This window comes from Oncorhynchus tshawytscha, linkage group LG12 (assembly GCF_018296145.1).
Source record: "Oncorhynchus tshawytscha isolate Ot180627B linkage group LG12, Otsh_v2.0, whole genome shotgun sequence".
NCBI lineage: Eukaryota > Metazoa > Chordata > Actinopteri > Salmoniformes > Salmonidae > Oncorhynchus > Oncorhynchus tshawytscha.
The window spans coordinates 18220178-18323279 of NC_056440.1; the positions used below are offsets into that span (position 1 = coordinate 18220178).

The following is a 103102-nucleotide window of genomic DNA, read 5'->3' on the forward strand; positions in this document are numbered from 1 at the left end:
CCGGGATCGAACCCAGATCTGTAGTGACTCTAGCACCAATCAGTGCTATAGAACGCTGCGCCACCTGGGACATTTTCTGACAAACAAGTACTTCGATATGGTCATTTTCATAAATGTATAGACTGTTTGGGAATGATGTTTTGTAAGGCTTTTGTGAAAATTCTATAGCAATACAGAGTGGGAAAGCAGCCATGTATATGGACAATTAATAGACTGCAGTAAATAAAACCGAATAAAAACATCTGTCTTGTCCAGGACCGGAGTCGACACAGACCGGTGTGCCATAGCCAATCAGAGCTACAGTAGGCCTAAATGCAAACAAGCCATTTGCCACATGGGCCTGCCATCATTCACTTTCAAATCCCAAATCAAATCAAATCAAATTTTATTTGTCACATACACATGGTTAGCAGATGTTAATGCGAGTGTAGCGAAATGCTTGTGCTTCTAGTTCCGACAATGCAGTAATAACGAACAAGTAATCTAACTAACAATTCCAAAAAAACTACTGTCTTATACACAGTGTAAGGGGATAAAGAATATGTACATAAGGATATATGAATGAGTGATGGTAGAGCAGCATAGGCAAGATACAGTAGATGATATCGAGTACAGTATATACATATGAGATGAGTATGTAAACCAAGTGGCATAGTTAAAGTGGCTAGTGATACATGTATTACATAAGGATGCAGTCGATGATATAGAGTACAGTATCAACGTATGCATATGAGATGAATAATGTAGGGTAAGTAACATTATATAAGGTAGCATTGTTTAAAGTGGCTAGTGATATATTTACATCATTTCCCATCAATTCCCATGATTAAAGTGGCTGGAGTAGAGTCAGTGTCATTGACAGTGTGTTGGCAGTAGCCACTCAATGTTAGTGGTGGCTGTTTAACAGTCTGATGGCCTTGAGATAGAAGCTGTTTTTCAGTCTCTCGGTCCCAGCTTTGATGCACCTGTACTGACCTCGCCTTCTGGATGACAGCGGGGTGAACAGGCAGTGGCTCGGGTGGTTGATGTCCTTGATGATCTTTATGGCCTTCCTGTAGCATCGGGTGGTGTAGGTGTCCTGGAGGGCAGGTAGTTTGCCCCCGGTGATGCGTTGTGCAGACCTCACTACCCTCTGGAGAGCCTTACGGTTGAGGGCGGTGCAGTTGCCATACCAGGCGGTGATACAGCCCGCCAGGATGCTCTCGATTGTGCATCTGTAGAAGTTTGTGAGTGCTTTTGGTGACAAGCCGAATTTCTTCAGCCTCCTGAGGTTGAAGAGGCGCTGCTGCGCCTTCCTCACAATGCTGTCTGTGTGAGTGGACCAATTCAGTTTGTCTGTGATGTGTATGCCGAGGAACTTAAAACTTGCTACCCTCTCCACTACTGTTCCATCGATGTGGATGGGGGGTGTTCCCTCTGCTGTTTCCTGAAGTCCACAATCATCTCCTTAGTTTTGTTGACGTTGAGTGTGAGGTTATTTTCCTGACACCACACTCCGAGGGCCCTCACCTCCTCCCTGTAGGCCGTCTCGTCGTTGTTGGTAATCAAGCCTACCACTGTTGTGTCGTCCGCAAACTTGATGATTGAGTTGGAGGCGTGCATGGCCACGCAGTCGTGGGTGAACAGGGAGTACAGGAGAGGGCTCAGAACGCACCCTTGTGGGGCCCCAGTGTTGAGGATCAGCGGGGAGGAGATGTTGTTGCCTACCCTCACCACCTGGGGGCGGCCCGTCAGGAAGTCCAGTACCCAGTTGCACAGGGCGGGGTCGAGACCCAGGGTCTCGAGCTTGATGACGAGCTTGGAGGGTACTATGGTGTTGAATGCCGAGCTGTAGTCGATGAACAGCATTCTCACATAGGTATTCCTCTTGTCCAGATGGGTTAGGGCAGTGTGCAGTGTGGTTGAGATTGCATCATCTGTGGACCTATTTGGGCGGTAAGCAAATTGGAGTGGGTCAAGGGTGTCAGGTAGGGTGGAGGTGATATGGTCCTTGACTAGTCTCTCAAAGCACTTCATGATGACGGATGTGAGTGCTACGGGGCGGTAGTCGTTTAGCTCAGTTACCTTAGCTTTCTTGGGAACAGGAACAATGGTGGCCCTCTTGAAGCATGTGGGAACAGCAGACTGGTATAGGGATTGATTGAATATGTCCGTAAAAACACCGGCCAGCTGGTCTGCGCATGCTCTGAGGGCGCGGCTGGGGATGCCGTCTGGGCCTGCAGCCTTGCGAGAGTTAACACGTTTAAATGTCTTACTCACTTCGGCTGCAGTGAAGGAGAGGCCGCATGTTTCCGTTGCAGGCCGTGTCAGTGGCACTGTATTGTCCTCAAAGCGGGCAAAAAAGTTATTTAGTCTGCCTGGGAGCAAGACATCCTGGTCCGTGACTGGGCTGGGTTTCTTCCTGTAGTCCGTGATTGACCTTTAAACTGGACTGTGTGTTTACAGGCAGTAGCAACAGTGTGACATTAGATTAGAACGCATTCGCCAAAAGCCACTAAATACACCTGAATGGATTTCTGCTAACATGTAAATACCACTGGAGTCCTCTTACATTTGGGAACATTACAGTCCTATTGATCAAACAACCATGAAATGGTAGGCTCTCTCTCCCTCCATATGCACATTAACAACAACAAGATCAACAACTAATGTTAGCCAGGACGAGATAAGCTAAAATCTAACGAGGGAACATTCAGTGAACCTTTCAATCTTTAACTAGTTGGCTGTAAAAATTGCACGAAACGATGGGGAATAGTAGCTTGCTCATCCTGCATGCTTGAGCTGCAAAATCTGGACCCCTACAAATCAGCCGGGCTAGACAATCTGGACCCTTTCTTTCTAAAATTATCTGCCGAAATTGTTGCCACCCCTATTACTAGCCTGTTCAACCTCTCTTTCGTGTCGTCTGAGATTCCCAAAGATTGGAAAGCAGCTGCGGTCATCCCCCTCTTCAAAGGGGGGGACACTCTTGACCCAAACTGCTACAGACCTATATCTATCCTACCATGCCTTTCTAAGGTCTTCGAAAGCCAAGTCAACAAACAGATTACCGACCATTTCGAATCTCACCATACCTTCTCTGCTATGCAATCTGGTTTCAGAGCTGGTCATGGGTGCACCTCAGCCACGCTCAAGGTCCTAAATGATATCTTAACCGCCATCGATAAGAAACATTACTGTGCAGCCGTATTCATTGATCTGGCCAAGGCTTTCGACTCTGTCAATCACCACATCCTCATCGGCAGACTCGACAGCCTTGGTTTCTCAAATGATTGCCTCGCCTGGTTCACCAACTACTTCTCTGATAGAGTTCAGTGTGTCAAATCGGAGGGTCTGCTGTCCGGACCTCTGGCAGTCTCTATGGGGGTGCCACAGGGTTCAATTCTTGGACCGACTCTCTTCTCTGTATACATCAATGAGGTCGCTCTTGCTGCTGGTGAGTCTCTGATCCACCTCTACGCAGACGACACCATTCTGTATACTTCCGGCCCTTCTTTGGACACTGTGTTAACAACCCTCCAGGCAAGCTTCAATGCCATACAACTCTCCTTCCGTGGCCTCCAATTGCTCTTAAATACAAGTAAAACTAAATGCATGCTCTTCAACCGATCGCTACCTGCACCTACCCGCCTGTCCAACATCACTACACTGGACGGCTCTGACTTAGAATACGTGGACAACTACAAATACTTAGGTGTCTGGTTAGACTCTAAACTCTCCTTCCAGACCCATATCAAACATCTCCAATCCAAAGTTAAATCTAGAATTGGCTTCCTATTTCACAACAAAGCATCCTTCACTCATGCTGCCAAACATACCCTTGTAAAACTGACCATCCTACCAATCCTCAACTTTGGCGATGTCATTTACAAAATAGCCTCCAATACCCTACTCAACAAATTGGATGCAGTCTATCACAGTGCAATCCGTTTTGTCACCAAAGCCCCATATACTACCCACCATTGTGACCTGTACGCTCTCGTTGGCTGGCCCTCGCTTCATACTCGCCGCCAAACCCACTGGCTCCATGTCATCTACAAGACCCTGCTAGGTAAAGTCCCCCCTTATCTCAGCTCGCTGGTCACCATAGCATCTCCCACCTGTAGCACACGCTCCAGCAGGTATATCTCTAGTCACCCCCAAAACCAATTCTTTCTTTGGCCGCCTCTCCTTCCAGTTCTCTGCTGCCAATGACTGGAACGAACTACAAAAATCTCTGAAACTGGAAACACTTATCTCCCTCACTAGCTTTAAGCACCAACTGTCAGAGCAGCTCACAGATTACTGCACCTGTACATAGCCCACCTATAATTTAGCCCAAACAACTACCTCTTTCCCTACTTTATTTTATTTATTTATTTATTTTTGCTCCTTTGCACCCCATTATTTTTATTTCTACTTTGCACATTCTTCCATTGCAAATCTACCATTCCAGTGTTTTACTTGCTATATTGTATTTACTTTGCCACCATGGCCTTTTTTTGCCTTTACCTCCCTTAACTCACCTCATTTGCTCACATCGTATATAGACTTGTTTATACAGTATTATTGACTGTATGTTTGTTTTACTCCATGTGTAACTCTGTGTCGTTGTATGTGTCGAACTGCTTTGCTTTATCTTGGCCAGGTCGCAATTGTAAATGAGAACTTGTTCTCAACTTGCCTACCTGGTTAAATAAAGGTGAAATAAAAATAAATAAATAAATGCTTGTCCCAACCCATGTTTTGACAACAGAATGGGAACATGCCTGCCCGCCCGCCCATTCGATCGATGTCAAACACATTTGATTGACAACTAAGAGATATGCTAATTGTGGATAACAGTCGTTCATGTTCAGCATAGCTAGCAAGCAAAGTGATTCACATTCCTTGCTATCTAAACAAACGATACCTTGTATCTCTATCTGTAGCCACCAAAACATGATTTGATTGGAGTCGGTCACTCACCCCCTCTTCTAATGACATGACATCCTCCCAGATGCTAGCTAGCTAGATAATATTAGGCTGTGTTTTTAGCTTGCTAAATAAATAGATAGCTACATAAATAGATAGCCCAGGGGTGTCAAACTTAATCACCGGACAGACAATATTGAAAAAACAACGGATTTGCGAGCCAGATATAGCCTATTTGTTTTTACAAAAAAACTCTGATGCAAACTGGCTTTTGTTTTATTAGAAGAAAATGTCCCTTTTATAATTTCCATTTATAGGATGATGGATATAGCATTTTAACATATTAAAACAAAAGAGAGAAATAGTATTTGTCCAGCCTTTGTTGCTATGCTTGCAGATGTTCACAATATTCTGTGACCCTAATCAAAATGTATTTAACAACTCAAAATAACAAAAATATGGCTATAGATTTGTTACATTTTAACTTGAAATATGTTTAAAAAAAATGTGCACAGCTTGGATCACCTGTGTGGGTGAATGCAACATTTCTGTATGGTGCACTCAAAATGTATGGTAGTTGAGTAGTCAGCCTAAGATACTACTCAAATGTTGCTGTAATAGCCCTTCATGTTTCTCCTTTGCATGGTGTTTTGTTGCAGGTTTAGTTTTTGGTTATTCATTGTCAAGCTTCAAAAACCTCTTAAGGATCGGACCCTTTTTTTCAATATTCACCTAAAATGACATTAACTGCCTGTAGCTCAGGACCTGAAACAAGGATATGCATATTCTTGATACCATTTGAAAGGAAACACTTTGAAGTTTGTTTAAATGTCAAATTAATATAGGAGAATATAACACATTAGATCTAGTAAAATATGATCCCCAACCCCCCAAAAAATCTGATTTTTTATTTTTTTGTGCCATCTTTGAAATGCAAGAGAAAGGCCATAATGTATTATAATGTACAAACCTGCCTCAGTTCCACCAGCTCTGTCAGGAGGAATGGGCCAAAATTCACCCAACTTATTGTGGGAAGCTTGTGGAAGGCTACCTGAAACATTTGACCCAAATTAAACAATTTATACGGCAATGCTACCAAACACTAATTGAGTGTATGTAAACTTCTGACCCATTGGGAATGTGATGAAAGAAATAAAAGCTGAAATAAATAATTCTCTCTACTATTATTCTGACATTTCACATTCTTAAAATAAAGTGGTGATCCCAACTGACCTAATACAGGGAATTTTTATGTCAGGAATTGTGAAATAATGAGTTTAAATGTATTTGGCTAAGGTGTATGTAAACTTCTGACTTCAACTGTACATGACAAATTACAGAACATTAATAGACAACAAAAAATAAAATAACAGTTATATGTAGGAAAGACGCCAAGAGACAAAACTAGTATTTACACACTTCATATACAGGACAATTTAATAAAATCTTTAGAAAGAGGAGAGGCACTGTGGTGTTGGTGTGTGAATGGCCTTGTGCAAGTTGACATTGAGTGACCATGACTTATGATACCCACGTGAATGATGTCTAGGATCCAAGCATTTACACTGCACAGTAATTGGTTTGATATGTTTTTTTATTGTTGACATTTCTGTCTTCCATGGCAGCGTGTGAGAGAGCTAGAGAACAGTCTAGAAAAGATGACCATCAAAATCACAGAGGCTGAGAGGATCCAAAAAACCTACCTGCGAGTCTGCGACCACCTACATCGGGTCTGTAACACTATTACATTCACAAACATCAGCCTTTCTTTGTGGACATTGAATTAAATTAAATTGTTAACATTGAATTCAAGACTCCTTTGGGAGATATACTCCAGTCAGTGTAATCCCCATCAACAGACCAGTATGACTAGGTAGGACTGGCAAAGTGGCTCAAATGGCATCCTATTCCCTATACAGTGCACTTCTCTTGACAAAAGCCTTATGGGCCATGGTCAAAAGTAGTGCACTACAGAGCCATCTATTTAGATAGTTGGGCCAATGCGGCTTTTGAATTATGACGCATTTACATGACACTTCAACGTTCTATGGCAGCCATGTTAGCGCCCCATTAACATTACATAGGGAATATTTATGGCAATATCACATTTATAACACTAATTGAGTGTATGTAAACTTCTGACCCACTGGGAATGTGATGAAAGAAATAAAAGCTGAAATAAATCATTATCTCTACTATTATTCTGACATTTCACATTCTTAAAATAAAAGTGGTGATCCTAACTGACCTAAGACAGGGAATTTTTAGGATTAAAGGTCGGGAATTATGAAAAACTAAGTTGAAATGTTTTTGGCTAAGGTGTATGTAAACTTCCGACTTCAACTGTATGTTTATGTCCTGGGATTTTTTTTTGTTACTTACAACCTCATGCTAATCACATTAGCCTACGTTAGCTCAACAGTCCCGCAGGGGGGACACCGAAGCCAGGCTGCAACATTTTAGTGGACTAGCATGGCCGCGGCTTGTGTCTGTACACTTTCCCCTCCGCTGCACGCTGTCAACGGGACACACAAAAGCAGCACAATTTAAGTTGTAATCAGGCTGTAATTTCGTAAAGAAAATGACTCAACTGTTGACTAATTTATACTCGCTTGTGTGTTCTATTCAGCCCTGTGGGCCTTGTGTTTGACACGTTTGACACTTGTGCGCTAGCCTATTAGCCACATTATGAATGACTTGTGATCATTGCCCTTGTTAGTTTCATTGTATTGACATTCCCAGACTTAGTAAGTTGTCGTTTTTTGTTCAAATGTCATTGAATCTAAAACAGTGCGTCCCGAATGGGTGGAGGCAGCAAATAACGTACTAGTTTAGAGAATGCCAAGAGTGTAAAAAGCTGTCATCAAGGAAAAGGGTGGCTACTTTGAAGAATCTAATATCTAAAATATATTTGGATTTGTTTTACACTTTTTTGGTTACTACATGATTCCATATGTGTTATTTTATAGTTTTGATGTCTTCACTATTATACTACAATGTAGGAAATAGTACAAAATAAATAAAAATCCTGGAATGAGTAGGTGTGTCCAAGCATTTGACTGGTACTGTATATTATGATTGTCTGTTTGTTTCATATCTGCAAAGTAGTTAAAATGCTGCAAGTTCCACTTTAATGATTTGGTAGGGTCAAAAGTCAGGGAGATTAGAGTAAAGTCTAACAAAATACTAATTTGTTTTTTTGCCATCCTCTGCATACCTTAACAATTAATAAAATGCATCATCTGGGACATAATGCTTGGATCCTAGACATCATTCACGTGGGTATCATAAGTCATGGTCACTCAATGTCAACTTGCACAAGGCCAAAATAATCAGTAAAAATTAGCTGGAGTGAGGTAGTGTGATACTGCACTTCTCTCATTAACCATTGGGTGGTGGCATTGTGCATAACATTCTGAAGTGTTGAGTGTGTATGACAGAGAGTGATATGGAAGGTGATTGAATATGAAAGGCAGAGGAAGTTATGGAAGAATCTAATTATGAGATGAACTAGCTGGGGAGGTGAAAGAGGAGAGGGAGCAAGAGGGATGGACCTGTGGGGAACAGAGAGAAAAAGAGGGAGGGGAGAGAGGTAGAGGGATGGGGGGGTCATCTTGCCTAATGGCTTGGTTTGACATTCAATTTGTTTTTAAGGCTACAAATGTACAGAATGAAGGATTTCCCCCTCAGGAATATACACACTGACCCTTGATTACAAAGCCAGATACTTAGGGGAAATTGGTTCTGAGACACATGAATTGTCATGTGGCTGAGGAAAGGGTATGAATATACAGTAATATAATATGGTTGTGTAACTGGTCATGCAAGGACCAGATCAATGTGCGACGTACAGGCTGAAACGGGCTGAGGCAGGTGACAGAGACTAGGGAGCTGCTGTGTCTAGAACTGGAACCATCAAACTAAGGTTGCGTCCTTAATGGCACCATATTCTCTATATAGTGCACTACTGTTGACCAGAGCCCTATGGACCATATTCAAAAGTAGTGCACTCTATAGTGAATAGAGTGCCAATTGGTATGTTTCTTAACGGATATACACAACATATACAAAAGTATGTGGACATCCCTTCGAATTGGTTTCGGCTATTTCAACCACACCCGTTGCTGACAGGTGTAGAAAATCAAGCACACAGCCATGCAATCTCTTTAGACAAACATTGGCAGTAGAATGGCCTTACTGAAGAGCTCATTGACTTTCAACGTGGCACCGTCATAGGATGCCACCTTTCCAACAAGTCAGTTTGTCAAATTACTGGGGCTGTTTTTCATGGTTCAGGATACACCCCTTAGTTCCAGTGAAAGGAAACCTTAATGCTACAGAATACAATGACATTCTATACAATTCTGTGCTTCCAACTTTGGCAACAGTTTGGGGAAGGCCCTTTCCTGTTTCAGCATGAGAATGATGAAACGAGGTCCATACAGAAATGATTTTTTTTGTTATCGGTGTGGAAGAACTTAACTGGGCTGCACAGAGCCCTCACCTCAACCCCATCGAATAACTTTGAGATGAATTGGAACTCGACTGTGAGCAAGGCCTAATAGCCCAACACCAGTTCCCGACCTCACTAATGCTCGTGGCTGAATTGAAGGAAGTCCCCGCAACAATGTTCCAACATCTAGTGGAAAGCCTTCCCAGAAGAGTGGAGGCTGTTATAGCAGCAAAGGGGGGACCAACTCCATATTAATGCCCATGATTTGGAATGAGGTGTTTGACGAGCAGGTGTCCACATACTTTTGGGCCTTTGGAATAAATAAACCACACTAGATCATAAAGAATATAAAGCCCATGCAGAGCCACCTGGTAGAGAAAGCTGAAAATAAAAATTGAGTGATAGCTAGCAATATGGCTAAAACCCTAAGGGCAGTATTGATTTAATCTGTTTTAGTGGCCCGTCTTGCTCCCATTTTCAATCCTCAGCACAGAACTCTCCTTCTCCCCCATCCTTTTCCGTTCCTCACCCCTCCATCTCACCCTCCTCCTCCAGATCCCAGCTTCCAAAATCATCAATTTTGAAGGGGGAAAAAAATCAGGTCCCTCAGGCAGCGAGGCAGGTAAGTGGGGCACCGCGCAGCGGCAGACAGCTCCAGTCCGAAAGCCCCTCCGGCTCACATGCGATACATGCAGCACACATGACCAATTAGCATGTGGTGACGATGGTGGCACGTTGCTCAGTCAGTCAGGCCACACAACCAAATCAATGAGCCAAGCGTGTGCCGTAAACATTCTATTTCATATATACTCTTAGATAAAAATGTTGTCAAAAAGGGTTATTTGCAGAGGGATAGGGTTCTACCAAGAACTGTTTTCATCTGACCCTTTTGGGGAGGTTCTTAGAAAGACTAAGGTTATTTGGAAGGCAAAGGGTTCTACGTAGAACCGTTTTCATCCTACAGATGTAGGATCTTAATTTGAGTCAGTTTGCTACAGCAGGAAAATAATCCTGCAGCAGCAGGAAATGTGAATGATTATGTGGATTATAATAAATGTACATTTTTGTAGGGGTTGATACATTTTTCGTAAGGGAAAATCAAGTCTGACATTTTAAAGTGGAGATTACATTCTTCAGAAGCCTTTTTAAACTTCAGAAACACTACAATTTTTAAAATTTCCTACATTGCAGGAATGTTTTCCTGCCACAGGGTGATCAAATTAAGATACTATCTGTAAGAGACATTTTTGGAAGAAAGAATTCTTGAAAGGCAAGAAGGGTACATAGAACCCCTCTGAATCTGAATAAGATTTTTGATTGTATTTTTTCCCTTTTTAAATAGTGCCTGGGCATTAGTGTTTACCTCCGTGTTTAAACTTTAATATCAGCAGTTTGAGGTAGGTGTGAGTGTTTTAAACTGTACCTACAGTATATGGGAATGTTTAATCCCCAAATATTCCTATATAGGTACAGGTTAAAACACTCACACCTACCATTTTACATACAGTACTGACATAATTGATATCTTTGCCATGATTTCTGTCTTTAAAAAAATAGTATTCTCTGTGACTTTATTGTATGATGCAGTGTATTGCATGGCTCACAGCAAATTGGCCAGTTATACCTACAGTAGTATCTTGACTTTGCAAGAAATGCCCCCGACTAAAGTAATCTTCTTGTTATCATCTCCTACATGATCAATTTATCAACATTCATGTAGCCTGCTGTATCGTCTTGCTCGCTTTCCCACTCTCTCCCTCCTAGTCATGTCAGGAGAAAGACCTTGACATGTTTCAAAGACAAGGCTCATTAATTCCCATATGTAATGAATGTTGATCTGTGCGTTTCTTCTTCAAAACGCTTGTCTGAAAGATGAGATGAACACTGGAGACCTGACTCAGTGTACAGCATTAGAGATTCACCACACCACGCATGGCCAGATTCTCTCACTTCTCTTAACTAATACCGTGGACATATCACACATAAAGTTGCCAAAACGTGTCAGATACTGTATGAATCACGCAGTGTGCGTCTCAAATTTGTTGTAGTGTACTTCTTTTGAGCAGAGCTCTTTGGGCCCTTATTTGCTGTAGTGTACTTCTTTTGAGCAGAGCTCTTTGGGCCCTTATTTGCTCTAGTGTACTTCTTTTGAGCAGAGCTCTTTGGGCCCTTATTTTCTGTAGTGTATTTCTTTTGAGCAGAGCTCTTTGGGCCCTTATTTGTTGTAGTGTACTTCTTTTGAGCAGAGCTCTTTGGGCCCTTATTTTCTGTAGTGTACTTCTTTTGAGCAGAGCTCTTTGGGCCCTTATTTGCTCTAGTGTACTTCTTTTGAGCAGAGCTCTTTGGGCCCTTATTTTCTGTAGTGCTCTTTGGGCCCTTATTTGTTGTTGTTTTCTTTTGAGCAGAGCTCTTTGGGCCCTTATTTGCTGTAGTGTTTCTTTTGAGCAGAGCTCTTTGGGCCCTTATTTTGTAGTGTACTTCTTTTGAGCAGAGCTCTTTGGGCCCTTATTTGTAGTGTACTTCTTTTGAGCAGAGCTCTTTGGGCCCTTATTTTCTGTAGTGTACTTCTTTTGAGCAGAGCCCTGTAGTGTACTTCTTTTGAGCAGAGCTCTTTGGGCCCTTATTTTCTGTAGTGTACTTCTTTTGAGCAGAGCTCTTTGGGCCCTTATTTTCTGTAGTGTACTTCTTTTGAGCAGAGCTCTTTGGGCATTTATTTGCTGTAGTGTATTTCTTTTGAGCAGAGCTCTTTGGGGCCTGGTCAAAAGTTGTGCACTACATAGAAAATAGGGTGCCATTTGGGACGCAGGCCGCAGTAAAACGTAAGTCCTCAGGGTCGTCTTTCTCAGCTATGTAACAGTCTTCTCCCTACTCAAGTTGGTAACCAGTGAGCAAAATTGTGTTCAAAAGACATATTTTAGACGTTGACATCAGGAGCATTTTAGGTGCTGAATGAGGTAAAAATACACTGCTCAAAAAAATAAAGGGAACACTAAAATAACACATCCTAGATCTGAATGAATGAAATATTCTTATTAAATACTTTTTTCTTTAAATAGTTGAATGTGCTGACAACAAAATCACACAAAAATTATCAATGGAAATCAAATTTATCAACCCATGGAGGTCTGGATTTGGAGTGACACTCAAAATTAAAGTGGAAAAGCACACTACAGGTTGATCTAACTTTGATGTAATGTCCTTAAAACAAATCCAAATGAGGCTCAGTAGTGTGTGTGGCCTCCACGTGCCTGTATGACCTCCCTACAACGCCTGGGCATGCTCCTGATGAGGTGGCGGATGGTCTCCTGAGGGATCTCCTCCCAGACCTGGACTAAAGCATCCGCCAACTCCTGGACAGTCTGTGGTGCAACGTGGCGTTGGTGGATGGAGCGAGACATGATGTCCCAGATGTGCTCAATTGGATTCAGGTCTGGGGAACGGGCGGACCAGTCCATAGCATCAATGCCTTCCTCTTGCAGGAACTGCTGACACACTCCAGCCACATGAGGTCTAGCATTGTCTTGCATTAGGAGGAACCCAGGGCCACACCATGACTGACCCACCGCCAAACCGGTCATGCTGGAGGATGTTGCAGGCAGCAGAACGTTCTCTACGGCGTCTCCAGACTCTGTCACGTCTGTCACATGTGCTCAGTGTGAACCTGCTTTCTTCTGTGAAGAGCACAGGGCGCCAGTGGCGAATTAGCCAATCTTGGTGTTCTCTGGCAAATGCCAAACGTCCTGCACGGTGTTGGGCTGTAAGCACAACCCCCACCTGTGGACGTCGGGCCCTCATACCACCCTCATGGAGTCTTTTTTCTGACCGTTTGAGCAGACACATGCACATTTGTGGCCTGCTGGAGGTCATTTTGCAGGGCTCTGGCAGTGCTCCTCCTGCTCCTCCTTGCACAAAGGCGGAGGTAGCGGTCCTGCTGCTGGGTTGTTGCCCTCCTACGGCCTCCTCCACGTCTCCTGATGTACTGGCCTGTCTCCTGGTAGTGCCTCCATGCTCTGGACACTACTCTGACAGACACAGCAAACCTTCTTGCCACAGCTCACATTGATGTCCCATCCTGGATGAGCTGCACTACCTGAGCCACTTGTGTGGGTTGTAGACTCCGTCTCATGCTACCACTAGAGTGAAAGAACCGCCAGCATTCAAAAGTGACCAAAACATCAGCCAGGAAAGTGTAGGAACTGAGAAGTGGTCTGTGGTCACCACCTGCAGAACCACTCCTTTATTGGGGGTGTCTTGCTAATTGCCTATAATTTCCACCTGTTGTCTATTCCATTTGCACAACAGCATGTGACATGTATTGTCAATCAGTGTTGCTTCCTAAGTGGACAGTTTGATTTCACAGAAGTGTGATTGACTTGGAGTTACATTGTGGTGTTCCCTTTATTTTTTTGAGCAGTGTACATATTTTCCAGATGTTTGGAAAATACATTTTCGACGTCTAAATAATGCATTTTCCGGGGATCGAAAATACGTATTTCCCGGACGTTGAATCAGGAGCATTTTAGTTGCTTGAATGAAAGGTGAAAATATGTATTTTCTGTATGTCAAAAACACATTTATTGTGAGCTTCAAGAGGTATATTATTCCATGAAAACCTATGCTATTTATCTTTAAAAAGAAGGCAGATGTTACAATGTTGTTGTAACCATGAGAAATGAAACACAATGGGAAGTATACCTTGTGACATTTTCTTTATTCCTGACAAAAAAACGTGCAATCGGGTAATAGAGTAGACTATTTAAATTTTTGTCTAATTTCAAAATTATTTATTTCACCTTTATTTAACCAGGTAGGCTAGTTGAGAACAAGTTCTCATTTACAATACAACAATTAATTCAAGAATGATTGACAATAAATAATTGTAATCAAATTAAAACGTTGATGTATAATAATGAGTTCATGACCTGAATGCATCTCTATAGGCGTTAACAAAATATCCATACAAATATGATTAGGTCTCTCATAGACTAGGCCTTGTAGAAAGAGGGTGAATCAAGTTAGGTCTGCCAAATGAATCGAGCATTGGACACAATCTAGCATACATAAATCCAGCCATAGAGTATAGCCTATCATCATCAAAATATTTTTTTGTTTGTTTATAACATGCACAATTAGAAGCATCAATCTACAGTTAAAGACAGAAGTTGACATACACCTTAGCCAAATACATTTAAACTCAGTTTCACAATTCCTGACATTTAATCAAAGTAAAAATTCCCTGTCTTAAATCAGTTAGGATCACCACTTTATTTTAAAAATGTGAAATGTCAGAATAATAGTAGAGTGATTTATTTAAGCTTTTATTTATTTCATCACATTCCCAATGAGTCAGAAGTTTACACTCAATTAGTATTTGGTAGCATTGCCTTTAAAACAAACGTTTCAGGTAGCCTTCCACAAGCTTCCCACAATAAGTTGGGTGAATTTTGGCCCATTTCTCCTGACAGAGCTGGTGGAACTGAGGCAGGTTTGTAGGCCTACTTGCTCACACACACTTTTTCAGTTCTGACCACAAAATGTTCTATAGGATTGAGGTCAGGGCTTTGTGATGGCCACTCCAATACCTTGACTTTGCTGTGCTTAAGCCATTTTGCCACAACTTTGGAAGTATGCTTGGGGTCATTGTCCATTTGGAAGACCCATTTGCAACCAAGCTTTAACTTCCTGACTGATGTCTTGAGATGTTGCTTCAATATATCCACATAATTTTCCTCCCTCATGATGCCATTTATTTTGTGAAGGGCACCAGTCCCTCCTGCAGCAAAGCACCCCCACAACATGATGCTCCCACCCCCATGCTTCACGGTTGGGATGGTGTTCTTCAGCTTGCAAGCCTCCCCCTTTTTCCTCAAAACATAACGATGGTCATTATGGCCAAACAGTTCTATTTTTGTTTCATCAGACCAGAGGACATTTCTCCAAAAAGTACGATCTTTGTCCCATGTGCAGTTGCAAACCGTAGTCTGGCGTTTTTAATGGCGTTTTTGGAGCAGTGGCTTCTACCTTGCTGAGCGGCCTTTCAGGTTATGTTGATATAGGACTTGTTTTACTGTGGATATAGATACTTTGTACCTGTTTCCTCCAGCATCTTCACAAGGTCCTTTGCTGTTGTTCTGGGATTGATTTGCAATTTTCGCACCAAAGAACGTTCATCTCTAGGAAACAGAAGGCGTCTCCTTTCTGAGCAGTAGGATGGCTGCATGGTCCCATTGTGTTTATACTTGCGTACTGTTGTTTGTACCGATGAACGTGGTACCTTCAGGTGTTTGGAAATTGCTACCATGGATGAACCAGATTTGTGGAGGTCTTGGCGGATATCTTATGATTTTCCCATTATGTCATGCAGAGACACTGTTTGAAGGTAGGCCTTGAAATATGTCCACAGGTACACTGCCAATTGACTCAAATGATGTCAGAAGCTTCTAAAGCCATGACATCATTTTCTGGAATTTTCCAAGCTGTTTAAAGGCACAGTCAACTTAGTGTATGTAAACGTCTGACCTACTGGAATTGTGATACAGTGAAATAATCTGTCTGTAAACAATTGTTGGAAAAATGACTTGTGTCATGCATAAAGTAGATGTCCTAACCGACTTTCCAAAACTATATTTTGTTAACAAGAAATTTGTGGAGTGGTTGAGAATTTTGTTCTAATGACTTCAATCTAAGTGTATGTAAACTTCCGACTTCATCTGCATAGCTTGACTAAATTCCAGCCCCGTAACTTTGCTCAGGACAAGACACTGTTTTGATTGTCTCGTCTGGCTGACAGAAAAAGCCCCCATCTTGGAGATAGTCGATCACATCATTGTGGAGCTGCTGATCTGCACGAAGTGTGTACGTTCCGCTGTCGATGTACTTTGCTGGACATGCTGGCTGTTCTCGGCGCTGCATCATCACTTCAAACGCATTCTGTCTTTGGTGTTATCGTTTGGCCTACTACTACTGGTAGTACCGCTAACATTGAAGTTATGTTAGCACACCTCGATTTCATCAATCATTTTGACTTCAATTTAGTTGTCCAAAATACTATCAGCTTGCACTGCATCTTTGCTAATGAATGCCCTGATATCTGGCTAGTCAATTGTTTCAATTACATTGTTGTTTTGTCTATTAATCACCTTCCAATTGATCTGTAAATTATGCATTAACCATGGATTTAACCAACTGTTTGTTTATAATGAGGTGCGTCCCACGTTGAACCTGGACACATAAATAGTATGAATTTGCGCTGGCTTCAGCCATGACTGCATGAGAGAGAAATGAAACATCTGCACGTCGCCTGTAGGTGCTAGCGTGTGTCTCACTGTCCAGTCCGAGGCTCAAACATGATCTGAGCTCGTGATCGGAGGCTGTTTGGTCTCTTGCGCATCAACTTGGGAAAGACGTCCAGAAGACATCGCCATCAGTAGATGCTTTGTGGGAAAGTCTTCGGTGCGATTTGGTAGCCTGACGACTCACACTAAATTCTTCCGCTGCTCTGTCATTCCCTACATACTTTAGTCTGAAACTACGATCATTGAAGTTGTTTGTGGTGACTAGGGGCAGTGTACAAACCAAAGTCATCAGTGATTGGATCGTCTAACTAATCAGAGTATCAAAGCCGATGACAAATGTTCAAGCCGCCTCTTAAACCATGTGTGTGCTGGCTCTGGCCAACCCATCGGTTTCTGGACCAATCAGGCGGCGCCGAATGCGGGTGAAGGGTCGAGGAGGTACTCCGATCCAGACTCATTGTGGCGTAGCATTTCGCCAAAGTTAGGAGTCTGGGTAGCCAGGCAAGCGATTTGGAGGAGTATACAGTAGGACTATGTGTGTGCATCTCTATCTATGGGTAATGATAATGACATCCACCTGGATCAGGGCCCAAGTCCCCAGACAGCTAGGGGACAGTACAGTAATTAAGCCTTATTGACGAGGAGAGGAACCCGCTGACAGCAGGTTAGAGTGAGTTGCAGCCGAGCATGACACCCTGACAGTGACACACACACACAAATCAAATTAAATCTAATTCTGCCGGAATAGAACAGGTGTAGACCTTTTGTGAAATGCTAACTTACAAGCCCTTAACCAACAAAGCAGTTCAAGAAATATATTTAAAAAAATATTTGCTAAATAAACTAAAGTAAAAAATTATCACAATAAGATTACATAACAATAACGAGGCTATATACAGGGGGTACCGGTACCGATTCAATGTGGGTGGGGTACAGGTTAGTCGTGGTCATTTTGTACATGTAGGTAGGGGTAAAGTAACTATGCATAGATAATAAACAGTAAGTAGCAGCAGTGTAGAAACAAAGTGGCGGGGAATCCATGTAAATTGTCCAGCATTCTCACATAGGTGTTCCTATTGATCAGGTGGGAAAGGGCAGTGTGGAGTGCGATTGAGATTGCGTCATCTGTGGATCTGTTGGGGCGGTATGCGAATTGGAGTGTGTCTAGGGTTTCCGGGATGATGGTGTTGATGTGAGCCATGACCAGCCTTTCAAAGCTCTTCATGGCTATTGATGTGAGTGCTACGGGGTGGTAATTATTTAGGCAGGTTACCTTTGCATTCTTGGGAACAGGGACTATGATAGTCTGCTTGAAACATGTAGGTATTACAGACTCGGTCAGGGAGAGATTGACAATGTTAGTGAAGACACTTGCCAGTTGGTCCGCGCATGCTCTGAGTACACATCCTGGTAATCCACCTGGCCCCACGGCCTTGTGAATGTTTACCTGTTTAAAGGTGTTGCTCACATCGGCTATGGATCCTATGACGGTGCCACATAGAAAGTCACTGAGCTCTTCGGTAAGGCCATTCTACTGCCAATGTTTGTCTGTGGAGATTTCATGGCGGTGTGCTTGATTTGATACACCTGCCAGCAACGGGTGTGGCTGAAATAGCTAAATCCACTAATTTGAAGGGGTTGTCCACATACACTATATATACACAAAAGTACTGTATTTGAAAACGAAAGTATTACAGTTTGTTATGGATATTGGATAGTGTAAAGACAGCCATGTAGGAAAAACTATTTTCACTCCACTTCGATACATAGTTAATTTCATTGCAGGTCAGGAGAGCATTTTCTCCAACCCTTTTCCTAACCTCAGTCTGCTAACCTGCTCCATTAATTATCCTAACCTGCTGTGTAAATTCTCCTAAACTGCTATGAAGTCACTTCGGTATCAAGGTGGCTTGAAAAGACTGTTTTCCAACAGCAATGTGGCGCTTCTCTTTTACAGTTGCTTTACATTTGAATATAGAGCCGTTGCAGAAAGTGTAGAAGTCTGTTGTTGTTTTGAGTCAGGAGACAGTGGGGAAGAGGGAATCTATGATAATGAAGAGGATTTACATAATAATGGGGACTAGGGACTGACAGTTCACCCGGGTGCACAGCTTGGTTGATTGACAGGTGGAATATTAGACATTTGGCAGAGAGGGTCCACTTCTGCTTAATCATTCTTTCACTCGTGTGGTTTTGAGTGAAGCTGTAGAGATCAAACAATCAAACTATGTTTTGATACCAAAACAACTGCTGCTTTGTTATTTTTTGAAATCCCAGATTGCCCAGATAATCTATATTGCATAATGGAAAAAAAATGTGGGCAAGGTTTATATATTATTTTATGAATTATGTCTGTTGTTAATTGAGTAATTCATGCGTTGGGTTAATTCTTATGTAAATTGGCAAAGTTTGAGTTTTGGTTGACCTATATTAGATTTTATTTTCGATCTTGTTGGTTATTCAAACATGAAAAACAATTACAAATTTAAGTTATGGAGTCCGCTTAAGTTTTTATTTTCTATGTAAGGGCAGTTTTATGTTTAGAAGCTACTCGTAATGATTCTTAGTGACATCCAGGGAGGAAATGACAAGGACACCTTTCAAGAAAGTTACTGTGCTTTAGAATTACTGAAAAATGTCAGGGACTTTAGGACAGCAACCTCTTTCAGCTGCCATTATGTTTTCATTTGACAGACAAAAAAAGGACACATTTTCATTTGATTTTTATTTTCAAAATCCACAAGTTAAACGTACACAGTTTCACATAAATGTTCACATTTTGGACAGACCATCTGACTTTGTAGCTGTGTTAATTAACTAGTGATGACCAAAAGGGTCGCTTATCCATTTTGAGACAGCGTTTTGCACACCATAGAAAGAAATACGTATATTCAGAGATTCATTCTGAAATTAAGTGTTCAAATTTAGAATTAATTCCCTCACACTTTTTTTGTATTTTTTTTAACCTTTATTTAACTAGACAATTCAGTTAAGAACAAATTCTTATTTTCAATGACGGCCTAGGAACAGTAGGTTAACTGCCTGTTCAGGGGCAAAACGACAGATTTGTACCTTGTCAGCTCGGGGATTTGAACTTTCAACCTTCCGGTTACTAGTCCAACGCTCTAACCACTGGGCTACCATGCTACCCCAATTACCTAAATTACCTAAATATGACTGCCAGATTTTATTTTATAAGTTATGGAGCTAAAGCTTTCCTGTGTTTACGCTGAGCTTGTACAGTACAATTGGAATTCTATGGCAGCTATGCTATTTTGTCAGGTGATGATGGGTCCAACTATAATTAGACCCAGTAATTAGACCCAGCCGGGCTGGATCTGAAATGGCAACCTATTCCCTAGTGCACCACGTACTAAGGTCCCTGGCCAACAGCAGTACACTAGGGAATAGGTTTCCATTTTGGACCCCAGACTTGGCAGAGGCCTCCTGATGTCAGTGGGGGAGCTGGTCTGATTGGTCCAGTAATAGGGAGTGATGATAGAGAGGACCTACAGGTAAGAATAGCACCTACTCAGGGTGCTCCCTGAATGGCACCCTAGTTGCTATATAGTACACTGCTTCTGGTCAAAACTAGTGAAAATATGATGGGAATAGGGTGCCAATTGGGAGGCAACCTGAGTCCTGTTGTGCAGCTATTCCTGCCTGCTGCTGTTAGCTCAGTGGGAGGGTAGGATGTTAGTGTGCCTGTGATGTGCGTCAGGCAACAGTGAAGCTTCTAAAAACAGCTCTTGCTCGATGCACGTGAAGACTCACAACCACACTACCAAGGTACCAAGCTTCACACCCCAACCCGCCCTGTACAAACTGTGAGCAATGTGCTTACTACAGCACAACAGACCAGCTAATTATGCTGGAACACCTAGGCTAGCACGTCTAATATGTGTGTTAAATTCAGAGAAAAAGGTCCACATGGAATTAGCATGTGATTAATCTCAGCAACCCAGTACCAAATCACACATATTTCATGAGAGACTAGTATGTAACAGAACAGGTTTTAAAATACACTATACAATGCATTCGGAAAGTATTCAGACCCCTTCCCTATATTTTTGTTACAGCCTTATTCTAAACTTGATAAAATATTTTATCAAGTTCATTATTAAGTCGACACACAATCGACACACAATTAATCATTAATCGACACACAATATCCCATGACAAAGCGAAAAGTTTTATTTTTGAAAATGTATTACACAAACAAAATACCTTATTTACACACAATACCCCATAATGACAAAGCGCAAACAGGCTTTTAGAAATGTACCTTATTTACATAAGTATTCAGACTCTTTGCTATGAGACTCGAAATTGGGCTCAGATGCATCATGTTTTCATTGGTCACCCTTGTGATGTTTACCACTTAATTGGAGTCCACCTGTGGTAAAATCAATTGATTGGACATGATTTTGAAAGGCACACACCTGTCTATATAAGGTCCCACAGCTGACAGTGTATGTCAGAGCAAAAACCAGGCCATCAGGTCGAAAGAATTGTACGTAGAGTGCCAAGACAGGATTGTGTTGATGCACAGATCTGGGGAAGGCTACCAAAAAATGTCTGGAGCATTGAAGGTCCCCAAGAACACAGCGGCCTCCATCATTCTTAAATGGAAGAAGTTTGGAACCACCAAGACTCTTCCTAGAGCTGGCCGCCCGGCCAAACTGAGCAATCGGGGAGAAGGGCATTGGTCAGGGAGGTGACCATGAAACCGATGGTCACTGACAGAGCTCCAGAGTTTCTCTGTGGAGATGGGAGAACCTTCCAGAAGAACAACTATCTCTGCAGCACTCCACTAATCATACCTTTATGGTGGAGTGACCAGATGAAGCCACTCCTCAGTAAAAGGCACATGACAGCCCGCTTGGAATTTGCCAAAAGGCACATAAAGGACTCTCAGACCATGAGAAACAAGATTGAACTCTTTGGCCTGAATGCCAAGTGTCACATCTGGAGGAAACCTGGCACCATCCCTACGATGTAGCATGGTGGAGCATGGTGGTGGCAGCATCATGCTGTGGAGATGTTTTTCAACGGCAGGGACTGGGAGACTACTCAGGATTGAGGGAAAGATGAACAGAGCAAAGTACAGAGAGATCCTTGATGAAAACCTGCTCCAGAGCGCTCAGGAATTCAGACCTGGGTGCGAAGGTTCACCTTCCAACAAGAAAATTACCCTTAGCACACAGCCAAGACAACGCAGAGGTGGCTTCGGGACAAGTCTCTGAATGTAGTGGCCCAGCCAGAGCCCGGACCCGATCGAACATCTCTGGAGAGACTTGAAAACAGCTGTGCAGCGACGCTCCCCATCCAACCTGACAGAGCTTGAGAGGATCTGCAGAGAAGAATGGGAAGAAACTCCCCAAATACAGGTATGCCAAGCTTGTAGCGTCATACACATGAAGATTTGAGTCGGTAATCTCTGCCAAAAGGTGCGTCAACAAAAGTACTGAGTAAAGGGTCTGAATACTTATGTAACTGTAATAATTCATTATTGTTTTTTTATATGAAATAAAAACTGTTTTTGCTTTCTCATTATGGGCTATTGTGTGGAAACTTTTATACATTTTAGAATAAAGCTGTAACGTTAAAGTCATGGGGTCTGAATACCTTTTGAATGCACTGTATATACACACCAAAGTATGTGGACAACCCTTTCAAATTAGTGGATTCGGCTATTTCAGCCACACCCGTTGCTGACAGGTGTATAAAACCGAGCACACCACCATGGAATCTCCGTAGACAAACATTGGCAGTAGAATGTCATTGAAGAGCTCAGTGACTTTCAACGTGTCACCTTCATAGGATGCCACATTTCCAACAAGTCAATTCAGCAAATTTCTGCCCTGCTGGAGCTTCCCCAGTCAACTATAAGTGCTGTTATTGTGAAGTGGAATCTTCTAGGAGCAATGTGTCAGCCGCGAAGTGGTAGGCCACACAAGGTCGCAGAACGGGACTGGCGAGTGCTGAAGTGCGTAATGAGTAAAAATCATCTTTCCTCGGTTGCAAACAGTCACTACAGAGTTCCAATCTGCCACTGGAAGCAACGTCAGCACAAGAACCGTTTGTCAGGAGCTTCATTAAATGGGTTTCCATGGCCAAGCAGTCACACACAAGCCTAAGAAACAAGCGTCGGCTGGAGAGGTGTAAAGCTAGCCACAATTGGACTTTGGAGCAGTGGAAACGTTTTCTCTAGTGATGAATCACGCTTCACCATCTGGCAGTCCAACGGATGAATCTGGATTTGGTGGATGTCAGGAGAATGCTATCTGCCACAATGCATAGCGCCAACTGTAAAGTTTGGTGGAGGAGGAATAATAGTCTGGTCCTCTTTTTCATGGTTAGGGCTTGTCGTGGAAATTTCCTGTATTTACCAAATCATGAGAGCAAACCACATACAAGTCAGAGTTATCATAAAGTCCATCTTTAATTATATGAGCTCCATCACAACCCTGTGACTCTCAGATCAATTCAGTGTCTATGAATGAATTCTCTGAGAGTCCCTTACACATTGCAACTGAGATCCTTTATAGCAAAGACACACATAGCCAGACAGCATTGGCCATAATTTATCGTTCAGCTTTGTCTCCTAAACTATGTTCTTTTCTCAAACTCAGAACCATAAAACAAATCCTCATATCAACAGGCATATCACACATCCACCCTATCTTGACAAGATCACAGAGACACATTGACTGGCACACAGACATTGTGGAGCCAAGAGATACACGCTTGACCTCTCCCCTCTCTCCGGCCCAAGTAACTTAGTCCTGACAGAGAACAGATAACTACAAACCCGGCCACAGTATTATACAAAAATAAACATTCTGATGAGAAGTAACTTACAAACATATGAATATAAAATATCTTACCTATGTTACCAACTAATTCTGATTATTCCCCAACAGGCTAAGCCCCTTAGTTCCAGTGAATGGAAATCTTAACGCTACAGCATACAATGACATACTAGACGATTCTGTGCTTTCAACTTTGTGGCAATCGTTTGGGGAAGGCCCTTTCCTGTTTCAGCATGACAATGCCCCTGTGCACAAAACGAGGTCCATACAGAGATGGTTTATCAAGATTGGTGTGGAAGAACTTGACTGGCCTTCCCAGAGCGCTTACTTCAACTCCATCGAACACCTTTAAGATGATTTGGAACTGACTGTGAGCCAGGCCTAATCGCTCAACATCAGTGCCAAACCGCACTAATGCTTGTGGCTAAATGGAAGCAAGTCCCAGCAGCAATGTTCCAACATCTAGTTGAAAGCCTTCCCAGAATAGTGGAGGCTGTTATAGCAGCAAAGGGGGTGACCAACTCCATACTAATGCCCATGATTTTGGAATGAGCCATTTGACCAGCAGGTGTCCACATACACTACATGACCAAAAGTATCTCCCAGCTTCAAATCAAATCAAATTTTATTTGTCACATACACATGGTTAGCAGATGTTAATGCGAGTGTAGTGAAATGCTTGTGCTTCTAGTTCCGACAATGCAGTAATAACGAACAAGTAATCTAACTAACAATTCCAAAAAAACTACTGTCTTATACACAGTGTAAGGGGATAAAGAATATGTACATAAGGATATATGAATGAGTGATGGTACAGAGCAGCATAGGCAAGATACAGTAGATGATATCGAGTACAGTATATACATATGAGATAAGTATGTAAACCAAGTGGCATAGTTAAAGTGGCTAGTGATACATGTATTACATAAGGATGCAGTCGATGATATAGAGTACAGTATCAACGTATGCATATGAGATGAATAATGTAGGGTAAGTAACATTATATAAGGTAGCATTGTTTAAAGTGGCTAGTGATATATTTACATCATTTCCCATCAATTCCCATGATTAAAGTGGCTGGAGTAGAGTCAGTGTCATTGACAGTGTGTTGGCAGTAGCCACTCAATGTTAGTGGTGGCTGTTTAACAGTCTGATGGCCTTGAGATAGAAGCTGTTTTTCAGTCTCTCGGTCCCAGCTTTGATGCACCTGTACTGACCTCGCCTTCTGGATGACAGCGGGGTGAACAGGCAGTGGCTCGGGTGGTTGATGTCCTTGATGATCTTTATGGCCTTCCTGTAGCATCGGGTGGTGTAGGTGTCCTGGAGGGCAGGTAGTTTGCCCCCGGTGATGCGTTGTGCAGACCTCACTACCCTCTGGAGAGCCTTACGGTTGAGGGCGGTGCAGTTGCCATACCAGGCGGTGATACAGCCCGCCAGGATGCTCTCGATTGTGCATCTGTAGAAGTTTGTGAGTGCTTTTGGTGACAAGCCGAATTTCTTCAGCCTCCTGAAGTTGAAGAGGCTCTGCTGCGCCTTCCTCACGATGCTGTCTGTGTGAGTGGACCAATTCAGTTTGTCTGTGATGTGTATGCCGAGGAACTTAAAACTTGCTACCCTCTCCACTACTGTTCCATCGATGTGGATGGGGGTGTTCCCTCTGCTGTTTCCTGAAGTCCACAATCATCTCCTTAGTTTTGTTGACGTTGAGTGTGAGGTTATTTTCCTGACACCACACTCCGAGGGCCCTCACCTCCTCCCTGTAGGCCGTCTCGTCGTTGTTGGTAATCAAGCCTACCACTGTTGTGTCGTCCGCAAACTTGATGATTGAGTTGGAGGCGTGCATGGCCACGCAGTCGTGGGTGAACAGGGAGTACAGGAGAGGGCTCAGAACGCACCCTTGTGGGGCCCCAGTGTTGAGGATCAGCGGGGAGGAGATGTTGTTGCCTACCCTCACCACCTGGGGGGCGGCCCGTCAGGAAGTCCAGTACCCAGTTGCACAGGGCGGGGTCGAGACCCAGGGTCTCAAGCTTGATGACGAGCTTGGAGGGTACTATGGTGTTGAATGCCGAGCTGTAGTCGATGAACAGCATTCTCACATAGGTATTCCTCTTGTCCAGATGGGTTAGGGCAGTGTGCAGTGTGGTTGAGATTGCATCATCTGTGGACCTATTTGGGCGGTAAGAAAATTGGAGTGGGTCAAGGGTGTCAGGTAGGGTGGAGGTGATATGGTCCTTGACTAGTCTCTCAAAGCACTTCATGATGACGGATGTGAGTGCTACGGGGCGGTAGTCGTTTAGCTCAGTTACCTTAGCTTTCTTGGGAACAGGAACAATGGTGGCCCTCTTGAAGCATGTGGGAACAGCAGACTGGTATAGGGATTGATTGAATATGTCCGTAAACACACCGGCCAGCTGGTCTGCGCATGCTCTGAGGGCGCGGCTGGGGATGCCGTCTGGGCCTGCAGCCTTGCGAGGGTTAACACGTTTAAATGTCTTACTCACTTCGGCTGCAGTGAAGGAGAGACCGCATGTTTCCGTTGCAGGCCGTGTCAGTGGCACTGTATTGTCCTCAAAGCGGGCAAAAAGTTATTTAGTCTGGCTGGGAGCAAGACATCCTGGTCCGTGACTGGGCTGGGTTTCTTCCTGTAGTCCGTGATTGACTGTCGACCCTGCCACATGCCTCTTGTGTCTGAGCCGTTGAATTGAGATTCTACTTTGTCTCTGTACTGGCGCTTAGCTTGTTTGATAGCCTTGCGGAGGGAATAGCTGCACTGTTTGTATTCAGTCATGTTACCAGACACCTTGCCCTGATTAAAAGCAGTGGTTCGTGCCTTCAGTTTCACACGAATGCTGCCATCAATCCACGGTTTCTGGTTAGGGAATGTTTTAATCGTTGCTATGGGAACGACATCTTCAACGCACGTTCTAATGAACTCGCACACCGAATCAGCGTATTCGTCAATGTTGTTGTCTGACGCAATACGAAACATCTCCCAGTCCACGTGATGGAAGCAGTCTTGGAGTGTGGAGTCAGCTTGGTCGGACCAGCGTTGGACAGACCTCAGCGTGGGAGCTTCTTGTTTTAGTTTCTGTCTGTAGGCAGGGATCAACAAAATGGAGTCGTGGTCAGCTTTTCAGAAAGGGGGGCGGGGCAGGGCCTTATATGCGTCGCGGAAGTTAGAGTAACAATGATCCAGGGTCTTTCCACCCCTGCTTGGGTGATTAATGGTTTAGGAAGATTGGTTTGACAAATATGTTTGTGTGTGACTCTGTTCTGGTTAGAGGGATGCTGCCCTGTGATGGCGCATGTCCCAGTGGTGCGCTCAAGGTGCTTAATAATGGGGAGAGGATATGATATACCCACTGGTCCATATAGTCAACACATGACTGAACACTCATGCTCATATCGATAAGTATGGTACATATTCTCGACCATCTGCGCTGTACACCAGGAGGGATGCTCTTCTGCCTCATTGTACCCTGCAGTCGTTCACAGGGGTAGCCTAGTGGTTGGACTAGTAACCGGAAGGTTGCAAGTTCAAACCCCCGAGCTGACAAATCTCGGGGGTACAAATCTGTCGTTCTGCCCCTGAACAGGCAGTTAACCCACTGTTCCTAGGCCGTCATTGAAAATAAGAATTTGTTCTTAACTGACTTGCCTGGTTAAATAAAGGTAAACATCTCTACATGGATGCGTCTGAAGTTGCACACTGTTCCTTACACAGTGCACTTCATGGGCTCTGGTCAAAAGTAGTGTTCTATATAAGGTACAGGGTGGCATTTGGGACGTAGTCCATGACATTTAGAAACCTCAACATAAGTGGCTAGTTGTTTCTACATTCATTGCCATGCGTTTTGATGGAGTTCAAAAAGTCGTACTGTGCTTCTCCTGTTCTTCTCCTCCTCCTTCCTTCTTTCTCACCTTCTCATACTGATTTGCAGTGTGTCCTTCCACACATCGCTGACAATCTCTTTTCCACCTCCTACATACTTTCCATGTCTCCACACTTCCCTGTCACTCAAGGTTTTTGTGTTGTGGAGAAAAATAAAATGGTAGCCTGTGTCATTCCTGCCTACTCATATGCTGTAATTGAAAAATTGAGAATGTGTAATAATCATCATGTAATCACAACTGCGTCTCAGTTATTCAACGTTGAACTTAATGTACGGAAAGAAATTGTCTGTTTTTTATTCTACAGTATATTGTTTTTGGACTCTGGTTCTTCTCCCATTCTTGTTTACAATTATAACAGAGTCACTTTCTCTCTCTCACTTCATGGCTCACCTGAATTTGAATTGAAAGGAGAGGTGATAATAATCATTTTGTGGATATTTTACATGGACCCGAATGACTTTTTTGCTTTTTGCCTCCATTGTTGCAGAAGACTGAGACTTTATGACTTTAAATATGTGCATTTTAACACGAGACAGACCTCTTCAATGTTTCATAGAAATGTATTATTATTATTCTGTTAGAATTCTAACCAAAGACTCCCAGCCACCCTAGTCAGACTGTTCTCTGCTACCGCATGGCAAGCGGTACCGGAGCGCCAAGTCTAGGTCCAAAAGGATTCTTAACAGCTTCTACCCCCAAGCCATGAGACTCCTGAACAGCTAATCAAAGGGCTACCCAGACTATTTGCATTGACCCCACCTACATATTTACACTGCTGCTACTCTGTGTTATTATCTATGCATAGTCACTTTACCTACATATTACCTCAATGTACATATTACCTCAACTAACCTGTGCCCCTGGACACTGACTCTACCAGTACGCCCTGTGTATAGCCCCGCTACTGTTATTTTATTGTTGCTCTTTAATTATATATTTTTACTTTAAGTTTATTTTAGTAAATACTTTAACTCCTATTCTTAACTGCATTGTTGGTTAAGGGCTTGTAAGGAAGCATTTCACGGTGAGGTCTACACCTATTTTGATTTGAATGGATTTGATTTATTTATTTCGTTTTTATTCAACCTTTATTTAACTAGGCAAGTCAGTTAAGAGCAAATTCTTATTTACAATGACAGCCTACCAAAAGGCCTCATACGGGGCCTGGGATTAAAATAAATAAATACAATATAAATATAGGACAAAGCTCACATCACAATGAGACAAAACGCTACATAAAGAGAGACCTAAGATAACAACATAGCAATACAGCAACACAACATGGTAGCAACACAACATGGTACAAACATTGGGCACAGACAACAGCACAAAGGGAAAGAAGGTAGAGACAACAATACATCACACAAAGTATCCACAACTGTCAGTAAGAGTGTCCATGATTGAGTCTTTGAATGATAGAGATAAAACTGTCCGGTTTGAGTGTTTGTTGAAGCTTGTTCCCGTCGCTAGCTTCAGTGAACTGAAAAGAGGAGCGACCCAGGGATGTGTGTGCTTTGGGGACCTTTAACAGAATGTGACTGGCAGAACAGATGTTGTATGTGGAGGTTGAGGCTGCAGTAGATATCTCAGATAGGGGGGAATGAAACCTAAGAGGGTTTTATAAATAAGCATCAACCAGTGGGTCTTGCGATGGGTATACAGAGATGACCAGTTTACAGAGGAGTATAGAGTGCAGTGATGTGTCCTATAAGGAGCATTGGTGGCAAATCTGATGGCAGAATGGTAAAAAACATCTGCATATAAAATGTATGAGAGAGTTTCCTACTGCCTGAGCTGTTGTTGATGATCCAAGTCTACAGATGCAGAGACCTGAATGACTTTTGCTTGCCTTTCCCCTCAGTTGTTGGCTTGTTGCAAAACACAGTGGAGTTCAAATGACTGTGAAACTTTTTATTTTCTGAAAAACTTGCCTTTTTAAGGAATACTGCTCCATTACAATGCCTTTTGGTAAGCTTTGGAATCCTCAACTTTCATGTCCTCTGGGGCATTGTCAAGGCAAGCAAGCTCCATCTTTCTCTCTTCAACAACATCATTTGAAGAGGCTTCAGCAACTCGATTTGAAGAGATTATAACACTCTTCAATGACTGATAAAATTAATTGTAATTCCGTTAGTATCATAGAATGAATTCTAAATTCTGTTAGAATCCAGTCTAATTCTACAGATGGATGTTCGCTAAAAGGAACCGAGACTAATGTGTTTGTGAAATATGGGCCAGAATGGGAACAAGATGGAGTCTTGACATTTACTGCAAGATCCTGTTTGTTCATGCATGGTTTTAGTTGAAATGGCCACGCAATTCGATTATGTTCTCTACAAACTATATCCTATTACTAAAATCAACCAGTGCTTCACATTCAGATATCTACAATATCTTGGCACGGTGGGAACCAACCAATCATTTAGAAGAAACTGGAAAATATATAGCCTAGGGATGATAAAGAGAGAATGGCTGCACCCCAAGTAGTGAGGCTGATTTGGGAGTAGTTGTCTGAGTGTTGACATTGATGGCTCAGTGACTCTTCAGCGTGACAGAAGGTTGATCCAATTAGCTATTCCAGCAATCCAATTAACTTCCTACACATGATTTGCAGCCTACTCACTGTCTGACCCTCCAACGCAACACAACCAATGCTGCCAAACTCCACCTAATGATACTGATGTGATTCCCTCCTATCTACCTCATTTCATCAGGTCCTCTCTACCTCTCATCCCTCTCTACCTCCTCGAACCCCTCCCTCTCTAGCTCCTCTCACCCCTCCATCTCTTCCCCTGCATCTGTCCATCTCTCCTCTCCATCTGTCTACTGACTCTCCTTCATTGCTCCAACACACATGTCTTTTTCCCCTACTTATCTCTCCTCCTTTGCTCTCTTCCATCCCTTCTCATCTTCCTCCATCCTCCATAACTCTCCTCCATTCCCCTTCCATCACTCTTCCTTTCCTCTTCCAATATCTCCCCATGATCATTAAAGAGCAACTAACTATCTCACCAGGACTGTCATCTCATTGGCGGCCAATCCATCAGCTGAATGTTTGTATTGTCAGTTGGCTCTCCAAGGTCATATTTAAATGAATTCTCATAACATCCCTGCTGGTGAATTAGAGGTATATTACTGTATCCTTGAGCAAGGTCGGAACAGTAATTAGCAATAATGCAACCCTGCTTCAATGTGTAGATCAAACGACAGCTATGCAATGTGAAAATATGTGTACAATATGGTAATTACCATAGTGGGCAGAGAATGGATTCAATGTCAGACATGATTTTGTGCAGCCGAGTAGTATGTTTAAGTGTATGTGGGTGCATACGTGTGTAGTTGTATGTGTGCATTTGTCAGTGTGTTCTGTGTGTGTGAGAGAGAGAGAGACATGCCACTTCAATAAGACCAAGAGTTGTTACAGCCTCAGGGACCTGGTGAGGTTATAACTGCAGTGTCCCCCTGCCTCACCTAGCCCTTTTAAACCGAACTAGTGTCCCTCTGCTTTACCTGGCCCTGTTAAACCTAACTGTAGAGTCCCTCTGCTTTACCTGGCCCTGTTAAAACTAACTGCAGCATCCTTCCGCCTCACTTAATTGGACAGCTAGTATGCTGCATTGACAACCAACCAGTAGGATCAACAAACAATTCTGCTCTTTTTTCTAGTTGTCCTCGGCAATGCAATCATGAGATATATGAAGCAAAGAGCATAGCATGAACCTGTTGTCCTCCACAATCATGATTGCGTGTAGTCAAAGATATATGAAGCAAAGTGCATAGCATGAAAGCGTTTCATGGACTTTGTCTGTGTAAAATATACAGCCTATACAGTATGTGGATTCAGCCCCGCTTTCCATCACTGTCCTCTCTCCAATACTGTTTTCATTTCATAGGCAAGTCTGTTTTGGGGTTTTTCATTACACAGTGTGCTATATGTCCTGCTGTGAAGCGGAGTAGGGTCTGATTCCTTGGATATCCAGCGTGCGTATGGCTGGCAGGGACAGGGAGTCACAGAGCAGAGGCATGTCTGTTCTCTGTTTATGTTGAACAGTAGTACAGTACTGTTGGAGAGTACTGCATGTCTGGGACTTCTGTATAACAGACCTGTGTTCAAACTATTGGGAATCATTTCAAATACTAGAGCTTGGCTTGATAGAGCTTGGCTTGATAGAGCTTGGCTTGATAGAGCTTGGCTGGCGCAATAAAGCCAGTAGAAGAGAAGCAAAACTGCAAACCCTGCCCATCTGTCACTCAAGGAAGTCTAAAGCAAATGCTACAAGTTTTTGTTAGATTTCAAATAGTATTTGAATCCAGGTCTGGCATGTAAAGTGGAAAGCATGGAGCAGAGTGCATGTTCCGACCACTATTCTCATTGGGTCAGTCTCCATCCTTCACCCCTGTTCATTACTGGTACCTACAACCTGGTGGATGCCCTCATCAGTAACAGCTTACCAGCAGTATGACAGTATCATTTATTGACTCGGTCCTCCAACAAAGTGCATTTCACAACTAAATGTGTGGGACACTCAGTGCTCTATCCTCAAGTTGTGATAGGCCTGTCAGTACAGTACAACACTCAACTGTACACTAGGTCCCCATCCATATTCATTCAAATAGACTGCTATTTTCTTGGGGAATCTAGTACAATAGTCATTATGTTTGAAATCATCTGTACTGTACAGTGCATTCGGTGAGAACAAACAAAACGTTGTTACATTACAGCCTCATTCTAAAATTGAATAAAGTGTTTTTTTTCTCTCATCAATCTACACACAATACCCCATAATGACAAAGCAAAAACAGGTTTTTAGAAATGTTTTCTAATTTATAAAAATATGGAAAAAGTCAAGGGGTTGTATTTATGTATACTTGATAGGATTTCAGTGTTAAGGTTTTCTTTCGTCGAAGGAGAGACGGACCAATACGCAGCGTGGTTGAAGTTCATGGTTTTTTAATAAGAAAAACTATACATGAACAAACTACAAAACAATAAATGTGAAAACCCGAAACCAGTCCCGTGTGGTACAAACACTGACACAGGAGACAATCACTCACAAAACCCACCACCAAACAGGCGACCTAAATATGGTTCACAATCAGAGACAATGACTAACACCTGCCTCTGATTGAGAACCATATCAGGCCAAACAAGACACAACATAGAATGCCCATTCAGATCACACCCTGACCAAACAAAATATAGAAACCTACAAAGCAAACTATGGTCAGGGTGTGACATTCAGTAGGGTGTATGATTTCAGTAGGGCTGTATTTATTCACATTGTGTGTGATTTCAGTAGCGCTGTATTTATTCACATTGTGTATGATTTCAGTAGGGCTGTATTTATTCACAGGGTGTATGATTTCAGTAGGGCTGTATTTATTCACAGGGTGTATGATTTCAGTAGGGCTGTATTTATTCACATTGTGTATGATTTCAGTAGGGCTGTATTTATTCACCGCGTGTATGATTTCAGTAGGGCTGTATTTATTCACATTGTGTATGATTTCAGTAGGGCTGTATTTATTCACATTGTGTATGATTTCAGTAGGGCTGTATTTATTCACAGGGTGTATGATTTCAGTAGCGCTGTATTTATTCACCGTGTGTATGATTTCAGTAGGGATGTATTTATTCACCGTGTGTATGATTTCAGTAGGGCTGTATTTATTCACAGGGTGTATGATTTCAGTAGGGCTGTATTTATTCACATTGTGTATGATTTCAGTAGGGCTGTATTTATTCACAGTGTGTATGATTTCAGTAGCGCTGTATTTATTCACATTGTGTATGATTTCAGTAGGGCTGTATTTATTCACATTGTGTATGATTTCAGTAGGGCTGTATTTATTCACCGGGTGTATGATTTCAGTAGGGCTGTATTTATTCACAGGGTGTATGATTTCAGTAGGGCTGTATTTATTCACAGGGTGTATGATTTCAGTAGCGCTGTATTTATTCACAGGGTGTATGATTTCAGTAGGGCTGTATTTATTCACAGTGTGTATGATTTCAGTAGGGCTGTATTTATTCACAGGGTGTATGATTTCAGTAGGGCTGTATTTATTCACAGGGTGTATGATTTCAGTAGCGCTGTATTTATTCACAGGGTGTATGATTTCAGTAGGGCTGTATTTATTCAGTGTGTATGATTTCAGTAGCGCTGTATTTATTCACAGGGTGTATGATTTCAGTAGGGCTGTATTTATTCAGTGTGTATGATTTCAGTAGGGCTGTATTTATTCACAGTGTGTATGATTTCAGTAGGGCTGTATTTATTCACATTGTGTATGATTTCAGTAGGGCTGTATTTATTCACATTGTGTATGATTTCAGTAGCGCTGTATTTATTCACAGTGTGTATGATTTCAGTAGGGCTGTATTTATTCACAGGGTGTATGATTTCAGTAGGGCTGTATTTATTCACAGGGTGTATGATTTCAGTAGGGCTGTATTTATTCAGTGTGTACGATTTCAGTAGCGCTGTATTTATTCACAGGGTGTATGATTTCAGTAGGGCTGTATTTATTCAGTGTGTATGATTTCAGTAGGGCTGTATTTATTCACAGTGTGTATGATTTCAGTAGGGCTGTATTTATTCACATTGTGTATGATTTCAGTAGGGCTGTATTTATTCAGTGTGTATGATTTCTGTAGGGCTGTATTTATTCACACTTTGAGAGCTGCTCCGTCCTTTCTTAAACATCGCTCTGTCTCCACTTCTCCTCTCAGCCTTCCTCTCTGTGTAGGGTTATAACATTCCAGTAACTCTCAAAATGCCCACATTTTCCAGAAATCCTGGTTGAAAGATTCTGGATTTCCTGCTTATTGCCGCCTGATTCCATGAATATTCCAACCTAGATTTTCTGCTGGAGCAGTGTTAGGGTTGTGTGTGTGAGTATGTAGTGTTAAACCTACTGTCACTTGGGCAGCGAGCAGAGTTAGACCACAGCAGGAGGAGAACACAGATGGCTTCTTAAATATTCATGGGAGTCTATTTGTCAGCTATGTGTGTTGGAGCTAGTGCTGCTTGAGAGAGAGAGAGAGACACTTTGACTTTTTGTCTTCCTTTAATGAAACACTTATTTAATTAACCATTAATGATGTGCCTTCACTCCTGTTAGGCTCCTAATGTTCCTTAACCTGTTGCGACGAGCAATCCCGTATCCGGGAGCGTAATTATAGCCTCAAGCTCATTACCATAACGCAATGTTAACTATTCATGAAAATCGCAAATGAAATGAAATAAATATATTGGCTCACAAGCTTAGCCTTTTGTTAGCAACACTGTCATCTCAGATTTTCAAAAAATGCTTTTCAACCATAGCTACACAAGCATTTGTGTAAGAGTATTGATAGCTAGCATAGCATTAAGCCTAGCATTCAGCAGGCAACATTTTCACAAAAACAAGAAAAGCATTCAAATAATCCTTTAACTTTGAAGAACTTCGGATGTTTTCAATGAGGAGACTCTCAGATAGCAAAATGTTCAGTTTTTCCAAAAATATTATTTGTGTAGGAGAAATCGCTCCGTTTTGTTCATCACGTTTGGCGAAACAAAAAACCCCCAGAAAATTCAGTCATTACAATGCAAACTTTTTTCCAAATTAACTCCATAATAGCGACAGAAACATGGCAAACGTTGTTTCGAATCAATCCTCAATGTGTTTTTCACATATCTATTCGATGATAAGTCACTCGTGGCAGTTTGGTTTCTCCTCTGTTCAAAATGGAAAAATGCACGCACCTGGAGATTACGCAATCATTTCGACGGAGGACACCGAGCGGACACCTGGTAAATGTAGTCCCTTATGGTCAATATTCCAATGATATGCCTACAAATACGTCACAATGCTGCAAACACCTTGGGGAAACGACAGAAAGTGTAGGCTCATTCCTTGCGCATTCACAGCCATATAAGGAGGCATTGGAACACAGCGCCTCAAATCTGGCACACTTCCTGTATGAAATGTCATCTTGGTTTCGCCTGTAGCATTAGTTCTGTGGCACTCACAGACAATATCTTTGCAGTTTTGGAAACATCAGGGTGTTTTCTTTACAAAGCTGTCAATTATATGCATAGTCGAGCATCTTTTCGTGACAAAATATCTTGTTTAAAACGGGAACATTTTTTTATCCATAAATTAAAAGAGCGCCCCCTATATCCAAGAAGTTAACTTACTGCAGAGGTTGTAGAGGGCTTTACATCCAACCCCCTCAAACTCCCCCAGGCTCAGTGTTAAAATCTAACAAGTCCTCCAGACCCCCTTGCCGGTCCCCAGTTTCTGCAGTGGCGGAAACGTTGGTGGACCCTCCCCCTTTGGCCACTCAAACATCCCCCTTAACGACTCACAGTGCCTCCTGGACACTCCTTCACGAATCTCTCCAGCAGTCTAAGATACGTTATTCCTGTTTGTTGTGCCAGGACTTCCAGGGTTTTCCACTCCTCCTCTCCCAGCAGTCGCAGGTCACCCAGCCGTTGTAAACCCGCTACCATCAGTTACCTCTGCAGGGTGGTCGACTGATCCGATCTCAAAGGGATGGCTGGATTGTGGAAGACAGGCTCCTCCCACACCCACAGCCCAGGCTCCACACCCCCTTCTCGTGTGGGCCTTAGCAGCTGCCAGGCCCTCAGCACTGCAGAGTAAAAATCAGAAACTTGCTGTACTCAGCTTCTCCAGCTTCATGAGGAACAGCTACCGGTCCAACCATAATCCGACAGCTATCCTCAGCAGCGCTCATGTTGGTTCCCTCCAGCCGACATCAGTATGGTACAGCAGGCTCTGCGCCGCCTTTAGTCGGAAAGCAGCCACCCTGCTCTCCAGTTCCACCAGGCCCTGTCCTCCTTCGTGGACGGTCATGTACAACGCTGCCGCCCTTAGCCAGTGATGGCCCGACCAGAAAATAAAAAAATCCACCCGCTTGTGTTGCAGGTCTGCGAGCAGGGGGGTGTTGAGGACAACCAGTGTATGCCACAGGGAAGATGCCACCAGGTGGTTGATTATCAGCACCCTACATGACACTTGGAACAGGAGCCACCTCCACCTGGCCAGTCTTAACATCACTGCCTGTGACAGCCCCTCCCAGTACTTCCTGACCCACCTCTCCAAGCCCAGGCATACACCCAACATTTTAAGCCATTCACAACCCCACTGCAAACCCCATGGAAGCAGAGGGGCTCTATCCCCCCATAAGAGCTTTGCTCTTGCCCCAGTTTACCTTAGCTGACGAAGCTCCCCCAAACGCCTTCAGACTAGCCTCTAGTGCCTGCATATCCTGACCATCCCTAACCATCACAGAAATGTCATCTGCATACGCTGACACTGCTATGCCTGCCAACACACCCCATGTCTGTCCAGCACACTCCTTGTAGTCTCCTGCATAGCAGGCCCCCCCAAAAAGTCTCCATGGCTAGTATATAACTGACCCGATAGAAGGCATCCTTGTCTAATGCCCCGTCTCACCCAGACTGGTCTACTGAGCCCCCTCCCACCTTGAGCATACATGACGCCCCAGCATACAACAGCTTCACACAGGTCAAAAACCTTTCCCCAAACCCAAAAACAGACATCACATTTAAAAAAAATACTCATAGTCCACTCTATCAAAAGCCTTCTCTTGATCTGAAGAGACCAGTCCAAAGTTCACACTAGAACCTCTCGACAAGTCCAACATGTCCCTGATTAAGAATATGTTGTCCGTGATTGAGCATCCCGGTACACAATAGGTTTGGTCATTGTGTATTATAGAGTCCAGATGGGACTTCAGTCTGTTAGAGAGGACCTTGGCAAATATATTGTGGTGTGCACAGAGGAATTCCACAGGCATCCAGTTCTTAAGTTCACACAAGTCTCCTTTTTTGGGCAGGAGAGTCAGAGCCATCCGACGACAGCTCATCGGCAACTCACCTACCCCGATGCATTCACACAACATGCAAAAAAAAAGTCCAGTTCAATTATTCCCCCAATATTTTTATACAACTCCACTGGGAGTCGGACCCCCGGTGCACAGCCATGGGACATCTGGGTTACAGCCACTGCCAGTTCATGGGACAACGGATGAATGTCCATTTCATCCCTCTGTGCCAGAGAGAGCTTAGGGAGTTCTGCAAACAAGACCTGAGCACACATAGGATCACACTGTTCTGCCCTATACAACTCAGTATAAAATTTAACAGTCCGCATCTCCCCTACCACAGAGGTCACCCGCCCATCAGACAGCCGTAGACAATGCATACCCTTGGCTTCACTGCTCTGTCTTTCCAAACTAAAGAAGAAGGAGCTGGGAGCATCCATCTCCTTGAGCATGGAGAACCTAGCTTTTACAAGTGCTCCCTTTGCTTTAACCTAGAAAAAAACTGCCCAGGTCCCTACATAATTCAGCTAAATTAGCCTGGAGGCCTACATTGCCTTGCCCCACCATCTCTACCTCCATCTCACTAATACTACGCTTGAGTACCTCCAATATTCTCCTAGCCTCTGAGGATGAGAGAGCTGTATACTGTTGACTGAAAAGACTAATTTTGACTTTCCCCACATCCCACCATTGACTCATACTCCTCTTTGCTGCACTCACCTTTCCCAAAACAATCTAGAAATCTGAGCAAAATGTAGCATACTGTAAGAGATTTACATTAAACCTCCAATTGGATGCATGCCGAGGCCCTGGTGAAATAGACAGCCGAGTCACGGTTGTGGTGATCCGAAAAACCCACAGGGAGAATGGTAGTGCCCAACAGCCTATTGCTCTGATTCCTGGACATGTAAAAATGATCAAGTCGGACTGCACTCACCCTAGCCCCAAAGACCTTCACCCATGTATACTGTCTTGTGTCAGGATGTTTAGTTCTTCAAACATCCACAAGGAGGCTCTTCCCCATTTCTGTCTTTCGTGAAATCCATTGTGCAGTTCCAGTCCCCACCGACGACCAGCGTCTCCTCAGGCGCCTCCTGTTAGAGTTCCTGTCTAAGACACCCAGAAGGACCCCCCCTCTCCCTGTGTTAGGCACATACACATTTATAAAGACAAAACCCCATGTTGTTAATTTCTGCTTTTAGGAGTGCATCTTTACAGATAGATCCATACAAAAGGACTGCCACCCCTGCACTAAAATTTGGCACAACACACTTGCCCCCTTCCACCAGAGCCCAACAGACTTCATTCACCACACCACTATGAGTCTCCTGCAGAAATAACACCTGTACTTTTTTTTGTTTTACGCACTCCTCTTTCCCGGATCTCTGGCACCATTTATATTAAGTGAGCTTACCTAAAGAGTCTCAATAAGAGAAAGAGACCAATAGCAACGCTCAAAAAGCCCCAGTGCCAGAAAGAAACTATTCATCTGAACAGCGTCTGAAGGTAGAACTTTACGCAATATTGTTACCCACTTCCTCAACCATGTCCTGGGTGAGAGGACACCATGCCCCTCATTTTTCATAGGATGTTGTGCTGATCTTACAAACTTTCTCAGACAAGAAAAAAAACACTTATCCACTTTTCAGGAACCTTGTCAGTTCCCTCACTGTGTACTTTGACCCCTCTGCTTGACTGGCTGTCAGCTCTGGACCCATTGAGGAGTCTGGAAAAAAAGCCCCCCTCATCATCCTCAGACTCACTTTCCACCTCATCTCTATCTCCCATCCTGACCACCTGCCCTTTCTCTAGTTGGGGCCTCCCCCCAGCACCAGGAAATGGTTCCTTGGTGCCTTTGTGTTAGAGGAATTCTAAATTCCTATATGTTTTGTAGCCAAAACCAAATTCACACTCTCTCTATTTCATAATAAGTTGTAAATTTATCATTTTGCATGAAATAGATCGAGACCAGTTTTAAGTCAGGTAACAGCGTTTAATTCAAGAGAGTACTGACCCAAAATACAAAGAACATTACATTTTAAAGAGAGAAGATAAGTGACGTCATCAGTTTCTCACACTCTCTCGGATCCACACAATAGCGCGGTGTCTTCAGGTCTGGAAATTGTCTTCTACTCCCCTCATAAAACAAACATTCTAATCTGTCTAAAAAGATATACTCTTCTCCACTAATGGATCATAAAACAAACATTTTTATCTGTCTAAAGAGATATGCCATCCCTCTCCCTTAAACCCGCAAGGTACAGACAATTAATTCGTTTTACTTACATGTTCAGTCCTAGTTTAACCAAGAACCCATACATTTCATACCATAACATAATAGTATTAAAATAAATGGTTCTAATTTAAATGTATACATAATTAATAATTTCAACTATAATTTCCTCCAACACTTTGACCACCCCAGCCTCTCCCTTCTAACCTCCTTTCTTCTCCCCCTTTTTCCCTTGACACCCCCCAGTCTCTTACAATTCCCCACTATACTCTCCTCATCCACTAGCATAACCTGACTAGACCCAGCCTCATCTACACCACCATCTGTAGCTTGACTAGATCCAGCCTCAGCTACCCCACCATCTCTATCCTGACTAGGCTCAGCCTCATCTGCACCACTGGTATGACTAGGCCCAGCCTCTGCTGCCTGCATCTCATTGCCCCCTGCACGTTGACCTCGATTTCCCCCACTGGCTCTTGTACCCTCATCTTGTCTACGGCCTGTGGGCACACAAAGCTCTTATGCCCCAAATCTCCACACTCAAACTGTAGACTATCTGTGCTGGCAAACCCTGCGTAGAGCCCCTCCCCATGCCTCACTTTAAAATGCACATTTAGCTGTTGCTCATTGTTATTCAGAAACATGAACACTTGCCATCGCAATGAAACAGCATCTGCCTGAAAGCCTGCTGACAGTACACAAAAACCGCTAGCAAACTTACCAAAACAACTCCGTTCTTTCCTGATTTGATCATCCATATTAAACAGAGGCAAATTTGCGAATACCACCCTGGTCAAACGGGTAGAAAGAGGTGAAATTGGCACCAACACACCCCTTATAAATATTCCATTAGCAATGAGCCTACCCACCAAATGAGCTCTTTTCATGAACACAGCCATCGCTTTGCTCATTCTGGAAGCGGAATGTTTAAAATTCAGTCTTAACTCCATTCTCAGGGACACAACTGAATCCATGCCGTAACAACGGCGTCTCCTCCACGCTAGGCTGAGAAGCCACACCTTCCAAACCCCAGGAAACTAAAACTCTGTCCTCTTCCACCATAACTTTGAAAAAAAACTGGATACCGCCAAAACAAAAATTTAAAAAAATACCAAGGACAGAATCAAGAAAAAAGTGAGGACAGAGCCCTCCACACCAAATACTCAAACTCCAAAAAACTCCCAGCATCTCACTGCGAGAGAGAGAGAGCACCTTTAAGTAGAGAAATAGGCAGGTACTCTGACTGTCTCGCAATCATTTTGATTATTTAACATGGCCCAAAAGCTAAAAAAAAAAATACAAAAACGAAACTTCTCTCCTAAAGCCAACCCCATCCCTTGCTAATGTTGTGGTCTGAATTTCTCTCCCACTATCTGCCCATTGTACTAATAAACACACCCCCAGGAAACTGACTTAACTCTTCCTCTTTTGTCTGCAAATCTGAAGAGGACTCGCTAGTAAGTACATATGCATGGTCAGATGTCCAAATGTGCTCTAGCATTAGTGTTCTCTATGATGTCCACATAGAACTCTGTTTCTAATCTATCAGGCTGTCATCTCTTCTACAAATATGAGAAAAACATTCACGCTACTTTCTTCCTCTACAATCTTTCAAAAACTGAAGGTGTGGTTCGCACACAAAAATAGACAAAACAGAAATTAATTTCTCATTTTCACTAAATTAATTTCCTTCTTGGTTTTCAGCAGGCATGGGAAAAATTCACACTGATGTCTCAGTGTCAAGTGTGTGTAACTGAACCATACTTTCTCCACTTCTCTACCCATACCTTGGTCTCTGTCTGGATGTCTCTGCTGTCCTCAGTAGCAACCCGTCAGTCCTGTGGATCCAAAGACACATCCCAAATGGCACATCCCCCTATATAGTGCATTACTTTTGATGGGCTCTGGTCAAAAGTAGTACACTGTATTGGGAATAGGGTGCCATTTGGGATGAACACTTTTTTTGTTTTGCATTGCTGTCACATGCTGCCTTTCCATCATAGATACTGTCCATGGTGCTGAAAGAGCGGTTGGTATGGTATGGTTGGTCGATGATGTCATCTCGGTATATCATGTGTTGATGTCAGCGACAAGGTCATCAAGATAGATGATGATTCAGGCTTTGCTTTGAGGCAAGGGCTGACTTACTTCCGCTTCATAAATAATAATTGTGCCATAGGATGCACAATTCAATGGGATATGAGTCATGCCTATTGAGTACCTCTTAGCAAAAGTGGAAATGAAAGTAGGCTACTCAATCTAGAGTATATAATGTGATAATGTTTTCTTCCAGTCAATCTTTATTCTCACTGTCCTTGCAACTGGTTTCATAATAAATGAACAGTTCATGGCAATCAGTTAGCTAACCAAAATGCCACTATTCCAAATCATATAAAATCAAATCAAAGTTTAGTTGTCACCTGCAACGAATACAACCTTACAGTGAAATGCTTACTTACAGGCTCTAACCAATAGTGCAAAAAAAGATTAGGTGAACAATAGGTCAGTAAAGAAAAACAGTACAAAAACAGGCTATATACAGTAGCGAGGCTGTATACAGTAGCGAGGCTGTATACAGTAGCAAGGCCACATACAGACACCGGTTAGTCAGGCTGATTGAGGTAGTATGCACATGTAGATATGGTTAAAGTGACTATGTATATATGATGAACATGGAGTAGCAGTAGCGTAAAAGAGGGGTTTGCGGGTGGTGGGTGGGACACAATGCAGATAGCCCGGTACCGCTTGCCATGGGGTAGTAGAGAGAACAGTCTATGACTGGGGTGGCTAGGGTCTTTGACAATATTTAGGGCTGTTCTATTCAAACAGCACACTTATGCATGTTCCATAGACGGCTCTGAATGACCCAGACCTCACCTGCTACAGTCATATCATTCTGTTACTTGACTGTGTGTGTGTGTGTGTGGGGGGGGTGTAGTCCTTTTATGGCTGTCGTTTCCTTCCTGTCCGCCCATTCCTCTCCGCTTCAGTTGAATCAATGAGGAATTGAGCGCAACAGAAGCAGGCAGTCAACCGCGCGCAACGAGCCACCAGTGCATCTGCTGTTGATGCGCTCGCAGTCACACACTACAGGCTTTCCATCTTTAACGTGAGCTTTATAGATTGAAATTTAATGAGTATGAAATAACAAAACTGGTTAAAATACTCAGGGGAAAGGGGTGTTTTTCCTCCAGGTGTGATTGTTCCGCTTTTCCTCCGTTTTTTCTACGGACGTTTCTTCCTTCATATCTGATCGCCCATCAGTGGAATGATCTGGCTTTTATCTTGTGTCGTTTCCACTTTAGCATGGGAACTGCCGGGTCCAAAAGGAAGACTTTAAGGACCGATGCAATATCTTCTGTGGCCGCAAAAGTTAGGTGAGTGCCCGGAGCTACTCGGTAGCTCTCTGGTATAATAACTGGAGGGATGCATGGTGCATGTCACGGTGCTGATGTAAACGCGTTTACCGGGCGAAGTAGCGACTCCGCTGAATTGTTCGAGCAGTAATCGCAAACTAGCTGAAACTGAAGTTATAATTATGAACAAATGCTAGCCTATAATATATATATATGTTTCCCAGTTTACTGCTGTGGCGTTGTGATCAAATATCTGCTTTACATTGCAATTATTTATTTAATTTCATTGATAGGCTAAATCTGCTGTCATAGCTACCTTATATTCCTCTACTGTATTTTATTTGTATTAGGCAACAATGATAATGCATCTTTCCAAGTCCTTGGACAGCATTGGGAATTTGTAACAGCTTTTTTTGGCAACAGAACATGCTGTTATGGATTTTTTGGCATCATGGTTTGAGCAATAAGAGTTAGTAAAATGTACACTTCCTACTACCAAGCTTCTTGAAGCCCAGTAGCCTAAAGGGGGTTATTAGTATTTTATACTTTTTAGATAAGTTACTTAGGAGTGTTTGATCTGACATGAAAAGGCATATGAAATGCCACCAATCAACTGCACACAACATTGAATCCTAAACCCTTGATTGTAAATGGCATGTAAGCATGGTTGGCAACACATTTTTTTTAAATGTTTCAACTGTTAAGCTTTCCAACGAACAGGCTCTGGGATCTACAGTGTGCCAGAAAATGTATTCTACACTATTATTTAAACACCAAAAAAGCAAGAAACGTGCCTGAGTTTGGTCAAATTGTAGTTTTGAAATACCTATAATTGGGCATGACACACCATGGAGCTAGGAACACAAGCATTTTGCTACACCTGCAATAACATCTGCTAAATATGTGTATGTGACCAATAAACACCAAAACAGCATGAAGTGTGCCTGAATTAGGTCCATTTTTTGTTGTTGTAAGATCTATAATTAGGGATGACACAACGTTTATGACTCATCTAACACATCAGGTTTGGTGATTATATTCCTTGAAGAACCATGAGTCATGCCCTCACACCTTTCACACAGTGCCAGATGTGTCAGAGCGCTGTCACTTAATCCTGTGTGCTGAATATTGTAATATGTAACATTGCAAGATTGAGCTTTTCAGAAGAACTTTGCAGCACACCATGTCATGTCACCCACAGACTGATCTCACTGTGCAGGCATTGAGCGCTCTTACATCTCAACCTCAGACAGACTAGATTTATTTTTGTTCTCACTCTCTCCTCTCTTCACTCTTTCCCTTTTCAGTCACATGGTTGCTTTAACACACAGCATAAATCAAACTGATCAGTGTCAAATACATATTATTGGACTGAGGCCCAAGAGCCATGTTTTCTACTCTATGACAGATGTCGAGAAATGTTAATGGCTCTTCAGGAAGCAATCCCCCAGAGCTTTAGTGTACCGTTTTACCCGTAGATAGCCTAGACAACCCACTGATGTAATGGTGGTGTGGCATCACATCACTTTTGCCTCAGAATCACAATCACTGACTGATTGGTTGTCAGATGAGTTTGGACCTCGAGTGTAAAACCATTTCATCCCTCTGACTGACAAACAGCCCCAATCTCTTCTGCGTTGTGTATTTGTCTCGGAGTCTGAATGGCTGGCTTAACTGTTGAGTCCTACTTTTGACAACTGAATCTAGCTAATGAATGGACAAGTCACATCTGCTGAATCTAGCTAATGAATGGACAAGTCACATCTGCAAGTCACATCACATCTCCAAAGGAAGAATTGGTTTTGGGGGTGACCAGTGAGAACTGCTGGAGCTCGTGCTACAGGTGGGTGCTGCTATGGTGACCAGTAAGCTGAGATAAGCCGGGGCTTTACCTAGCAGAGACGAGACTTGTAGATGACCTGGAGCCAGTGGGTTTGGTGACGAGTATGAAGCGAGGGCCAGCCAACGAGAGTGTACAGGTCGCAGTGGTGGGTAACGGATTGCACTGTGATAGACTGCGTCCAATTGGTTGAGTAGAGTGTTGGAGGCTAATTTGTAAATGACATCACCAAAGTCGAGGATCGGTAGGATGGTCAGTTTTGAGTGTGTTTGGCAGCATGAGTGAAGGATGCTTTGTTAAATTGGAAGCCAATTCTAGATTTAATTTTGGATTGGAGATGCTTAATGGGAGTCTGGAACGAGAGTTTACAGTAACCAGACACCTAGGTATGTGTAGTTGTCCACATATTCTAAGTCAGAACCGTCCAGAGTAGTGATGCTGGACGAGCGGGCAGTGATCGGTTGAAGAGCATGCATTTAGTTTTCCTTGCATATATGAGCAGTTGGAGGCTACGGAAGGAGAGTTGTATGGTATCGAAGCTCATCTGGAGGTTAGTTAGTACAGTGTCCAAAGAAGGGCCAGGGGTATACAGAATGGTGTCGTCTGAATAGAGGTGGATCAGAGACTCACCAGCAGCAAGAGCGACATCATTGATGTATACAGAGAAGTAGTTCTGACAACTAAACCCATGTTACTCAGGACATATCTTACCACACATATTATGTACAGTGGGGAGAACAAGTATTTGATAACCTGCTAAATCGGCAGTGTTTCCTACTTACAAAGCATGTAGAGGTCTGTAATTTTTATCATAGGTACACTTCAACTGTGAGAGACGGAATCTAAAACAAAAATCCAGAAAATCACATTGTACGATTTTTAAGTAATTAATTTGCATTTTATTGCATGACATAAGTATTTGATCACCTACCAACCAGTAAGAATTCCATCTCTCACAGACCTTTTACTTTTTCTTTAAGAAGCCCTCCAGTTCTCCACCCATTACCTGTATTAACTGCACCTGTTTGAACTCGTTACCTGTATACAAGTCACCTGTCCACACACCTAAACTCCAACCTCTCCACAATGGCCAAGACCAGAGAGCTGTGTAAGGACATCAGGGATCAAATTGTAGACCTGCACAAGGCTGGGATGGGCTACAGGACAATAGGCAAGCAGCTTGGTGAGAAGGCAACAACTGTTGGCGCAATTATTAGAAAATGGAAGAATTTCAAGATGACGGTCAATCACCCTCGGTCTGGGGCTCCATGCAAGATCTCACCTCGTGGGGAATCAATGATCATGAGGAAGGTGAGGGATCAGCCCAGAACTACACAGCCGGACCTGGTCAATGACCTGAAGAGAGCTGGGACCACTGTCTCAAAGAAAACCATTAGTAACACACAACGCCGTCATGGATTAAAATCCTGCAGCGCACGCAAGGTCCCCCTGCTCAAGCCAGCGCATGTCCAGGCCTGTCTGAAGTTTGCCAATGACCATCTGGATGATCCAGAGGAGTAACGGGAGAAGGTCATGTGGTCTGATGAGACAAAAATAGAGCTTTTTGGTCTAAACTCCACTCGCAGTGTTTGGGGGAAGAAGGATGAGTACAACCCCAAGAACACCATCCCAACCGTGACGCATGGAGGTGGAAACATCATTCTTTGGGGATGCTTTTCTGCAAAGGGGACAGGACGACTGCACCGTATTGAGGGGAGGATGGATGGGGCCATGTATCGCGACATCTTGGCCAACAACTTCCTTCCCTCAGTAAGAGCATTGAAGATGGGTCGTGGCTGGGTCTTTCAGCATGACAATGACCCGAAACACACAGCCAGGGCAACTAAGGAGTGGCTAGCCAGTCTCCAGACCTGAACCCAATAGAAAATCTTTGGAGGGAGCTGAAAGTCCGTATTGCCCAGCGACGGCCCCAAAAACTGAAGGATCTGGAGAAGGTCTGTATGGAGGAGTGGGCCAAAATCCCTGCTGCAGTGTGTGCAAACCTGGTCAAGAACTACAGGAAACGCATGAGCTCTGTAATTGCAAACAAAGGTTTCTGTACCAAATATTAGGTTCTGCTTTTCTGATGTATCAAATAATTATGTCATGCAATAAATTACTTAAAAATCATACAAATGTGATTTTCTGGATTTTTGTTTTAGATTCAGTCTCACAGTTGAAGTGTACCTATGATAAAGATGACAGACCTCTACATGCTTTGTACGTAGGAAAACCTGCAAAATCGGTAGTGTTTCAAATACTTGTTCACCCTACTGTATGTACTGCTAGAATGACGGTAAAAGATTGAGGACAGACAGGACACCGTCTCCTCGATTCTGTTATTGTCTATTGTTAATCTTCCTTGGCTAAACTAAGGCAGGTTTCATCAGTAGAATGGGTTCGACAGGAGTGTTGCAGCGCAGAGCAGACACAGGGTGGTTTCGGCCCAGACGCCCATCCATACACCCAAGGTAATGGACTGATCTGTGCAACGAAATATTGATGCGTGCGGCCCGGTAACATTGGAATACATGTACACTTGACTACACTAGGTCTTTTAGTAGAATTCGGAGGAATATTATTGCAAAAGTTGAATTGATTTATCTTTTCTCTCAAAATGTATTTATCCTGCTGTGTATTCTGAATCCTCCCGGCTTGTTTCTCATAAGACCCAATTTGTTTGTTTAATATCTCCCAGTGCAGTGTGAGTTTAGGGTACATAGGGTAGAGATTAGTTTTTCTAAATGCCCATCTAAATCACTCCCTGATGGAACCACTGCTCTGCTGCCTCTTCATCAAGTTGACATCAGCAGCATCATTTCTTTAAAAATCTGTGTTTTGATTTGTGCACATACTTATTAAGCATTCAAGTTTACATCCCATATTAAACATTAATTGTCATGACAAATGTTTAGAGATTTGATTTGTAAGGAAACTATGATACAAATACGTGTTGACACCATCTGACATTCACTTTAATGTTTTCAGCAGCCTTCTACTTTTGGAATCCTATGTCTTAAACAGTTGGGTATAGCACTCAATAGAATTCCTGAAGTGTTGACGTAACTGTTGAATCTGTGGTACAATGTCATTCCATGGCTTCACCCATCAAACAGGCAGTGTGCAGTACTAACCACAGCAGGAACAGCACAGTGGAGTTCACGCCATCACAGTCACCATTAGCCCAGTTTGGTTGTTACTGCACTTCTAGGATTCTACATCCACATTGCAAGCCTGACATGCTTCTGCTGCCATGGTATAAATATGAGGAATAGCTGGTTCAACACCCTATAGTTGTATTCCCATAGGATAGGGTACATTGGTCTTCGGATGGGTGCGTCCGAACTTGCACCCTATTCCCTATATAGTGGAATAGGGTGCCATTTGGCCCGCCACATTAATATTACTCAGTCACAGTGCCCTAGGGCTGAACCTACAGCCACATCTGACAGAGGGGTAATTGTCTGTCTGACACCTAGTGTTTATTGTCTGAATCTCAGGCCATCTCAGTACTAATGTTTCTTAATTAAGCCACCAGCCTTTTCATCCAAACCTCTCTCTGTATGGCAGGGATTACAGTGCAGAGGAGAGGTATCTGCGTTCTGGCTGCTGTAATTACTCTGATTACAGCCTGGACTGTAATAATACAGGGATGCAGTGATACAAGGGAGGCTGCCTGACCTCATTGATCTGAGTAATTACACCCATGTCACCGTTGCTCCGACGGCAGGCAGAAAAGCTGGATGGAACGCAGGATACAGCGGGTCAGGAACGAACACCGAATACTCATTGTCTGGGCAGCTACGGCACTCATAATTCTCATGTTATGCTTAGCCAGGCTGAGTCTGCGTCCCAATGGCACCCTTTTCCCTATACAGGCCTCGATCAAAAGTAGTACAGTATGTAGGGAGTCGGGAGCCAGACTGAGACTATCTGCACATGGTCAAAATACACATGAACTCTACTAGGCTTTAACTACCCAGTGATTTCCTACATCTGGGGTCTGTGGTTTAATCCAATTACAAAGCAATATTTCTTACGGACTCTGACAAACATTAAATTTAATCACCTAACAACCACAGTGTAGAGAGCGAGACTGAGAAAACAGCCAGCAGGGACTTGGGAGGCCTGCCAAATCTGAGATTTCCATTTGTCTCCGAGACAGTGAACAAGCGAGGACAAGAAACTAAGGCGCTAAGTGGTCAACTTGATGTTTGTTGTTTCAACTTCATTTCACTCGATTTTGTGTACTTGTATTGGGAGAGAGAACAGTTCAGAGGAGAAGACGAGAGAGAGGGACTGAGGAAGATGGAGAGAGGAAGGCAAGAGCGGGAATGAGGAAGATGGGCTGTCTCAGAAAGAGACAGTGAGGGAGATGGATACGGGAGATATTTGCGGTGTCTCAGAAATAGGTCATCCTCTCAGAGAGATGATCTGAGTGGTGAGATTCAGTGGGTGAGGAGGAATACACTGCCCCTCTTTTTCCAAATTACTCTAAGAGCCTCATTTGGTGTCCCTGAGACACTTGTTTTTCACTGAGACACCCAGGGCCAGAACACAGAATGCTTGCTCCTTGACACAGGAGAGAGGCTTCAGACAGACACATCCAGGCACTATCATGGAGCTGAACTCTACGAGTTTCTGTCTTTCACAGATTTTAATATCATGTATAGGGCCAGTATTCCTTCCTGACAACCTGATGAGGAACAACTCTGGGCCCAAGTTCTAGCCTATATACCCTATAGCTTTTAACTAGGGCCTGGAATTTTTCCAGGTCAGGTAACCATACTCATGTTCTCGATTAGGGCCCCTCATGTATTTGTCGTCCTAGCCCTCTGCACACATCAGTGTAATGCCTTTACATTGCACCCCACTGTATGTAGTGTATATATCCCCAGGCACATTGTCTTGATGTATAGGCTTGGCTACCACAGCGGCTTGATGTATAGGCTTGGCTACCACAGCGGCTTGATGTATAGGCTTGGCTACCACAGGAGGTTGGTGGCATCTTAATTGGGGAGGGCGGGCTCATGGCAATAGCTGGAGCGGAATAGGTGGAATGGTATCAAACAAAGTTTGTGTTTGATGCCATTTTATTTGTTCTGTTCCAGACATTATTATGAGCCGTCCTCCCCTCAGCAGCCTCCACTGTTGGCTACAGTATTCATGTCTGACCAGGCCACTATTTGCACATATGTTTATTCCCTTATACCCTACAGAACCAAAAAGAAAAGCCAAGGTTGCGTTTGGCTTGCAAAAGCATTCACCCCCCCCCCTTGTCATTTTTCCTGTTTTGTTGCCTTACAAATTTGAATTAAAATTGATTTCTTGGGGGGTTTGTATAATTTGATTTACACAACATGTCTAACATTTTTTTCTTGTGAAACAAACAAGAAAACAGAACTTGAGCGTGCATAACTATTCACCCACCAAAGTCAATACTTTGTAGAGCCACCTTTTGCATTAATTACAGCTGCAAGTCTCTTGGGTTATGTCTCTATAAGCTTGGCACATCTAGCCAGTAGGATTTTTGCCTATTCTTCAAGGCAAAACTGCTCTAGCTCCTTCAGAGTTGGATGGGTTCTGCTGGTGTACAGCAATCTTTAAGTCATACCACAATTCTCAATTGGATTGAGGTCTGGGCTTGGACTAGACCATTCCAAGACATTTAAATGTTTCCCCTTAAACCACTTGAGTGTTGCTTTAGCAGTATGCTTAGGGTCATTATCCTGCTGGAAGGTGAACCTCCGTCCCAGTCTAAAATCTCTGCAAGACTGAAACAGGATTCCCTACAAGAATTTCAATTTTAGTTGGGTGGGCTATTTACAGATGGGCTTTGTACAGGTGCAATGATCGGTAAGCTGCTCTGACAGCTGATGCTTAGAGTTGGTGAGGGAGATAAGTCTCCAGCTTCAGTGATTTTTGCAATTAATTTCAGCCATTGACAGCAGAGAAAAGGAAGGAAAGGCGGCCAAACGAGGTGTTGGCTTTGGCGATGACCAGTGAAATATACCTGCTGGAGCATGTGCTGTGTTGCTATGGTGACCAGTGAGCTGAGATAAGGCAGGGCTTTACCTAGCAAAGACTTGTAGATGACCTGGAGCCAGTGGGTTTGGCGACAAATTTGAAGTGAGGGCCAGCCAACGAGGGCATACAGGTCGAGGTGGTGGGTAGAATATGGGGCTTTGGTGACAAAACGTATGGCACTGTGATAGACTACATCCAATTTTCTGAGTAGAGTGTTGGAGGCTATTTTCTAAATTACATCGCCAAAGTCGAGGATCGGTAGGATAGTCAGTTTTACGAGGGTATGTTTAGCAGCATAAGTGAAGGATGCTTTGTTGCAAAATAGGAAGCCGATTCTAGATTTAATTTTGGATTGGAGATGCTTAATATGAGGCTGGAATGAGAGTCCAGTCTTAACAGACACCTAGGTATTTGTAGTTGTCCACATATTCTAAGTCAGAACCGTCCAGAATAGTGATGCTAGTCGGGCGGGCAGGTGCAGGCAGTGATCGGTTGAAGAGCATGCGTTTAGTTTTACTTGCATATAAGAGCAGTTGGAGGCCACGGAAGGAGAGTTGTATGGCATCGAAGCTCATCTGTAGGTTTGTTAACAGTGTCCAAAGAAGGGCCAGAGGTATACAGAATGGTGTCATCTGCGTAGAGGTGGATCAAAGACTCACCAGCAGCAAGAGCGACATCATTGATCTATACAAAGAAAAGAGTCGGCCTGAGAATTGAAGTCTGGGGCACCCCCATAGAGACTGTCAGAGGTCCGGACAACCGGCCCTCCGATTTGACACACTGAACTCTGAGAAGTAGTTGGTGAACTTGGCGAGACAGTCATTTGAGAAACCAAGGCTGTTGAGTCTGCCGATAAGAATGCTGTGATTGACAGGGTCGAAAACCTTGGCCAGGTCAATGAAGACGGCTGCACAGTGCTGTCTTATCAATGGAGGTTATGATATCATTTAGGACCTTGAGCGTGGCTGAGGTGCACCTGCTGACCAGCCCGGAAACCAGTTTGCATATCGGAGAAGGTACGGTGGGATTTGAAATGGTTGGTGATCTGTTTGTTGACTTGGCTTTCGAAGACTTTAGATAGGCAGGGCAGGATAAGTCTGTATCAGTTTGGGTCTAGAGTGTCTCCCCCTTTGAAGAGGGGGATGACAGCAGCAGCTTTCCAATCTATAGGGATCTCAGACGATACCAAAGAGAGGTTGAACAGGCTAGCAATAGGAGTTGCAACAATTGCAGCAGATACTTTTAGAAAGAGATCCAGATTGGTCCAGATTGTCTAGCCCAGCTGATTTGTAGGGGTCCAGATTCTGCAGCTCTTTCAGAACATTAGGGGGGGGGGGGGTGCAGAGCTGTTGGCAGAGGTAGCCAGGTGGAAAGCATGGCCAGCCGTAGAAAAATGCGTATTGAAATGATTATTGTAGATTTTTCAGTGGTGATAGTATTTTCTAGCCTCACTGCAGTGGGCAGCTGGGAGGAGGTTGGAGAGTTTGTGCTACAGGATGCAAATTTCTGTTTGAAAAAACTAGCCTTTGCTTTCCTAAGTGACTGTATATTGGTTCCCTGAAAAGTTGCATATCGCGGGGGATATTTGATGCTAATGCAGTACACCACAGGATGTTTTTGTGCTGGTCAAGGGCAGTCAAGTCTGGAGTGAACCAAGGGCTATATCTGTTCTTAGTTCTACATTTTTTGAATGGGGCATGCTTATTTATGATGGTGAGGAAACCAGGAATCCTCTACTGACAGGATGAGGTCAATATCCTCCCAGGATACCCGGGCCAGGTCGATTAGAAAGGCCCACTTGCTGAAGTGTTTTAGGGAGCATTTGACAGTGATGAAGGGTGATCGTTTGACTGCGGGCCCATTACGGACGCAGGCAATGAGGCAGTGATTGCTGAGATCCTGGTTGAAGACAGCAGAGGTGTATTTAGAGGGCAGGTTGGTCAGGATGATATCTGAGGGTGTCTGTGTTTACGGATTTAGGGTTGTACCTGATAGGTTCCTTGATAATTTGTGTGAGATTGAGGGCATCTAGCTTAGATTGTAGGACTGCCGGGGTGATAAGCATATCCCAGTTTAGGTCACCTAACAGTACGAACTCTGAAGATCAATTCACATATGGTGTCCAGAGCACAGCTGGGGACTTAAAGTGGTCCTATGGACAGACACTCCAATCTCCGCTGTGGAGCTTTGCAGCCATTTCAGGGTTATATTATTTATATTCTCTTTGTTGCCTCTCTGATTAAATGCCCTCCTTGCCTGGTCCATGAGTTTTGTTGGGTGGCCCTGTCCTGGCAGGTTTGTTGTGGTGCCATATTCTTTCCATTTTTTAATAATTGATTTAATGGTGCTCCGTGGGATGTTCAAAGTTTCGGATATTTTTTTATAACCCGACCCTGATATGTACTTTTCCACAACTTTGTCCCTGACCTGTTTGGAGAGCTCCTTGGTCTTCATGGCGCTGCTTGCTTGGTGGTGCCCCTTTCTTAGTGATGTTGCAGAATCTGGGGCCTTTCAGAACAGGTATATATATATATATATATATATATATACTGAGATTATGTGACACTTAAATAAAGTCCACCTGTGTTCAATCTAACTAATTATGTGACTTCTGAAGGTAATTGGTTGCACCAGATCTTATTTAGGGGCTTCATAGCAAAGGGGGTGAATACATATTCACGCACCTTTCCATAAAAAAAAATGTATTTTTAAAAATAAGTAATTTATAATTTTTAAAAAAAAATTAAATTTCACTTCACCAATTTGGAACATTTTATGTATGTCCATTACATAAAATCAATTTAAATGACAGTTTGTAATGCAACAAAATAGGAAAAACGCCAAGGGGGATGAATACTTTTGCAAGGCACTGTATTTGCCCTGCTTTTACAGAACATGCAGTTAGGGTTTATACAGTACAGTACATCTCCTTTCTTCAATTCTTTTCTCCACTTTCTCTTTCATAAACCTCTCATCCTTATCATTCCTGCTTTCTATTTATGCTTTTTAAACACATCTCCCCCCTGTCACAGTCTTCCTGTTTCCCCGGCCCACTCGTCTCCCCCCTCCCTTTGTCACATGGCTGAAAACATGCAAGGATTCAGGATTCTGCTCATAAAAGCACAATACAATCTGCCAGACAGTAGAGCAGACAACGTGACGTCAGAGGAAGGCAAGGCACACAGACGATACGTCCCAAATGACAACCTGTTCGATATATAGTGCACTGCTTTTGACCAAGTCACTGTAAGGGGACTAGGGTGCCATTTGGGATGGAGACAGAGATACATGGGGGTGGTACACTCCTCTCCTATCTAACTATGCCACTCTTCTCTCTAATGAATGTCTTAATACTTCCCCACTGAGTTATTTTTTTATGGTTGTTAATCGATGTTCAAAGTGCAGGGGAAAAAAGTGATTCATTTATATGGTGGCTGTGTAATTGGCTTACGCTTCAATCCACATACTGTCTCTGGTTCTCTGTGGACTGTCCTTGAGAAGCAGAGACATTAACATTTACGGAGCACAAGGAAGGAAGCCACAGATGTGAGTTGAGCAATCAGGCTGGACTAGTATCAGTGAAATGTCAGTTGTTGTATTGGACCATATGTAACCGGTGTGAAATGGCTAGTTAGATAGCGGTGTGCGGTAGTAGCGTTTCAATCGCTGACATCACTTACTTGAAGTAGTTATTTCCCTTGCTCTGCAAGGGCTGCGGCTTTTGTGGAGCGATAGGTAATGATGCTTCAAAGGGTGACTGTTGTCGATGTGTTGAGAGGGCCTGTAACGGTCGATGGTGGAAGAAGGTGGCAGCGCAGCGTGGTACTTGTTCATGTTATTTATTTAAACTGAACACTATCAAACAAAAAGCATAACTGAGACAGCTCCGTCAGGTGCAAACCACACTAAACAGAAAATATAATCACCCACAACTCAAGGGTGAAAACAGGCTGCCTAAGTATGGTTCTCAATCAGGTACAACGATTGACAGCTGCCTCTGATTGAGAACCATACCAGGCCAAACACAGAAATACCAAATCATAGAAAAAATAACATAGACTGCCCACCCAACTCACACCATGACCATACTAAAACAAAGACATCACAAAGGAACTAAGGTCAGAACGTGACAGGGCCCCTTGTTCAAGCCCAGGTTGGGGCGAGGATAGGGATGGAAGGAACACTGTTACACATAGTAGTTCCACAATTGGCTCCATGACAGTAGCTAGTTTGTCCTCTGGAAGTGGTCGTCTTGGATGTGTGTGGTCCTCCATATTACCTTTATACACAGCACTTTAGAATGTTTATAAGAAGGAGTGGAGAGCCAGAGAGATAAGGGATGAAAGCATTCCTCTCCCTCTATCTCCCCCCCCACCCTCCTCTCTCTCTCTCTCTCTCTCTCTCTCTCTCTCTCTCTCTCTCTCTCTCTCTCTCTCCTCTGCTGCTGCACTTGTTGCTTCATATTTAATTAGTTAGAGTGTGTTGTAGAAGGGAGGGCGGCATGGCATTTCAGAGCAGCATCCACACAGAGATGTGTACAGACTGCCCAACACCAGCCAGCACAACTCACTGAATGTGTAATGCTGTAGGTGTGTGTGTGCATGTGTGTGTGCGCATGCGTGCGTGTTTGTGTGCAGTGCATGCGTGCACGTGCATTGCTTGTGTTAGCCCATATCCTCTCTTGTCTCTAGCCTACATTATGTGCAGTATGAGTAGCTATGTGGGAGTACTTGCTATAGAAATGTGTTTGTAGAAATGTGTTTGTGTGGGAGAGTTATTAAACAAAATAGTACAGCTGACCATGTTCTTTTCTGTTGCCAATTAAGAGAGTAAGAACAATAGAACAAACACAAAATTTCCCTGATGATGTGTGTGGTACAGTACATGTTGGGCCATATTATGTAGGATGAAAGCTGGAGAAAGAATTGCACACATCTTTTGTTTCATATTGCAAATCCATCCCCAGACCCACTTCAGTGAACCACAGGGGGAGATGGAATTTGTGACACATGAAATAAGTGCTTTTTTGTTTGATGAAGGTATAGATTGAACTCATGTACATACTCAGCCTCCCATATCCCTCTTTACACTCTCCATGTGCAATTCTCCCCTCCCGCTGTCTGTGTGTGTGTGTGTGTGTAAATGTGAAAGGGTTTACTCCCCTACTGTACTATCGCCACTCATATGTGTGGCCCTAGAGCCGTGTACAAGAGCAAGGAATCATATCAAACCGGTCTGGAACACACCTGCATATTGGATTTCACACTCAAAATAATGGTTTTAGGCACATGTCATAAACATGTTCGGAATGTATAGATAGCACACCAGCGTCAAGAGACCTCGAGTAGTTTCGGTTTAAGAAGACAGTTCCATAGGGAACTAAAACCAAGAGTAAAACCAAGGTACTAACCAGGTTTCCGTTCAACCTTTTTATGCGGGTAAAGTACATGTTGAATGAAAAATGTAATGACAGGCCTAATTTCCAATTGTCGACAAAACTAAATACTCTAGACAAAATACGCTTTTTGTGACGCATTTATGCGTACCACTACGACTAATCGGGAAAGCATGCAGTTTATTAGGCTACAGATGAAATACATTATGATGAACTTCACAGGTTGGTGAAAGTGCAAGGTAATGAGCTTGATGCTCCTTTCCAATAAATATCGAGGGTCTTATTCTGGTGACATGATAATCGATGCTTGGCTGCGGTTTGATAAATCATCTAGCTCTTTTGCCCATAATAGTAATCTCATCATGTAGGCTGGAGCGCACGAGCCAACAGCAGTGTTTTTTGTTAGAGTTGAAAATTGGATGGAAACCAATTTAAACTTATATTTTTTTATCTGGTACATCAAATCAAATGTATTTATATAGCCCTTCTTACATCAGCTGATATCTCAAAGTGCTGTATAGAAACCCAGCCTAAAACCCCAAACAGCAAGCAATGCAGGTGTAGAAGCACGGTGGCTAGGAAAAACTCCCTAGAAAGGCCTAAACCTAGGAAGAAACCTAGAGAGGAACCAGGCTATGAGGGGTGGCCAGTCCTCTTCTGGCTGTGCCGGGTGGAGATTATAACAGAACATGGCCAAGATGTTCAAATGTTCTTACATGACCAGCATGGTCAAATAATAATAATCACAGTAGTTGTCGAGGGTGCAGCAAGTCAGAACTTCAGGAGTAAATGCCAGTTGGCTTTTCATAGCCGATCATTCAGAGTATCTCTACCGCTCCTGCTGTCTCAAGAGAGTTGAAAACATCAGGTCTGGGACAGGTAGCTCGTCCGGTGAACAGGTCAGGGTTCCATAGCCACAGGCAGAACAGTTGAAACTGGAGCAGCAGCACGGCCAGGTGAACTGTGGACAGCAAGGAGTCATCATGCCAGGAAGTCCTGAGGCATGGTCCTAGGGCTCAGGTCCTCTGAGAGAGCGAAAGAAAGAGAGAAAGAGAGAATTAGAGAGACCATACTTAAATTTACAGGACACCAGATAAGACAGGAAAAGTACTCCAGATATAACAGACTGACCCTAGCCCCCCAACACATAAACTACTACAGCATAAATACTGGAGGCTGAGACAGGAGGGGTCAGGAGACACTGTGGCCCTATCCGATGATACCCCCGGACAGGGCGAAACAGGCAGGATATAACCCCACCCACTTTGCCAAAGCACAGGGATATCTTCAACCACCAATTTACCATCCTGAGACAAGGCCGAGTATAGCCCACACATAGCCCACAAGGCCGAGTATAGCCCAAAAGTATAGCCCACGGCACAACCCAAGGTGGGCACCAACCCAGACAGGAAGATCACGTCAGTGACTCAACCCACTCAAGTGACGCACCCGTCCTAGGGACGGCATGGAAGAGCACCAGTAAGCCAGTGACTCTGTAATAGGATTAGAGGCAGAGAATCCCAGTGGAGAGAGGGGAACCGGCCAGGCAGTCTTCAGTAAAGACTTAAAGGTTGAGACCGAGTCTGCGTCTCTCACATGGGTAGGCAGACCATTCCATAAAAATGGAGCTCTATAGGAGAAAGCCCTGCCTCCAGCTGTTTGCTTAGAAATTCTAGGGACAATTAGGAGGCCTGCGTCTTGTGACCGTAGCGTACGTGTAGGTATGTACGGCAGGACCAAATCGGAAAGATAGCTAGGTGCAAGCCCATGTAATGCTTTGTAGGTTAGCAGTAAAACCTTGAAATCAGCCCTTGCCTCGACAGGAAGCCAGTGTACGGAGGCTAGCACTGGAGTAATATGATACATTTTTTGGGTTCTAGTCAGGATTCTAGCAGCCGTATTTAGAACTAACTGAAGTTCATTTAGTGCTTTATCCGGGTAGCCGGAAAGTAGAGCATTGCAGTAGTCTAACCTAGAAGTAACAAAAGCATGGATACATTTTTCTGCATCATTTTTGGACAGAAAGTTTCTGATTTTTGCAATGTTACGTAGATGGAAAAAAGCTGTCCTTGAAAAAGTCTTGATATGTTCGTCAAAAGAGAGATCAGGGTCCAGAGTAACGCCGAGGTCCTTCACAGTTTTATTTGAGACGACTGTACAACCATCAAGATTAATTGTCAGATTCAACAGAAGATCTCTTGTTTCTTGGGACCTAGAACAAGCATCTCTGTTTTGTCAGAGGTTAAAAGTAGAACGTTTACAGCCATCCACTTCCTTATGTATGAAACACAGGCTTCTAGCACGGGCAATTTTGGGGCTTCACCATGTTTCATTAAAATGTACAGTTGTGTGTCATCTTCATAGCAGTGAAAGTTAACATTATGTTTTCGAATGACATCCCCAAGAGGTAAAATATATAGTGAAAACAATAGTGGTCCTAAAACGGAACCTTGAGGAACACCGAAATTTACAGTTGATTTGTCAGAGGACAAACCATTCACAGAGACAAACTGATATCTTTCTGACAGATAAGATCTAAACCAGGCCAGTCCGTGTTGACCAATTTGGGTTTCCAATCTCTCCAAAAGAATGTGGTGATCGATGGTATCAAAAGCAGCAGTAAGGTGTAGAAGCACGAGGACAGATGCAGAGCCTCGGTCTGACGCCATTAAAAGGTAATTTAAACCTTCACAAGTGCAGTCTCGGTGCTATAATGTGGTCTTAAACCAGACTGAAGCATTTCTTATACATTGTTTGTCTTCAGGAAGGCAGTGAGTTGCTGCGCAACAGGTTTTTCAAAAGTTTTTGAGAGGAATGGAAAATTCGATATAGGCCGATAGTTTTTTACATTTTCTGGGTCAAGGTTTGGCTTTTTCAAGAGAGGCTTTATTACTGCCACTTTTAGTGAGTTTGGTAAACATCCGGTGGATAGAGAGCCGTTTATTATGTTCAACATAGGAGGGCCAAGCACAGGAAGCACCTCTTTCAGTAGTTTATTTGGAATAGGGTCCAGTATTCAGCTTGAAGGTTTAGAGGCCATGATTATTTTCATCACTGTGTCAAGAGATATAGTACTAAAACACTTGAGTGTCTCTCTTGATCCTAGGTCCTGGCAGAGTTGTGCAGACTTAGGACAACTGAGTTTTGGAGGAATACGCAGATTTAAAGAGGAGTCCGTAATTTGCTTTCTAATGATCATGATCTTTTCCTCAAAGTTCATGAATTTATTTCTGCTGAAGTGAAAGCCATCCTCTCTTGGGGAATGCTGCTTCTTAGTTAGCTTTGCGACAGTATCAAAAGACATTTTGGATTGTTCTTATTTTCCTCAATTAAGTTGAAAAAATAGGATGATCGAGCAGTAGTAAGGGCTCTTCGATACTGCATGGTACTGTCTTTCCAAGCTAGTCGGAAGACTTCCAGTTTGGTGTGGCGTCATTTCTGTTCCAATTTTCTGGAAGCTTGCTTCAGAGCTCTGGTATTTTCTGTATATCAGGGAGCTAGTTTCTTATGACAAATGTTTTAAGTTTTTAGGGGTGCAACTGTATCTAGAGTATTGCGTAAGGTTAAATTGAGTTCCTTAGTTAGGTGGTTAACTGATTTTTGTCCTCTGACGTCCTTGGGTAGGCAGAGAGAGTCTGGAAGGGCATCAAGGAATCTTTGGGTTGTCTGAGAATTTATAGCACGAGAATTTATAGCACTACATGGGACTTGAATAGCAAAAGGTGTTTCGCCCTACATCATCAGCACCGTGTTTGAATTGCAACAAGTCAATTTGATTCAAACTCTCTGGGAAAACGTGAGTATTTTAGAATATTTGTATGAAAATTTGTCGCCAATTGGATGGAAAGCTAATGAGACAAATCAGGTTATTCAATTATTGGGTGGGACAATCATAAAACACTGGTTACTTCCAAAATGGCACCTTATTGGTTAAAAGTAGTACACTATATAGGGAATAGAGTGCCATTTGGAATGCTGTTATTGAGTAGGATATGTCTTGGTCTGGTGAGTGGTGAGTCACTCAGTTGGAGTCAGCAAGCTCCCTGTGAGAGACAGACAGGCAGGCAGCCTCACAGTGAGAGGCAGACAAACAAACAGACAGGCAGGCAGGCAGGCAGGCTCAAAGTGAGTGGCAGACAGACAGGCAGCCAGTCAGGCTCACAGTGAGAGTCAGGCAGCCAGCTGTCCAGTGCTAATCAGAGTGTTGTGTTGTGCTTCTCTTTGCAGAGCAGCCAGAGCTTTCGGAGATTACCTGTCTCACACACACCCTGAGAACCGCAACGGATCAGGTACTCTCAGTGTCCAGCCTCATCTAGTACATCCCATAACATTCCTTCACATTTCCTATAACTTTCCTCTTCACATGGCTTAACATATCCTATAACTTTCATTTTCACATGGCTTCACATATTCCAGAAGTTTCCTCTTCACATTTCCTCTTCACATGGCTTCACATATTCCAGAAGTTTCCTCTTCACATGGCTTCACATTTCCTAGAGCTTTCCTCTTCAAATGTAACCGACCGGCTCGATTCGGTCTTATGTGACAAAATTTGAAAATTTATTTTTTACATTGAATAAAAGTAGAGACTCAGAGATAGAAAATGTTACATCTGTAACGTCGTCTGCATGTATCTGGTGAGATGAGTCAGGCGCAGGACAGCAGATATGAGTAATAAAAACACTTTTATTAAAAAAATCCAAATTATATACATAATATACACGGCCACAATATACGGACCGCAATACAACAAACAATCACTCACAAAAACCATGTGGGGAACAGAGGGTTAAATAATGAACAGGTGTTTGTGGGATTGAAAACAGGTGTGTGAAACAAAGACAAAACAAATGGAAAATGAAAAGTGGATCGGCGGTTTAGTATACAGTACCAGTCAAAAGTTTGGACACACCAACTCATTCCAGGGTTTTACTTTATTTGTACTATTTTCTACATTGTAGAATAATAGTGAAATCATCAAAACTATGAAATAACACACATGGAATCATGTATTAACCAAAAAAAAGTGTTAAACTAATCAAAATATATGTTCTATTTGAGATTCTTCAATGTAGCCACCCTTTGCCTTGATGACAGCTTTGCACACTCTTGGCATTCTCTCAACCAGCTTCACTTGGAATGCTTTTCCAACCGTCTTGAAGAAGTTCCCACATATGCTGAGCACTTGCTGGCGGCTCTTCCCTCACTCTGTGGTCCAACTTATCCTAAACCATCTCAATTCAGTTGAGGTCGGGTGATTGTGGAGGCCAGGTAATCTGATGCAGCACTCCATCACTTTCCCTCTTTGGTCGCTGCAGTGTGATGTGGTAGCCATGCTGGTTAAGTGTGCCTTGAATTCTGAATAAATCACAGACAGGCATCCCCGCACCATCACACCTCCTCCGCGATGCTTCACGGTGGGAACTACATATGAGGAGATAATTCATTCACCTACTCTCACAAAGACATGGCGGTTGGAACCCAAAATCTCAAATTTGGACCAAAAGATAGATTTCCACTGTCTAATGTCCATTGCTAGTGTTTCTTGGCCCAAGAACGTCTCTTCTAATTATTTGTGTTCTTTAGTAGTGGTTTCTTTGCAGAAATTCTATCATGAAGGCCTGATTCACTCAGTCTCCTCTGAACAATTGATATTGAGATGTGTCTGTTACTTGAACTCTGTGAAACATTTTTTGGTTCTGCAATTTTTGAGGCTGGTAACTCTAATGAACTTAACCTGTGCAGAAGAGGTCTTCCTTTTCTGTGGCGGTGCCCATGAGAGCCAGTTTCATCATAGCGCTCAAAGTTCTTGAAATTTTCTGGAATGACTGACCTTCATGTTTTAAAATAATGATGGACTATCACTTCTCTTTACTTATTTGAGCTGTTCTTGCCATAATATGGACTTGGGTCTTTTACCAAATGGGACTATCTTCTGTATACCACCCTTACCTTGTCACAACACAACTTAATGCTCAATCGCATTAAGAAGGAAATACATTCCACAAATTAACTTTTAAGAAGGCACACCTGTTAATTGAAATGCATTCCTGGAGACGACCTCATGAAGCTGGTTGAGAGAATGCTAAGAATGTGCAAAGCTGTCATCAAGGCAAAGGGTTGCTACTTTGAAGAATCTCAAATATAAAATATATTTTGTTTTGTTTAACACTTTCTGGGTTACTACATGATTCCATATGTGTTATTTCATAGTTTTGATGTCTTCACTATTATTCTACAATGTAGAAAATAGTAAAAAATAAAGAAAAACCCTGAATGAGTTGGTGCGTCCAAACCTTTGACTTGTACTGTATGTCAGTCTATCAAACCAGGCAACTAAAAGCAACTGTCTAAACAATGTTTTGGTTCATTTCTAGCTAACTAGCTAATGTTAAGTTAGACGGTTAGCCAGTTCAAATAATGACCATATCATATAGATGACAACATTTTCACTTTAGCTCATTTGAAATCAAATTGAAGTTCAATTTGTCACATGCACAGGATACAGAAGATGTAGTGAAATGGTTACTTGCATAGTAGAGTGTTTTGTTAAGACATGTAGCTATCTAGCTAGCTAGCTAAACAATTAACCATAATCCAAACTCATAATGTTACTACTTGCATGAATCTGCAGGCAACCAGGTTCAATGTTAGCTAGTTAGCTAACATTAGGCTATAACTAGCAATGCAAATGGCTTTGAGATACAAATAATATTACTACACAGATCATACATGTAACGTTAGCTAGCGAGCCAGATAACATTAGCTAGCTAGCCAACAGTATGCTTTCACTTGAAATGAAAAAGACTTTCTGCCAAAATTTGAAACGTATAACATCTGAAAATGTAGCTAGCTAGAATATGTAGCTAGCTAGAATATTTTACCTGTATACATGGATGGACGCCTCTCCTTCTCTGTCATGGATGCCATGGTTGCCATTAGTTTGAAGATGTAATCCGGAGACAGGTGTTTAATACAACAGTGTGTTCTCTTTTTCTCTTTTCGACTCCCTCTGAATATTTACAATCAAACACCAGAATTTTCACCATCTCCTTAGTTATCATTTTCTAATTCTACTGGGAATTCCACTGTTTTCAAAACTCCATCCTCCAGAAAGTGGAGAACAACACTTTTGCAGTATTACTACGTGATATCTTTCAAAATAGCAGTGTTAGAAAGGATTACCGACACCTACTGACTAGGTCATGTTCTAGACAGAAGCGTGCTACATGGCATACCAATCCGAACTCATCTCTCAGCATGTCCAGCCCATCCATTATCTCAGCCAGTCATGGCTAGCAGGAAAGTATTTTTTCCGTAGCTAAAACAACTAGGCTCATAATTTAACAATTTTATTCATCTTTTCAGATGGCATACACATTTTTTATTAAGGCACATGAAAGTTCACATGTTCCAGAAGGCATTTCTGACAAAAAAGTTTACGTTCAAATGCCTCTGCTGTGAAGTAGTGACGCACAACATATGCCTCGTTTTCCGAAAACGAGTCACAAATGGCTTCACATGTCCTATAACCGTCCACTTCAAATGGCTTCACATTTCCTGTAACTTTCCTCATCACATGGCTTCCCATTTCCATCACATAGCTTCACATTTCCTGTAACTTTCCTCTAGACATAGCTTCACATTTCCTATAACTTTCCCCATCACATGGCTTCACATTTCCATCACATGGCTTCCCATTTCCTATTAATTTTCCTTCTCACATGGCTTCACCTTTCCTATAACTTTCCTCATCACATGACTTTCCTCTCATCCCACTGTATAGCAGCACTAAATGCTCTGAAATCATTACCACACTATATCTGGCAAATTTCACTGTGAGAGGGTGTATCTTCCCAAGGCAGAGGACTGGGTAAGTCTGCCAAACCCCTTCTATCATCCAACTCATCCTCTCAAAATACCTCCTAATTTCCTCCCATCTCTCATTTCCCTTCTCCATTATCCATCTCTTCACATTTCATTCCTCCTCTCATCTCTGAAAAGCTTTGTTTGCTCTCTGATGTTTGCTCAAATGTTGCCAAGGCCTTTAGAGCAGAAGATGAACAGCTCATCTCTTTGTCCTCTCTCTCTTGCTCTTGCGCTTGCTCTCTTCAGATCAGCTTCTATCTAATACCTTCATTGGCCAAGACAAAGACTCCCCTGACGTCAGTCATCTTCACAACAACAACCTACACCCTCAGAGCCACTGTGGGGCCAAGGCCATCCAGGACCAGTCCCAGGCCCACAGTCTTCAGTCCCAGCTCAGCACACTGCATCCCCACCACAGCAGTATCCAGCCCAGTACCCTGCAGCCAAGCAGTCTGCAGCCCACAGGCCCCTCCAAGCACAGGCTCTCAGCAGGGCTCTCAGCGGAGCGGAGTTTCTCCTCCGAGGAGCAGCAGCCACCTCCCAGGTCCTCTGAGGGGAGCCTGACCAGCCTGAAACCAGCTGCCCAGCGGGTCTACACCATCACCAGGGAGGGAGGCATGCTAGGGGGGCGAGGCAGCGAGGAGAATCTGGAGCTGGAGGTGCTGAAGCAGCCTCTGTCCCCTCCTCCCTCCTCCAACCAGACCTCTTTTTCCAACCAACAACCACCAGGCAGCAAACATCACCGCGGCAACATTAGCCATGGCCCACAGGGCCACAGGCCCAAGTCCCAGCCCCTTCAGAGCTCAGGGAGTGCCCATAACATCCGGGACTGGGTGGTGAGGAGGGGGGGATCGCGGGAGGACTGCACCCCAGACTGTGTCACTTGCATCAGGGCCCCATGTCCGAGCCAGCGCTCCCTGGATCTGGAGACGTCCCCGCGAGACGGAGGAAAACAGAGGAAGAAGCTAGAGAGGATGTACAGCCAAGACCAAGGCAGAGACAGACGAGGCTCTGCTGAGGAGAGAGGTGAGGAGGAGGATGGAGGAGGAGGAGGATGATGATGACCAAATCAAATACCACTTTATTTATATAGCACATTTCAGACATGAATGCAATGCAATGCACTTCACAGAAAAAAATGAAGAAAAATTTATCTTTACTACACAAAAAACAAAAGAATAACAATAAAAACTGAATGACTAATAAGCACCCTAAGGAAAAGCTAAATTAAAAAGGTGTGTTTCAAGATCTCTTTTAAATATGTCCACAGTTTCGGCCCCCCTCAGGTTCTCTGGCAGGCTATTCCAGAGGCTGGGGGCATAATTAATAATGGCTGTCTCTCCATGCCTCTTGGTCCTAGGCTTTGGGATAGTTAAAAGGCCAGTGCCAGAGGACCTGAGGGACCTACTGGGTGCAAAACACAAGTATGTCTGACATGTATTGGGGTGGACATTCATGGATTGATTTAAAAACCAATAGAAGAATAATCAAATTAATTTTAAAACTCACAGGCAGCCAGTGCAGAGACATCAAAACCGGTGCAATGTGTGCTCTTCATCTGGTCTTGGTCAGCAGCCGTGCTGCAGCATTCTGTATGTTTTGCAGTTGACAAACGGCTTTCTTGGGTAGACCAGACAGGAGAGCATTACAGTAGTCAAGCCTGCTTGTAAGAAAAGCATGGATGAGTCTCTGTATCAGCCTGATAGAAACGACTGCACCTTGGTAATGTTCATCAGGTGGTAAAAAAAAGCTCATTTGGTCACATTCCTAATGTGTGATTTGAAATTGAGTTCAGAATCTAAAATGACACCTAGGTTTTTTACCTGGTGTTTTATCTTTATTGCTTTGGCTCCAATAATACAGTAAGAACCTCGGCCTGGTCTTGATTTAGCTGAAGGGAGTTGTTAGCCGTCCATGTATTGCTCGTGTTTCTTTGCCCAAGTAAGTCTCTTCTTGTTATTGATGTTCTTTAGTCATGGTTTCTTTGCAGCAATTCTACCATGAAGGCCTGATTCACTCAGTCTCCTCTGAACAGTTGATGTTGAGATGTGTGTTACTTGAACTCTGTGAGGCATCTATTTGGGCTGCCATCTGAGGTGCAGTTAATTGCCATTTCTGAGGCTGGTAACTCTAATGAACTTATCCTCTGCAGCAGAGGTAACTCTAGGTCTTCCTTTCCTGTGGCGGTCCTAATGAGAGCCAGTTTCATCATAGCACTTGGTTTTTGCAACTGCACTTTTCCGTATTGACTGACCTTCATGTCTTAAAGTAAGGATGGACTGTCATTTCTCTTTGCTTATTTGAGCTACTCTTGCCATAATATGGACTTGGTCTTTTACCAAATAGGACTATCTTCTGTTTACTACCCCTACCTTGTCACAACACAACTGATTGGCTCAAACGCAGTAAGAAGGAAATTAATGACACAAATTAACTTTTAACAGCTCACATCTTTTAATTGAAATACATTCCAGGTGACTACCTCATGAAGCTGGTTGAGAGAATGCCAAGAGTGGGCAAAGCTGTCATCAAGGCAAAGGGTTGCTACTTTGAAGAATCTCAAATATAACATTTATTTTGATTTGTTTAACACTTTTTCGGTTACTGCATGATTCCGTGTGTGTTTTTTCATAGTTTTGATGTCTTCACTATTATTCTACAATGTAGAAAATAGTCAAAATAAATGCAAAAACATTGAATGAGTTGGTGTGTCCAAACTTTTGACTGGTACTGTATATAAAACCCAAAATCAAACCTTGTGGAACGCCATATGTGATATTTATTTTCTCTGAGTTATGTTTACCAAGGGTGAGAAATACTGTAACTCTTGACCGCTTAAATAGGTCCTAAACTAATTTAGAACACGACCAGAGAGGCCAACCCAACTCTCCAGTCTGTCCAGAAGGACATCATTGTCAACAGTGTTGAATGCAGCATTTAAATCCAAACGTACAGAAAGCTGTAAGGCTGTCTCACAACATTTATCTAAAATGAACCCTATAAATAGCACTGTTGGGAGATTTAGAAAGCCATAGTCTAGCAATCAACAATATAATATACTTTTATCTTTAAATCGCAACCTGTAGATACCATGCGATTAGACAGGTTCAGAATGTATGTAAAACATCACAGCACAGATTAAAAATACATGGCACATGGAAATCATAAGATGGTGGTTTACGGAGATAGATGGGATGGACTGAGAGTAGCTAAGGGGTGGATTTAAAAGCTCATGTTCTAGAATAGTTATGACTGAAAACACAATGTATATTGTACAGTATAAGTACTATCTATCCAGATGTGATGTAAACTCAGCAAAAAAAATAAATGTCCCTTTTTCAGGACCCTGTCTTTCAAAGAGAATTCATAAAATCCAAATAACTTCACAGTTCATTGTAAAGGGTTTAAACACTGTTTCCCATGCTTGTTCAATGAACCATAAACAATTAATGAACATGCACCTGTGGAACGGTTGTTGAGACACTAACAGCTTTCAGATGGTAAGCAATTAAGATCACAGTTATGAAAACTTAGGACAATAAAGAGGCCTTTCTACTGACTCTGAAAAACACCAAAAGAAAGATGCCTATGGTCCCTGCTCATCTGCGGGAATGTGCCTTAGGCATGCTGCAAGGAGGCATGAGGACTGCAGATGTGGCCAGGGCAATAAATCGCAATACTGTGAGATGCCTAAGGCAGTGCTCCAGGGAGACAGGACGGACAGCTGGTCATCCTCACAGTGGCAAACCACTTGTAATAACACTTGCACAGGATCGGTACATCCGAACATCACACCTGCAGGACAGGTACAGGATGGCAACAACAACTGCCTGAGCTACACCAGGAATGCACAATTCCTCCATCAGTACTCAGACTGTCCACAATAGGCTGAGAGAGGCTGGACTGAGGGCTTGTAGGCCTGTTGTAAGGCAGGTCCTCACCAGACATCACCGGCAACAATGTCACCTATGGGCACAAACCCACCGTCACTGGACCAGACAGGACTGACAAAATGTGCTCTTCACTGACAAGTCTCAGTTTTGTCTCACCAGGGGTGATGGTAGGATCGTCGAAGGAATGAGCATTACACCGAGGCCTGTACTCTGGAGCGGGATCGGTTTGGAGGTGGAGGGTCCGTCATGGTCTGGGGCGATGTGTCACAGCATCAACGGACTGAGCTTGTTGTCATTGCAAGCAATCTCAATGCTGTGCGTTACAGGGAAAACATCCTCCTCCCTCATGTGGTACCCTTCCTGCAGGCTCATCCTGACGTAACCCTCCAGCATGACAATGCCACCAGCCATACTGCTCGTTCTGTGCATGATTTCCTGCAAGACAGGAATATCAGTGTTCTGCCATGGCCAGCGAAGAGTCCGGATCTCAATCCCATTGAGCACATCTGGGAACTGTTGGATCGGAGGGTGAGGGCTAGGGCCATACCCCCCAGAAATGTACAGGACCTTGCAGGTGCCTTGGTGGAAGAGTGGGGTAACATCTTACATCAAGAACTGGCAAATCTGGCGCAGTCCATGAGGAGGAGATGCACTGCAGTACTTGTTAATGCAGCTGGTGGCCAGACACCAGATACTGACTGTTACTTTTGATTTTGACCCCCCCTTTGTTCAGGGACACATTATTCCATTTCTGTTAGTCACATGGCCTCCAACTGTCCCCTTTGGAACTTGTTCAGTTTGTCTCAGTTGTTGAATCTTGTTATGTTCATACAAATATTTACACATGTTAAGTTTTCTGAAAATAAACGCAGTTGACAGTGAGAGGACGTTTCTTATTTTGCTGAATTTACAGTAAAAAAACACAATAAATAGGCTGTCTCTGTGCTGGGGTGGAAACAAAACCAGATTGACATTTATCAAAAATACAGTTGAAAAAGCATTTAGCTGTTTGAAATCCAATTTCTATAGAATTTTGCATAAGTATTATGATGATGATGGAGGATGGAAGGATGGAGGGGAGTGGGGCTTTTAGGTGTCTTTGTGTCTCTTTATCCCCATACCTTGTCCCCTGTGGTAAGACTCATTTGCGATATAATGTTTTTCTCAAACTCAAAGCACATTGTGTGGTGAAGGGTAACAGCTGACAGACAACAACTTTTGAAGTGTAATGTTGTGGGCTAAACTTCTGCTTTATCTCCTTTGTTTGTAGAGGACAACCCTAATAGCTGGTTCCCCAAAGAGAACATGTTCAGCTTCCAGACGGCTACCACAACAATGCAGGCGTGAGTATAGGATACCAGATATAACCTCACCACTCTGCTCCACTCCTACTGAACACGACATGGCTGCCTCAAAGAGTTCCGTGTGCTAATGATGGATGAGTTCTAGAGTGCCTCCCAAATATGCACAATATTCCTTATACACAGTAGTTCTCAATAAAGGGAATAGGGTGCTTTTTGGGATGTAGCCTTAGACTCCTTCACATGGCTGTGCCCTGGACACAGTTGGAGGCCAGTGATTTTATAGGACACAGTTGGAGGCCAGTTGTTTTAAAGGGGACAGTTGGAGCCCATTGGTTTTATAGGACACAGTTGGAGGCCAGTGGTTTTAAATGGGACAGTTGGAGGCCAGTGGTTTTAAAGGACACAGTTGGAGGCCAGTGGTTTTATAGGACACAGTTGGAGGCCAGTGGTTTTATAGTACACAGTTGGAGGCCAGTGGTTTTAAAGGGGACAGTTGGAGGCCAGTGGTTTTATAGGACACAGTTGGAGGCCAGTGGTTTTAAAGGGGACAGTTGGAGGCCAGTGGTTTTATAGGACACAGTTGGAGGCCAGTGGTTTTATAGGACACAGTTGGAGTCCAGTGGTTTTATAGGACACAGTTGGAGGCCAGTGGTTTTAAAGGGGACAGTTGGAGGCCAGTGGTTTTATAGGACACAGTTGGAGGCCAGTGGTTTTATAGGACACAGTTGGAGGCCAGTGGTTTTATAGGACACAGTTGGAGGCCAGTGGTTTTATAGGACACAGTTGGAGTCCAGTGGTTTTAAAAGGGACAGTTGGAGGCCAGTGGTTTTATAGGACACAGTTGGAGTCCAGTGGTTTTAAAGGGGACAGTTGGAGGCCAGTGGTTGGAGGCCAGTTTTAGGACACAGTTGGAGGCCAGTGGTTTTAAAGGGGACAGTTGGAGGCCAATGGATTTAAAGGGGACAGTTGGAGGCCAATGGTTTTATAGGACACAGTTGGAGGCCAGTGGTTTTAAAGGGGACAGTTGGAGGCCAGTGGTTTTATAGGACACAGTTGGAGGCCAGTGGTTTTAAAGGGGACAGTTGGAGGCCAGTGGTTTTATAGGACACAGTTGGAGGCCAGTGATTTTAAAGGGGACAGTTGGAGGCCAGTGGTTTTTTTGGACACAGTTGGAGGCCAGTGGTTTTAAAGGGGACAGTTGGAGGCCAGTGGTTTTAAAGGGGACAGTTGGAGGCCAATGGTTTTATAGGACACAGTTGGAGGCCAGTGGTTTTAAAGGGGACAGTTGGAGGCCAATGGTTTTAAAGGGGACAGTTGGAGGCCAATGGTTTTATAGGACACAGTTGGAGGCCAGTGGTTTTAAAGGGGACAGTTGGAGGGCAGTGGTTTTATAGGACACAGTTGGAGGCCAGTGGTTTTATAGGACACAGTTGGAGGCCAGTGGTTTTATAGGACACAGTTGGAGGCCAGTGGTTTTAAAGGGGACAGTTGGAGGCCAGTGGTTTTATAGGACACAGTTGGAGGCCAGTGATTTTAAAGGGGACAGTTGGAGGCCAGTGGTTTTTAGGACACAGTTGGACGCCAGTGGTTTTAAAGGGGACAGTTGGAGGCCAGTGGTTTTAAAGGGGACAGTTGGAGGCCAATGGTTTTATAGGACACAGTTGGAGGCCAGTGGTTTTAAAGGGGACAGTTGGAGGCCAATGGTTTTATAGGACACAGTTGGAGGCCAGTGGTTTTAAAGGGGACAGTTGGAGGCCAGTGGTTTTATAGGACACAGTTGGAGGCCAGTAGTTTTAAAGGGGACAGTTGGAGGCCTGTGGTTTTATAGGACACAGTTGGAGGCCAGTGGTTTTAAAGGGGACAGTTGGAGGCCAGTGGTTTTTTAGGACACAGTTGGAGGCCAGTGGTTTTAAAGGGGACAGTTGGAGGCCAGTGGTTTTAAAGGGGACAGTTGGAGGCCAATGGTTTTATAGGACACAGTTGGAGGCCAGTGGTTTTATAGGACACAGTTGGAGGCCAGTGGTTTTATAGGACACAGTTGGAGGCCAGTGGTTTTAAAGGGGACAGTTGGAGGCCAGTGGTTTTATAGGACACAGTTGGAGGCCAGTGGTTTTATAGGACACGGTTGGAGGTCAGTGGTTTTATAGAACACAGTTGGAAGCCAGTATTTTTAAAGGGGACAGTTGGAGGCCAGTGGTTTTAGAGGGGACACATTTTATGTAATACATTAGATGACAAAGCTGGAAAACATTATCCCAAATATTCACCGTCAACATAGTGAATACAATTGGTGTTCAATATTTTATTTAACTATGCAAGTCAGTTAAGAAGAAATTCTAATTGACGGCTTAGGAACAGTGGATAACAGTGGGTAACACTGCCTTGTCCAGGGTTAGAACATAAGATTTTCACCTTGTCAGCTCTGGGATTCAATCTTGCAACCTTTCGGTTACAAGTCCAACACTCTAACCACTAGGCTACCTGCTGCCCCATATGAGGGTAAGAGGGTTTCAGCATTAAATATCCTTTGTATATTTTTAAACACTTTTATTTATTTTACTATGTCAATATGTTTTTCTTGAAAATGTTTGGCACCAAACTGGTGGCAGTTGTGAAAAAAGTAAATAGTTGGAACAGTCGCAGAGTTAATTGTATATAATGCCATTTTTGATTACATACATACATTGTTTCATTAAATAAGCAATTTTCTCTTGAACCGTATGGTCTATCCACTAGAACCGCATGGACAATATGACACAGATATAAAACAAATGTTCTATATATGAACAAATATTTTTTAAGTTAAGTTATTCGAGTATACATGACTAAAGTTAAAATAGATTACCTGTTAATTAGTACTAAAGATTCTAGCAACTTTGGTAAGTTCAGGTAGCTTTGCAACCCCATTCTCCACGCACGCACGCATGCACACACACACACACACACACACACAACCACACACACACACACACACACACTTTCACCGCTGACTGCTTAATTATCACATGTCTGGTTGAACTAGTAATTATGGCCCACACACACATTCTGCCCTCCCAGCGCGCCTCTGTTGTTCTCCCTGCTTCCTCACTCCACTCATCTATCTTCTCCTCTCCGGACGTCTCTCAGGATCCCACGCTCTCTCTCTCTCTGCTCCCTGGCTCCACTCATCTATCCTCTCCTCTCCGGACGTCTCTCAGGATCCCACACTCTCTCTCTCTCTCTCTACTCCCTCGCTCCACTCATCTTTCCTCTCCTCTCCGGACATCTCTCAGGATCCCACGCTCTCTCGCTCCCTCTTTGAGCACATCTGTCAATGTCTTTGTTTCCTTATCTCCTCATATGTCTCTGTCACTCCGTTCCTCTTCATTACCTGTCCTCTCCTCTTACTTAGTACTCACTCCCCTTGGATCCACACCTGGTGTCACAGGCCCTGTGTTATATTCCACATATAGTGTACTTTGTTGACCGGTAAAAAGTAGTGCACAATGTAGGGAATAGGGCGCCATTTGGGATGCGTTCAGTGTCCTTGACTGGAATATCATATGATTAACAGCTAACCCTCCCAAGTGTACAGTATATCTGTCTGTCAAGTCCAATATTTATGACTGAAGTGTCTAACTTTTTTGTCCTCTCTTCCCTCCCCTCTTCACACGGCCTGCACCAACTCCTGCCTGCACCAACTCCTGCCTGCACCAACTTCTGCCTGCACCAACTCCTGCCTGCACCAACTCCTGCATCTACAGAATATCGTGAGTAACAGTTTTTTTCTCCTTCCCTGTGCGCCTCAGACAATTTACTCTCCTTTTGACTCTTGGCTATCTATCTCTTCCTGTGCTACTACCTACTGTCTCCAGTGTCCTCATTAACCCCTATTAACCCCCTTGCCTGGCTGAGTGTTTGAAGTTATGGAAAAACATTACTGAGTATCCAAATCTCCAATGAATAAAACATTACAGAGTATCAAAATCTCCAATGAATAAACATATTCAACATAATGGGTCTAAATTGTAAATAAGCATAGATTGATTTATCACTAGATGGCTTTAAAAAACATCTTTATCGTCCATTAATAAAGATTTTCAATTGAACTGGTTTGTCTTACAGTATAGCTAGGATTATATTGTATTAATATATCGATCCAACAAGGCAGAATATATGACAGACAGAGTTATATAGAATAGTGAGTCAGATGAGATGGTAGCATAGTGTTCTGTTCCTCTGTACCAGACACAGCCAGGGTCATACCTCTATATATATATATATAGGTAGTAGATAGTTCCAGGATGAAGTAATTATACCACTAATCATTTTAGTGGTCTCTGTGTAGATAGAAGAAAAGGCTTCATCCCAAATGGCACCCTATTTCCTTTATAGTGCACTACCCTGGTCAAAGGTAGTGCAATACAAATACAAATGGAATAGAGTGTCATTTGGGATGCACAGAGAGTGAATAGATTATACATGGGAGTTGTTCAGTATTCATAGATCTAGTTTAGACCTGGTTGTAAAGTAATCTATTGTATCGTCTTAATAGTGATTATTATTTTATACCACAGCACACAACAGTCTAGTTTACACACACACACACACACACACACACACACACACACACACACACACACACACACACACACACACACACACACACACACACACACACAGCACACACACACACACACACACACACACACACACACACACACACACACACACACACACACACACACACACACACACACACACACACACACACACACACACACACACACACACACACACACAGCTCTCATCATCTGTCTGACTGATAATGTTTGAGCCTAATGCATAGGACATGGATAGGACTCTGATAAATGCTGTCAGGCATGATGGTTACTTCTTTTGGCACCCTGTCACAGCATATATCCATTTCAGAGGGAAACACCCACACTCTCAATCACTCAATCACTCAAACACTCATATGCACACACACAATTGGTGCAATGGATAGTTTCCTGTGTACTTGACCGTTGTGGCCCTGTTTCTGTCTAAGTTCTGCTCCTCTTGGTCTCTGATTGGTGGCTTGATAGTATCCTTGTGTGTGTCAGTTTGCAGTGTGTGTCAGATGGCAGTGTACGTCAGTTTGCAGTGTGTGTCAATTTACAGTGTGTCAGTTTGCAGTGTGTCAGTTTGCAGTGTGTGTATGTTTGCAGTGTGTGTCAGTTTGCAGTGTGTGTCAGTTTGCAGTGTGTGCATGTTTGCAGTGTGTGTCAGTCTGCAGTGTGTGTCAGTCTGCAGTGTGTGTCAGTTTGCAGTGTGTGTCAGTCTACAGTGTGTGTCAGTCTGCAGTGTGTGTCAGTCTGCAGTGTGTGTCAGTCTACAGTGTGTGTCAGTTTGCAGTGTGTGTCAGTCTGCAGTGTGTGTCAGTCTGCAGTGTGTGTCAGTCTACAGTGTGTGTCAGTCTGCAGTGTGTGTCAGTCTGCAGTGTGTGTCAGTCTACAGTGTGTGTTTCAGTCTGCAGTGTGTGTCAGTCTGCAGTGTGCACCATGTTTGTGTGTGGTGTACAACACTTACCTGTTCTGCTGGCTCTAACCCACTAGCCGCTGACTTGTTGCAACACTGTAGTGGCTAACCCTCTGTGACGTGGATCCTGTCTCACTAACGTTCTATAACCCTGCACTCACACCCCCAGCCCCTCACCTCTGACCCCGTTAACACTGTGACATCCCAGCAGGGCATTCCGGGGCATTGCTGAGAGAAAGAGGAGGAAAAGGGAACAAGAGGCAACCGCTCCAGTAACCGAGACTGAGAGGTATGGTCCATGTCTGACCTGACTGTCCTGCACCTGTATGTAGTGCTGTAGTGTTGTTGTCCCCCCCACACCCCAACAACCCCTGCACTGAGACACAGACATATGGAAACAGAGACAGACATACACACACACACACACACACACACACACACACACACACACACACACACACACACACACACACACACACACACACACACACACACACACACACACACACACACACACACACACACAGCCCGTCAGACCAACTCTAATGACCAACCTTGTCTCAATAGCCTCTCACTGTTCTAAGGATCTTTATGATACAACACTTTGTGAAAACTACTTTAAAATCCCAGGCCCGGTATATTTCCTGACTGGAATAGCTCGATCAAATGTAAAACGTGAAATGGAGTTCTGATTGCATTCTCAACAGTACAATGTCGAGCATGTGATCTCAGAGACATGAAAATCATAAAATCATATAACTTTGAACTTTTTCAGATTATGGAATTTTCACAATACCCTCAAATTACACATTTTCCAAGCGTTCCAAAGGAGCATGCTGACAGGCGGCCATGTTAAAGTCTACCCTGAACAAAATATTATTGGAGATCATTTTCTGATGTAGGTTTTGAAAAGTCAGGGAAACCTTTGCCTGTCAACAAAAAGGGCCAGACAACAGACTCCAGAAGTCAATAGTAATTTGGTGTGCGTGAGTGTCTGGTTTGCTGTGATTGCTGTCTGGACATGGATGGGCTGGTGAAAAAAGGAGGAAGGCTATTGTAGCACAGTGTCAGTCTCACTAACTCCAAACCAGCTCCTGGTCCCATCTACAGCGGTACAGCTGTCCCAAATGGCACCATATTCCCTATGTAGTGTGCTACTTTTGATCAGGACCCATAAGTCTTTGGTCAAATGTAGCCATTTGCTAAATTGTTCTACTTTTCAGTCCGCAGTCCCGTTGGCTGTGCAACAATAGGCGATGAATCAACGTTTGCCATTTTTCATGGTGCAGGTGTTGGTGTGACCGTCTTAAACATTGAGCTGCTGCAGTGCACACTGACGTGTGACTGTGTTCATCCAGACTGGAGTGTAGTTCACTTTTCTCCTGGATAGTGTTGTTTGGCTGTGACTGTAGGCATCAATGTGTCACAGTGTAGCTCTGTCTTTACAGCATGAAGGGTACAGTATATTGTCAGTGTATTCAGTGCCCCATGGTTCTCATGTGTATGAGATGGGTTCTTGATTGTATTGATTTGGTAAGATTTATTCTATTTAGATGAAAGGAAAACATATGGATGGGTGGCGATAGGACGAAGAAGAGTAACACACACACACGCATGCACACCGGAACCTTCCTCATTAATCTAGGTCTAAAGGATAATATCAGTCAGCACCAACACACATGATCTGTTCTTTATAGCTCACAGAGAACTCTCTCTCTCTCTCTCTCTCTCTCTCTCTCTCTCTCTCTCTCTCTCTCGCTCTCTTTCTCTCTCTGAGTCATTCGGGAGTCATTCCAGGCAGAACATCGTGCCATCACAGGCATCCAGTTGATTTGTGTAAGAGACCTTGACAATATCTCATTTGAAACCCAGCTGTCTAGAAAACACAAATTACCTTTGGCTTGTTAATGCAAGCTGTTGGGCAACAGTCTCAGTGAAATAGTTTGGGAAATGAATAACCATTATAAATTGGACACAGAATGCACAGCATGAGGTATGCTTTTTCCAACATGGTTAGCTAATTAGGATATTCACACTGGGTCATTCTTCAATTACGGTGGCATTTGGGCATGACATTTTGGAAAAAATGAACTTTATTTTTCTATATTTTTATTTGGGTACATTTTTGGGTACATCTCTCATTCTAAATCAATTTATAGTGAACAAAAAATATAAACGCAACATGCAAAAATGTCTAAGATTTTACTGAGTTACAGTTCATATAAGGAAATCAGTCAATTGAAATAAATTCACCAGGCCTTAATCTATGGATTTACATGACTATACAGATGTGCATCTGTTGGTCACAGATAAGAAAACAAGTTAGTATCTGGTGTGACCATCTAAATCGCAGTTGATCAGGCTGTTGATAGTGGCCTGTGGAATGTTGTTCCACTCTTCTTCAATGGCTGTGTGAAGTTGCTGGATATTAGCGGGAATTGGAGTATGGAGAGTATGCAGGCCATGGAAGAACTGGAACATTTTCAGCTTCCAGGAATTGTGTACCGATCCTTGCGACATGGGACCGTGCATTATCATGCTAAAATATGAGGTGATGGCAGCAGATGAATGGCATGACAATGGGCCTCAAGATCTCATCACGGTATCTCTGTGCATTCAAATTTCCATTGATAAAGTGCAATTGTGTTCCTTTTCCGTAGCTTATGCCTGCCCATACCATAACCCCACCACCACTCTGTTCACAATGTTGACATCAGCAACCCGCTCTCCCTCACGACGCCATACAGGCTGTCTGCCACCTGCCCGGGAAGGTTGAAACCGGGATTCATCCGTGAAGAGCACACTTCTCCAGTGTTCCAATGGCAATCGATGGTGAGCTTTTTCCCACCAAAGTTGGTTACAGACTGTTCAAGACCCTGGTGAGGATGACGAACACACAGATGAGCTTCCCTGAGACAGTTTCTGACAGTTTGTGCAGAAATTCTTCGGTTGTGCAAACCCAAAATGTCATCAGCTGTCCGGGTGGCTGTTCTCAGAGGATCCTGCAGGTGAAGAAGCCGGATGTGGAGGTCCTGGGCTGGCGTGGTTACACTTGGTCTGCGGTTGTGAGTCTGTTTGGACATACTGCCAAATTCTGTAAAATGACACGGCTTATGGTAGAGAAATTAACATTAAATTCTCTGGCAATCGCTCTGGTGGACATTCCTGCACTCAGCATGCTAATTGCACACTCCCTCAAAACTACATGAGACATCTGTGGCATTGTGTTGTGTGACAAAACTGCAAATTTTAGAGTGGCCTTTTATTGTCCCCAGCACATGGTGCACCTGTGTAATGATCATGCTCTTTAATCAGCTTCTTGATATGCCACACCTGTCAGTGGATGGATTATCTTGGCAAAGCAGAAATGCTCACTAATAGGAATATAAACAAATTTGTGCATACAATTTGAGAGAAATAAGCTTTTCGTGCATAATTGATTATTTCTGTGATCTTTTATTTCAGCTCATAAAACATGGGACCAACACTTTATTTATATTTCATTCAGTGTATATGATAGCTTAATGACTTTAAATAATGCACATGTACCATTTTGATAACATTGTGCCAGCAGTAGGAGTAGTAACCTAAAGTACACCTCAGATAAAAATGACAGGCCTGATGGAAACAGAAAATGTTCCTGTGAACTTTCCAAATGTCAACAAAGCAAAATACTCTAGACATGGTGGGATCTTTTTGTGTCGGTAAATTTAATTATGTGAGAAATGTCAGTGGAAACGCTTTTTTGCGCAAATATTGACATAATATCCCTCATATCGAACTAAATTTAGAGTCACACGATGACATGTTGTGCCTCCCTCTACGACTCGTCTAGAAAACATGCAGTTTATCAGGCTACAGATGAAATAAATAATTATGAATTTATCAGGGTGGTGAAAGCGCAAGGTGATGAGGTTGATGCTCCTTTCCAATAAATATTGAGGGTTTTATTCTGGTGACTTGATCATCAATGCGTGGTTGCCGTTTGACAACTAAAAATAATCTTGCTCTTTTGTCTATAACAATCTCGTCATTGAGGCTATATGTGTGCTCTAGTCAACAGCATGCATATACAGTACTAGAATCTGTGTGCTGTTGGTTAGAGCGCACATGCCAATACCAGAGTGGGAACACTCGCTATATAAAGCAAACCCTTTTTGTGAGAAAACCATCAGTAGAATTGAAAATGCGATGGAAACCCATTTAACTTGTATTTTTTATTCGGTACAGGGAACTGCAAAATGTATTTTTATGTGCACTACATATTTACGCACAGACTTTTATCTGCAACAAGTCAATTTGATGTAAACTATTCTCTGGTGGGGAAATGCACTTATTGTTTTCATGCGGATTTATGAATATTCACATGGAACTCTGTCGCCAATTGGATGGAAACCTAGCTACTGATGGTATCACCAAAGATACATTTTTGTTACATTTTCTAAAATGGAGGCTTCAAATGCTAAAATCTAAGGTCATCAATCCTTTCATTTTGACACTTTGGATTTAGACACACCAGTGGAGGCTGCTGAGGGGAGGACGGCTCATAATAATGTCTAGTCAATGGAATGGTATCAAGCGTATCAGACACGTGGTTTCCATGTGTTTGATACCATTCCATTGACTCCATTCCAGCCAATATTTTGAGCTGTCCTCCCCTCAGCAGCCTCCACTGAGACACACCAAATTAGCAATGGAATCCTCAAATTTGTGACATAGAGTGTGATTAAGTAAATAACAGTTTGCTACTGGAAAGAATATGCAAGGTCCTTGTATATCTTAGTAATCAGTGATTTTCAAAATGGTCACACCACTGACATAAAACTGAGGGATACACATTAAACTAGTAAAAAAAGGTATTTTAATAGCCTTCTTTGTTATTATTGATCTACAAAATATATTACGTACTTTGTTGACTTTCTAGCATTCAAAATAATAAATGCACTATATATACAAAGTATGTGGACACCCTGTAAAATTAGCGGGTGTCCACATACTTTTGGTCATGTAGTGTAGATATCCAAAATACCCAACGTCACTACACCTCTGCAAGTCAAGTCACAGCATTTATCACTGCAATTCAAGAATGACCCCGCTACTACAGTAGAGAGGTTCAGTAATGCATGCTGGAAAACATGTGGTAACATAACTTTGAGATCTTCCACTTAAACAGGGACATGCGACCACGGCGCTAAAAGTGTCTCACAGAGGCATGGACGCACAATAGCACCATGAGTCAGACAAGCCTTCATGAATTATGATAACACTGTTTTAGGCTTGTTTCAATTCTTCCACTGTGTTCAATTCTTCCACTGTGTTCCACTTTGAGTTGTTTCTTTCCTCTGTTTCCCCTTATCCTTTTCCCTCTCTACTTCCTGCCTTTCCCTCTTTTAATCCTTTAAGGCATGCAGTGTTTGTGGGTAAACTGAAGACAATAACTTGCACGTGCGCACACACACACACAAGCATACATAATGACTCTGTTTGATCCACAACATGAATCGTAACCATGGATGCGTGATGCCAGACACCCAGCTTTGTAGAGTGAGAGACAAGGGAATAAGGGATGAGGTGGGTGGAAAAGAGGAGTAATGAGGGATGAGAGGGAGGGCAGTATTAAACTTCTAAGTCAAAGTCTAATTTTAACGTCTAAGTCAGAGAGAGAGGGATAGAAAGAGGGGAGGTTTAACATACATGAGTTGTACATGAGCACCTTATTAAGCCATATCATCGAATGTGTTTCAGGAAAAAGGCCTTTGTTAATTGCCTCTCAAATAAAGAGATACAACGTTTGTTTTTCTCATGGTTATGAGGAGGCAATGTACAAGGCTCAGGTAACAAGGTTATCTCTATTCATTACTAAATCTTCTCCACAGTGTCCTACATTGAGAACACTTTCTGTGTGACTAACTTGACATGTTTATTATTTTTTTCAAGAGCTTGTCAGTGGATGACGGCAGAATCACAGACAGAAACATGTTTCACAAGCTTGGATAGTTTTATCACAATTCCACAATGTTTTAGATTTTTTTTTTCTGAGGAGCTTATGGATGAGTCAGACCGACCAACCTTTGTGAAAGAGTTCATCTCTTTTGATGCAGTTGAATCAGGTCATGACAGAGTTTGAACTGAATCAGATATGACTGAATAACTTCAAACACTTGATCCTGCAGTCCATGGCCAGGCATTGATTGAAAAGCTGTTTCGCTTTCCTGTCCAGATAAGTTACTAAATTGTTCCTCTTCTTCTGCCTTTCACCCTCTGTGTCTGTGGCTTTCACTGTATACTGAAACCTCCCTCCCTCCCTCCCTCCCTCCCTCCTCCCTCTCTCCCTCCCTCCCTCCCTTCCGTCCCCCTCCCTCCCTCCCTCCCTCCCTCCCTCCCTCCCTCCCTCCCTCCCTCCCTCCCTCCCTCCCTCCCTCCCTCCCTCCCTCCCTCCCTCCCTCTCCCCCCCTCCCTCCCTCCCTCCCTCCCTCCCTCCCTCCCTCCCTCCCTCCCTCCCTCCCTCCCTCCCTCCCTCCCTCCCTCCCTCCCTCCCTCCCTCCCTCCCTCCCTCCCTCCTCCCTCCCTCCCTCCCTCCCCTTTCCTCTCCTCTTTTCTTTTCTACAACAGAAACTTCCGGAAGCACCTGAGAATGGTGGGCAGCCGCAGAATGAAGGCTCAGAGTGAGTTCCCCAGTGAGTGTGGCGTCGTAGCTTATTATTATGTGGACTTCATTAGTGTGCTTGTGCTAAATGCATGTAGCCTATACAGTACATGTGCAGGATATAATGGACAGTATGGTAGGTTAAAGGTACATGTATGCATTTAGAAATAAGTTTGGCTCCATATTATCTAGTTGAAAGTGGTCTGGTGCAGGGGGCGTGGTGGAGCTTTAGTAGTGAAGTCTCCTAAACACATCGGATTCCACCTCACCCACCACTTTCCACATATTCTCCCCTCTAGATTCGGTGCCCTCTAAATTTAAAGAGGAATGGAAACACTTTAGGAAGTAAATCTAGTTTCCATTACCATTTAAACCTGTCTGGGAAATAATTAAATATGTGAGGAGATCAGAACTCTCGGTCTCCTCAAAGTGGTCCAAGAGTCAAGATAATTAACTGCATGGCATAAAAGCTTCCAAGTTGTGGTTTTACAGTAGGATGTCTTGTTAGAAGAAGCTGGTGGAAAAATGTATTATATTAGCAGGGGTTTTACAGTAGGATGTTTTGTTAGAAGAAGCTAGTAGAGGAATGGACCTCATTAGCAGGCATTAAGTGACTGAGTGGTTTGGATACGCCAGCCCCAGCTGTGAGCTGGAACACCAGATGTTCACCCACTCAGTGCCACTATATAGTTATGATGACACGGCAAGAGGAATACAACTAAACTGTTTTCATCCAAACAGGGGTGCTGATTTAAATGAAACGGCATGTGTTGTACATTTGGGAAGTGTGTTTTGGCGTCTGTGTTGAGTGGTTATGTCCCAATTATCCCTACTCCCCTTCATTCACTGATTTGAAAGTATGGTGAAAACTCCCTCTAGCCTCCACCAATCCAATGCTTTTAGATTTGAAATAGTGAACGACTGTACACTTCAGGAGAATATGGATGTGTGTTTAGGGCTCGCGTGTGTGTGTGTATGGGGTTGCTTAGGGAAAGTGTATGTGTGATCCCCCTCGTCATCCTCCACTCATTGTCATTATCCTCCACTCCTTCATCAGCATATGCTGACCGTCGAGCCAAGAGTTTCAACCGCTCCTGGAGTGACCCCATCCCCATGAAGCCTGACTCTCTCCATGGCTCTAGAGACAGTGAGTTCACACAAATACTATACACACACTCACTCACGCAAGCTGACATGCAATGACACATACGCGAACACACCTTCACTCAAGCATACTCGGCATAAGCATGTACATTATTTTTGTAACTATTATTTTCAGGCACAAACATGAAAAAGATTGTATCTACACTACATACCTGTGCACACACACACACACACACACACACACACACACACACACACACACACACACACACACACACACACACACACACACACACACACACACACACACACACACACACACACACACACACACACACACACACACACGTTTTCTCCCTGTGATCATTGAAAGAAGCTCTCCTCTACAGACAGTTTGACCATGACTGTACTTGTCCTCATCCTCTTCACATCAGACTGTGACGCTCTACCGTTTCTGTCCATTCTTTACGCCCATACTGTACGTCTCTGTCATCCTATGTATATGTCCTGGGTCTGTCTGAATATGTGCTTGTATGTTTCAAGCTCTGTGATTGTCTGTTCCATGCTGTGGTTTTCTGTTCCAGGCTCTGTGATTGTCCGTTCCAAGCTCTGTGATTGTCCGTTCCAAGCTCTGTGATTGTCTGTTCCAAGCTCTATGATTGTCTGTTCCAAGCTCTGTGATTGTCTGTTCCAAGCTCTATGATTGTCTGTTCCAAGCTCTGTGATTGTCTGTTCCAAGCTCTATGATTGTCTGTTCCAAGCTCTGTGGTTGTCTGTTCCAAGCTCTATGATTGTCCGTTCCAAGCTCTATGATTGTCTGTTCCAAGCTCTATGATTGTCCGTTCCAAGCTCTGTGGTTGTCTGTTCCAAGCTCTATGATTGTCCGTTCCAAGCTCTATAATTGTCTGTTCCAGGCTCTGTGGTTGTCTGTTCCAAGCTCTATGATTATCCGTTCCAAGCTCTATGATTGTCTGTTCCAAGCTCTATGATTGTCCGTTCCAAGCTCTATGATTGTCCGTTCCAAGCTCTATGATTGTCCGTTCCAAGCTCTATGATTGTCCGTTCCAAGCTCTGTGATTGTCCGTTCCAAGCTCTATGATTGTCTGTTCCAAGCTCTATGATTGTCTGTTCCAAGCTCTGTGATTGTCTGTTCCAAGCTCTATTATTGTCTGTTCCAAGCTCTATGATTGTCTGTTCCAAGCTCTATGATTGTCCGTTCCAAACTCTATGATTGTCCGTTCCAAGCTCTATTATTGTCTGTTCCAAAGCTCTGTGGTTGTCTGTTCCAAGCTCTGTGGTTGTCTGTTCCAAAGCTTTGTGGTTGTCTGTTCCAAGCTCTGTGGTTGTCTGTTCCAAGCTCTATGATTGTCTGTTCCAAGCTCTATTATTGTCTGTTCCAAGCTCTATGATTGTCTGTTCCAAGCTCTGTGGTTGTCTGTTCCAAAGCTCTGTGGTTGTCTGTTCCAAGCTCTGTGGTTGTCTGTTCCAAGCTCTATGATTGTCTGTTCCAAGCTCTATTATTGTCTGTTCCAAAGCTCTGTGGTTGTCTGTTCCAAAGCTCTGTGGTTGTCTGTTCCAAGCTCTGTGGTTGTCTGTTCCAAAGCTCTGTGGTTGTCTGTTCCAAGCTCTGTGGTTGTCTGTTCCAAGCTCTATGATTGTCTGTTCCAAGCTCTATTATTGTCTGTTCCAAAGCAAGTTCTGTGGTTGTCTGTTCCAAAGCTCTGTGATTGTCTGTTCCAAGCTCTGTTCCAAGGATTGTCTGTTCCAAAGCTCTGTGGTTGTCTGTTCCAAGCTCTGTGATTGTCTGTTCCAAGCTCTATTATTGTCTGTTCCAAGCTCTATGATTGTCTGTTCCAAGCTCTATGATTGTCTGTTCCAAGCTCTATTATTGTCTGTTCCAAAGCTCTGTGGTTGTCTGTTCCAAGTTCTGTTGGTTGTCTGTTCCAAAGCTCTGTGATTGTCTGTTCCAAGCTCTGTTATTATTGTCTGTTCCAAGCTCTATGATTGTCTGTTCCAAGCTCTATTATTGTCTGTTCCAAAGCTCTGTGGTTGTCTGTTCCAAGCTCTGTGATTGTCTGTTCCAAGCTCTATTATTGTCTGTTCCAAGCTCTATGATTGTCTGTTCCAAAGCTCTATGATTGTCTGTTCCAAGCTCTATTATTGTCTGTTCCAAAGCTCTGTGGTTGTCTGTTCCAAGCTCTGTGGTTGTCTGTTCCAAGCTCTGTGGTTGTCTGTTCCAAGTTCTGTTGTTGTCTGTTCCAAGCTCTGTGGTTGTCTGTTCAAAGTATTGTCCTTCATCTTCATGTTTTGTATGTCTCTGTAACCTGTGGTCTATGTGTTCTGTTTCCTTTATTGATGTTGATGTCTAGGGAAGGGATCATGTGTTCTGTTTCCTTTATTGATGTTGATGTCTAGGGAAGGGATGTGTTCCTTTTCCTTTATTGATGTTGTTGTCTAGGGAAGGGATAATGTGTTCTGTTTCCTTTATTACTGTTGATGACCAGTGAAGGGATAATGTGTTCTGTTTCCTTTATTGCTGGTGATGTCTAGAGAAGGGTTAATGTGTTCTGTTCCCTTATTGCTGGTGATGTCTAGGGAAGGGATAATGTTTTCAGTTCCCTTATTGCTGGTGATGTCTAGGGAAGGGATAATGTGTTCTGTTTCCTCTAGTTGTCTCTATAATGCCTGTTCTACGTTCAATCTACAAACAGCCAGCTGCCAGGTGCGCCGCTTTTGATTGCAAACTCTCCTTTAATAGTATGTTTGCTATCCTTTCATCTCTCCCCCACTATGTGTGTGTGTGTGTGTGTGTGTGTGTGTGTGTGTGTGTGTGTGTGTGTGTGTGTGTGTGTGTGTGTGTGTGTGTGTGTGTGTGTTAGGTGGGGACTTGCAGTCCTCCTCAGGGGCTCTAGATGAAGGATCACAGGAGGATGCAGACTGGGAGGAGGAGAGAGAGATGGAGAGAGCAGCCTGTGAGGGAGAGGACTTCATCCCACCCAAAATCATGGTGAGATGCTCAGGTCACCTAAGAGACCAGTTATTCAGCCTCTCATAGCAAAAATAAAAAATAAGAAAATAAAAATAGCAGTGCAAGGAGAGGAGTTATTGTTATTAATAGTTATTAACATTGTGTTATTAATAGTTAATAACAGTGTGTGGTTAATAGTTAATAACGGTGTGTTGTTATTCATAGTTATTAACACTGTGTTGTTATTCATAGTTATTAACAGTGTGTTGTTATTAACAGTGTGTTGTTATTAACTGTTAATAACAGTGTGTTACTAATAGTTAATGACAGTGTGTTATTAATAGTGTGTTGTTATTAATACTTATTAACAGTGTTATTAATAGTTATTAACAGTGTGTTATTAATAGTTAATAAGTGTGCTGTTATGAATATTTTTTAACAGTGTGTTAATAATAGTTATTAACAGTGTGTTATTAATAGTTGTTAACAGTGTGTTGTTATTAATACTTATTAACAGTGTTATTAATAGTTATGAACAGTGTGTTATTAATAGTTAATACGTGTGCTGTTATGAATATTTTTTAACAGTGTGTTAATGATAGTTATTAACAGTGTGTTATTAACAGTGTGTTGCTATTAATAGTTAATAACAGTGTGTTGCTATTAATAGTTAATAACAGTGTGTTGTTATTAATAGTTAATAACAGTGTGTTGCTATTAATAGTTAATAACAGCGTGTTGCTATTAATAGTTAAGAACAGCGTGTTGTTAATAGCTAATAAGTGTGTTGTTGTTAATTGTCATTAACAGTGTGTTGTTATGAATTAAAAGAGTAAACTGTAGTAAAATACATCTCTAGCTCTATGCAATACTGCCTTCAACTGATATCGTAGCACTAAGTAGATTGGTTTCTGAACTTGTATTTGTACTACTTCCGTTCTTATTACGATATTTCTTACAGTTTAATATAATGTACCCATTGTAGACAGCTTTTCATTAACATCCGTATAGTTGTTGAGACTTTCTGTCTGTCTTCTTCCAGCTGATATCCTCCAAGGTCCCGAAGGCTGAATATGTTCCTAACATCATCCGTAGGGACGATCCGTCCGTCATCCCCATCCTTTATGTGAGTCCCTCTCATCTACTCATCCGTTATGCGACTCCTACTGTATGTTATGATAATGCCTTAGACATTCAGATTACTGTAATATTGATTTTGGAGAGTCTCTTCTACACTTCATAATGAAAACGGTTCATGTGGAAAATATCGACTGCTAAACGTAAACCACCCCGGTAGTTAGAACTGTCTTGTAGATGTCTTATTGGGTCCTCTTATTTTACATTTTTTGTAGGATCATGAACATGCCACATTCGATGACATCATTGGTAAGTAGATTGTGTGATGTTTTCTTAGATTAATTGCGTGCACTGAATAAGGATCCTGTCCATAGTACCGTATGTGACCTCTCTCCGGTCTTCTGACAGCAGAAAGTAACATTTATTTCTCTTTCTGTTTCATTCCCTCCAATCACAGAGGAGATAGAGAAGAAGCTGATGGCCTATAGGAAAGGCTGTAAGATCTGGAACATGCTCATCTTCTGTCAGGTGAGAGAGGACAAAGAAACTGGTTGAGAACCTTGGTTTTAATATCATACAACACATTATTACACCACTTCTCCACCACTACATATCTACAATACAACATTTATAATACCACAATACAACAGTATTACAACATTACAATGCGTGTTTGTATGCCTGTGTGTGTGTCTCTTCACAGTGTGCGTTGTTCCATAAGGTGTAGTTTTGTGTTTTTTTAACCTTTTACTGCAGTGAGCTAAATCAGGGTCACACAGAGTGTTTATTGGTAGTCTTAAACAAATCTACATTGAAACAAAAGTGTACATCTCAAACACATGGTTATGTGCTTAAAAAATAATTTCCGGATTTTCTGCGTTCAAAAATAATCATGTTGATTAATACCGGATTTGATTAATAATTAATCAACATGATCATTTTTTAACGCAGAAAATCTGGTGTTTCTATACCAAACAGTTCTGTGATGTAATATTAGGATGCAAACTCAAAATGTAATACAGTTCAACTCTATATCTGACATGGTACAATAATTATTATGAAATTATGAAAAACATGAATAACGTTCCACTGATGAAGCCACTAAGTTATTTGACTGCAGGAAAGGGATACATCTGTGTGAGTTACTTGATGAGGTACTTGATGTTTCCCAGAGTCTGTTCTGGACTTGGGGACTGTGAAGAGACCCCTGGTGGCATGTCTTGTGGGGTATGCATGGGTGTCTTAGCTGTGTGCTAGTTGTTCAACATGTCAATACCTCTCACAAAGACAAGTAGTGATGCAGTTAATCTCTCCTCTACTTTGGGCCAGGGGAGATAGTTATTTACCTTAGCTCACCATGTACATTTAAGGGCCAGCCATGTTGCTCTGTTCTGGGCCAACTGTAATTTGCCTACGTCTATGGCAGTAGTCCAGGTGTGTTAAAACTAGGGCCAGTAGGACTTGTTTTGTTTATAGCGATGTCAAGAAAAAGCAGAGGAGCGCTTTATTATGGACAGACCTCTCCCCATCTTAGCTACCGTTGAATCAATATGTTTTGACCATGACAATCCAGGGTTACACCAAGCAGTTTAGTCTCCTCAACTTGTTCAATTTTCACCTTATTCATTACAAGATTTAGTTAAGGTTTAGGTTTTAGTGAATGATTTGTCCCAAGTACAATGCTTTTATTTTTTGAAATATTTAGGACAAGCTTATCACTTGCTACCCATTCTAAAAGTGACTGCTACTCTATGTTAAGTGTTGCAGTGATTTAACTTGCTGTGTTAGCTGGGGTGTATAATGTTGAGTCATCAGCATACATAGACACACAGGCTTTACTCAGTGCCAGTGGCAGGTCATTAGAAAAGTAGGGGGCCTAAAAAAAGTAGGGGGCCTAGACAGCTGCCCTGGGGTACGTCTCTACCTGGATTATGTTGGAAATCTTTCCATTAAAGAACACTCTGTGAGAATGTGGTCTTACTGTCTGAAAATCAGTGTTCAGGTCAGCTTATTGCTGCTGCCGTTAGTTCTACATGGACATACTGTAACTGAGATGAACCTGTTCTCCAGGGAGGTCCGGGGCATCTGTACCTGCTCAAGAACAAAGTGGCCACATTTGCCAAAGTGGAGAAGGAGGAGGATATGATCCAGTAAGACAACTCACTTCTGACAACAATATCACCTTGATAATTGTCACTGTATTTTAGATACATACAGTGCAGACTAAAGTCATACATTTCAGACATATTGAATCATTTCATCTCTCCCTCTCTTCTTTGACAGGTTTTGGAAGAAGTTGAGTCAGTTTATGAGCAAGCTGAATCCTGAGCCCAACCTCATTCATATAATGGGCTGCTATGTTCTGGGGAGCGCCAATGGAGAAAAGGTATGGATTTCTAGTTTCCCTGTACTAGGCTTTCAAAATGCTGGTAACATTTTCCAAAATTCGCCATGTAGGTTTTCCAGAAATCCCAGTTGTAAAATTACTGGATTTCCTGCTGTTACCCTTCATGATTCCGGGAATCTTCCAACCGGGATCTCTGCAAAAAAATGCCTTTTTTTGATAAAGTTACTGAAATGTTGCTACCTTATCCAGTTAACTTACACTATTGAACAGCTGGCGCTGGAGAAGAAGGCTGATGTTTTATGTGTTCCTATCCAATTGTGTTTTTTTGTTTGTTTGTTTCCTTGCATTGTTTGTAATTTATTGTTTAACTTATTTGTACATAATGTTGCTGCTACCATCTCTTATGACCGCAAATAAATTCTGGACATCAGAATTGAGAACTCACCACAATCTGGCAGAAACCTTTTTTTCCTTTCACAAGCCCGACGTGAATGACGTACTGCTTTCCCGGGAACAGGCCCAGATCCCAGTCATTTGCATGAAAAGAAGGCGGAGAAAAAGAGTCATGATGGCGAATTTGTAGGCGATCGAATAAACCCCCACTGCCTTCCATTCTGCTGGAAAACATGCAATCTTTGGAAAATAAAATCTATGACCTAATGCGGAAGATTAAACTACCAACAGGACATTCAAAACTTTAATATTTAATGCTTCACGGAGTCGTGTCTGAACGACAACATTATCAAAATACAGCTGGCTGGTTATACGCTATATTGGCAGGATAGAACAGCGGCGTCTGGTAAGTCAAGGGGTGGCGGAATATGTATTTTTTGTAGATAACAGCTGGTGCACAATATCTAAGGAAGTCTCAAGGTTTTGCTCGCCTGAGGTATCCCATGATTAGCTGTTGACCACACTATCTACCTAGAGAGTTTGTCTGTATTTTTCATAGCTTTTTCATAGCTGTCTGGATACCACCACAGACTGAGGCTAGCACTCAATGAGCTGTATTCCGTCATTGGCAAACAGGAAAACATTCACCCAGAGACGGGTCTCATAGAGGCCGGGAAAATGTAATGCAGGGAAATGTAAATCGGTCTTACCAAATTTCTATCAGCATGTTAAATGTGCAACCAGAGGGGAAAAAACTCTGGATCTCCTTTATTCCACAGACAGAGATGCATACAAAGCTCTCCCTCACCCTCACCCTCCAATTGGCAAATCTTACCATAATTCTATCCTCCTGATTCCTGCTTACATGCAAAAATTAAAGCAGGAAGCACTAGTGACTCGATCAATAAAAAGGGAAGACTGTGTGATCACGCCCCCCGCAGCCGATGTGAGTAAGACCTTTTAACAGGTCAGCATTCACAAGGCCACAGGGCCAGACGGATTACCAGGACGTGTACTGTGAGCACGCGCTGACCAACTGGCAAGTGTCTTCACTGACATTTTCAACCTCTCCCTGTCCGAGTCTGTAATGCCAACGTGTTTTAAGCAGATCACTATAGTCCCTGTGCCCAAGAACACTAAGGTAACCTGCCTAAATGACTACTGACCCGTATCACTCACGTCTGTAGCCATGAAGTGCGTTGAAAGGCTGGTCATGGCTCACATCCACACCATTATCCCAGAAACCCTGGACCCAATCAATCAATTAATCAATGAAATGTATTTATAAAGCTCTTTATACATTAGCCGATGTCACAAAGTGCTATATAGAAACCCAGCCTAAAACCCCAAACAGCAAGCAATGTTGAAGCACTCCAATTAGCATACCTCCCTAACAGATCCACAGATGATGCTATCTCTATTGCACTCCACACTGCCCTTTCCCACCTGGACAAAAGGAACACCTATGTGAGAATGATATTCATTGACTACAGCTCATCCTTCAACACCATATTGCCCTCAAAGCTCATCAATAAGCTAAGGACCCTGGGACTAAACACCTCCCTCTGCAACTGGATCCTGGACTTCCTGATGGGCCGCCCCCAGGTGGTAAGGGTAGGTAACAACCACATCTGCCACGACGACCATCTGCCTCAACACAGGTGCCCCTCAGGGGTGCGTGCTCTGTCCCCTCCTGTATTTCCTGTTCACTCATGACTGCACTGCCAGGCACGACCCCAACACCATCATCAAGTTTGCCGATGACACAACAGTGGTAGGCCTGATCAGCGACACGACGAGACAGCCTATAGGGAGGAGGTCAGCAACCTGGCCGTGTGGTGCCAGGACAACAACTTCTTCCTAAACGTGATTAAGACAAAGGAGATGATTGTGGACAACAGGAAAAGAGGACTGAGCACGCCCCTATTCTCATTGAGTAGTGGAGCAGGTTGAGAGCTTCAAGTTCCTTGGTGTACACATCACCAACAGACTATCATGGTCCAAGCACACCAAGACAGTCGTAAAAGAGGGCACGACAAAACCTATTCCCCATCACGAGACAGAAAAGATTTGTCATGGGTTCTCAGATCCTCAAAAGGTTCTATAGCTGCACCATCGAGAGTATCCTGTCTGGTTGCATCACTGTTGGGTATGGCAACTGCTCGGCCTCCAACCGCAAGGCAATACAGAGGGTAGTGCATACATGCCAGTACATCACTGGGGCAAAGCTTCCTGTCATCCAGGACCTCTATACCAGGCGTTGTCAGAGGAAGGCCCTAAAAATTGTCAAAGACTCCAGCCACCCTAATCATAGACTGTTCTCTCTGCTGCCACATAGCAAGTGGTACCGGAGCACCAAGTCTAGGTCCAAGAGGCTTCTAAACAGCTTCTACCCCCAAGCTACCCAATTTGCATCCCCCTCCCCCTTTACACTGCTGCTGCACTCTGTTGTTATCATCTATGCATCGTCACTTTAATAACTCTACCTATATGTACATATTACCTAATTTACCTCGACTATCCGGTGCCCCCATACCTTGACTCTGTACCGATACCCCCTTGTATATAGTCTCACTATTGTTATTTTACAGCTGCTCTTTTAATTACTTGTTACTTTTATGTATTATTCTTATTTGTACTGCATTGTTGGTTAGGGGCTCGTATGTAAACATTTCACTGTAAGGTCTACATCTGTTGTATTCGGCGCATGTGGCTGTCATTTGATTTGATTTGAGCTGTTTTTTATTACCACTTCATTTACTGCTTCTTTATAGAGTAAATGCACTGTATTTCTCCCTCTCTTTTTAGTCATGGTTCACTTTAGTCAGTATTGAGCCACGTGCCACCCACCACCCACACACCAGCGGTACACAATTTACACACTGTGAATGTACAGTATGCATCAGTTTGATGTTCCATAAGCCCTGAGCTGCCTAGCTGGCTCCTAAACTGACACTGTCATCATGCTGTCATGTTGACAGATAGAGTGCTGGAGGCAGGTAGAGGCGCTATGAGGAGGATCACACACACACGCACACGCACGCACACACACACTCCCCCTGACCCTGGCTCCCAACCCCCACAGAGATGAAGCCACACTGACAGACACTGTGGGGAACAAGTGGCTCTGCACAAAAACAGTTTCATGTAAATGCAGGTACGCACACGCCCATGCAGGCACTTAGTGCAGATGGTCTTGCACTCACACAGAGAAACAACACTCCGTACACATGCGACAGTATGTGTGTTTACTAATTCAAATAATGAAATGTACTGTATTTGTACGCTGTTAGGCAGTCAAACATGGTTACAGGAACACTTCAGCACACTGAGTAGTGTGGTAGTGTGTTGGCGTGGTAGCGTGATAGCATGGCAGCGTGGTAGTGTGTGTTTGTGCCCATAGGGTGACACAGACAGCAGTGTTGTTCCAGTCTATCTGACCCTTTTACAGTGTGTGTGTGTCTGTGGATGTGCGTCTGTCTGTGTCTTTGTGTACAAGTCACAGTAGGGAAAAATAAATAGTAAAGTATTTTTTGGAGCTTTTAACAATATTCTCCTCTGTTACCTCAGCTGTGATGCAAACAGAACGATTTAGTCATCTGTCTATTTATAGTCTGCTAGTTTCAGAGACCTACGTACCTGGACACAGCCAGCGTACCTTCAGTACCTGGGTTGTTGAACATCTAATAGTCAAATCATAGTGTAAAAGCTGGTGAGCTGGTTCTACTCTTTTTGGCCATTTTCTGGTGTTTTGTTGTGGAAAACTGTGCGGATTGAGCATCAACACTTCAACCTTTCTCCAGAGTCTGTGTGTGTGTATGTTTGTGTGTGTGTGTTTGTGTGTCTGTGTGTGTCTGTGTGTGTGAGAGCGCACATGAGTGTCAGAGGGGGGTGATTGGGTGTGTCAGTCTTGGTGTCCCCAGCCCCACAGTGTGTGTATGTGTGTATGTGTGTGTCACAGTTCCGCCTCATGATCCCTCTACCTGCCTCTAGCACTCTGTCTTGCTATCTATAGACAGACAGGATAGAAGTGTTTTAGCAATTTCTTTTTTTTAAGCTTCACAAGGGGATTTATGTCTGATTTAAGATTAAATCTCCAACCCTGTTAAATTCAACTCTGTTTACAATCAAACCTGTTATGGTCAACCCTGTTATGGTCAACCCTGTTATGGTCAACCCTTTTACGGTCAACCCTGTAACAGTCAACATTGCTGCTTTATTTGGCACTCCTGATAGGCACTTACACTTCTTTTTCTTTTCTTTTCTTTTTTTGTTAAATATTTTATTTAAAATTGGAAAACATGTTTTTATGAAGTTGAACATGTACTCTTTATGACAGAATGTTAAAAGTATGTCAAATCTAGAAAAAATTTAACGACCTCCCTGCAACTCAACTCTAACATCTCCTTGAATTTGGGTATCTCCCAAATGGCAGCCTTTTCCCTCTATAGTACACTAGCCTACTTTTGACCAGGGCCCATAGGGAATATGGTGCCATTTGGGACACAGACCTTTTTTAATTTAACAGCCCATTCCGCTCTTTTAATTTGATCTAATCACTGTCTTCTTTTGGTGAGTAATCATTACTCTAGTCTACAAAGGGCAAAACGAAAACAAATAGTTCCTCCTCTGGATTCTGTTAATCATTGGGTCTGCTGATGTCTGCTGACCAAATCCTCCTGTTGTACAGTATTCCAGTCTGCAATTAAAACAGTGACCAGGTTATAAGGGTTCAAACAAATTATGAGCTGGATTGTCATTTATCTTTGTCAACCTAGTCAGGGGAGCTGAGGTTAATATAACCCTGCAGAACGTTACATTAGCAGCTTCAGAGTCTCACTAGGGGCCGTGAACCATGACCTCATCCATAGACATACACACACAGACTCCCCAGAGGTTCTGTAGATTGATTTAGTGCCTCAGCATGCTGCTGCTGCTGCTGTGTGAATGGCGTCAGCAAAGAGGAAACTGGCTCCTGGAAAAACATGTTAATTGGTTGCGAGGCACCATGGGGTGGTGGCACTCGCTGGTCCAGACCCCAGGGCGCGAGAGGAGGTGAGAAGAGGGGAAGAGAGGTGCAGGGAGAGGGGAGGAAAAGAGATGGAAGGGAGGAGAGCTGCACGGAGAGAGGAGTTGCAGAGGAGCGGGTAGACGGGAAGGTGCAGGTAGCAGGTGGAGAAGTGGGCAGGAGAAAAGAGGAAGAGGGGAGGTGTAGGGAGATGGGAGATGCAGAGAGAGGCCAGAGTAGTGGGCAGGAGAAAAGAGGAAGAGGGGAGGTGTAGGGAGATGGGAGATGCAGAGAGAGGCCAGAGTAGTGGGCAGGAGAAAAGAGGAAGAGGGGAGGTGTAGGGAGATGGGAGATGCAGAGAGAGGCCAGAGTAGTGGGCAGGAGAGGGAGAAGAGAGGGGAGGTGTAGGGAGATGGGAGATGCAGAGAGAGGCCAGAGTAGTGGGCAGGAGAAAAGAGAAGAAGAGGGGAGGTGTAGGGAGATGGGAGATGCAGAGAGAGGCCAGAGTAGTGGGCAGGAGAGGGAGAGGAGAGGGGAGGTGTAGGGAGATGGGAGATGCAGAGAGAGGCCAGAGTAGTGGGCAGGAGAAAAGAGGAAGAGGGGAGGTGTAGGGAGATGGGAGATGCAGAGAGAGGCCAGAGTAGTGGGCAGGAGAGGGAGAGGAGAGGGGAGGTGTAGGGAGATGGGAGATGCAGAGAGAGGCCAGAGTAGTGGGCAGGAGAAAAGAGGAAGAGGGGAGGTGTAGGGAGATGGGAGATGCAGAGAGAGGCCAGAGTAGTGGGCAGGAGAGGGAGAGGAGAGGGGAGGTGTAGGGAGATGGGAGATGCAGAGAGAGTAGTGGGCAGGAGAGGGGCTGGAGAGATTGATGTAAGGTAATGTGCTCTGACAGGTTCTCTCCAGCAATAAGCACTCTCCTCGTACACAACAGACCTGCTACAGCTCACCCAACAGCAGATCGTGAGACAAACACAGGTCACTACCCATTCTGCTGTATGCACAAGACTCACTCCTCGTTGTTCCTGTTATTGTTCCTGTTATTTTAATCTGATGTTATGACATTTTGACCTTTTCAGTTGTATTGCTCTTGGAATTTCCCTTTGTAAAGAGAATGGGTGGCAATATGTCTGCATTTGTTCTAATTGTAAACAGAACACTTTTCTCTCCTCTCAAGAGGTTTGTCTGTTTTGCCAGATGGGTGTTTTGATATGTAAAATGTTTTCCTCCACAGCTAATCCATAATCTAAAGAGGCTAATGAGGCCTCATGCCATAGAATTCAAATCCCCGCTAGAGCTGTCTGCACAGGGTGAGTGTATGACACACACAGACATATACACACACATACACACACGCATTTTCCATTGTCTTATTGTTGCTCTACATTGTTCCCTGGATGTAAATAGTGAGCATTAATCAAACCTAGCAAGGCAGACTGAGATGAACAGGACATTAGTGAACACGCTGACAGACATGTCTGTACTTCCTGAGCTCTGAACGCTCCCCTCATCAAACATTTCACCCTGAGACTTATTGATGTCACGCTAATTACTTCTCAACAACACAAAAAATATATATAAAGGCAACATGCAACGATTTCAAAGATTCATATAAAGAAATCAGTCTATTGAAATAAATAAATTAGGCCCTAATCTATGGATCAGGAAACCAGTCAGTATCTGGTGTGACCACCATTTTCCTTGTGCAGCGTGACACATCTCCTTCCCATGTGGCCTGTGGAATGTTGTCCCACTCTTTAATGGCTGTGCAAAGTTGCTGGATATTGGCGGGAACTGGAACAAGCTGGCATACACGTCATTCCAGAGCATCCCAAACATGCTCAATTGGTGACATGTCTGGTGACTATGCAGGCCATGGAAGAAATGGGACAGAGTATGCAGGCCATAGAAGAACTGGGACAGATCCTTGCAACATGGGGCCGTGCATTATCATGCTGAATATGAAGTGATGGCGGTGGATGAATGGCACGACAATGGGCCTCAGGATCTCATTACGGTATCTCTGTGCATTCAAATTGCCATCGATAAAATGCAATTGTGTTTATTGTCCGAAGCTTATGCCTGCCCATACCCTAACCCCACTGCCACCATGGGACACTCTATTCACAACGTTGACATCAGCAATCCAATCACCCACCGATGCCATACACGCTGTCTGCCATCTGCCCGGTACAGTTGAAACAGGAATTCCTCCATGAGGAGCACACTTCTCCAGCGTGCCAGTGACCATTGAAGGTCAGCATTTTCCCAATGAAGTCAGTTACGATGCCAAACTGCAGTCAGGTCAAGACCCTCGTGAGGACGATGAGCACGCAGAAGAGCTTCCCTGAGACGGTTTCTGACAGTTTTATGCAGAAATGAATTGGTTGTGCAAACCCACAGTTTCATCAGCTGTCCGTGTGGCTGGTCTCAGACAATCCCACAGGGAAAGAATACAGATGTGGAGGTCCTGGGCTAGCGTGGTTACACGTGGTCTGTGGTTGTGAGGACGGTTGGTCTTACTGCCAAATTCTTTAAAACGAAGTTGGAGGCGGCTTATGGTAGAGACATTACCATTAAATTCTCTGGCAACAGCTCTGGTGAACATTCCTCCAGTCAGCAAGCCAATTGCACTCTCCCTCAAAACTTGAGACATCTGTGGCATTGTGTTGTGTGACAAATCTCCACATTTTAGAGTGGCCTTTTAATGTCCACAGCACAAGGGGCACCTGTGTAATGATCATGCTGTTTAATCAGCTTCATGATATGACCCACCTGTCAGGTGGATGGATTATCTTGGCAAAGGAGAAATGCTCACTAACAGGGATGTAAACAAATTTGTGCACAAAATTTGAGAGAAATAAACTTTTTGTGCTTATGGAACATTTCTGGGATCTTTTATTGCAGCTCATGAAACATGGGACCAACACTTTACATAATGCATTTATATTTTTGTTCAGTATAATTATCTCCACTGAGTGTTTTCCTCTCTTCTATCGACCCATGAGGTCCCTCTATCTCTCCACCACTCTCTCTCTCTTTCTTGTCTCTCATCCATTCTTTCATTAACCCCAACAGTACATAAACACTTGTATTTCAATCAACACTATATTTCAATCAACGTTTGAGAGTAGCTATTTGGGTAGAGAAAAACGTTGATTATTCTCCTTTACGAAAAAAGATTAGCTAGTGGAGCGGTGAAGATAAATTAATCTGTACTTATCCCCCCCCAGGCAAGGAGATGATCGAGATGTACTTTGACTTCCGTCTATTCCGCCTGTGGAAAACCCGCCAGCACTCCAAGATGCTCGAATATGATGACCTTTTGTGACACTGCTCACCTCTGACCTTTGTCAGCCTATTGGCTGTGTATCTCATCACCGATAGCCTATGGTGACGGCTTTCCTTGAGAGGTCCTGGACGGGAGCGCTCTGTTGAAGAGGTGGACGACAGGCTTCAGGTAGTTTTGCTCACTGAGGAGGCTTCGATCCTCTGCTCTCAGACCAAGTGTAGTAGCAATTACTGTCAGGAGGTGAACTATATATTTTTCCCCATCCATTTTCACTGTCTCAACCAAATGCCTCTACTGACAGAGAACCGTGAGGGAGAGAAGGTAAAAGAGAGAAGTGGAGAGATCATCCTTTAGCCTCTGTGTCAAGAGACACAACATAGAGCTAGATTTGGATCTCGGGAACCAAGCAAGTCTTCTTTAAATTAGTCATAGAGAGAGATGCAGCTGCAGGGAAGAGAGAGGCTGTGAAAAGGGAGAAGAGATGGTGAAAGATTTTCTCCCTTACCTACATGTCTGTTGTGAGAACTAGGAGGTACATGGATGAAAGCTTTTTTTCTTCAGAAAAGTACGTAGATCACCCTTAGGATGGAAATGTATTTATAAAGTGTGTTGGTTGTTTTCAGAGCTTTAGAGAATAGATTTCCATGATCTATACATCTACCACAAATAGAAGAGAGAGTATACCAATAATTCCAAGTATCTATACATAACACAGCTTTTATTTTTAACTACCTGTATTGGTATTTCTTACGGACTGTTTGAATTGAATAACTCAGGGTTACTGCTACCCCTCGTTTATTACTGGCAGCGGTTGTCACCTCACCGTCATGACAGAATAGGACAGAGATGTCTGTCGGCTACTTCCGATCCTCTCCACCCAGCCTCTATGTCAACACATAGAATCTGAGATTTTACAGTAGTTGTCAGGGAAACCATTTATGTCTGACTGTGCACATGTTTGTGCGTGAACGAGGGAGGTTGTTTTATAGATACGATTTTTCATAGACTAGGTCAATTGTAGCTTACGGGCTCAATTTAATCCGTATCGCGCTATAGCGTGATTTAAATTTAAAGGCAATGTTCCCGGGTTCGCAGAGACTGCATTCACAGCACACGCTGCATATGTCAGCTCAATCGGAAATTACCTTTACTATAGCGCTGAACTTCAGCGATACGGATTGAATCGGGCACATTCATTAGTGACACTGAACTACAGACACAGGTTTTTCTTTCTTGTAGTTCACACCCAGGGACTGATACCCTTATGCTGTGACCCTTCTGTCTTACTCTGCATTACATTGTTAACTAAACATAACTGTTATCATGAGGTTTATGGAAAGTGGACAAGACCTAGCCTAGATGACTTGTGTCACACTGATTTTGGTAAAAGTTATTATCATTATATGTACAGTATACTTACTCATATTTAACTTGTATTGCTGCTTCATTTACTCTCTGTCCTGCATGTGTTTTACTTCATGCTTGTATGATGTATTCACGAGGCGCAATAGCACAAACCAAAATGACTGGAATCATATCTACAGATGTAGTATCTTAATTTGATCACCCTGTTACAGGAAATTAAAAACTTGTAGTGTATTTGAGGTTTAAAAAGGCTTCCTAAATCTGTCATTTCCATATTGAAAATTCAGACTTTATTTTCCCTTACAAAAAAAATGTATCAACCCCTACAAAAATGTCCATTAATTATAATCCACATAATATTTAAAATGTCCTGTTGCTCTAGGATGTATTTCCTGCTGTAGCAAACTGGTTTAAAGGAATCCTACATCTGTAATACACTGCACCCTTCCTGTGAAAACACCACTTTAGTTCTGATCACATACATAAATTGGATGGTGATAACTCCTTCTCCTTCCTACCTGAAAACTTTGTCTGTGTCCCAAATGGCACCCTATTCTGATATCAAACCAACCTCTCAGTATTATTGTCATCCACTTCCTGTGTATTGTGCTATTGAGTCTTAACTAATGGGCTTCCTGTCCAGCCTATGATACAAATCAGCAGTGATACAGTACATGTCATATACACATGCAGGGCAGTTCTGTGGAGCCTGTAATGATTACTTTCCAACCTTTGCTTGTGCTCAAGTGGCAGAATAACTCAATTTAAGGAAGATTTTAAAATTTCCTCATTAAACTGTTCCACCAGAGCAAATAAGCTAATGTGTTTGCTGCTCCTCGTGTGTGTGTGTGTGTGTGTGTGTGTGTGTGTGTGTGTGTGTGTGTGTGTGTGTGTGTGTGTGTGCATGCTAACGTGTGAGTGTGTGTTTCTCAGAAACATAACGGGTTGTGGCACTGAGCTGTGGATCCGTGTGGACATGCTGAATACGGAGAGAGAGAAAAGAGAGAGGCCCTTTTCTTTATTTTCCTTAACCACTTTTGCTTGTATTCATTAATGATGGTACATAGTGTACACTTCTAAATTCTCTCTGTTCACCTTCCTAGAATGAGGGATGCACACCATGTTATTTACTCACTGGTGAAGTCGTTTTAACATGGGGTATTGTATATCTACTCACTTCTCTGTTTGATGTGTACCTTTACAAAACTGTTAATTTGTGTTGTGTGACACACCAAGGATACAACCCCTATATCCTGTAGCAATAGACTTTTTAATATTTCCTATACTGTTATTAGAAAATGTGTTTTGCATTGTTTTGGTCTCAACTGGACACTATCCCTAAGGCACAGCAATCTCCAACATTACTCACTTTGATATTGAAGTAGAGAGAGTTACAGAGAGAGAGAGAGTGAGGCAGTGACATATGCAGCGTAGCTTTACCTTAAACACATTTGATATGTGCGGTACAGTGCTATAGTAGATGAGCATGTGTGTATCTTGCTCAGCTGGCCTTCCCCTTCCTCCTCTCCTCAGAGTCTTCACTGGTACCTGTCTTTAAGGCAGACCCAGGGACAGATTAGGTTTAAGAATTACCAATACATGAATTGTAACTGTATCAAAAGACATCCAATGGGAAATATTTGATGCCTCTGTTTTAACACAAATAGGATTGTAATGGGAAATGGAATACAGTTAATTGAGTACAATGAATGAATTGAGAACAGTGAAACACAGTAAATGAAATCCTTTTTAATGAATCATTGATGTATGGTTATGCTTTAAGATATGGTTTATATATAATATGTGGGATGTGTTCCAAATGGTATGTGGACTCCAGGAAAGCTAAGAAGAGTACTTTACTGTATGAAGGCTATCGCAATCTCCTTTGTGGGTTGGCACACTAGAAGTGATTTGTGATGGTAGTTAAGATGTCAGGCATGGATAGATATTAGAACTTTACAATTGCAACAAAAGAGACATGAATGAGAAGTTGTGTCTTTTTCAGATGAGAGCTAGTGTCTGTGTCCCAAATGGCAACCTATTCCCTATTTAGTGTACTACTTTTGACCAGTAGGGAATGCAGTCAGTGTAATGTATTATACTGGAGCCAGACCCAGCAACGCGTGCACTGACTGCTCATCGGGGTTTGACTTCTCATCCTGGCCAATGAAACAGCCATTTCCATTTCTCTAAGGAGCAATATAATTACACAAATCAAGACATCCGTCTTCAACGCCTCACAAGTTCTATTAATACAGAATGAAACCTTCTGTCATCACCAATAATAAAATAAGACATATCCATGAACTTACATCCTATTTTTAATTGATGAGTTTATCCCACATTGATTCTGCTGCCACTTTATCCAGAGAGATTATATGCATCCCAAATAGCACAACATTCCCTATATAGTGCATTACTTTTGACCAGTGCCCTATGGGGAAAAGGGTGTGATTTGGGACTCAGCGTTGCTTGGTTCTCTGCTCTCTGCACTCTGCTCTGTGTTGGGGAAGCTGATTTGAGTTTTGTTGATTGATTGATGGAGCTCTGATTGCTCTGACGCCTCATGTTGGGAAGTGATTGTATTTTGGGACGAGGGGGGGCGCTCAACGATCTCATATTGTCTGTCTTATTGAACTTTCTTCAAAGTCATGTAGGGGCCGGTGCATTGCATTTTCAGTAGATCTGTGTAGCATCCTACAATTCAAAGAGAGATCTTAGCAGTGATAACTATTACTACTGTAAATCTTTAGTCAGGTTGGAGCTCCAAATGTCTTGATAAAAGTATTGTTTAATATGATAATTATCATAGTGATAATGATTGATGTCTCTGGGGATTTTGATACTAGGATACTAAAGGAAATACACTGGGTAGTGTACTTTTAGCTGTACAGTGCATTTGGAAAATATTCAGACCTCTTGACTTTTTCCACATGTTGTACAGCTTTATTCTATATATATATATATATATATATATATATATATATATATATATATATATATATAAAATCATTTAGCAGTCTAATCACAATACCCCATAATGACAAATCAAAAGTAGGTTTTTATAATACAGAAATACCTTATTTACATAAGTATTCAGAACCTTTGCTATGAGAGTCGAAAATAAGCTCAGGTGCATCCTGTTTCCATTGATCATCCCTGAGATGTTTCTACAACTTGATTAGAGTCCAGTTGTCTCAGGTCCCACAGTTGACAGACAGTGCATGTCAAAGCAAAACCCATGGCACGAGGTCGAAGGGATTGTCTGTAGAGCTCCAAGACAGGACTTTGTCGAGGCACAGATCTGGCGAAGGGTACCAAAAATATCTGCAGCATTGAAGGTACCCAAGAACACAGTGGCCTCCATGATTCTTAAATGGAAGACTCTTCCTAGAGCTGACCGCCCACCCAAACTGAGCATTCGGGGGAGAAGGGCCTTGGTCAGGGAGGTGACCAAGAATCCGATGGTCACTCTGACAGAGCTCTAGAGTTCCCCTGTGGAGATGGTTGTCGTTCTAGAAGGTTCTCCCATCTCTGCAGCACTCCACAAATTAGGCCTTTATTGTAGAATAGCCAGATGGAAGCCACTCCTCTGTAAAAGGCACATGATAGCCTACTTGGAGTTTGCCAAAAGGCACCTAAAGAATCTCAGACCAGGAGAAACAAGATTCTCTGGTCTGATGAAACAAAGATTGAACTCTTTGGCCTGAATGCCAAGCGTCACGTCTGGAAGACACCTGGCACCATCCCTACGGTGAAGCATGGTAGTGGCAGCTTAATGTTTTTCAGCGACAGGGACTGGGAGACTAGTCAGGATCAAGGCAAAGATGAGATCCTCGATGAAAACCTGCTCCAGAGCGCTCAGGATCTCCGACTGGGGCGACAGTTCACCTTCCAACAGGACAATGACCCTAAGCACACAGTCAAGACAATGCAGGAGTGGCTTCAGAACAGGTCTTTGAATGTCCTTGAGTGTTCCAGCCAGAGCCCGGACTTGAACCCGATTGAGCATCTCTGGAGAGACCTGAAAGTAGCTGTGCAGCAACGCTCCCCATCCAACCTGACAGAGCTTCAGAGGATCTGCAGAGAAGAATGGAGAAACTCCCCAAATACAGGTGTGCCAAGCCTGTAGCATCATACCCAAGAAGACTCAATGCTGTAACCGCTGCCAAAGGTGCTTCAACAAAGTACTGAGTAAAGGGTCTAAAACATATGTAAATATGATATTTCATTTTTTATTTCTAATTAATTAGAAAAATGTCAAACTGTTTTTTCTTTGTCATTAT

The 103102-nt window shown here is 43.1% G+C and overlaps 1 protein-coding gene across 2 annotated transcripts; it reads left to right on the forward strand.

Annotated features, from left to right (window-relative positions):
- Positions 1 to 42497: 42497 nt before the first annotated feature.
- On the forward strand, positions 42498 to 101769 carry LOC112266089 (NMDA receptor synaptonuclear signaling and neuronal migration factor-like). 2 transcript variants are annotated; one of them, XM_042331417.1, is made up of 16 exons: positions 42498 to 42816; positions 60285 to 60346; positions 64173 to 64952; positions 69090 to 69162; positions 72867 to 72872; positions 74834 to 74911; positions 81235 to 81299; positions 82326 to 82415; positions 85252 to 85379; positions 86383 to 86466; positions 86693 to 86726; positions 86875 to 86945; positions 88488 to 88567; positions 88701 to 88803; positions 95394 to 95469; positions 97393 to 101769. In XM_042331417.1, exons 1-16 carry the CDS (start codon positions 42746 to 42748, stop codon positions 97488 to 97490), a joined length of 1899 nt encoding a protein of 632 aa, XP_042187351.1. In that variant the 5' UTR covers positions 42498 to 42745; the 3' UTR covers positions 97491 to 101769. The 2 variants fall into 2 exon arrangements, with proteins under 2 accessions (XP_042187351.1, XP_042187352.1); XM_042331418.1 differs by having other exon boundaries at positions 81235 to 81287.
- Positions 101770 to 103102: the final 1333 nt, after the last annotated feature.

Coding starts and splice junctions, on each gene's coding strand:
- LOC112266089 (XM_042331417.1), top strand. CDS start 42,746: ATGGGAACTGCCGGGTCCAAAAGGAAGACTTTAAGGACCGATGCAATA. Junction 85,380..86,382: donor TCATCCCACCCAAAATCATG/GTGAGATGCTCA, acceptor GTCTTCTTCCAG/CTGATATCCTCCAAGGTCCC. Junction 88,804..95,393: donor GGAGCGCCAATGGAGAAAAG/GTATGGATTTCT, acceptor TTTCCTCCACAG/CTAATCCATAATCTAAAGAG.